The sequence below is a fragment of the Myxocyprinus asiaticus genome, chromosome 1 (assembly GCF_019703515.2).
Source record: "Myxocyprinus asiaticus isolate MX2 ecotype Aquarium Trade chromosome 1, UBuf_Myxa_2, whole genome shotgun sequence".
NCBI classification, from domain to species: domain Eukaryota; kingdom Metazoa; phylum Chordata; class Actinopteri; order Cypriniformes; family Catostomidae; genus Myxocyprinus; species Myxocyprinus asiaticus.
In genome coordinates this window covers 16,281,879-16,426,057 of record NC_059344.1, presented here as the reverse complement: position 1 = coordinate 16,426,057, position 144,179 = coordinate 16,281,879, and the positions used below count along the sequence as shown (strand labels likewise).

Here is a 144,179-nt window from a genome sequence, read left to right as displayed (position 1 = left end):
GCTTTGTTCTCCTTGATGGAAGTTGGGTGCGCCAGTGACCCGTGACCCTCAGACGGCCCACCCGGCTGTGAGAGTGCGCAGACACTCTCCCTCACACATTCACAAAGCTGCACTTGCTAAATCCTGCTCAAAGGAGGGGACAGGGGGCCCTGAGAGAATGACCAAAAATGCTTATACATAGACAATCTGGTTAAGACTGGAAGTAGAGGGCTTTCTTCAAAAAGACTGCACAGGTCTTGCAAATGTTTGCCGTCATTTTTGCTTTAACTTAAGTCAACTTTTTATCTCAGGATATCTAACACGACACCCTATATAAAAACCATTTAATTTGATTCAAGGGAAAGTATGAGCATAAGATTTGCCTGATTCCTCAGCGCTAACTTAAAGGAATAGTTCACTTAAAAATGAAAATTCTCTCATCATTTACTCACCCTCTTGCCTTCCCAGATGTGTATGACTTTCTCTCTTCTGCTGAACACAACCAGTGACTTTTAGAAGAATATCTCAGCATAGTGGGTCCTTACAATCAAAGTGAATGGTGGCCAGAAATCTGAAGGTCCAAATATCACATAAAGGAAACATAAAAGTAATCCATTCGACTCCAGTGGTTTAATCTTTGTCTTCTGAGGCGATCCAATCGGTTTTGGGGGATACCGAACCAAAATATAACTCCTTTTTCACTCTACATCTTGCCATTGCAGTCTCTAGGCACGATCATGATTTCAAGCTCGGTTACACTTCTTAATGCTTGAGATGTTTGAAAGAACAAATGGGTGAATTTGAAATGTTGTAAATCACCTCAGAGCTGGTTGATTTGGTTCATGGCCAAAACTCCAGAAAACTCCCTCTGTCTTCCAGTAGCTGTGCAAACAGAAAGTCCCACCCAAACTACCACCACTGGTCGACGCCAATGTTGTTGGACAGGCAACTCAAACAAACCAAATAATTTTTTAATAAGGCCACAGAGCTGCAATGTAACACCACTGGGTAAAATATACCTAAATGACTGACTTATAGTTAAATCTGCATATCAAGCTGGGATACATCACAGTTATCAAATTAAAAGGAAAACGTTTGTTCAGAATTCAATAACATCATGTGTACTGTGACAATGAATCTTATAATGCTCTCTGGAAACATTTAAGCTGAAAACTATACTACAAATGCTGCATATTGACACAATGTAAGAATATTAGAGCAGGAGTAGAATTACTTCATTGTACATTGATACATTTAATCGAATGCAGAGATTAGGTAATTGCTCATACCCAATATACAGCAAGTAGAAAAAATAAGGTTCCTTTTAGCTATTGAAAGGATCCAAAAAAGGAACAATCTCTTTGTCTTGGATCCCATCCAAAGCTTTTCTCAGCAAGCTGACAAACGGCATATCTCTAGCTTGCTCTCTCTTTTTATTCCCTACTGCACAGAACAACAGATTTGACAGGAAAAAGCTAAACACTGCCAGTTACTCTGTTGGGTGGGCTCGCTTCCTAATGAATTGAGGACATCTGTGCTTCAAGCCAGCGATGAATCAGATGAAAGTTGGTGAATTACCACCAAATGGAAGCAATCATTTCTCCAGGAATCTGCTGGAAGGTACAATAATGTAGATGTGATGGACTCTGTCTGTGGCTGGAGTCATATTTCCATAGCATGAAAGGCTGACGAGTGCAAAACTGACAGAGGATGTTTCAGTTAAGCCAGTTTGACACACACTATCAATCACTAAAAGCATGTCTGTGGTCAGTTCAGCCTTATCTTCACCCTGACTGTGCTGATAGATTTCATTACAAAGTCAAGCAGCAGCAGAGATTAAAGGAGAAATACGGTATGATTCAGTCATGTCAGAGGTTGCAAACTCTTGTTAGAGATCAAATCCACACTGCTAATAGGGTGGAATGATTTGCTTTAAATCAGTTTTTAGCTGTTCTGTCATGATCTCATTCCATGTCCCTTGTGAAACAATACTGAGGAAATCATTATATCCTGTGTACATGTAGCAATCATGTAATGTAATAGAAGATCCAGCAATATAAACAGAAGCAGATTCATAAAAAATGAAATATTAAATGAAATGTCCTAATTGTGTGTTTACTGTTACTACGATGGTTAGTTTTAACAATGTTGATATGGCACCCCCAAAATACTGCTAAAATTCAGTATTCATGTTAAAAATCATGTGGTTGCAATTATGGCTGAAATGCTCCTACAATCCTTATAAAAATCTACATGATCACATGGGAAATCGACATGTAGCTATCAGACATTTTTGCATCAATTCAACACTAAATAATGAATTATTAAAATAAGAAGCATTTCGGATGTATACATTTAAAGCAATAGCCCCATATAATTTAAATGAAGATCAGTTCTATCAATATTCCTCTAATCATAAAAACATTATAGCTAGATATTTATCCAAGTGGTCTGGCTCATTAAGTGTTTACAGGTACATACTTTTGGCTATGAACATGAATAAGAACATGAATTGTGAGGACTAATGTTGATTTATGATAGTGTACGGTCTCAATGATTAGATCATCGTCACTCTCTGTGACCATGTAAGATATGTAAGATTGAATGTAGTGATTTTTAATGGTTATACATTTGTATTTTTCTATGTTCATGTAAAATGAAGTTCCAAATGTAAGTTCGGGAGGAGCTTAGTTATCTGGGCCCGTCAGTCATATTCTAAGGATATATAAGAGTCTGCTCCTCCACCCTATCTCCACATTTATATTTCATAACACCTATACCAATTATTATTTCAAAATTGTCTTTCTATTTCTTACTTTATTTAGATAGTCCATGGGGGGATCTCCGAGCTCAAGCCCAGTCCTGTGCTCGAGCCCCTCCGTTATGGACAGCCCATCAAATATGTTTACCTAAATGCGCTCCAAGACAATATGAACAAGTGAATTTGTGAACTGTTTATATGATGTGACTTATCTTGTTACAATAATTAGCCCATCATTTATATTTTCGTCTTTAGCTTATTTTGGAAAATAATTATGAATACAAATTCTATGACTAATTATTAAGCCTATTATTTTGATACATAAATAGGCCTACCTACTCCATTGATAAAAGTGTCATTATTTTTTTATTAGTTAAGCATTAAAACAAAATGTTAAGAAAAAAAATGTTTATAGCGAAAAAGAAATTGAGGTCACACACGCAAACCCACCCAGTCCCACAGAGATCGTAGTCTCATTTTCTGAGAAATTCAGGAACTTTGTATTTCAGAACTTCAAATGTTACTGTACCCCTGGGATGAATTGCTTTTGTTGTAGTATTCCTTAAATTTTGGGGGGGGATTTGGATAAAAGCGCCATGTAAATAAATAAATGTAAATGTAAAATGTAAATTCTAAGGCAAACAACCCTATTACTATTGCTCATTCTGTACTTAGAGTCAGGTATTTGAGCAAAGCCACAACCATATTTCACTCATGACAACTCTCACATGTTAATGTGGGTATGACATATTGATAGGACATTGGTCTTGGAGGACTAGATCTGCTATGCTGCTGCTATAGAGCAAGTACGGAGATTTACAACTGCTAGAAAATACACAGACATACTGAGTTAAGCATACAGTATGGGCATGTTGCTGCTGCACAATGAGACAAAATGCAAGATATGCAGCATCAAGCATGTATGACATGCTACTGCACAAATAGACATTACAAACAATAGCAATGTTGCAGATCTAGACAGGTGAAGCCGGGGTGGAAGTGGGTTCCAGAGAAAAACTCTCACTGCGCGCTTCAGTGAAACTGGCTTATCTGCACAACTAATCCATTTAAATGTTAGACAAAGAAAGAGATGCAAGTTGATTGGCTACTGTGATAATATTGAGTTCATGGGCAGTGGAGGTGCCAGGAGACAATGAAACAGGTTCAAGGTCAGTCTTTATTATCAAATAAAACAAAAGTCTGCTTTTCAGCTTAAATCAAAAACACTCCTTCTCTGGTAACAGACACGTAGACTCTGGTCTGTCTCTCTCTTTCTCTCTCCTCTGCCACTCTGGCAAGCCTTATCAGGTCTCCCTCTGCCATCACTATAATGAGAGACAGGTGTTAGAGTAATTACAGCCCAGGTGACGAGCCTTACTGCTTTTCCTCTCCCGCAGACAGACACATGACCACGCCCCCCCCACCCCCCCACCCCATGCCACAGCTACCCAATCACATGCCAAAAGGACCAACCAGCTCACATCTTGCAAGCCAATTGCCTTAACATGTCACATGTTAGCGAGCCAATTGGCTAACAAATAACAAATTAAAAGAACCTATCAGCTTGCGCCACATAGAGTTGCATGGCTGTAACTCATAACTCATTATGCTACGGACATGAAATTATCCCTTAGATCATGTGGCTTGTTGAGAAAAGATTTACTATTACATTTCTAAGCAATCTGAAATGTACAAATCTAGTTATGTTTACTGTTAGTACTATAGTACTGCTAGAAGTCAATTTAAACAATTACAATGTTGATATGTCTCTCCCAAAATGCTACTTAACTTTCAATCGAATGCCTTTTGTCAGTTGGAATACTCCCACAAGTCCATTGAGAACATGGGCTCTGTGACTTGGCACACAATTATATTTGTCTTTTCTATATCAAAATCTTCAAACATGCTGTCAACCCTGCCAAGCCTTGAATAACCAATCACCTCCCTCCTGCTGTGCCTCTGAAAGGCCATGCTTTAATAAATAAATGTTGTTTGACAGATCCAGCTAATTACCCAAACACACCAGTCTTCATCTGTTTTGATAAGCACACCTTTGCTTGAGATTATAATTAAGAGCAAGGAAACTGTTACTGTAATGTGGTTGATTGAGAGTATCACATTATCACACATGGCTGGATACTGGGTCTTGATCTCGGGCTCCTCAGATCTGAAGCTCTGTGCTTCCCAGGCTAGAAAAGTGCTGAGTCATAATATCTTGTTACTAATAGCATAGAGTTACTGTTTATATATATATATATATATATATATATATATATATATATATATATATATATCATATATATATATATATATATATATATATATATATAGGCTACTGCATATGGTTTCTAATTGACTAATGTAAAAAGTCACTTTAGTGTTTTTTACATTAGTTAATTTGGCAGACGCTTGTACCTAAATTCATTTGCAGTGCATTTAAGGTGCATTTATTTATTTTCTGCATATTTATGTCTATTTATTTATTGGTATCTATTTTATCTCTTTGTTTCTATCTATTTATTTATTGTGTTTGTATGTATTTTCTCTGGGAATCAAACCCTTTACCTTGCCAATGCTAGTGCCATGCTCTATCAGTTGAGCTATGAGAACTTTTTTTTAACTATTTATTTGTTTGGATTGGTTGATTTCAGTTTAAAGCACAAGATGTGATAACCTGTCTCTAAATTGTAGTGGAGTAGGGTTCCTAGAAAATCAAACATCCACAGCCTCATATTTTGGGACTGAAACTAGAAGTACACTGATATATCAGTTTTACTGATTAATCAGTGCTATTAGGTGCTTTTTGGAACTATTGGTTATTGGCAAAAATCTATGCCAATTTTGTGAATAATAATAACAGAGTGTCTATTTGCACTCCGGTGTAAATAGCATCTGCCACACAGTGCAGCTATTTGCACCCCAATAGTCTGGTGGAATCACAGAAATATACAACAAACTAAACAATAGATGTCACTGCAGTGGTGTGGGGTGTAAAGACGGTGTGTGATTGTGTAGTGTTGTCCTAGCAACCACGGTTTGAATCTGTGTTTTGTCCCACTCTTTTTCCCATTGGATTTCCTGTTTCCACTCTGAATGTTTACTTTAATACTACTTAAAATAATAGATAAAAATGAGTATAAATGTTGATTTAATCACAGTGATTTGGTCACGATGAATGTCGAGGAGTGCAGAGAAGGGTTTGATCCGGAGGCGGGGTTTGTCGATCGCTCTCATTCCTTCGGCTTGGCGTCGCTTGTGTGTATATTGCATCACTGTGTTCCTAATATTCCAGTAACCATGTTTTTTTTTTGTTTTTTTTTTGTTTTTTTTTATGCAATTAACCATGGTGTTAGTACAGTAATATGGTGGTACTGTAATATAGTAACCATGGTTTATTTTGTGCTTACTGTAAATGTACAAAAAATACCATGGTGAAACTGAGGTAAAACCAAGGTTATTTTTTCTTAGGTAAGGTTAAGGTTAGGTTTAGGGGAATGTAGTGTGTCTGTGGGACTCTAAATAAACACAATAAACACACTGCAGTGATGCCCATACTGTATGTTAGTACTGAAATATGGGTGCAAATAGTATCTGACACTATTTGTACCAGGGTGCAATTAGTATCCATCTACCATTATTTGCACCTGGGTTGGGGTGCAAATAATATCTGCCACTATTTGCAATGGGGTGTAAATAGCATATACCATTATTTGCACCAGGGTGCAAATAGCATCTGCCTAATAATGAACCTTTTTTGCTCATTAAACCTCATCTGGTGAAATACACATACTGTATATACAAAACCCTTCATTTAGTGAATATAAGCTATAAAAACTTTATATGGTTAATAATTAAATATAGAGCATTGTAATGGAGCCAAGTCTCCATCATTTCAAAATAAGAGTTTTTTGATCAAGCTTGTTTATAGTAGAAAGTCCTTCATTATGCACCAAATCTTAATTTTTTTCTCGTTATTATTGGGATTTTTGTTGAACAGTGAACTACATCTGTGATTTAATTCATTTTGGAATCTTGTAGCCTCTATGTTTGTGCCCGTCATAGTAAGGAATGACTAATAATATTTGTAAACATTCTATAAATCGATTTATAGGACAAGGGAATCTATTTGAAAACTTTTTTTTTTTTTACAGTGATTTTGAATTTCTTGAATTTCGTATAATTAATCGGTTATCTGCCTTTCCCACCACCTTGTTGTCACAGTCCTGTCATTCTGGGTTTTTGTGTGACAGGACCATGACATCATCATCCGATGTCTGTCTTGTGTTTCATTTTCTGTCTCTGTGTGAGCGCACGGGTTCGGTTGTTATTTCCCTGCCGTGCGCTCCTCTGTTGGTCTCATGTTTCATGTTCGGAGCACGGTGTCTGGATCCTGACTTCCCTGTCTGGTTCGGTTTCGGCTGATGTCGGATCCGGACACTCATGCTCCTTGTTCTGTCTGTCATTGGCGTGAGTGTATTGCGTTTATGTAATCTTGTAGGTATGCACTCACGTCAGTCATTTCGGTCTGTCTTGTGTTTCATGTCCGGAGCATGGTGTCTGGATCCTGACTTCCCTGTCTGGTTCGGTTTTGGTCTGTGTCGGGATCCGGACACTCATGCTCCATGTTCTGTCTGTTGTTGACGTAGGTACTCACATCAAAAATGTATGTCTGTCTCTCGCGTACACGAGTGCGCCACTTGTTGTGCTGCGCGCCTGGGTCGCGAGCTGTCTTCATGTTGTGCTGAGGTTCGGTCACTTCGGTCTGAGGTGTCGGTTTTGTGTGTGGCCAAACTCTCGCACAGGTGTGCTGTCTCGTTTTGTTGCCTGTTGCGTGCATCGCGTGGTGTTTGCCTCATGGTGTACACTCAGGCTTTGTCTAGTGTGAGAATGCATGGCATTGCTTTGTTAGCGTTGCCGTGCATTCTCTCGTCTTATCTGTAGGTTGGCATGAGCGCATGTTGCCATATTGTCTTGGCGATATGCGCTCGTGCCATTCGGTTGTCTGTGACTTGTGAGAGCACGTGACTTTGTTTTATTTCTGTATTGCCGTGTGTCTCTCAGTCTTGTGTCATACCCTGCCTCCTTGTTTGTCTATTATTAGTTCATTTGCCTCACCTGTCCCCTTGTTAACCTGTTTGATTTCTCTCCCTATTTTAGTCTCCTCATGTTTGCTGTCCAGTGCCAGTTCGTCTTGTTCGTTGGTCCTGTTTTGTTTTCACCGCCCAGTTCCTGTTTTTTCCCCCTTTGAGGTAAAGGAAGATGGATGGCCACAAGCAATCAAACAAAGCCGAGCTGCTTGAATTTTTGCACCAGGAGTGTCATAAAATCACCCAACAGCAATGTGAAAGACTGGTAGAGAGCATGCAAAGACGCATGAAAGCTGTGATTGAAAATCAGGGTTATTCAACCAAATATTGATTTTTCTGTACTCTTCTCAAGTTAAAATATTAGTATTGTGTTGATTAAAAATTAATATGAACTTGTTTTCTTTGCAGTATTCGAGGACTGAAAACACTGCATCTTTTTTGTTATTTTGACCAGTTGTCATTTTCTGCAAATAAATGCTCTAAATGACAATATTTCTATTTGGAATTTGGGGAAAATGTTGTCAGTACGTTATAGAATAAAACAAAAATGTTAATTTAACTCAAACACATACATATAAATAGTAAATCCAGAGAAACTGATAATTTTACATTGGTCTCCACAGCAGTAAAGAAAAGTGTGTGTGTGTGTGTGTGTGTGTGTGTGTGTGTGTGTAGAATTGGGACATGAGACATTTTGCCAGAGACATTTAAGGGTCTCATCATTGAATGGTTATTGGGTAAATCCCAAGCCTTACAACAATTTTCCAATAATTTTTAATAGTCCTACAGGGGATGAGTGTGAGAGCTCGAGAGCTACTGGGGTTGTTGTATTTACCTTTTATTACTGGGGGAGATTTTTTATGAATCTCAGCACCTTAAGACTTGTTTAAAGTAAAGTGACTGATTGAATGTATGCAGCCCATTACTGCAAATAAAATCTTGCTCCAGCTTGCTAGCTTACACATTAAACTTCTCTCACAAATATTGTGACATGAATGACTTACATCATCTTAAAAGTGTTTTGTGCTTTCATTTCTATTTGCAGACATAATGTAAAGTAAACATTCAATTGTTTATCCTTTCCATGGATCACATGTGTGACAAGGGATTTGTGCAGGTTACTGCAAGCCCACAAATAAGATCAGTAAATACTTACGACCTTAAAAAAATAATCCCTTTCTAATGACAATCTCCCACAAAACAAATGTTCGGGACAAAGATAATGGCACAAGGAAAGTAAGCAGTCAAGTCAGGACCTGTAGCCACCATCCTCCACACCTGCACTACAGTTTCACTCAGTCTGAACCTGAGCCAATCTGTCCCTGTCACTCAGAAAAATAGTTATATTGTGCCCTAAGACCTTTAAACTTTCTTGACCTAAGTGAGTTCCATCAATTCTTATGGAAACTGCTGACTGTGAAAAATTCGTAGTAGTTCTTAGCACAAGGAGACTCATACTGGTACAGCCTATTCATTTGAGAAATCGTGCAAATAGTTCCAAAGCCACACCCCAAAATATCAGTACTTTTTCGAACCAAGAGCTTGCTTTTAGCTGATACAAAGTAGTGCCCGTAAAATGCTTTTCATCTAAAGAGACTTAAAGTGCACAAATGACAGGGTGGATTAGTGAGGTCATTTAATTGTGGTTTTGTATGGCATTCAGATGTTTCAGCAGTGTAATACTGATAAATATAATTACTGCATTAATGTTAAGATAATAAAAATTGAAAAACAGTCTATATATTTTTAGATTGGGCAAGTTTCTATGAAAAAAGTACTTAAATATTAATCTTTTTCGCACCAAAAGCAATTGTATCACTTTAGAAGACATTAATTTAACCTCTGGAGTTGTATAGATAACGTTAATGCTGACTGTCTGTGATTTTTGGAGCTTCAAAGGTCTAATCACCATTCACTTGCATTTTAAGCACCTACTGAGCTACGATAATTTTCTATTATTCTTCAAATGTGTTCAGCTGAAGAAAGAAAGTCATACATACCTGGGATATCATGAGGGTGAGTAAATGATGAGAGAATTTTCATTTTGGGGTGAACTATTCCTTTAATAACAGAAAACTAAGTAGACAGAGTTACATGGGATGGCCGGATTGATCCAATAGCATATACACTGGCAGCCAAAAGTCTGGAATAATGTACAGATTTTGCTCTTGCTTTTTGGAAAGAAATTGGTACTTTTATTCACCAAAGTGGCATTCAACTGATCACAATGTATAGTCAGGACATTAATAATGTGAAGAATTACTATTACAATTTGAAAAATATTTTTCAGAACTTCTTAAACTACTTCAAAGGGTTCTCATCAAAAAATCCTCCATGTGCAGCAATGACAGCTTTGCAGATCCTTGGCATTCTAGCTGTCAGTTTATCCAGATACTCAGGTGAAATTTCACCCCACGCTTCCTGTAGCACTTGCCAACAGGGGAGCTGGTTTGCATCACAAGACTAGAGGTTCACACAGTGTTAACAAAGTCACATATCCAGCACTGACACAGCGGGGTGAAGTATAACAAGGAAGTAACACTCAGGCAAGGAGTCATTCATAAATGTCAATATGTAGGAGTCACTCAGGCTTCATGTTAATCATTAATCTTGTGAGAACACTTATCTTGAGAATACTGAACAGAGTTGCAACATGCAGAGGTACAGCAAGTCACATTGTCAGAGTAGAGGGAGAGTCCATGGTGCCTACAACAAGGCTAGACGCTGACTGAGGGTGAGAGTGCGGTTTAAGTGTGTGTCCAAATGAGGTGAAGATGAGCTGCAGGTGTGAGTGATTAGAATGCAGGCGAGTGAGAGCGAGTGATTGACAGTGAGGGAGAGCCTGGTGCCATCGTGACAGTACCCCCTCCTCCACGGGCCGCTCCTGCGGACCGACGATCCTGACATTGGGGTCGACCTCTTCCCCAAGGCGCTGGGCGGTTAGGGTGTAAGGTGTGGAATCTGGTGAGTAGAGCGGGATCAAGGATATCTTCTCTAGCAACCCACAACCTTTCCTCAGGACCATAACCCTCCCAATTGAGCAGGTATTCGAGGCGCATATCACAACGTCGGGAGTCAAGGATGTCATTGACCAAATAGACCATTCCATCATCCAGGAGAAGTGGCAGTGGAGGACCATCAGCAGCACCGGTCTGTGTGGGGGAATCAGACAAAGAAAGTCGAGAGGTTTTAAAAGTGGAACATGGAAACTGGGGTGAATACGATAAGTGCTGGGGAGTTTAAGCAGGTAGGTGACAAGATTTATTTATTTTTTACTATAGGGAATGGGCCAATAAACCGGGGACTTAACTTCTTACAGGGTTGATGGAGCTGGATGTCCCTGGTTGAGAGCCAGACCTTCTGCCCAGGTTGGTGCTGTGGTGGTGTTGATCTCCTGACATCAGCCTGGCTCTTTTGGTGCCATACTGCCCTGCCAGGTGGACGTGGGCTGCATTCCATACCTTCTTGCTCTCCTTGAACCAGTGGTCCACAGCTGGAACCTCTGTTGGATCTCCTGCCCAGGGAAACAGGGGTGGCTGAAAGCCGAGCACGCACTGAAAGGGTGTAAGACCAGTAGCTGCCTGCCGAAAGGAGTTCTGTGCGTACTTGGCCCAGGGTAAAAACTGGCTCCAGCTGTGCTGTTTGGCGTGACAGTATGTCCCTCAGGAAGCGGCCAATTTCCTGGATCTTCCTCTCCGCCTGCCCGTTAGTCTGTGTATGGTAACCAGAAGACAGACTCACAGTCACACTTAGGAAAGTGAAGAAACTGCGCCATACCTGTGAGATGAATTGCGGACCCCTGTCCGATACTATATCCTCAGGTATTCCAAATTTTCTGAATACATGGTGGAATAGGAATTTAGCTGTTTCTATGGCAGTGGGTAGTTGCTTAAGGGGGATCAAACGGAAGGCCTTGGAGAATCTATCCACTTCAACTAAAACACAACTATTACTTTCGGACTCAGGTAGGTCGGTGATGAAGTCAACTCCCAAGTGTGACCATGGACGTTGTGGTACGGGAGCGGGAGGAGTTTGCCGGCTGGTAAGTGGCAAGGAGATTTGGCAATAGCACACTCAGGACATCCTTGGACAAACGGCATACATATTGAGACATGCGTGGCCACCAATATCTGGACCGGAGGAGCGAGAGTGTTTGTTGGATACCAGGGTGACCAGTGCCCAGGGAGGAGTGAACTGATTCAAGAAGGGTGGCTCGAAGTGTGGCAGGAATGTAGAGTTTACCCTCGGGGCACTCAGGCGGAGCAGGATCAGTGGTGGAGGCTTGGGTGATCCGGTCATCCAAAGCCCATTGTATGGGGCACATGAAAATTTCAGATGGCAGGATAGTTTCAGTTTCCAGGGGGTTGGTGTCGGGAGAATGTCTGCGAGACAATGCATCTGCCTTTGTTTTCTTGGATCCGGGGCAGTAGGAGATCATGAACTGGAAGCGGGTAAAGAGCAAGGCCCACCGAGCCTGATGTGGGTTCAGCCTGCGTGCCTTCTAGAGGTATTCCAGGTTCCTGTGATTGGTGATGACAAAGAAAGGATGACGGGAACCCTCGAGCCAATGGCGCCACTCATCCAAGGCCAGCTTTATGGCGAGTAGTTCTCTATTCCCAATATCGTAGTTCCGCTCTGCCTGAGATAACTTCCGGGAATAGAAAGCACATGGATGAAATTTAGCTGGGTTCCCTTGCCGCTGAGAAAGCACCGCACCCACTCCCGTGGAGGAAGCATCGACCTCAACCACAAAAGGGAGTTCAGGATCTGGGTGGACTAGTACAGGAGCAGTGGTGAAAGTTTCCTTCAATTTGAGGAAGGTGTGGGAGGCTTCTGGGGTCCAGGATAGGTTCTTGGGTCCCTTCTTGAGTAAGGAGGTCAGAGGAGCGGCAATGGAGCTGTAATCATGGATGAAATTTCGGTAAAAGTTTGCAAACCCCAGGAAGCGCTGAAGATCTTTGACAGTTTTTGGAACTGGCCACGATTTTACAGCCTCTACCTTTCCCTGCTCCATCTGGATTCCTTGCGGACTGATGTTGTAACCCAGGAACTGAACATGACTCAGATGGAATGAGCACTTTTCGGCCTTGAGGAACAACTGGAACTTGTGCAGACGCTCTAGCACCAGGGCCACGTGATGACAATGGTCGGTCAGGTTCCGGGAGTAAATCAAGATGTCATCTATATAGACAAGAACAAAACGGTGGAAGTACTCCTGGAACACCTCGTTCATAAAGACCTGAAATAAGGAGGGGGCATTGACCAGGCCGTATGGCATAACTTGGTAAACGTAGTGTCCCGTTGGTGTCACAAAGGCCGTCTTCAACTCATCCCCCTTCTTTATACAAATGAGGTTATAAGCACTGCGGAGGTCAAGCTTCGTGAACTCAGTTGCTCCTCTTAGCAGTTCCGGGGCAGCGGGGACGAGGAGAAGGGGATACCGGTACTTGACTGTAAAGTTGTTTAGACCCCGGTAGTCAATGCACGGTCTCAGACCTCCATCCTTCTTCTGAACAAAGAAGCTCAAGGCAGTAGGGGAAGTAGATGGACAGATATAACCTTGGGCTAAAGCTTCCTCGATGTAACCTTCCATTGCCTTCTGCTCTGAGAGTGATAAGGGGTATATCCTTCCTCTGGGCAGTGGTGCACCTGGTAGGAGCTCGATGGCACAGTCCCATGGTCGATGTGGGGGGAGCTGGGAAGATTTCTTGGGGCAGAACACGTCGAGATATTGCTGATAACACTCAGGAATATTCAGGGGACCGTTGCTGGCTGGGCTCTCGATAGTGGTAGAGAAGACATTCACATGCTTGACAATGGATGAGATCTCCTCCTTTCTTCTGTGAGGATGGAGTACTGGGCATATACAGGTCTTAAAACATTTCTCTCCCCATTGCAGGATTTCACCGGACTTCCAGGATAGGACGGGTGAAGGATCACACAACCAGGGGCGGCCCAGAATGATATCTGCGGTTGAGCCCTCCTGAACCATAAACTCAATGTCCTCCAGATGCATAAATCCCACCTGTAATGTTACCGAGGTGGTATGGTAATGGATGTACCCCTTGCCCAGCGGTTGACCAGTCAAGGAGTGTATGGGATGGTCGGTGTCAAAGGGGACCTTTGAGAGTCGGAGCTTGCAGCAGAGGTTATCTGTGATGAAGTTCCCCACGGCCCCGGAGTCAAGGAGCGCGGTGACTGTTAAAGACAGGTAAGCAGAGGACACATTTACTCTTGTGCCTAATGGAACATTTCTTGAATAAACAGCATTAATAGAACTCACCTCAGAGCATGAGGGTTTCACAGGACATGTGGCTATGAAGTGTCCCTGATTGCCACAGTATAAACACAATTTATTGTTGAACCTCCAGTTTCTCTCCGCTGGAGCGAGGCCAGAGTGGTCAAGTTGCATGGCTCAGGGTTGGGTTCTGGAGGATTACCAGACAGGTGGTGACTGGGGGATATTGTAGGGCGGAGCGTTCTGTTAAGTATGACTGCATGCGATGTGCCACTCGTATGGACAGCTGGATGAATCACAGTAAGTTGCAGTCCTAGTCGAGGATCCAATCCCTGGCGGTACGTGGTCATAAGGGCAGGTTCGTTCCAACCACTAGCCGCTGGCAATGTGCAAAATTGAACGCATAGTCGGTGATCGGTCGTTTACCCTGGCGAATACCATGAAGCTGCTCAGCCACTGAGGAATCACCTGAGGGGGGACAAAACACTTCCTTAAAGTGATTTATAAAATTGTCTAATGTATCTGTTACCAAGCCTTCTTGATCCCAGATGGTTTTTGCCCACAGGAGAGCTCTCCCGGTCAAGAGGGAAATCACATAGGTGATCCTCGAGCGCTCCGTGGGGAAACACTGAGACTGCATCTCCAGAACAAACTGGCATTGCAGGATAAAACCACTACAATCCCCCGTGGACCCGGAGTATGAGGCGGGGTTAACCATGGGACTGGCATGAGGTGAACGTGAAGCAGGCTTGTGTGCAGGTTCGGGAGTGTGGAGGAGGGCTGCTTTGAGCCGGCGTACCAGTTCTGTGAACAGATCATCTTCCACGCTGGCGGTAACTTCCGCTGGGTTCATATTCCTGTGGTCTTGCCTTTCTGTAACGACACCAATGCGGGAGCTGTGATGAACCCAGATGCGGAAGTTTATTTCAAGAGAACACCGGTGAAACAGGTAAGTAGTGTATTCAGAATATCACAGGATAGGTATAAAGTATAAGATAATAATTTTCAGTTAAACATAGGACAATGGCAGTAGGCACAGATCCATTATAGGTAACATTATACATGGTACTTAAGCTTCAAGCTGGCATAAAGGTGAGTTTCTTCTTTCAACAGGGGAGCTGGTTTGCATCACAAGGCTAGAGGTTCACACAGTGTTAACAAAGTCACATATCCAGCACTGACACAGCGGGGTGAAGTATAACAAGGAAGTAACACTCAGGCAAGGAGTCATTCATAAATGTATATATGTAGGAGTCACTCAGGCTTCACGTTAATCGTTAATCTTGTGAGAACAGAACAGTTCATCAAAACTCAAGTGGGGTAAATAGTAATAAGTCGGCATGCCATACCTCAGTATATTCAAAGTCACTTATCTTATACATACACACATACATACACACATACACCTATAATAAACATACAACTCTAAACTATACCTCTCTCTCCACAGACCCACTGTGAGAGCCCCCCAAAAACCTCAAATATCTACCCCATTTCCCAATAAAAGATTCCCATATCCCCAGCCTTCTACATGTTACCTCCTCAAAGGCTGCCACCCTTCCCATCTCCTCACACCACTCCCGAATTGAGGGTGCCCCCACCAACTTCCAACCCCTTAAAACAATCTGCCTGCCTATCATCGCACTGGTGAGGACCCAATTTTTATGTATTTATCACCTACGTCGATGACCGCCCCATCACCCAAAACACAGAGTCTGGGGCAAAACGAAATCCGAATGCCCAACACGTCACACAGAACACTCTGTACCTTCAACCAAAATTCCTGAATCTCAGTGCACCACCAAAAAACATGGGCCATGTCTCCTTCCTCTGATTGGCATCGGCAGCAGGTGGGTGTGTCTTTAAGACCAAGCCTATACAATTTAGAGGGGGTCCAATAGAACCGATGTAAAATCTTGAATTGTATAAGGCGCACCCTTGCAGCTCTCGATGCAGTTTTTATGTTTTTTAAAATCCTAGCCCATTCTCTCTCCTCCAATTCCAGGTTTAAATCTTTCTCCCATAATCTCTTGAGAGTGGTTGAGACTGCGTCCCCCAGACTCTGAATTAATAAGGAGTAATACACTGATGCCTCATGGCCCACTCCAAAAGCGGAAATCACCTCACCTAGAGTATCTGCTGCTTTAAGGGGGTGTATGCTACTCCCAAAAATAGTACAGAGCAAATGGCGTAACTGAAGATACCTAAAAAACTGAGATCTGGGGATCCCAAAATATTGAACCAGATTTTCAAAGGATCTCATCACAACGCTCTGGTAAAGATCACCAAGTGTATTAACCCCCCTCACAATCCACTCAGACCAACAAAATGGGAACTTATTAATGCATAGTTTGGGGTTTAGCCATAGGCTCGAGGCAACATATAGATAAATATCTGAATTAAACACTCTGGACACTTTTGTCCATACTGAGTGTAAATGTGAAATAATGGGGTGTGATTTAACTTCTCTATTCAGTTTGATGGAAAGGCTGTGCAATGGCAAAATAGGGGCAAGAAGTTCTTGTTCAATGCAGAACCGGGGAGGGGCTCTTTCAGGTGGAAGCAACCAATGAGCCAAATGTCTGAGACTGAATGCATAATAATAAAACAGAATCTTGGGTAGGCCTAGCCCACCTTTGTCAATCGGCCTATGTAATTTATTGAAATATAGTCTGGAGCGCTTATCACTCCAAATGAAAGACTTCACTATGCTATCAAATTGCTTGAAATAAGAGAGGGGGACATCTACCGGGAGAGACCGTAGCAAGTAGTTAAATTCTGGAATACAGTTCATTTTAATAACATTAACCTTCCCAATCATCGATAAATGTAATGAAGCCCACCTGACTACATCGCTCGAAAACCGTTTTATTAAAGGGTCAAAATTAACTCTGACTAAATCAGACAAATTTGTTGGGAATAAAATGCTCAAATACTTAATGCCCTGTTTGGGCCACTGGAAGGCGCCTGGCTGGAAGGCCGTTACTGGACAGTACGCTGTCAAAGCCAAAGCTTTGGATTTAGACCAGTTGACTTTGTATCCTGAGAACTTGGAAAAGGAATTAATAATTCTGTGGAGGCAAGGCATAGATCTAGTGGGGTCAGAAACGAATAATAAAATATCATCTGCATAAAGCAGAAGCTTATGCGCCACACCTCCCGCAATCACCCCTGGAAAATCATCATCTTTTCTTATCGCGGCTGATAATGGTTCCAGGGCAAGACAGAACAATAATGGGGAAAGAGGGCAACCCTGACGGGTGCCCCTATCCAGAGTAAAATAATCTGAAATTAATCCATTTGTTTGTACCGCTGCTACAGGGTGTCTATAAAGTAACTTGATCCAACCAATAAACATACTCCCAAACCCATAAATTTCCAAAATCTTAAAAAGATAATCCCATTCTACCATATCAAACGCCTTTTCGACGTCAAGTGAGATGGCAGTGACTGGAGACTGATCATTTGCTACTGACCACATGATATTGATGAAACGCCTTATGTTATCAGAAGAGCTGCGACCCCGAATAAACCCCACCTGATCTATATGTATAAGAGATGTCATAACCTTACTTAATCGGTTAGCCAACATTTTTGCCAGAATTTTAACATCTAGCTGGATCAGGGAAATTGGACGTTAACTTTTGCACTCTCTTGGATCTTTGTCCTTTTTAAGAATCAGACTGATCCGGGTTTGTGTCATGGTTGGCGGAAGCTTTCCATTCTTTAATGATTCAGTATAAACTTCTAACAAAAGTGGAGCCAGTTCTGTAGCATAAGATCTAAAACATTCAGCGGCAAAACCATCTGGCCCTGGAGCCTTGCCTGTAGGTAAGGCCTTAATTATCTCGTCAAGTTCCTCCAAGGTTATCTCAGAATCAAGAGTGTTTTTTTACTCATTCGTTAGTTTAGGGAGTTCTAATGGTTCCACAAAGTTTCTAATATCTTCATCAGTAGATGAAGATGTGGAACTATAAAGATCAAGATAGAATACTTTAAAAGCATTATTAATATCAATGGCTGAGGTAAATATTTCACCACCAGCAGATTTCACTGAGGGAAAGGTAGAAAAAGACTCTCTCTGCTTTATATATCTAGCCAAAAGCTTCCCTGCTTTGTCCCCTGACTCAAAGTATGACTGTCTTGCCCTGAACAACCAAAACTCCACTTTCTGCAACAAAATAGTATTATACCTGTATTTCAATTGGGTCAATTCTCTGAGACCATCAGATGACATATGGCGCTTCAGCTCTGCCTCAGCACTGCCTCAGCACTTTTAATATTTCCTTCCAACTCCAGAAGTTCTTGTGCTTTGGATTTTTTTTATAAATGAGGCATACTGTATGATCCAACCCCTAAGAACTGCCTTAAGTGCCTCCCAAGCCACGCCCACAGAGGATACTGAGGACCAGTTGGTCTCCATATAAACACTGATTTCAGCCTTTAACATTTGTTGGAAATCAGGATTTTGCAAAAGGGATACATTAAAGCGCCAACTATATGATTTCCTTTTCTCTGTATGTGGCAATATCTCTAAGTTCACCAGGGCATGATCTGAGACTAAGATGTTTCCAATTGAGCAATCAACAACAGATGAAATGAGGGACTTAAAAAAAATCTATTCTAGAGTAAATCTTATGAACTGATGAAAAAAATGTATAATCCCTACCAGATGGGTTCAAAAGTCGCCAGATATCTACAAGACCAAGATTTTTACAGATCTTGTGAAGTGTCAATGTTGCTCTAGGGGGTTTACACACTTTTGCTTCACCATGATCAAGGACTGAGTCCATCAAAAATTAAAGTCTCCTCCCAATATTATATCATGAGGGGTGCCAGCGGCTTGCAACATCCCTTCAAAATCTATCAAAAAGCCCTGATCATCAACGTTAGGTGCGTAAATATTAGCCAAATTCAACCTTTGCCCCTGAATTTCTCCTAAAACAACAATGACTCTTCCTAATTTATCTTTAATCTGTTTGAGACATTTGAATTGTAGATGTTTATTAATCAATATAATAACTCCCTTGCTCTTACTTGAGCCAGCACTAAAGAAAATATGTCCACCCCATATCTTCCCAAATTTTTCAGCTTCCTGCGGGGAAAGATGCGTTTCTTGAAGAAACACTATTTCATATTTCTTGCGTTTAAGAACAGAAATAACCTTCCTTCTTTTTATGGGGTGCCCCAACCCATTCACATTCCATGTGGAGAGAGATAGTACACTCATATTAACATTTGACATATTGATATAATAAAAAATACAAGATTACACAGACCATATTCCCCATTAGTGAAACAATCAAACCCCGAACTTCCCCCCGAACAAAACAAACAGAAAAAAGATAAACGTGCGCATTAAACCCACGCACGACAGCGCCAACTGGCGTCAATCCCTTAAAACTCAAAGAGTCCATGTACGCCTACGAAAGCCCCCGCGACAACTTTGCCATCAGATTATTCAAGTCTGGTGTTTCTGCTCAAATTTTGTGAGGCACAATTACATAACAGAAAATACTTTGTAAAACAGACCCCAGCCAACAGGCAGAATAACAGAAAAAACAATTCACAAAACTGTCTCGAAGGTGTGTTCCTCCACAAAATTTACTCCAGCTGATATAAAGCCGTTCAGTTTCCTCGGACAGACAAACAAATGATCAGTGAGCCGGCTGTTATGAGTGCTGCAGATGAGGTAATCATTCTACTAAGAGGCATAAGCACAAGAACAAACATATTTAACCACAACTGTCCCGAAGTAGTGTAATTCCACAAAACAAGCTCCAGCCGTTAGGCAGAGCCAGCGCGCAAAACAAAACCGGCATCCCGGTGCCTGGGATGATCAAGAGCCAAACTAACTCGGAGGGCGCGAAGAAAAAAAAAAAAAAAAGAATACACCATAACTTACTCAGCCCGTCAACTTTATAAAAGACATACTTTATGTGAGCATGTAGATATTTTGTGGTCATCCAAAGCATCCATTCTCGATCTGGCCGTGAAAAAAAAAAACTTCAGTTAGTGCAAAAGTTTCTTGGAGTCATGCCATAAAACAAACTCCAGCCGCTAGGTGGAGTCAACGCAAAAAGAAACAAAAATGGCACCCAGCTTCCTCAGATAATAGAGTACTTGAACTGCGAGTCAGTCAACTAATATAAGAAACATCAAATGGCTTACTCACTCTAATGTATTTATAAAAGAGAGTGCCTGTTTTGGACAAGTAAATACTTTGCGACCATTCTTTGTTTCTATTCTCAGTTTGGCCGGAAACATCAATGCAAAGGCGATCTTCTTTCCTTGAACCGATCATGTTTCTCTCTTGTGGAATTCGCAATCGCCGGGAACAAGAAAATATTATGGTTCTTCCAAGAAAGCTTCCCTTTACTCCTCACCTGGCGCAACACGAGATCTTTATCGGACGATTTCAGAAATCTGGCCAGAATCGATCGGGGCCTGTCTCTGTCAGCAGATCTGTGAGCTGGGACTCTGTGAGCTCGCTCGATTTCCAGCTTGTGGCCTGTTATGTCAAGCAGACTCGGGAAAAGCTCGTCCAGGAATTTCACCATATCTCTGCCCTCTTCATGCTCAGGAATTCCAACAATTCTTATGTTATTCCTTCGGCTCATATTTTCGAAATATTCCAGTTTTTCCGAAATTAATTCCAAATCTGTTTTGGACGCGGGCAGATTAGCAGATATTTCCCTTTCCGATGACTCAAGATAATCGATTCATTTTTCAACTTCTGTCACTGTTGTAAACAACTCAATTTTTAATTTTGTTTCCATTGCCGTAATCCATCGACGTATTACAGCGAGATCCTCCAAGTCAGCAAGAACCTTCGTCAACATCACTGACATGTTGGACAACTGACGCTGAATATCTTCTCCCGACGTGCCATCCAAATCGAGTCCCCGGTTCGCAGTCCCGTCAGAGGCCTCAGCTTGAACACGTAAGTGTCTTTTAATGTCTCCAGAGTCTGAGGATTTTGACTTCTTTGCCATATTTACCTCAAAGAGCAAGTATGTAACTGGGTGTATTGAATCTCACCGGATCACAACATGAAAATAATTAAAAAACTAGCAAAGTTCACAGAGCTCGTGTCTCACACGTCTGTCTCTCGCATGGCGTCACGTGAACCCAGTGGTGATTATTGATATTAAACGTAGCCCATACAGTACTGTAGTCTCCATATAGTAACCATGGTTTTACTATAGTAAGGTTGTAGTAAACATGGTTAATTTTGTGGTTACAATGGTTTTACTACAAAAAACATGATTAAACTATTGTAACTGTCACTGATCTATAGTATAGATAAAGTATAAAGATGAGTGGTTAATGTAAAACCATGCTTAATTTTCGTAAAGTTAAACAAAACAGAAGTCTAATAATTCCGTTTTCTGCCAACAAATGTAAAAACAAAAAAATGGACTTAAAAACAATATTTAAATCTGATACAATTTTATCCCAAGAATTTGCACACAATAATAATAATAATAATAATAATAATAATATTAATAATAATAATAATAATTTAATAGAGGTAAGATGACACCGCCTCCACCTTAACTTTTTCTCTTGACCATATGTAATGGTATCCAGCTGGTGCGTGATAGCTGTGCAGTGTGTAAACCTCACTCTCCTGGCCTTAAGAGATGCACTAGCGACCGAGGCTAGAGGCCATGTCTTTATAGCCTCCTTGCAAGTTCGTCTGCTTCCCATGGCACTAAATCTCATCTCAACACCTTTTTTGAATTGCTGTGCTCCTCTTAATCTTGATATTTTATCTGAATATCAACATTTGTGAGATTTATTCCATCCGAACAGTTTTGAAGTCAATTGATCTAATTTTTTGTCATTGGAAAATAGTGATCTGTGACATTCTGTTATGTTGTATATTCAAATGTTTTATGTCTATTTGTTAATGGGGATCTGTGCACAGTAAAATATTTAGATTTTTGGAGTAAAAAAGATTGTTTTTATTTTGAAGTGAAAAGCTAAATTTAGACCCTTGGGGTAAGATGCCCCCCTCAGAACTGGGGCAGAAGGTTGTTTCTGGTGTCATTATTATTTACTTTGATAATTAGTATAACTTATGGGGTTATTGTTAAATACTTCCATGCATTAGATATACATTTCAAACATTCTGTACATTGCATTCTGTACATGCATTAGATGTAAATTTCAAACTTCTCTATTCCTTATAACCTAATAGGCTAATTGAGTGGAATTCAATCTAAATTAATAGTATTGCTATTATGGCATGCCTTCAATTAAAAATATGAGTGTCTATATACAGGTATGCATATATTCATAGGCCTGTACAGAATATAATTCATAGTATAAATGTACCTTTCAGATGAATCTCTTATTTGTCATTATTCAGATGTCATTATTTATTAAATTCTTCCACTAAATTGTGAAAATAAACACTTACATAAAATATTTTATGTATATATATATATATATATATATATATATATATATATATATATATATATATATATATATATATATATATATATTAATATTCGACTGCCCTCTGGTGGTGAAAGGAGAATAATATTTGGTCCACTGATATCTAATATTGTGCCCTGTTAAAAAATTGTTCTCTGTAATCAAAACTAAAAGTCCACATAGAATTGCAACCATTAATGTATACATGTTTGATTTAGGCTAATTTTAAGAAAATGAAAGAGTATCAGCCCTAAGTTGCAGGAGAGAATGCAGCTGGGATAGCCAGTCATCCACATGCTGTTTGATCACAAATACATATATAAATGATTTTATCACACACACACGCACACACGCACACACGCACACTGTGTGAGTGTGTATGTGTGTGTGTGTGTGTGTGTGTGTGTGTGTGTGTGTGTGTGTGTGTGTGTGTGTGTGTGTGTGTGTGTGTCAAAATGTATCAAGAATGAAAAAATGTCTTTATTTTTTTTATTGATTATAGTTGGAGCAACATAATTTGTGTGAAAATAAATAACAACAGAAGGTTGTTTTGATTAAATAAAGGTGGTGAGGGGGCCTTTTACCCTCACTTGAGGTAAAAGGCCCCCAGGGGATTTATAGTGATATAATGTTGATACATTGTAAATTCTAATGAGTTAATCTTACTTAAAACAGCATGTAAACCGATTGCCTTAAAAAATCTAAGTAAATGTACTTATTTGGAACTAAATGTACTTATTTGTCTCAAGTAAAGTGAACTAGGAATAGTCCACTTTTCTTGAGCCAAATTAGTATACAGTATTTACTTGATTTTCTTAAGTAAAGTCAACTTATTAAATTTTACAGTGTATAGGGAAAGTAGTTATACAGAATAATTTGTCACTAATACAAATAATTTTGAGACAGCAAGATGCTTATTTGAGTAATAAATTAAGATAATGTTTATTCAAAATAAGCATAAATCCTGTTCATTTAAAACAAATTTTACATTTCATAACATCTCATGTATTCAATAAACAAATTAGGATTATGAAGAGCAGAACAATCAAATATATTTTATACATTCTTTAAAACATAATTCCTAAGCAAAACAGTGATCTGATGACAAAATAAGCTGAGTAATTGGCAAAATATTGTTCCGGTCTATGGATATTTTTTATTTTATTTGGTTTTGTATCGGCTAAAATGTATTTTTTATTTATTTTTTTACTTTTTTACATTTATGAACACTTTTTGTTTCTTTTTATGACATTTTCCACAGATGCCCTCACGGCCCCCTGGGGGTCCCCAGACCCCAGTTCGAAAAACCCTGCAAGACACCTGGTTTTTGCAATGAGTTTATATTGTTGATAGAGTTTGTCTGGCACTGTATAATAGATTACTGATTGCACTTTTCAAATCTATGTAAATTAACTTGTGCATGCCTTATGTACACATGCCAAATTACACTTTTCCATATAATGGAGCTGTAACTGCAATCAAATATATCATATTGTTTATTACTGGGCAAGAAGTTTCTGTCTTTTATCATTAATGCCTAGCATCCATATGAAGAAGGCAGTCTTCAACAAATCCCTGTCCCCTCTACACTTACACAGATACCATACTGTATGAGGCCCAAGTTAAGCAGTAGCACAATGTACAGCAAGACTGTAATGTTTTTCAGCCTTAATCATTTCACAGGCGGTATGTGAGCTATATGCATTAACCACAGTTGACCCTTAATACTGTAAATTTAGTTTAGGGACCTCCAGATATACAGTAGACAGCTGCCAAAAAGTTGTGAAATGTGACACTGAAAACAAGTCCAGTCCATCAACTTTACTATCACATCGCAGACACGTTCTGTGGCATTCGCTCAAAATGGCTACTCACAGAATAGAGTTTCTGTGCAAACAAAGTCTTGGCTGCAAGCCTGCCTTAATATAATTCTTCAGACAACCAGCGCATTCTGGCAGGGAGACTAATGTACTAAGAGTTGACTGGTTAAAATCATTGCTCACATGTGAAGGGGGCCACTGACAGGATATTAGGGTGGTCCAAATTTAAACTGAGTTGTTAAGGTGATTGCTGACCAGTCTCAGTAATTTGGTAGTGAACAACAAACCAGGATGACTACATTTCCTTTCCTTTCCCATGGGAAAATAAAGAAGCAGGGTCTGAAATCACCTTGAAATTGTTATTTTGCAATAATGACTGGCTGACTGTACATTATCCTACTACTAAACAGTTACGTACCAAATAAATAAACAAATAGGCATGAAATATGTATATGAAAATGCATTTTATTATTTGAGAAGAAATTAAATGAAAAAACTAAATCTAAAATTTGTGTTTAACGTGGTAACATATAAATAATTAGGTTTGTTTCAAGTCAAAAATATGACTTCAGCTGACCCGCAGACAGTTTTTTCCTTACCTTAGAAATTTATCAGACATTAATTGGCAGAACCAGCTGGAAAGTCCCTGTCATGGCTCTGACCAAGGCCACAGATATGTGATAAATGACTGCGTACAGATGGTAGAATACTTAGGATGGGTTTCAGGGTTATCAGTGAGATACTGCATCTAAGATCACAGCAAACGAACTCAATGTATAAGTGTTGCAGGTGCTGAACTCTACTGATAAACCCTTAACACAGCTGCTGTGATTTGAGTGAGTCTTACCATCATTAAGAGGTGACTGTTTTAAAAGGTGGTTTTATACTGTATGTTTAAAGAAGACTGGAAAGGCGAGTCCTAACAGACCATAAAGAAGCACTTTACCTCCAGTAGATTAAGTCACTGCAATCCAATCATGGGAATTAATGATTCACAGCTGTGTACACTGCTGAATACAATGATAAAAAATGAATCAAGCAAAATTGGCTGAGAATGTAAACTTTATTTGCATGTGTCTAACTAATCAAGAATAAACTGTGTGAACTGCCTGTTAGATGATTAATAGATGACATGATTTAACACCTGTTGGAATAATACGGCCACTGAATGTAATTATATCTGACCACGCTTGGGCAGACAGGAGCCGTTTAAATAGCACACTAAAATTACCCTGTTTGTGGCTGTCTAGTATACATATGTGCCTATGTGTGTATGTTTATCCACATGTGAGTATTTGAGGGAAAAATACTTGAAGCAAAAAAAAAGTATAGGCTTACAGTTGTGTTTTACAGGCTTTGCGTAGTGTTCAGTTTAATTCACAAGAGCTGAGCAGCAGGACTTTGATTTGGGACCAGCCTAATATTTTGTTTTTCAAGCACAGTTTATCATTTTCAATATAAGTGCAATAAAATAATTTCAAATATGCTATGTTCCATGCACATATGAGCAGTGTGATCTCATGAAAATTGTGTAACCCTGGCAATATTTTAACAAAACAAAATTACGTGCTTCATTACACATTTCGTTGCATTTTCCCAATTAAATGTACAGTGGGGGGGCGCCAAAAGCGAGTAAAATGGTGTCGTTATTAGATGAGGTTTTAAAGGTTTTAATGAGTAATATTTACCTCCCTTACCTAAAACTTTATTTTATATATATATATATATATATATATATATATATATATATATATATATATATATATATATATTATAATAATAATTATCTTGAAAAAAAGCAACAAAGCAAACAAATATTTGTAGCGTAACCTCTGTATGTGACCTGTAAAGCTGGCACTTAAAAAGTCAGAAAATACAATGCACATGAACACAGGTGATGGGAGAAACAAGCCCTGAGTCTCTATTTACACATTATCCATAATAAATATTATGCACAAAATGTCAGCCCAAGGAGAGTTTGTCATAAAAATGTGATCTTTAGGGAAGTAGGTAGGTGGGTACAGCAGGAGGACTGAAAAGTGTGAAATGTAGTATAAAAATGATTTTTTTTAAAGCATCTGATCTTTTTATTTTTATTTTATGGCTATTATTAACTGTATTTATGTTACTATTCATTAAATGTATTCAATAAATTTAATGTATTTAATTAAATACATTAAATGTATTTAATTAATACATTTATTAATTAATAAATGTTATTAGTGTACATTTTATTTATTAATATTATTGGTTTGATAGAAAAATTGCCTTATTAAGTAGCTTCAATGTAGCTAGCTACTTTTTTGATAGTAACTTGTAGTGTAGCTAACTACTTTTTCAAAAGAGCAGCTTGACTGTAGCTTAACTACTTTAAATTATGAGTAGCTTGTAGCTTGTCAAACTAAATTTTCAAAGTAGTTTCCCCAACACTGTGTGAACCTGAATAAAACGCACAGTTGTTGTAGCGCCTCTAGTGTTCATTTCACCAGGAAACCGCAGCGAAACGTTGATCGAGGCACGTAAAAGTCAGTTTGCAAAAATGTATTTATAGGAACGTTCATTCTTTGAGACTAGGTTGCAGCTGAGACATTTTCAGAGACATATCCAAAACACAAACACAGGCTGTGTCAGTGGCCATTTTCGCAATTTCAAGCCTCTCTATCTAACTTTTTTATTATTATTATCAAACAATGGATTAAAAAACACTTTTTGGTTTTCTCAAGTTTGTGTGAATGCATTTGAGGTTCAAAATATTGTTATTTTTTTCACATGAATTTTACACGTCTGGTACAACTATGTAGTGTTGATTTATGAATACAGTATATATTTTTTTTTTCGATTTCTTCTCGGAATTAAGAAAAAATAATATTACAACGTGGCCCAGGTGGGGCATGGAACGTGTGAGAGGCTTGTTGTAACATGACCATACAATATGGCACTTTTAAATTCCTCTCTAACAATTGTATATGATCTAATAAATAATAATAATAAAAAACAAGACAAACTAAAATATTATGTCAGTTTATTACAGAAATGTATACTATAGTGGGACAAGTCAAAATACATTTTCGTGGTAATCAACATTCCAACAATGAGCTTAACCTGTATTGAATCCGGAATATTCCTTTAATAAGTTTACTCGTTTGCCAACACTGTGCACGGAAGAAAATGCGACAAAATCGGCAAAAAGTTCATTTAACCATAGCGACAGTAAAATTCAACATATATATATATATATATATATATGGTTTACAGTGAGGCACTTACAATGGAAGTCAATGGGGGCCAAACCGTAAACGTTAAAATACTCACTGTTTCAAAAGTATAGCCACAAAACGTCAACAATATGCATGTAAACATGATTTCAATATGATAAAACTGCTAATCTTTTCTGTTTAAAGTTATAGACAATTTTACAACTACCTTGCCCCATTCATTGCCCCAAACATTGTCCCCATTTACTTCCATTGTAAGTGCCTCACTGTAACCTCAATTTTTGCTTTTTCTAAGAAAAGGAGGGTTGAGTCAAAACTATTTTTGTAGTAATCAACATTATGCCAGATCCAAACAAATAGCACGTACAGCGGCGCGTTGTTGATATGATATATTTGATATATCCTGCAGGCAAGCACCCTTATTAACTTGTATTCTAACTTTAGTGGTTATTAAAAGGGGGGTTAAAAGGGAGGGCAGACCTCCCCAAACCCCTAATTTTCACCCTGCTTCAGAGTCAAATGATGCAGTTTCTATTGCAAAGGAGCTGTCCACGTCTGTGGTGCTGATCTTGCTCCAGAAAAAGATGTTTTACGCATGAAAATGTTTTACATAGAACGAGGGGATTCAAACATAGGATGTTTTGTTAGAAGGCTATAAAAACAAAACAAAAGACAAGTTATACTGTAATTATAAGATACAAAATAATATCACTACACCGAGTCTTCCTCTATTTACGTTGGCTGAGCACCATATTCAACTGTATTCATCATTGCCACATGACTGTGCCTTCAAGGGACCTCTCGATAAAACTCTTATGCCGTTGACAGAACAGAATCCCTCCCATATATTTGGCATACTGTAACTTTCCAGTTAGAGTGTCAGCCTTTCCTTACTCCATCACATGATTGATTATATGGCTGTGACATGTCTCTTAGGTTAAGGCGGTGACGCGTCAAAGACTCACATTGTGGAGCGAGAAGCTTAAGGAGGATTCATTTTTAGCCCAAATTTTGTGCCGGGTAGCCTTGACTGCAGTAGATAACCAAATAGCCGTTTTCGCATGTCGTCAGCGCAACACAACAGGCTGTGTCATGGAACTTGGGATCGGTTTGTGTGCAGATAAACACCTAACATCGTATTTTTACAAGATTATTCGCGACATTGCCTGGGAGAATGTCAGCGTTGTTGTTTCGGACATTACTGATATTAAAGTGAGAGTAGTTTTTGCGCACCTTGCGCACAAGGAGGTTGCGGACATGTGCATTCTACGACTGTCTCCGCAGGCGCGCCTGTAAAATAACGGGCTCAAGTATGCCACAGTAACAACTGTGGGTGAGGAAGGCAGCGCAGAAACACAGCTCCACTAGGATTGGACAACAGGGAAAGCTGTAGGGATTCCTGGGGACTGGTGTTTCTCCTAAAACGCATGAGCTTGTAGAACTACAGCTTGATCACCAACAATGCCAATGGCAGCATCGGAGAAAACCGAGAAGACACGGATTCGTTCAAGAATTTGCTTTCCAACAGGGATTTCAACTTGATAGCTGCACAGGAAGAGACGAATTATGTGGATTTGAACGACTTACTGGAATTGAAATTAGACGATACAAAAACAGTAAAAGTGACATTGACTGGCGACGTAAGTCAACTGGTAATTATTAAAAGTATCAGTGGCATGAGAGATTCAAACGCGCAACTCCAAGACGAGGGTAACCGGGGGTCCTCCAGTCCGTCCACTCACCAAATTAAGCACACCAAACTAGAGGAGTTTGTAGAAAAGACCAGCTCCTTTGAAAGAGCATCTTCGGAAGCACCTCGGATCTATAAAAACGAAACGGACTGTACCGAATCCCCTGCTGAGGAGACTGAGCGAGACCCCCAATCGGAGAGCGCGCAAGAAAAGTTGGAGACACAAAGAGCAGGCGAAAACGCTGAGAAGTTTATCTAAGCAGCAAAAGTGAGTCGGATGATGAGGTTACTGTGGTGCTTTCCGATCATGGCACGCCACGAAGATGAGTCCCATTATATCACAACCCATGAAATCCATCTTTTGGAGATGGACCATGATGTGGATTACGACTTTGAGACGGGATCCAGCTGGGATATCGAAGACGATCACCAGGTCTACTCGTTTGTCGATTACGCGTTTTTGACAGTGATGAAACGATGTGCGCAAAAGACGCAGGTATGAAAAGCAATCAGGCGCAGTCGAACACGAGTCGAAAGCAAACTCTGTGACACAGACAAATGTGCCAGCTCAGATGAAAACCTGTCAAAAAATAAAATAAAAATAAAAATACAGCCGGGCAGATTCACTTGTCAGTCAAAGCCACTTCCCGTGCTAGAAATGAGCCATGCAACATCCAAGATCCTGGCAAACAAGTTTTGAAAGGGACAGATGCAAAAAGAGACACGGAGTGTGATAACGCCAAGTGTTTCATTGCTGCGCCCGGGCGCCTGCACTTTGGCAGAAAACTGAAAAGCAAAGACGTGAACGAGTATTCCAGCGGTGCTTCCAGCTCGGTGAGCGAGCTGGATGACGCCGATAAAGAAGTGCGTAACCTCACTGCCAGAGCTTTTAAAAGTTTGGCATACCCATATTTCGATGCCATCTATTTCAGTACCTCTAGTGAGTCCTCCGCATCAGAGCATGGACTGGGAATAAACAGAATGTCAACGTTTGTTGACCTCATGTATGACAATGTGAACATGTCCAAGGGGCGAGATCAAAACATACAAGCTCACAAAGGCACCACATCTAATGTCCATTTCGCCAAAAAGAGAGGCGGTAAGGGGATAACGGGGTTGACATTGACAAGTATGAGAGCGTCCCCAGTCGAGATATTTGCTTTGAACGGCAATTTAGTTGCCACAAAAACGCATCTCCAACGACAAAAAAGATCGAGCTCAAGGGGAAGTTTGGCGAGGGGCAAAGTGGGGTCATAAGACTGACCGAAACATTACATTCCAGTCTGGAAACGCAAGGCGCGCAAAATTTGCGCGTAATGCTGGAGGATCACGTTCCACAGATGAAGTTACAAACACCTTGCCAAGCGCTCAGGGGTGTGAGGCCAGCAAGCCACCCTGCAATGCAGGGGAAACCATGGAAGACGCGCACAAGAAAGCAATATTCGCATCGAGTCTCCTAAAAAATGTCATTTCCAAGAAAATGCAGTTTGAGCAGGAGCGCAAAATGGAGAGGGGCGAGATATGTGAGACCCATCACGCGCCCTCTCCTTGTTTTGCGACGCACGAACATGAAGCGCAGAAGGAGAAAGTGACAACGAAAAATTCCGAAGGGCTGCACAGGCAAAGACCGAAATTCTCCGAGGCCGACTCGGACCTCACTATCGTGTGCGTGGATGAACTTGGGCACAGAGTGCACAGCAATTCAAACGATGCCAAAGACGACAGTCGCAAGGAAGAGGCTTCGACTAGAGTATCAGAAACGAATTTAGAGACGGCGAACGAAGCAGGGTTCGATGCTAAAAAAGGAGCATTCGAAGCATCCAAAAGCACGCTGCTTCGAAGCCAAAATAGCGCGTTCAGATACTGGAGGGACGGCGAGCTAGGGTTTCAAAAGGAACATAAAAACGAGAAAACTCCTGAAGGGAAACTGCCACCGACTGACCGGTGTCTGAGGGAAACGAACGTATACATCGATCCGGCGACGAGCAAGCATACTAAAATGTCACATTTGTTTGTGCCAAGTATCCAACTTCCGTCCGGTGAGAGGGAACCGAGGAAACCGCCGCCGATTAGGAGTTATTCCATGCGCAACGAAGGAGGTATGAGAATGCGCTCAAACACCCTATATGTCACAGATACCACGCGCAACGCTGTCACATCCAAGTCACCAGAAATTAAAATAAGTTTGCGGAGCGTAAGGGATAACAAAAGTGACCCGTTCAATATCGCAAAGCTGCTGACTCCCAATATAGACTGTAATGCTGCGAGCCTGATAAAGACAGCTGATGACACCAGATGTCAAGCGCTCTCTGCAGCGTTTAAGGGCGAGTCGTCTGACAAAGTGCCTCACTTCATAGTCAGAGACGTTAGAGATAACAAGGGTAAGCTACAGACACCTATTCACCAGGTTAGAGACGTGCGTAAATTGGTGAAGAGTTCGTACCACTTTGTGGCTTTAGATAGTAACGAAAACAAGTGTAACCAGGGGACCCCAGACGGACAGCACAAGATATTAAAGCAGAGAACATATCTGAACTCGGCCTCTCTCTCGCCCATAGTGATTAAATGCCAGTCCGTGAATACAAATAGCAATGCAAAGCAAGCCGGAAATTTAATAGACCCTGCAAAGCGAAGATTTCCCGAGGATATATTTGAGTCTGACAGGTCAACTCCTCAGGTTTCTGTGGAGGGCCCCAAAAACGGGAGCACGCCAATCCAGAAACAGGTTAACAGCATTCCTTTAGGTAACTCAAAGCAAGAGGTGCCAACAGGATTAAAAATTGAGACAAGTGCCAATAGACAAGATAAAACGAGTGACACGAGCGAGAGAATAACCGAACCCAAGATGGCCAACCAGGCTGCTTTGGAGAAATTGCAAGCAGCTGTCAAAACAATGGAGCAGTTGTATGTTTTCGACAAGAATGAATGGAAGAGAAAAACAGACCCACGGCCAATAACAGATAGCCACGTGCTTTCGCTTATTGCCAGCGAAGAACATGGGGACGCTGTTGAGGAGCAGGAAAGTGCTAGTTCGGCTCCCACAACAAGCATGGAGAAGTTTGTGGGACGAGATTCAATCCCTGAAAAAATCTCTGCAGGGCCTCCATCAACCCATACTGAGATGCCAGCTAAAAAAGAGAAAAAGGACCCACCGAAGTCACCGACCGCCCCTATCACCCAGGATGAGAGAACTATCCTTAAAGCGCTCACGCAGCTAACAGGAACGCCCTGTGAGAACATATCTTTGAGTCACAGTCAGAAACCTTTAGCCACAAGTTCCACAAAGTCACCACAATCACATGTTTCATCGCCAGTATCGCTCAGTTCCAAGGGTATGACGCCAAAATCTTCAAAACTACCTGAGGTATCTCAGGCGAAACGAGTGATGGAGGAGAGGAAGAGGCTAAATGGCAGTGAGGCAGAGTTCGCCCCTGTACAGTTCACTGCTACTGCAGATGCAGAGAACTACCTTACCATACCCGTGAAGCCTCTCGCCACTTCCGCCTTCAAGCCAACCGCAGCTGCACTAGGGAATACGGCAGTTTATGCGATCCCAGCCACAGGAGGTAAAACCCAAACTGCCAGCCCAGCACCCAACCTCGCTCACAAAGACAGCCATCAGTCCTCCAAACAATCAACTATTGTTATGGAGACACGGCCCCCAGGTACCCCTACTGCCACTATTTACCACACACCCCTGCCTTTTGCAATGCAAGCTGCTCAGCCTCAAGTCATTTGCTTCTCCCCTACAGTTCATCCTTCCCCAGTCCCAACTGAGCACTTCCAGCGGACCCAAAGAAAGATGCTCTTGGACCCCACCACAGGTAACTACTACCTGGTGGACACTCCAGTCCAGCCGGCCACCAGACGTCTCTTTGACCCAGAGACTGGGCAGTATGTGGACGTCCCTATGCAGCAGCAGCCTCCCATGACCCCCGTCCATCTGCCAATATCCCCCCTCGCCCTTGGTCCAGGAGCTTATGGCCATACCTACATGTTTTACCCGGGATACATGCCAACTACAGTGATCCCCGCCCGCACCATTCAGTCCCAGCTCTCTATGCAGTCAGAAGCAGATGATGGGGATCGATCCCATTCACACATGGGACAGCAGGAGGATGGTGCTTACATGGAGAGTCCTTATTATATGCCATCTGGGAAGTCATTACAAACCACCACTATGGCTCAACACGTCACCACCAACAGGCTAGCCAACAGCAATCAACCTGTCATTAACATCACCTCCCAGCAAGGGCCAAGGATCATCGCACCCCCCTCATTTGATGGCACCACCATGAGCTTTGTGGTGGAGCATAGGTAAAGCCCCAATCACCTACAGCGTAAGTACGATTATTTTATTTTTATATTGATATTTGCATGCATAGAGAAAAATGCAAATCAAACTAATTAAAATTTTGAATGAGCTGGTTGTATAAGTTGTTAAAAGTGTTGTTTGTTAGGTTGATCATAATATGCTTAAATACACTCAAAAACAATCATTTGAAGATTCAATTTCATAATGAAATTTCTTCAAATTGAAGTAATGTTTTAAGTAATGAGTAATGTTTTATGTAAAAAAAAAAATATATATATTTAAGTTTGATTAATTTGTGTTAAACATTACACAATTCAATCAGATGGAATTTTGTTACGAAACTGAATGGCATACATCTTTAAAATAGGCTAATATATATGTATATACTAGGTATATATATATATATATATATATATATATATATATATATATGTATATATATATATAGATAGATAGATAGATAGATAGATAGATAGATAGATAGATAGATTTTTTAAGAATTGAAAATGGAAAATGTACAACCTTATAAGTAATGCCAGTTTCCTACTAAATAGCAATACAACATAGGGGTGTGTTCCCTTCCCAAGATCGCAAAGGCATTGTTTTAAATCCACATTTTCCAGAGAGGACACTTGAAAACACTGTTTTGGGGGAAATATTGCCTTATAAAATAAATGCAATAAAAAAAACTCACCCATTTAAATACAACTCTGTTGCAATGAAGCTCTCAAACTCTGTAAGGTACTGTAGTAAAATATGTTATATTTTAAGTGTAAAACAATAGGCTACATATTTCAATCAGGTTTACATTACGTACTATCTTCCATCAGACCTCAGAAATTATTTATCGGAAAAGTGGGTAAAATGGTGTCGTAATCAGACAAGGTTTTTAAGGTGAATAATAAATGGAGGTTTTAATCAGTAAAACTTACCTCCCTAACATAAAACTAACTTTAACGCTTTTATAATGGTCTCACGTGTCAGTTTGTGGGTTTGGTCCGAGTTCAAAGTATAACACTCTATGAGGTGAGCTACCGTGGAAGCTAATCACATTGGAATAAGTGTTTAAATCTAAGTGTCTGTAATATAAGCATTAAAATGTATAGTTTTCTAATGATGAGTTAGAGTAAGCGTGTTTCAGTATTATAACAAAGCAGTGTGTGAGTGATAATTTGAAAAATCCTTTTTTTTTTTTTAAGACATAATCAGTCGTTGTTGTCGTGATTTGTGTGAAAGTAAATAAAACGCAGTTGTTGTAGTGCCTCAAGTGTTTATTTCACAACGAAGCTGCGACAAAATATTAACAGGGTGCATAAAAATGCAAAAATGTAGTTACAATAACGTTCATTCTATGAGACTAGGTTGCATATTGATGAACTCAAATGACTTTTCTTCAGTGATCACCAGTGATTAGATGATTAATATGTAAGAATTCCCTCCCCTTGACCACTTGGAGAGGAATAGACTAAAGGTTGCAAAAGTGCCTTATTTATGGGCCTTTTAAAACATTTCAGCTGTAAACTAAAAGATGACCATTTACACAGGAGAAACAAAACCATTACAGCTCTTGTTGTACAGTTGTTTATGGGTTATTTATACTTTTTTTGAAGCTGCAAGCTAGTAGTCTCATGCTATTTTTGAGTGTTGGGTTTGGAGGGCATGTGTGGGCGGGGAAAAATATTAGAATCACAGTCTAGGGGGCCGAGTATTGACGCTGACTACCACCCCTGAAGTCGCGAGTTAAAATCCAGGGTGTGCTGAGTGACTCCAGCCAGGTCTCCTAAGCAACCAAATTGGCCTGGTTGCTAGGGAGGGTAGAGTCACATGGGGTAACCTCCTCGTGGTTGCGATTAGGGGTTCTCACTCTCAATGGGGCATGAAGTAAGTTGTGCGTGGATCACGGAGAATAGCATGAGCCTCCACATGCTGTGAGTCTCCGCGGTGTCATGCACAACGAGCCACGTTATAAGATGCGTGGACTGACGGTCTCAGAAGCGGATGCAACTGAGACTTGTCATCTGCCACTCGGATTGAGGTGAGTAACCACACCACCACGAGGACCTAGAAAGTTGTGGGAATTGGGCATGCCAATTGGAAATAAAAGGGGATAAAAAATAAAATAAAAAATCACAGTCTAACATTCATGATCCAATCAAATCCCGATGGATAAAGTTAAGTGCCACTTTGCATTATTTTCTGCTAAATTTTCTGTTTCAGCTGGAAATATGTGATATTACTGAAGTTAGATGCTTTGCGAATGTTATTTCAAGCTGTCTTTAAAGTTTTGTATTTGTGATACACCTCATCTCAGTTATATAATATATTTAAACCAAGGAGTCATTGCACGTTTTGCACTGAAACCAGTGTGACTGTTTGAAATGATTCATGAAACAAAATTAGAAAACCTAATGTAAAAATATCAAAACGTTGTTGTGGCCAATAAATGCCATAATTGATGTATACATTTATGAAATTTATAACACATGCAACACCAAACTGCCCTAATAAAAATGTGACAACGTGCCTTGACCTGACTTTCATGAAATTTACCTTTCTCCTAAAAACACATTTAAAGGGATAATTATCCCAAAATAAAAATTCTCTCATCATTTACTCACCCTCATGCCATCCCAGATGTGTACGGCTTACTTTCTTCTGCAGAACATAAGCAAAGATTTTTTTGAAGAATATCTCCACTCTGTAGGTCCATACAATGCAAGTGAATGGTGACCAGAACTTTTAAACTTCAAAAAACACATAAAGGCAGCATTAAAGCAATCCATAAGACTCCAGTGGTTAAATCCATGATGTGATAGTAGTGGGTGAGAAAGAGATCAATATTTAAGTAATGTTTTACTATAAATCTCCACTCTCACTTTCACTTCCACATTCTTTGATTGTATTCTTTTTTGCATATCGTCACCTACTGGTCGGGGCTGGTCAAGGAGGAGATTTATAGTACAAAATGACTTATACATTGATCTGTTTCTCGCCCACACCTATTATATTGCTTCAGAAGACATGGATTTCTCCACTGGAGTCTTATTTTATGCTGCCTTTTTGTGCTTTTTGGAGCTTCAAAGTTCTGGTCACCATTAACTTGCATTGTATGGGCCTACAAAGCTGAGATATTCTTCGAAAAATCTTCATTTGGATTTTGCAGAAGAAAGAAAGACACACTTCTGGGATGGCAAGAGGGTGATAAATTATGAGAGATTTTTCATTTTTAAGTGAACTATTCCTTTTGGTAAACATCTAATTTTAGAATATAGTTAACCCTAGCCAGAACTTATACCAGTGTGGTTTGATTGTGTTCACTTGTTTAACCAAGAGCTATAACAAAAATATGATGATAGTGAAATTTACCAAAAAATTCTAATTTAAGAAGGTTTTAAACTATAGGTGTTTGAAACCAACATATAAAATCTCTGCTAGAGAAAACACACATTTGCACAATTGGACTTTTGACTCTGAGATATAGCCCTTGTGATAACTTACCTGTGTGACAACTAGCCCCAATCTCCCTTATATACAGTACGTATGAAAAATGCTCCCATTCATAAAATAGAGTAATCCTCAAAAATACTTCACTACTGTGTTGTGTCCTTAAGCTACTGTATATCTGTGATATGATACATAATATGATATGATGATAAGATCCATGCAGAGCAGAGTGTGGCATAGCTTCTGCACACACTTCATGGCTAGAAGGGCAGAGGCGTGGCATTGTTGGCATAGACGTGGGAGGAGAGAAAGTTTAGCCAGTTTGTGGCATGTGTTTGTGCTGATACAGTGTTGGGACAGCTGCTGCTGGACATCAAGGATCGACCTAAGACTTTTGGGGCACAGAGGGGTCACCTTTTTATAGGACAACCTTATGTTAAAGGGAAAGACCCAGAGGCGGGCCAAACCTTGGCTGAGGGTTCTTATATAAACAAATCGGCGGACGTGCCCTCAGGCAGCACAGGGAGTAACGTTAGATGCCTGAACTGCAAACTTTTAGTGACCAATAATCCAGCTAAGAGCACACAACAGATGGTTCACGATCATGCTTGATTTTGGGTATGACCTGAACAACTAACCTGTTAACTGATGACTGACAGCTGAAAAATATGTATTTATGAAATGTACAAGCTCTCAGTTTCTAATATTTTTCTTGTTTTGTTTTACACAGGAGCCAAAAGCCATCACCGTCTCACTGATTTGGTGTCCGGTTTGTTCCATTTTTACTAAACTGTCTTTTGGAATCATGATTTCCTTCATCACAAACAGTCATCAGGATAATGAAATCGCCCACTCTTCTCCCAGTATTAATTGTGGCTCTTTGTTTTGCCCCATTGTTTAACCAACTTGTTTCATTTTGTGTTGTACAATGGATTGTCTGCCTTTAAATCATTATGAAAGTGGTTGGAAATTTTCAGAGGGTAGCTAAACCCATCTGCAAATAGATTATTGTAAAAAAAAAAAACTTTCAGCACCTTCAGAATATGTTAATAAACCGTAGGTTATGAGTCAGTCAAAAAAACTAAAAATAAATAAATTAAAAAAATATATATATATTTTTCTAATCGGATCTTATTCGCAGAACATGAGCATAACGAATTTCAGTATAAATAATATGTAAAACTATTCTTGCGTAAATTGTCACATTGAATTGAATGCGACAGTGTATGTACGACTGCATGCTTGTGTTTCATGAATAATGTCCATTAACTGCTAATTCGTTTTTAAGACTTTGGGTGTATTTCTTGGTTCATAATTTTATTGTGCATTGCCCCACTATAAAAAAAAAAAAAAGCACTCAAACTGTTAAATTTTCCCTTTGTGTTCCACAGTATAAAGAAAATTGTACTGTATGTGTTTGGAACCAAATTTTTGGGTGAATTATTCCATTTAAATTAAAGGGATAGTACACCCAAAAATGAAATTCTCTCATCATTTACTCACCCTCATGACATCCCAGATGTGTATGACTTTATTTCTTCTGCAGAACCCAACTAAAGATTTTTAGAAGAATATCTCAGCTCTTTAGGTCCATACAATGCAAGTGAATGGTGATCAGACCTTTGTAGCTCCAAAAATCACATAAAGAAAAGATAAAAGTAATCCATAAGACTCCAATGGTTTAATCCATACCTTCAGAAGTGATATAATAGGTGTAGGTGAGAAACAGATCAATATTTAAGTCCTTTTTCTCTCTAAATCTAACTCCACATTCACTTCAACTTTTACATCTGAAAGTCACATGTGGTGCCTGTTTAGTTTCATATTCACATCTGAAAGTAATAGTTAAAGTGGAGATTTAGAATTAAACAAGGATGTAAATATTATTTCTCTCTCACACACACACCTTTCATATCCATTCTAAACAAATGGATTTAACCACTGGAGTCTTATGGATTACTTCTGTTTCCTTTATGTGATTTTTGGAGTTAAAAAATTTCTGGTCACCATTCACTTGCATTATATGGACCTACAGAGCTGAAATATTCCTCTAAAAATCTTTTGTTGGGTTCTGCAGAAGAAAGAAAGTCATACACATCTGGGATGGCATGAGGGTGAGTAAATGATGAGAGAATTTGCATTTATGGTTGAACTATCCCTTTAAGTATTTTGGTCTGTTTCTGGCACAAAGTATCCTATGGCTTCGGATGACTTGAAACAGTGCACAGGTGATATGCACTTTATGGTGCTTTTATGTGATGTTGGAGCTTGACAGTAAGTGATAAATTCACAATCATCCCCCATCCTTGTGTTTCACAGATAAAAAACAAACATATGTTACTGGTTCGGAACAATTCAAGGGTACATTAATAATGAAAGAAATGCTATTTTGGGGGGAGCTATTCCTTTAACATTGCTCCTGCAAAGCAATATCACTCTTTTATTTATTCCATTTCTATATATTCTTTTTCTATCATCTTTATTCTCTTTATTCTTATGGATATTGTAAGAGGTATATAAAGTATTTGAAATGCTTTATTTTAGTTACAAAAAGTATACAGAAAATAACGTATCAATGTAGGCCTAGTGACAAAAAGTTCAGATTCAAAATGATTTTCTTTTTTGAAATGGGGGCATGGCTAAGAGAGAGAGAGAGAGAGAGAGAGAGAGAGAGAGAGAGAGAGAGAGAGAGAACCACTGGTGCACTTGAAACAATAAACTATGCAATTTGAAACTTTCTCACATTTTCCTCTAGATGGTATCATTCCCCATGTCATCATACGCCATTAACTGTGACCACCTACACAGACTTCATAAAAAAAAGTTAACTAGTTTTATTATTAAACCAAAAAAGTAAAGTATTTTAATTAAACAAGAACAGGAAATTGAAAGGCACGATACAGGTAACTCGATTAACACCCCTTACTATACTTAAATCAATTCATTTTTCTCTATATAGCTTTTTTCAAAGTATATCTTGATTCAAATAAGAATTCTGTATTCCAAAGGAGCTTTTTATTTGTCTATATCAATTTTTCAATGTTCAGTTTTCAAAATGCTTCACTGAAATGACTAGTTCACAGTATTGGCACAGCGCCAATACAAATATCAATAATAGTTTTAAGTGGTATTAAAGAAATTTAAAAAAGAAACCAATAGCAGGCAATATACACTGGCAGATATGCACATCACAGTGACCTTTCTTTATATTTATAATGAATATAATATAATTATAATTATATTTATAATGAATAACTGTCTTTTTCTGCACAAAAATGCTCTTCTGGAACACTTTTCCATTGAACACATTAAAGTCCCTGAGGCTTTAACTGTTTTCAGGAGGGAGAACAGGTTTAAAGTTTTGGTGCTCCCTCACCTTTAGGCAAAGAATGTAACCAGATGCATTGCAGTTCAGGTTAGATTAAAGATCAGTAACAATCATTTAGCCATTTCATACACATACTAATTCCAGAGATGTGACCACACTTGCATAATTAATCAGATATGCAATGAATATGATTCTAGGATTTTTAGAAACCTCCTAATGGATATTGTATAATCCTCTACTCACTTTAGAATAATGTCTAAAGGAAAACAGTTACATGAGATCCCAGAACATAAACTTCAGATCTTTTTATGTCCTACAGGGGCAGGTTAATAATAATTATAATTATAATTGGGAACTATTTGAAAGCTCTTGTTTGAATCTAAAAAAAATAAATAAAAATAAAAATCCATTAGGGTCCTCTGGGATTGGTTCCAGATTCTAACAAATATTGGAATCCTGTACAGATTTCTTATTGCATTCCTATATGATTATTTCCCCTTTTGATAAATGTATATAGCTATAGATAGAGCTGCTGTTTCTTGTCTTGTTAAAAGTTGAATTCAAACGGTCATTAAAGATGCATGAAAATCCCCAACGATTACGCAGTTGCGCAATATTAAATGAGTAGCTAGATTAAATCAGCAGATTGGGAAGAAACACGCGGATTAAAAACGGGAAAGTTGAGTTCAGCAGTGCGCGTAACAACATGTGCGCGACTGCGCAAAGGAGAGCTTTTCCCAACAGGTGTCTTCAAGAAATTCCCTCTCTCCGAGCAAATTCAAACAAACGTCGGATGGACAGTGCTAAAACTTTTTATTAGGGCTTGAATTAGACGAAAACACTTTTTACTGGACCAAAAAAGGTTTGCGCGCTCTTTTGAAGATTTACGCATGGAGAAAACACCTTCTGTTGGCTGATATCGTTTGCTATATATGGATACCAGATGAACGAATAGGTGTATTTGATATGTTGATTCGTAACGAAGTGAGCTTTGACGTTTTGTGATGCTTTGGATTTTATGACCCTCTTCATTTGGGAATTTCCTCTTCTCCAACATCTCCTGCGGGATTGACATCTATGACTGACTTCGTTGGGAATACAGCCAGTGCTTGACAGGGACACTGTTTTTGTGTTTTAATAATGATCATCATTTTGAAATCTCCAAATTGATAAATTGGGCTCAGGTGAAAAGTCGCACACTGAACTGGATGACGATGAAGACAGTTTCATTTATTATTGCTGTTTTGATCATTTGGAATTCAGGTGAGTTATTTTATAGGCCCAATACCATAAATATATTGTTCATGTATTTTTCTTAAAGTTGTTTTCCCCCGCAGCTTTTTCACATGTTGTGCACTTTGCTTGACTATTTGGGGTTAAACTTTTAGGTAGAGTACTTCACAACACTTTTACGGTTGTCTGATATTACTGGAAGAACTGGTTTTGATGACAGTCCTGTGAGTGTGTGTGTGATTCAGTGACGGACTGGCGTTGCCCTGCTCGCACATACACACTCACTCACTGTGCGGTTTGTGCGAAGTCTTAAGGAGTGTTTTTGGGCTAATTCAGTTGTGTGTCTTGTGGGAATAAGGGTGTGATGGAGATGAGGGTGTTGTCAACGTAACTTACATTTTTCAGTGTTTTGGCCTGAGCATGTGGCTTAGTGATTTATACAATTAAAGGAATAGTTCACCCAAAAATGAAAATTCTCACATCATTTACTCACGATCATGCAGTCCCAGATATGTATGAATTTATTCCCCTGAAAACAAACAAAGATTTTTAGAAGAATATCTCAGCTCTGTAAGTCGATACAATGTAAGTGAATAGTGGCCAGAACTTTGAAGCTCCAAAAAGCACACAAAGGCAGCATGAAAGCAATCAACACGACTCCAGTGGTTAAATCCATGTCTTCAGAAGAGATATGATAGGTGTGGGTGAGAAAAATTACAATATTTAAGTGTTTTTTATTTTATTTATTTTTTCACTATAAATTCTCCTGGTGATATGCATGAAGAATGTGAACTGCATAAAAAAAAAATATTTATTTAAAAATGTGAAAGTGAAGATTTATAGTAAAAAAAGACTTTTTTTACAAATATTGATCTGTTTCTCACCCACACTTATCATATGGCTTCTGAAGACATGGATTTAACCTGTGGAGTCGTATGCCTTTTTGCCGCTTCAAAGTTCTAGACACCATTCACTTTCATGAATGGACCTACAGAGCTGAAATATTCTGCTAAATATCTTCATTTGTATTCAGAAGAAGAAAGAAAGTCATACACATCTGAGATGGCATGAGGGTGAATAAATGATGAGAGAATTTTCATTTTTGGGTGAACTATAACGAAGTCATTTTCCTGCATGCATCAACATTCTTTAGGGCCTGGAACAACGTTTCATTCGTCCAATCATTAAGTCAGGTTAGACTTAGAGTAAGGGTGAGGAAGAGAGCCTGGAACATCATTCCATCCAGGCCACTGATTTTAGGGAAAGGTTTAGGCAACAGAGGACAGCAACTAGGAACCTTATTGGGTAAATCTGTGTTTTAATTGCATAGATCACACTGGCTACTTCTGAAAGCTTAAAAATGCTGCCTTTGGAGTCTGTACACACAGGTGGTAAGAAGGAATCAAGGCATTTCTGAATCCAATAATTGTGTCACTTCCTGTCTACTAAGATGCCTGCATTTTTGAAGGCAGCAAACAAAGCTTTCACTGCACATCATATCCCAAAATCCTGTGTCTGCGATTTGCTGGTTGGTTGAAAGATCATTAGACATTATGGTATGATAACTTAAAAAAAGACTGCCAAAGCCAGTCTCCTTGTCCATTGAGGTGCCTTCATGTGCTAATGACTGTGAAAGTGAAAGTGACTCAGAAACTGAAGAATTATAGGGATCACAGCCAGGGTCACCGACCTGGTCTATGATCATAGAGCACTTTAAGCAAAGTGCCCAGTCCCATTTAGTGTCCAGTTAATAGAGAAGAACATATTTCTTAAACCTGCATGGACACTGAGCTCTCATTATGGAAAAAAAAAAAAAAAAGGATGCATAAAAAGTATGGAAACCTTAATAGAGATCAGACTCAGAGAGAGCAGTCTATTAAATATCCAAAACAATATGGGCCTCATTCATGAAACATGCGTAGAACAAATGTCTTTGAAAACCATTCAGAAGCTTATTTGTATGTAAATTGTCCCATTGAATTGAGTGTGCCAATTTCTGTAAGAATATTTCTCATGGTTTACTTCCCAAAAATTGTTCTTCAGTTTCATGAGTAAAGCTCATTAACAATATACAGTACATTATGCACTGCTTCATTAATATATACAAACCCAAACAACATAATGACATCCTTGTCTTTGCTTGTTTTATGATCAAGGAATTTCAGCATTTACCCAATTCACAGTGTGTCCAACAGTCTGAGACCAGTGACAATGCATCTATTTTGCATTTTTTCTCATTTAAAGAAATAGTTCACCCAAAAAAGGAAAAATTCTCTCATCATTTAGTCACCCTCATGCCATCTCAGATGTGTATGACTTTCTTAATTCTGCAGAAAAAAAAAGAAGAATATCTCAGTTCTGTTGGTCCATCAATACAAGTCAATAGGGTCCAAAATGTGAAGGTCCAAAAAGCACATAAAGTGAGCATAAAAGTAATGCATACGACTCCAGTAGATAAATCCATGTCTTCAGAAGCGATATCATAGGTGTGGGTGAGAAACAGATCAGTATTTATGTCTCTTTTTACTATAAATTCTCACCAAAAACAAAAGAACACCTACACCTATTGTAGATTGTTCGCAAGACATGGATTTAACTACCAGAGTCACCTGGATTACTTTTATGCTGCCTTTATGCACTTTTTGGAGCTTCAAAGTTTTGGGCAATATTCACTTGCATTTTATGTACCTACAGAGCTTAAATATTCTTCTAAAAATATTTGTGTTCAGCAGACACATCAAGATAATGACAATCAGCCTGTCATTATCTTAAAATAAACCTCATTCAGCGTGATAATAAAAGACAGCTTTGCGTTGGGGCCCTGATCACTTTGTCATGGTTTATTTTAAGATAATGTGCATTTTCCCTTAATTTTTGATCATCATCAGCGAACTTGCTTCAGCTAAAAGAATAATGAATGTTGGCTATTTAGACATCACACTAATGGACAACTACCTGTACAATACGTGGACGCCTGTTAAAACTTTACATTGTCGAGTGGAAAGTAGTCTTCATCAATAATATACGTTAGTATATCAGTGAAGGAAAACGTATTGATAAGTGTGGGAGTTTTACAAAACTTTTTTTAATACTATTTAATTAATTATTAAAAAACTTACCCTCGGATTTTTAGATCCCTCCATCGCGATGACCGCTTTTACAAAAAAAATATTTTTCTTTCTTTTTTAATTGAAGAAAAAAAAAAGATTACAATGAAAAAGTTCAATAAAGGACTTGCAGACTTGCATATTTGTAGCAAAATAATTGACATTACTTATACACAAAAAGTAAAAAGAAAAAAAATTTAATTCACATCACTCATGAGGCAGGAAAGATCTCATCATAACAAGCAAGAAAAAATATATATTTTTTAATCGCTAATATATCTCTTAACATTTATTAAGCACTTGATTTCCGGCATGAATTCTGCAAATATAGGTCATTTTTAAGAAATTTCTGTTTGTGTATATACAATTTCAGAACCAGAATATTTAAAAAAAAAATTGACAGTGTTTTCCAGGGATCTGTTTTCAAAATAAAATATAATGTATTTCACCCAAAAATCATATTTTAACTTTAACTTGGAAAAACAATGGAGACATGCCAAAAAAGCAGATCAAGCAAGATCACAAAAGAAAAACTTTCACTATTGTTCCCACAAAAGGTACATGAGTTATTCACATCAGAATACTTAGATATATACATGTAGGTTACATGGGTAAGTTTTGTGCAAGATTTTAAAATGCACTTCTTTGATCTTATTAGTCATGCAATATTTATAAGGTAACAACCATGCTATCCTCCAATTTATGTTATTAATGACAGAGTTCCAGAAGAATTTTCCTCTTGGGGAAATAGAATTTCGTGAGTGTAGTAGTTGACGAAACTCCTTCACTTTGCCATTACAAATAGGCGCAGGCTGCAACTGTGGCGTGACGTCATCGCGTACAAAAACATCCCATTTCATTGGCTAGGCATCAACCAATAAAATGACTTCATTGCCCCCTCCCCCTCCAAACACTGGTCTTGCTCACTCGCATCAGGATTTTACAAGTGCACAAGTGAGTTTTGCTACAGGTTTTTCGCAGTTGCAAAAATCGAGGCGTGAAGATTTAAGAGGTTATAGGTGCCGATTTGTGGTTGTACTGCGAAAATGAATTAAAGTACAAAAGTTCATGTAATATAAGTTTGTGTCTGTAGTTGTATTTATGTGAATGTAATTTTACACATTTGTGACTACTTGTCTGCAATTCTGAATTCAGAGCACAAGTTTTGAATTATTGTCTGTGAGTGTAGATTGCAACATTCAACTAAAAAATTTTATTTACAAGTATTCACATCGGTGCTGTGTGTAAATTTCAACGTATTAGTACAAATATTTATTGTCCATGTTGTCAAATCCTAATATGCAAGCTCTCGAGTTTTGCTACTGATTTACCTTCATATCAATGTCAAAAATGTGCTTATTTGACAGTGACCAAGAAATAGAATCTCATAAATATCTTCTTAATTTTATATCATAACACTAATTGTTTAAAATCTGTCAAAATCCTTCAACTTTCTGTGTTGGTTTTAACAGGATTTTTGAGTAACTGGGTTGTCTCGGATTTTTGAGCCCCACTGTAATTGCATAATTTCAATTTAAATGTAAATAGTTCATCTGATATTCAGAACATTTATGAACTTTGTGTGTGCACACTGAATTTGAGCGTGTGTTTGCTTATGCTTTTCTGCCTCCCAAATGTAATTAGCCTTGAGACACATAATGACTTGAGCAGCATATCTGCCTCTCTCGTCCATTAACTGTTTTTCCAGACACCTGTTTGTCTCTCTCACCCCTTCCTTTTTCTTATTTTGTCCTCCATTTCTTTTCCCATGTCTGCTTCCCCCTCTGTTCTCTCTGCCTGTTCAATAGAGAGATGAAAAATGAAACGTTCAGGTTTCCATCATACTGAAGATAGCAGATGATCTCAGCCAATATGGCCTAATATTCCGTTCATGAAAATCCTGCTCTTTTTCTTATGCCAGTAAATTTCACTTAAAGATGTGGTCCTCAATTTATAAAACCACTGCTTGAACTCTGTTTTGGTATATGGTATTTCTATCAGGAAGACTCACAGACTTGAGTAAAGTTTTGGATTACATTTATTTGATGAATATAAAACAGGAATGTAATGTCTCTCTTTGGCGTAAGCCCTGTCTGGCAGTCCGAAAAAGCTGTACTCAGAACCATCAGATCCTGCTGGAGATAGGAGGCAGGGACGAGGAGCCTACCCCCGTGCAGGATGGGACTCAACTGGTGGCGGTGGGGTGGTGGAGGTTGCTGTGTTAGCTCACTGAAACAGCAACGTGATAGATTGTGAGCAGATTTATAAAGCAATGGCTTACATGTTATTGGCTATGAGTTACCAAAAAGTAGGTTTTGTTCTGATAAGGAATTTGTTGTGGTGTATTGTTTCCATTGATTGTGTCTCAAAAAAATTTACTTTCCCTATTGTCAGTTTTACTCAATCCTCCCATGGTCATATTACTCAAAAAATATATGTAACCAAGGAAGCTTAAATTAACTGAGCTGATTCAACTAAAAATGTGTCTTGTCAGCTTCACTTAATCCATGTTTGATTTACTGAAACTGGGCAGAGGATTTCTAGTTCCAAGCTTGTTTTGCATGGGACTCGACAAGGAGAGTAAATGTTATAATAAAGTGTTATTTTATGTGCCTTTGTGCAAAATGAATATAAAAGTATAAAGGTACTTATTAATGTTTAATGTTTATGTGGATATTTAGAAGAATTTAGGTTATGTTGTAGTTTTGGGGGTTACCATCGTGGTGAAGAGTGGATCTTGAGCACTGGTTGAGGACAAATACAATTAATTTTGAGTTTTCTACAAATTGCTTTTGCTGTGCTTACCATAGCATAGTGACTAAGTTGCATTCAGTAATAATTTTCAACAGCATGTTTAGCATGCTAACACTTGCTATCACTAGGTAGTATATCACTAAAAGAGTTTCATTAATTATTTTGACATCAAAGTGACCCAATTAAGACCATGCACCATATAAGTCCACATACTGTTCTATTTTGAAATACATAAAAGACAGAAAGCAAGAGAAAAAAATTGTTGTTGCAGAGGAAATGCATACAGTTGTTGGTATCATTTGAGTTTTTATTTAGAGCCAATCAAATGTTTCGTTCTTGAATTATTTGGGAACATGCGCTGCCACTGTTCAGCGGCCATTTTGGAAGTTGTTCCAAACCTTTTTATGACATCAATAAAGCAGTTTTTCTGGAGTCAGGTGAACAAACCAGGTGAGGAACGATAAAAATGTAAAATTAAGAGATAAATAAATCAAATGATACTTGATATTATTTATTGTCTTTGTATTTAACAGCAATACTTTGCATTTGAAAAGATGGCTATTATGAGTTTCTGGAGCTACGGCTGATAACCAAATTAAATTAAAAGATTCAGGAAGCTTCTTGAGCTCAAACAAGATTTAGTGCTCTGTCTGTAATTATAATCCAGAAATATAACTTTTTTTAGAAATATATATTTTCATGTGGGCTCATAAGGAACAGTGCCTTTGAAAAGCGTGTTTACTCAAAGATTAAAAGCAGGAGCCTGGGTAGCTCCGCGAGTATTGACGCTGACTATCACCTCTGGAGTTGCGAGTTCAAATCCAGGATGTGCTGTGTGACTCCAGCCAGGTCTCCTAAGCAACCAAATTGGCCCGGTTGCTAGGGAGGGTAGAGTCACATGGGGTAATCTCCTCGTGGTCACGATTAGGGGTTCTCGCTCTCAATGGGGCGCGTGGTAAGTTGCTCGTGGATCACAGAGAGTAGCATGAGTCTCCACATGCTGTGAGTCTCCGCGGTGTCATGCACAATGAGCCACGTGATAAGATGCGGTGGATTGACTGTCTCAGAAGCGGAGGCAACTGAGACTTGTCCTCCGGAACCCGGATTGAGGTGAGTAACCGCGCCACCACGAGGACCTAGTAAGTAGTGGGAATTGGGCATTCCAAATTGGGGAGAAAAGGGGATAAAAAAATAAATAAATGAAAACAAAAAGATTAAAAGCAGAATTATTATTTTATTGGTTTAAACAACAATAACAAACATGCTCTACATTTTAAAATATAGTGTTTTTTTTTATTCCTGAAAACATGTGTTTACCTTGAATCTACTTTAAATTATTTAGGTTTATTTTCCACTGACCCCTATTGTTCCTAATAAGCCCACTGAGCAAATAACCCATAAACCTCATATTAAACTGAACTCCCAGTCAATGCTACATACTGAATCTATTTTCATTGCAGGGAGAAAATGAATGGGTAGAGAAAAAATATTATAAGGACTGTCAGATTCTGAAATTAAATATTTCATTTACTGGTTATGATGTTTGAGGTCTAAATAATAAAAATAATAATAATAATAATAATACAAAATAAAATAAAACTTGAAGTGTTTATTTATAAGTGTTAAAAGCATAGTGGGCTTATTAAGAACACATGTGGGCTTAAATGGTACACATGTTCCTTATAAGCCCACTCTGAACTTTTCACATTTCCAGTTAAATAAAGTTACTTAATTTTGTCAGTTTATGACAAAACATAAGTGTTTAGATGAGAGATGAATCTTTGATTTAATGCTCACTTTATTGGAAAGCTGTTAACATTTATATAAGAAAACATGTCAAACTTAGATTTGGGTGGGCTTAATTGGGTTACTTCCCCTAAATTGTGTTGGGTTTACTTGATTCAGTTAGGTTCCCTCTATAAAGTATTTAAGTTGAAATTAACTGGTTATTTTAATTTCAGAAATATCATTTCAAACTTGTGGAACCACTGTCCATGATTGAATCTAGTTCAGCCAATGAGATTTTTTGTTTTTGCTTTTAATGTACACAGTAGCTAGGTGAACAAGTGTTACAGTATTGTGTATTTTAGCATGGCAGGAACACTGTATTGACCAATCAGCATCCAGGACTGAAACTATCCATTAGAATCCTTTTTGAAATGTACTCAATTGAAAACAGTACAAAGACAAGATAATTAGCCTAATGTTTTAAATTAAAAAAAAAAAGTTTCTTTTTTTTTTTAAACACTCATTCTACATTTGATGCCTGCAACATATTCCAAAAGTTGTAATGGGGAAAATGTAAAACTGGGAAGGCTGAGAAATTATATATATATATATATATAACCTGTTAGGAACATTCCACAAGTAAGCAGATTGATAGGTGAGCAAGGCTTGTGTTTCAATAATTTGTGGAAAACATAAAAAAAATTAAATAAATAAAAACAACATTTCTCAACAAATAATTGCAAGTAATTTAAGGATTTTACCAGCTACAGTCCATCATCTGATTAAAGGTTCAGAAACTTTGTGAGTAAAGGGCAAGGCTGAAAAAAAAATACTGAAAATCATTCAGAAGCAGTGCCGACTTCTCTGGGCTTGAGCACATCTCAGATGGACTGCTGGACATTGGAAATGTGTGCTGTGGTCTGACGAGTGCATCTTTCAAGTTTAAATAACGGACTTCATGTTCTCAGGGTCAAAGAGATTTGTTGCAGGCATCAAATTTATAATAAGTACATACATACAAAAAAATAAGTTGATTAGTTACATCATTAACAATCTTGTTGTTAGATACTCTTTTCAACTGAATCTACACTAAATGGCCAAAAGTTTGTGGACATCCCCTTGTCTAATCCTTTTATTCCAGTGAAGGCAAATCTTAATGCTACACCATACAGTGGCATTCTAAAGAATTGTGTGCTTCCGGGGCCTGGGTAGCTCAGCAAGTAAACTGCCACCCCTGGAGTCGCGAGTTCGAATCCAGGGTGTGCTGAGTGACTCCAGCCAGGTCTCCTAAGCAACCAATTGGCCCGGTTGCTAGGGAGGGTAGAGTCACATGGGGTAACCTCCACATGGTCACTATAATGTGGTTCTCTCTCTCGGTGGGGCACGTGGTGAGTTGTGCGTGGATGCCACGGAGAATAGCGTTCTGTTTCAGCATAAAAGTGCCCATATACACAAAGTGTTGTAACAATGCTGGAAACAGGCAGACGAAGAGACGATGGTGAAGCGATGAACCCAAAAGCAGTTTATTTCCAATCGTGAGATCCAAAAAAAAAAAAAAAAAAAAAAAAAAAAAAAAAAACCCCTAACTACTAACATGGACTGGACTTGACTTCCAGATACAAAGTTACATACACAATACCTGACACTAGACAATGGCAAACATGAGCGCTTAAATACAAGGACATGGGTAACAGGTAAACAGGACAACCAATCACAAGACTAAACTATAAACAAGATAACAAGACTAAATGAACTTAAACCAATGAAAAGACAAGACTAATAACAAAGTAATCAAACAATGAACCAATGAAAACAAGACACATGAACAGGGGAAACACATGACAAGATCACATGAGGGAACAGGAAATCACATGACATGACAGGAACAGGAACTAAACTTGAAAAAAAAAACATGACAAGTGTGTTACATTAAGAAATAATATACTGAGCCTGGTGCGGAAAAACACAAAGCCCAGACCTGAACCCCCTTGAACACTTTTGGGACGAAATGGACGCAGACTACGAGCCAGGTTGCATCGCCCAACATCAGTGCATGACCTCACTGAATCCCATGTCTTAATGGGAGCAAATCCATGCAGCTATATTTCAACATCAGGTGGAAAGCCTTTCCAGAAGAGTGCAAGACGTTACTGCAGCAAAGAGTGGGATTAATCCCTAAAAAGTTATTTTGAAATGAAGTGTTCAACAAGCACATACAGTATGAATGTTGTTGTTCAGGTGTCCACAAAGTTTCAGACAAGGTTTTGTCAAGCCAGCGTCAGAGTATATTTTGATGAAATTACCTTTCCTAGTTTACATTGTAGAAAAAACCATTAAGCTCCATGATAACAATCTGTGAACTTTTTAAAATGTGTTCATAAAATTTATGTCTAGGATGAATCAGTGAAGCAGTTCTCTCAATATACAGTAATTAGCAGGATAATAAACTTGTTTGATGATTCCCCAAATGGCTTATTGGTTTATTTGTTGAAGACTGTCATCTCTCTCACTCTCTCTTTCCCTCTTTTTTAGCAGCTTGTGTTAGTGGATACCAGTTTCTAGACCCCCCTCACACCCCCTGGCCTCTGTACTCCGTGGCAGAGGAGGGCACACGCTTACCCTGTCGATTCAATGTATCAGACAATGAGGTTCAGGTGGTGCAGGTGATGTGGATTCGAGAGAACTCGAATGGAGATGAAGAACAGATTATCACTGCTCATTTCAGTGATGGCCAGACAGGTAAAACACTTTTTAACAACAGTCTTTGTCTTTTACTTTACACAAATCCACACCTGAATTGTTAAACATTTGTGAACATACTGTACATTATGTTGTTTCCTATTACTAATATTGTCATTAACAAAGAAAATCATGCATTTCCAAAACACTGTATTATACATTACATGAATACATTATGTATTCTGCACTTTTCTCGGCTTGTTATGCCTTGATGCCACAAGGTGTTATTGCACTTGTTAATGAAGAAGTTAATGTATTGGTTTCAATATATGGAAAATCTTACTTTGAGAACATGAGTTCAAGTAACTCAGGATCCTCTCCATGCGCAAGGGATGCCAGAGTCATTTAAACTACTTATTCTGCAGTACTTCAGTTGTATTCGTTTTGGATTCTAATCAATGCTTTGTGGTTTAATGTTGTTTGCTCACTTAGCTGTCTTGTCAATACTCTGGGTTCTGTACAAGTTAGGCTCAGTCGACAGCATTTGTGGCATAATGTTGATTGCCACACAAAAAAATTGAGGTGACGAGGCACCATATGAAGTGAACGGGGCCAATCCGTATACATTAAAATGCTTACTGTTTCAAAAGAATAGCCACAGTACTTGAACAATATACGTGTTAATATGATGGTTTAGTTTGATCAAACTGCTTACTAACCTAAAAGTTATCCAATTAAATTTTACAACTTCCGTGCCATGACAACTTGCATAAAATGAACCTCATTATTAAAATAAAACAAAAATTCAGAAAAGTAATAATTTGAGGATAATAGATTTAGGCATGTTGATTGGCGGTAACATTGTGCGACAATAGAAATAAATTAATCAAAGACAAAGTTTTTTTTTTTACATATTAAAGGTGCACTCAGTAACTTTTTGTTTATGTCATCTTTCATTTACAGTTTCTCCTAGTGGTGTGGATGCAGCATCCTTCAAAATCAATAGTTTTCAGTTACAGATGCCATTGTAGAAATTCACTATTCACAATCAGCCATGATTAATTTAATCCAAGAGTGAAAGTGTCCAATAACAAGAAGGTTACTGAGTTTAAGCAAGTCGTATTCAGCTGGTCATGTGACTCTAAAATGGCAGCCCCCATGAGGGCGCCCCTGCCCAATGTAGAATAAAACAGCTTTTATAAGGTTACTGGTATAACTAGAGTCCTCATCTCATGTGAGCGGTCATGATTTTATACATATGTTTCAAAATTACAATTAATATCTTTAGAAGTAAAGCTTTAAATATTTGTTGTGAAAATGAGTTAATATCCATTTTGCAGCGTTCAGAATACGAATAAAAAGACAGTAAAGGACAATGCTCTCAAACAATGAATAAAAATAGCTTTTCTGAGGGCACTTCTCCAATGCAAAATGTGCAGGACATAGTGTGACCAAGAAAAAGCATATTTTTTTCATCCCTTTATTATTAATCATTTCATTGCATCTTCTGTGAAGAAAATGGGTTTGTTTCCCTAATGCAATAGAGGGTTGACACTTACGTTCTGTACTCATCTTGCATTTATTTACATATACATAATTTCAGTTAGCAGGCACTTTTATCCAAAGCGACCTACAAATGAGGGAAAACACACATGCAATTTAGGAGTTAAACATAGTAGCTGAAAAGAATAAACCAAGAGTACATAGTTAGAGTAGAAGTAGAACAGTAACTGCATAAAAGTTGATATAATAGAAAAAAGGAGAATATGTTTTTTGTGTCGCATTCTTAGCTGCATGATTACTGTTTTGTGTCACAGCTGTACTTTCCTGTAAGTATCTTGGGATTAAAAGAATCTGCAGATCATTTCTGAAGTGTTATTCAGATTTTGCAAGAGATTACATCATAAAACTATCTTAATGTCATTAAATCAATGTGACAAGCACACTTCCAGCTAAAATACTTTATTTAGTTACTCTGCAGCTTATCTAAATTTCTCAATCTCTCTCTCTCTCTCTCTCTCTCTCTCTCTCTCTCTCTCTCTTAGAGAACTCTGCATATGCAGGGCGTGTGCGGTTCGAGACCAGCGACCCAATAGCAGACTCTGCTCTGATAATTATGGGCACAAGTTCCTCAGATGAGGGCAAGTACATCTGCAAAGTCGCCACCTTCCCCACAGGAAACTTTGAGACTGAGGTTTCTCTCACAATTTGGAGTAAGTACATTCACCATTATGAAGTGCTACATGGGCAACAAACTTTTTATTTAATGTTTTTATTTAATGCATTGTACAGTACATTGGAAGATCACTGCAAAGCATGTTTTGGGGTGGAATCAAACATGGTTTCGGACCAAGCAATCAAACTAAGTTGAAGAAATCCGTGTAAAATGCGTGTTGACTTTACGGACTTCAGGATTTCCTTCCTTTGAAAAGTAACAGCACAGACACAACTCTGCAGATTAAGAATTAACTGTTGCGCTTAAGGAGTATTATGTTTACTTGCAACTAACTGCAAACTTTGGCAAATCTAGCAATAACTTCTCCCTTGGTAGTGCTTATTGTAGCAGCATGGTAACTTGTTACATAACTTTGTTTCCTGGCAGATTAATAAAAAAAAACATTGCATAGTGACCCCTGAAAGTTGCATAGCTGCCAGCCAATCAGATTGGAACAGTTTTTTGCCAACTCTTGCCATTTGTGTATACAATATGCATCAAACAGTAGACATATTCATAAGAGAGTCATTCATTTGATTCAAAAGAAGGCAACTGATACCATAACATACTCTTTAATCCATCCTTCAGATAGTATCACGATGCCACACCCAAATCTGTTCTAAAAGCACTTTTGTATGTATGATCCCCTATCTCTCTGTATGTGTTGTCTGGGAGCTAAACGTGCCTTCGTAGTTTAACCCAGTATTCTGAATATTCACTCTACACTTATGGTCTCTTAGACCTTACATCTCAGGCCTAACATTAAATATCTGTTATTATTGTCTATGCATTTATGGTGCGTTGTTTATATTCCATAACATCTAAGGCCATTCTTCAAACCAAATGAAGAAGTTCAAGAAGAGTATTTTTGTTCTTTACTAGCTATAGACATGAAATACTGCATAATGTACACATATATAGTATTTAGACGCAAATGCGTTGTTGCATTACAAACTGTCCAAACACGTTGCATTCTCTGCATTTCTGCGAGGCATTAACATGAACTCCTGACAAAATGAAACTATTTTTTTAAGCAACATGATCGCATGAGAAATCTGAGGTTACTTCCATTTCTTTTAGTTATTTATTTTTTTTTTGCACCCAAAATCCGGACCCGATGTGCCAAATTCTAGACAAGTGCCAGCATGCCTCGATTGTTCATGACACGGAAATTGCCAGTGCTGTGCTTTTGACGTCACATCCCTTTTGATCTCTGGCAAGCAAGAAACTACATTAGCACAGAAATAAGTAAAATAATGCTGCTTTGGTCTCTGTACTGTTAGACTTAGGGTTAGGTTTAGGGTTTAGGTTAGGGTTAGGAGTGTATTAAAGGAATAGTTTACCCGAAAATCTAAATTCTCTCATCATTTACTCACCCTTATACCATCCCAGATGTGTATGACTTTCATTCATCTGCTGAACTCAAATGAAGATTTTTAGAAGAATTTCTCAGCTCTTTTGGTCCGTACAATGGAAGTGAATGAGTGCCAAAATTTTGAAGCTCCAAAAATCACATAAGTCAGCATAAAAGTAATCCATGCGACTCCAGTGGTAATCCATGTCTTCACTGGAGTCGCATCACTTTCACATTCTTCTTCTTTTGTTTTTGGTGATTCACATTCTTCATGCATATCACCCCCTACTGGGCGGGGAGAATAATTTCAAGCAAAAAAGGACTTAAATATTGATCTGTTTCTCACCCACACCTGTCATATCACTTCTGAAGATGTGGATTAAAACACTGGAGTCTGAATTACTCTTATGCTGCCTTTATGTGCTTTTTGGAGTGTCAAAAGTTTGGCCATTCACTTGCATTGTATGGACCTACAGAGCTGAAATGTTCTTCTAAAAAATCATAATTTGTGTTCTGTAGAAGAAATAAAGTCATACACATCTAGGATGACATGGGGGTGAGTAAATGATGAGATAATTTAAATTTTTTGGTGAACTATTCCTTTAATGTAATTACTACTTGAATGTTTCAGAAAATCCCATCCGTTCATTGAGAAGTAATTTAAGGTGCTTTGTTTTCGTTAGTTAAACTGTCCACATGCTTATAGCAAACTATCTGAATAATGATACATCCAGTTTAATGTCAACATTTGAAAGTAACTCTTGGGTACCGAGGCTTGTTCCAACCATAGATCGCAAGAATGCATGTTAAGTATGCCAAGCACTGACAATTGTGTTTTCTTGCAATTAATTGCGTACATACTTGTGTTACATACTTTTTGACCTGACCCTCAGTAAACCCTCCCAAAATCCTCACACAGTTTTGTTGAGTTAGGAAATCCACATTTCTATATACAATATATAGTGAATAGAGTTGAGTCTATGTTTACAGCGATCCAGTAGCAGTTAGCAGTGATTTTGCCCATAGTTATAGGACAAGACAAGGATACAGTACTCCTTTTGTAACATTTCCTTTGCCATTTGATTAAAGGTTTCTTTCATATACTGTGACAACCCGTTAACCATAAGGCTAGCACTGCCCAGATGTATGCTGTTATTGGGAAGAATAACAAGCTAGCATTGTTTGCGTCAATGGAAGTGATGATAGAGGTATTAACATGTTCATTGTCTGCACGATTATGAGATCAAACAATAGCTGCAGCTTTCTTTTTCAGAAGTGCTATTTATGATTGTGTTCAACTTGACTGTTAGTAACTGGGCTTACAGGTTGGTAGCAACATGAGTAATAGATGCCATTACAAACAAGGATCATTGACATCTTTTGAAATGAAGGCACATGCAGTGTTTGATGAATTTGTTTCATATTCATTCAAAAGTGGTGATATTTAGCTGAGTATTATTATCATACAGTGATAAGTATTCTGTCCACACTGAAAGCAAAAATGCTGTGCAACGCAACAAAATCACAGGCAATCTGAAAAGTGTGTGGATGGTTTTCTTTGTTTGTATGCTCTCTCACACTCCCATAAGAGCACATACTTTGAATTTTCATGACTTCCGTGATGCTTCACCAGACTGCATCCTTTTTAAGGTTGTTACTTGTGGAACTTGTGTTATTTGTCATATATTTTTCAATGCATCTCGATTTCCACAATCAAACTCACTTGTCCATGTCTGATGTTTAATATACATGAAAAGTGTGATTTTGGTCCAATAAGTTTTCAGTGTGGGTTGGGCTACCTGACGATGCCACAAAAATATAAACAAGCAACTGACAAAATGTCGCTAGCCGCTTATAGCTGTCACGGCTGGTTAGGACAGAAAATTTGGATTAACATGGAAGAGAAAGCTTTTATTGCTTGTCACTTTGTAGCATCGCACATGGTTAGAACAAAGTGTCAGTCTTTAGCTTCTTTGTTTTTTAATATACCATTGATCATGTCATTTCACAGCTAAACCCATCACATCCCTGGAACCAGTCATCCTGGTTGAGGGCCAGTCATTCCGTGTGGCCGCTACATGCCGTTCGGTGGCTAAGCCAATGGCAGGCCTCTCCTGGGACACAGACCTGCCAGGTCAGAGCCAGAACAGAAGCTTTGATGGTGGGGTGGCCTCTATCCAGTTTTCCCTCCACCCTCTCCGTAGCATGAATGGTCAGAAGCTGGACTGCCTGGTCTGGCACCCGTCTCAAAATGGCCCCCGGAGGATCAGCAATAACCTTGTAGTACACTGTGAGTCTTAATCTGTTTGCTTTTTATTTGTGTGTACATTTTCACCTAAAAACTAGGATCTAACAAAGTCCCTTTAAGGCAAGCCAGGTCACTCGGCAGCCATGTTCGTAATGCTATTTTATATGGACACAAGCAGGATATAAGAATAGCTCAACTTACATGGGGAAAGACGGAAATCTCCAAAACGTCTGGTCAAGGTTTGGATCAAATAACATATTTCAAATCCACAGTAAAACTAAAAACAATGGTGCCATAAATTGTGCTTCTTTAGCTTAGATCACACACACAAAAAAAGCTATTTTTCAGGTTGGTCCATTTAATGTGCATGCTCATTCTTTATAAAAACTGACAGGTCTCTATAAAAAAGGTCATTGGTTGTTTTAACTGTAAGGCTGGACAGCTGCCATATTCAGCGTTATACTAGTGACCCTTCTCATTCTATACCGTCTGTAGTACTAAAATGGGTGATCCTCATGAAGAACAGGCTGGGTCATACTTTATCCAAAATCAAAAGAGAGAGAAAAAATATTTTAATTTTTCATAAAGAAACTGAAGGCTTTCTTTGACTATTAAGATTTTTTACCATTGTGACATTACTTTCATGAAAATTAAGCACATATTCTCTGAAAACAAAAATAAAATAAAAAATGTCATGGGGAAAATAAATATTATATTTACTACTGTGACAGAGTAATTTAATTTTAACATAAATTAACTTCAGTACAACAAATGCTACCATAATGTATACTTGTATACATATGTACACACAGTGACCACTTTATTAGGTACACCTACACCTACTTATGTGATTATCTAGTCAGACAATTGTGTGGCAGCAGTAAAATGCATAAAATCAAGCATATACGGGTCAGGAGCTTCAGTTAATGTACACATCAACCATCAGAATGGGAAAAAATGTGATTTCAGTGGTTTCGACCGTGGCATGATTTTTGGTGCCAGACGGTCTGGTTTGAGTATTTCTGTAACTGCTGAAAGAAGTGGGCATACCATCTGTGTACCTCAGCAGAAATCGAGATTCATCAGACCAGTATGTTTTTCCAGTCTTTAACTGTCCAGTTTTGGTGAGCCTGTGCCCACTGCAGCCTCAGCTTTCTGTTTTTGGCTGACAGAAGTGGGACCTGACATGGTCTTCTGCTGTTGTAGCCCATTCGCCTCAAGTTTTGACATTTTGTGCATTCTGAGATGCTATTCTGCTCACTACAATTGTACAGAGCGGTTATCTGAGTTACCGTAGCCTTTCTGTCAGCTCGAACAAATCTGGCCATTCTCTGTTGACCTCTGTAATCAACAAGGCGTTTCCATCCGCAGAACTGCCGCTCACCAGATGTTTTTTGTTGTTGTTGTTGTTGTTTTTGTTTGTTTGTGGCACCATTCTGAGTAAAACGTCCTGGTTACTTGCGTAACCTCCGTTCCCTGATGGAGGGAACGAAGGTTACTTGCGTAACCTCCGTTCCCTGTTGGAGGGAACGAGACGTTGTGTCGATGTAGTGACACTAGGGGTCACTCTTGGGAGCCCGAAACACCTCTGGTCTTTGATAAAAAGCCAATGAAAATTGGCGAGTGGTATTTGCATGCCACTCCCCTGGACATACGGGTATAAAAGGAGCTGGTATGCAACCACTCATTCAGGTTTATGCTGAGGAGCCGAGACAAGGTCCAGCCATTTCAGCGGGTAGTTCAGCGTTGTGGCAGGAGGGACACAATGTCTCGTTCCCTCCATCAGGGAACGGCGGTTACGCAAGTAACCAGGACGTTCCCTATCTATCACTCACTCAACGTTGTGTCTATGTAGTGACACTAGGGGTCCCTATACAAAACGCCGCAACTGGCTGAACTGTGTTACGTGAACTGGCGGTGTGTGATGGGCATACCACTTTGTGCCTCATAGCCAGTGCACCAGACCAACACATAACCTCCCCCAACATAGTTATGAGTGTCGAACGGCCCTTTGGGGACAAGTCAACTACTCAAAAGAGAGAGACAGGCTAACCCAGTCGTGGCCTCTTTTCCCCTTCTTTTTTTCCACTCCCTAAAAAACAAGGGGGAGTATCCGACTGGGCCGCCAGGTCTAGTCGGGGGGTGTCCATCCCAAGAGGAAGACACCACAGAGACCACACCTCGCCCAAAGAGAGGGGGGGATATTTAAGTGGAAAATACATCACATGGTTTTGCCGACCATGTGGAGAGTCTCATGGTAGATCCTACCCAACGGGGGAGGAGTTGCTACAAACCTGAAGACTGTGGCAGAAGGGGCTCTGCCTAAAGAAGACGCAGTTTGCCAACAGGGAAATGAATTAGCGGAAGATATACATCGTATGGGGTAACCTTACAGAGAACCGCCACATGTGGAGCACCTACCACAGAACAGGGCTCTTAGTTAGCACGTGTACTGGGCCGGCAGTGAGTCTCTTTGAAAACTCGACTGCCACAGGGCTCGGAGGAAGACAACCAAGGCAACATAGTTTGTGAACACTACTGGGAATTAATGGCGCACATCTTCAGCTCAGAGGAGGTGAAAGGCGCTATGTACAAGCGATACACCCGGCCGGCTATCCTGGGCTTATCCGTTTGTATTGCGTGCCACTACCTGGGATGAAACCGGTTCCACTCGGAGGTTTTAGAACCTTGCAAAGGTGTTGGGTGTTGCCCAGCCTGCTGCTCTGCAAATGTCTATTAGAGAGGCACCACTGGCCAGGGCCCAGGAGGCCGCTACACCCCTTGTAGAATGGGCTCGTTGCCCTTCCAGGGGCAGCACGTCCTGGGCATGATATGCCATAGCTATGGCGTCAATGAGCCAATGGGTGATCCTCTGCTCAGAGACAGCGCTTCCTTTCTGCTGTGCACCAAAGCAGACAAAGAGCTGCTCAGAGATCCTAAAGCTCTACGTGTGATCCAAATAGATGCGTAAAGCACGCACCAGACACAGCAACGACAGGGCTGGGTCTGCCTCCTCCTGGGGCAGTGCTCGCAGGTTCACCACCTGGTCCCTAAAAGGGGTCATGGGAACCTTGGGCACATAGCCCGGTCGGGGTCTCAAGATCACGTGAGAGTAGCCCGGACTGAACTCCAGGCATGTTTCGCTGACAGAGAACGCTTGCAGGTCTCCTACCCTCTTGATGGAAGTGAGCGCAGTCAGGAGGGCAGTCTTCAAGGAGAGTGCCTTAAGCTCAGCTGACTGCAAATGCTAAAAAGGGGCTCTCTGTAGACCCTGAAGAACTACAGAGAGGTCCCATGAGAGAACGAGGCGCGGTACTGATACACCTGACCCTCGAATGCAAACCGCAGGAAGGGTCTGTGTCGAGGTAGAATCGAGACGTGAAAGTACGTGTCCTTCAGGTCTACCGCCGTGAACCAATCTTGATGCCGGATGCTCACCAGAATGCATTTTGCGTCAGCATCTTGAACGGGAGTCTGCGTAAAGCCCGGTTCAGTACTCGCAGGTCCAAGATTGGCCGCAACCAATTTTCGGTACGATGAAGTAGGGGCTGTAAAACCCCTTCTTCATCTCGGCTGGAGGGACAGGTTCTATCACACCCTTCCGTAGGAGGGTAAAGATCTCCGCGCGCAAGGTAGCAGCATTTTCGTCCTTCACCAAGGTGAAGTGGATACCGCTGAACCTGGGCGGATGCCTGGTGAACTGAATCGCGTAGCCGAGTCGGACGGTCCGGACCAGCCATCAGGATGGATTGGAAAGCGCAAGCCATGCATCCAAGTTCCGTGCAAGGGGGAGCAAAGGGACAACGTCATCGGATGTACCGGCAGGTGGGGCCTCACAGCGGGGCGGATCTTGAGGCTCCTTGTGACCACCCCCGGAATGGGGGAGGAAGAGGCCTGTCCTCGCAACCCATGGAGACTGTCACATCGGGGGCGGACGTGTGCCACAGCTGGCCGTGCAGGGGCGGGGAGACAAATAAAAATCAAATAAAAAGGCAACAAAAGATTCTCCACCCGGCCCTCCACCGGGGGATGGAGTGGTCTTACTACCAGCTCCAATGCAGTGGGTTTCGTCGACCCTGGGTCGCCCGTCTCAGGGGTGCTTTGACGACCTTCGTGGGTTCTTGGCGGCCGGCCGTGAGACGGGTGGCATCTGCTTCCTGCGGTGGGCTCCACGCCGGGGCCGGGCCGAAGGGGCGGGCTTCAGCAGAGCTGGTGCAGTCATCGCAGGAGGACGCCCTTGGTGACGAGCAGACGGGGTGAGGGATCTTGAGCCGCGCCGGGGCAGGATATGCCGGATAGCCTCCGTCTGCTGCTTCACTGTCGAGAAATGCTAGGAAAAGTCCTCGACGGTGTCGCCAAATAGGCCAGCCTGGGAGATGGGGGCAGCAAGGAACCGTGTCTTGTTGGCCTCACCCATCTCGACCAGGTTGAGCCAAAGGTGGCGCTCCTGGACCACTAATGTGGACATCATCTGCCCGAGAGACCGTGCCGTGACCTTCGTCGCTCAGAGAGCGAGGTCGGTCACCGAGCGCAGTTCCTGCATCAGATCTGGGGTGGAACTACCCTCGTGCAGTTCTTTTAGCCCCTTGGCTTGGTGGACCTGCAGGAAAGCCATGGCGTGCAGGGCAGAGGCGGCTTGTCCAGCAGCGCTGTAGGCTTTGGCCGTCAGGGACAACATGAACCTACAGGGCTTGGACAGGAGCTATGGGCGTCCGCGCCAGGTGGCTTATCCACCGGGGGAATGGCCATATAGCCCCTGGCCGCTCTGCCATCGAGGGTAGTGAGGGCGGGGGAACTGAGAAATCGGGGCCGGGCAGTAAAAGGTGCCTCCCACGATTTTGTCAGCTCCTCGTGCACTTCCGGGAAGAAAGGCACTGGAGCGGGGCATGGCTGCTTTGAGCGGAGCCGCGAGCCCAGGAACCAATCATCGAGCCGCGAGGGTTCAGGTGAGAGTGGAGGGTTCCACTCTAGCCTGACGCTCGCGGCCGCCCGGGAAAGCATGTCCGTCCTCTTTGCATCAGCCAGCTGAGGCTTCTGCGTCCGACTGGATAAGCCCGCTCTCCGATGCTGTGCTCAAGAGCTCATCAGCTTCACGGGCTCCGAACAAGAGGTCGAACTCGCCGTGAGACGAGCTGGCGGACTCATCCGGAAGCTCGATCGGGGCAGACGAGCGTGCTGGGAAATGGGAGGTCCGTGGGGGGATACCTGGCGGAGGCGATCCCAATGGGGTCCCCAAATCGCCCCAGTGCTAGCCACACTGGCCTCAAACCCATAGGTAGAAGGACCGAGGCGGGGAGCCACTGGGGTGGCTTGCTTTCTTATGAAAGCAAGCCGCGACCGCAACGTTGCCAATGTCATGTTCTCGCAGTGAGAACATGAACCATCCACGAATGCTGCCTCTGTGTGGGTCGTGCCCAGACACGAAAGACAACGATCGTGAACATCTGAAGTTGAGAGGTAACGACCGCAACCAAGAATAACACACAATCGGAAAGGCATCTTTAAAAAGACGCATCTTTAGGAAGACGTTCCGTGTGTGCCGCTCTTTTAGAGAAATATACTCTTTCAGGAAAACATACTCTCTTTTTTTCTGCCGGAGCGCCCAGGGGCGTTCTCTGCAGTGCACCAGTGCAGAGGAGGGAGAGGCTGCTAAATGCGCGGTCAGATCCAGCAGAGGTTTCAGCTCAGTGAGCATGACCGTTCGGCTCCGAAGAGAAAATCTGAATGAGTGGTTGCATACCAACTCCTTTTATACCCGTATGTCCGGGGGAGTGGCATGCAAATACCACTCGCCAATTTTCATTGGCCTTTTATCAAAGACCAGAGGTGTTTCAGGCTCCCAAGAGTGACCCCTAGTGTCACTACATCAACACAACGTCGAGTGAGTGACAGATAGGGAACCTAGAGACATTTGTGTGTGAAATCCCAGGAGATCAGCAGTTACAGAAATACTCATACCAGCCCGTCTGGCACCAAAGTTATGCCACACTCGAAATCACTTATATGATTTTTTATTATATAATATATGATTTGATGAGAATGAGATTTTTCCACAGTACTGTAGTTTACTGTGAATTGGTTAGACAGGTTTAAATGTGCTTAATTGTCATGAATTGGTCCTTGTCTTAATGCAAAATATACTTTCTCAGTTCTTACTTTGATTTTGGGGTTAAATATAACCAGGACATTTCTTGGCAGTTTTCATGAGATTCACCCAACCAGTTTCTACATTAGGTTGAACTTTAATTTTACATAGTATATCTTATAATGGACTGCGTACATGGATACATTATTGCTGCTCTTTTTTCTCTGTATTTCCTTTGGGCATTCCTTACATGGTGCATCTCAGTCAGCTCCCTAGTTAGTAGACTGACCAGGGAGTCTGCCATTTCTAGAGCTGTCCCATTCGCAAAATTGTTTCAGTGCACTAAAACATTCGCTCCCTAAATATTCCCAGAATCCACCGTAAAAACCAGGGTGCATTGTTGCTCACTATGTTGCCTTCCTGGAAATATCATCATGTCTTCTGAAGTCTCAAGTCGTTAGAGGATAAGCGCAATTGTAAAAATTATGAAGTCAAAGCCTTATTTTCTCAGTAAAAGAGATTTTGTTTGTAATTATCTTTCATCCAAAATGTGAATGCTTTAGAAGAATATTAAATGTACTCCTTTGAATTTTTATGTCTTCATATAAATGACATTCATCATTTATAATAACACTGTACATTTAATATCTACAACGAAAATGCACAAAAGTGTCATTTATAGAGCAATTTTGTTGAGTAACAGGGTTGGGGAGTAACGGAATACATGTAACGGGATTACATATTTAAAATACAAAATATAAGTAACTGTATTCCACTACAGTTACAATTTAAATAATTGGTAATTAGAATACAGTTACATTCAAAAAGTATTTAGATTACTGAAGAGATTACTTTGCATTTTATTGTAATTTGTTTCATTTAATATTTAGTCCTTTCAGATGGAAAACATTTATACATATAAATGATGCAATCCAAAGTGCATTTGAACAGCGGTGAAACACTTTCTTATGATGTGTTACATTCATACGAGCAGACAGAGAAGTAAGTTTGAAGTAAGTTTGGAGCAGAAGAAATATAAATAAACCTTGTATAAATTGTCAGCTTTAAGCTAAGCTAAAATGCTATTTCTACCCATTTTACATGCACATGTTACCAGGCACGATTATATTTTTTTATCAAGAAAATTCATGTTGGATCATAATTTATTTTTCTAGTAAGACCTTTGATATTAGGGCAAAAATCGTATTCTTGATAATAATTTTTGTATTGTTTTTCTGTAAAAATATCTAAAAATCCTTAAAACAAGATCAATTAGATTTATCTTGTTTTCGAAACAACACTGCATAAGATATTTAGGTTTTTCAGAGAATGTATTTTTAACATGTGTATTTTGTCTCACTGTACTGACAGAGTTTTTATAGTCAAAACAAGTGAAAAAATCTACCAGTGCTGAAGAAGTAATCCAAAGTATTTAGAATACGTTACTGACCTTGAGTAATCTAACAGAATACGTTACAAATTATATTTTACAGCATGTATTCTGTAATCTGTAGTGGAATACATTTCAAAAGTAACCTTCCCAACCCTGTTGATTAATACCAGCTGTGTTTAAAAGCACGACCTCGACATCATGTCACAGCTAACTGAGTCATCTGTGTCCCAATGTTCTGTAGATGAACACCCTTGCTAGTGCCTGGATTTGTGTTCACGATATACTGATTCACAACTTAGAGAGCTAGGAAGCGAGATGAGATGCGCCCTTGATCTGCAGTTTTTACATGCAAGTGCAAACAATTAGATCACACAAAAACTGCCAAAGTACATTCTCGCCATAATAGACTTTAATGTTGTTTCCTTGCTGTCTGTTGCATCATGAGATATATTAGAACAATCTAGACATGTCAAACGTATACGCCAGTGTCTGTGAATGACTCATTGTGAATGTTACAGTGTAAGCATTACATTTCAACTCCTTTCCTGATTACTGAAATTGTGACATTTAAATATGATGAAACCTTCTTCCCAGCTCTTTTTCTACATATTTAACTTCCCTGAGATGTGTTTTGACCTGTGAGCTCAGCTTTTCAACATCTGTTCATGGACTATGACTACATTTTTTCTGTCTGATTCATCGCTACTTGAACTGTGCAAAAAGATCTGTGCTTTAGGTGAATGCAGGGAAACTGAAATGAGTGCATGAAATCCCAATAATTACATTAACATTTTTAATGCTATTAATAATAATGTTTTTATTGTGTCAACAACTGAAGGGATCAGCCGAACTTGTTGGTCAAAGAGGAAGTTCATCCCAAGTTCAAATAAAAGGCTTGAATGTGAATTAGACACACCTAATTATGAGATAATTTCTATAATTTGTGTGTGTGTGTGTGTCTCTGTGTGTGTGCATATGTATAGATCCTCCAAATGTATTGATCTCTGGCTATGATGACAACTGGCATGCTGAAATGCAAGACGCCACGCTACAATGTACTGGTCAAGGAAATCCAAAACCTCACCAATTCAACTGGACTAGGTAAAATATGAACAACTGTCTATCTAGGGTGAATACAGGTAAAGTGGGACACTTACAGGTACATTTTTGTATTTAATATTTCTTCCCTTGAAGATCTTTAACCATCTAAAATGGAACTGTGTCAGCAACATATTTAAACACAACACCAATGACAAATTATTACGGTTAAAGGTTGACCGATACGATAACTAAGGAAGTGTAAAAGGCCGATAACCGATTAATCGGTCGATAGTTTTTAAAATCGATTTATAGATTAATAGAATGTTAAAAAATGTGTCTTTCCTTTCAGAGAGGGGCACAGACAAAGATGCTGCAAGACTAAGACTAAAAAATAAATAAGATCCCAGATGCCGTTTATTGTTCTAATTTACCAAATTAAAGGGATAGTTCACCCAAAAATGAAAATTCGCTCATCATTTACTCAGCCTCATGCTATCCCAGATGTGTATGACTTTCTTTCATCTGCTGAACTTAAATGGAGATTTTTAGAAGAATTTACAGTGCAAGTGAATGGGTGCCAAAATTTTGAAGCTCAAAAAATCACATAAGTCAGCATAAAAGTAATCCATAAGACTCCAGTGGATAAATCCATGACTTAGAAGCGATATAATAGATGTGGGTGAGAAACAGATCACTTTCACAGTCTTCTACTTGTTTTAATGGTGATTCACATTCTTCATGCATATCACCCCCTACTGGGCAGGGAAGAGAATTTCTAGCAGAAAAGGACTTAAATATTGATCTGTTTCTCACCCACACCTATCATATCGCTTGTGAAGATGTGGAGTTTACTACTGGAGTCGAATGGATTACTTTTATGATGCCTTTATGTGCTTTTTGAGCTTAAAAATTTTGGCACCCGTTCACTTGCATTATATGGACCTACTGTACAGAGCTGAGATATTCTTCTAAAAATCATAATTTGTGTTCAGCAGAAGTAAGAAAGTCATACACATCTGGGATGGCAAGAGGGTGAGTACATGATGAGAGAATTTTCATTTTTGGGTGAACGATCCCTTTAAACTTTTTATAGCTTTATATTTAACAGGTAAAGGATTACGTATATAAATATATATTTCATAAGATGAGCTTTCATGAGGAATAAGGTTTATTATTATTCACAACGTATGTGCTGATGATGCATGTTTCTATATAGTTGCAATTTTCTTTTCATGCCCTTGCTTCAATAAAAATATTTAAATATTAATTGAAGTGAAGATCAAAAATGGATGAATGTTGTCAATGAGGACAGACTTGGATATAGCAAATCCCCACAAGACTGTTTTTATTTCACCTCTAGAGGCCACTGTTTTTCTGTAGAATCCTTCAGCACTGGTCACATTGTAACAAGGAGGAAGAAATTATTTTATTTTTTTAACTATCGGCACAGATTTTTGCCAAAAACCGATAGTTCCAAAAAGCAACTATCGGCACTGATTAATCTGTAAAACCGATATATCGGTCTACCTCTAATTACTGTTCCACATTACTTGTCTTCACCCTATTTGTCTCTCACTCAACCCTATAGTTGTGCCTGTTCATCTGTTTTGTTTGTTTGTTTTCCTGTCTGTCTTACAACCAGTTTTTCTTTCAATCTGCCTTGGTTGGCATCCTTATCTGCATGCCAGACTAATCTGTAGGTGTGGAAGTGAACAGAGGTTCAATGACAATCCAGTTGATCAGATATCCCAATTCTTTTGAAGTAATATTTTATCCACTGATACTGAGATGTAATTAATTACACTCCAGTTAATTTGTGTGTTTAGGAACTGACAAACAATTCAGAGATATTTAGTCACACTCACACACCTATTTTCTTGCATGTTTGGAAGGAGTGACTAAGGGGGTGTAGATGTGAACATTTCGTAGATCATGCACTTCTGAGCTCAGGCTCTGGACAAACATTCTCTCGTTTTATCCTCCTCTCTGCCTCGAGTGGGGAAACCTGTTCTCTGGCTGCTTGGCGTGAATGCAAAGTAAATGAAGTAACTGTGGCCTTGTGTCTTGTTGCAACTTGTGCAGCAAACAGACAGAGTGCACTTTCACACGGAGGGAGAGAGAGGGGGATGGATGAGAACAGGGTGATGAGTGGACCTACAGTATGACTACAGACGAGTTGAGGGTGTCAGGGGTATTTGCCTATGTGTTTATATGTGTTTCATGGGATATGTATTATCTCTGTCCTCATGCAAATTGTGCTGTGCCATATGAAAATCATGCAACATATCGTTCCTCATATAAGCTGTGGACACGCAGTTTCCATTGTCTTCAAGAACGTGGCATATTTGTGTCTACATTCCACAAATAAAACTAGTAAAAGAAAGTTTGTCAAGGCATACTTGACAAAATCTTGCCTGAAAGTTTAAAAACATTTACAAATCCTTGCAGTTTGAAGGCCTTATGTACTTTGAATACTTTAAGATCTACACAGTGTTAAGAGTTGGCAAGCCCACATAATATACAGGATTGTCCAGTATTAACTAGTCTTGTACTATATATTCTTTTAGAGTTAATTAACTAAAGCTGTCATGTTTGTCCTTGTGGGACAGACATCAATGTAACAGGTTCCTGCTTTTCACTTAAATGAGGAAGCGGCGACCCAGGTGAATTCTCTGTTTTCCGTATTTATTCAGTTTCTTTTCACACTTTTCAGTGCGGACAACAAAACTAGTCAAGTTTATTTTTATTTGTATAGCGCCTTTCACAGCACACATCATTTCAAAGCAGCTTTACAGAAAATCATGCATTAACAGAAAATGAAACTGTAATATCTATAAAGTCTTAGAGTCATCATTGAGTAGTTTGATTAAATACGATTATGAAGTGTGTATAAAAATAAGTAATTAAATAATAATTGTATTTAGAAACCCTGTGAGCAAGACAAAGGCGACTGTGGCAAGGAACACAAAACTCCATAAGATATTTGTTAATGGAGAAAAATAACCTTGGGAGAAACCAGGCTCACTGTGGGGGCCAGTTCCCCTCTGGATAAACAACATGAATATAATGCCAATATTATTTAATTATATATAGTGCAAGTCATGGTTTAAAATTATTAATCTAAGTAAGTGTTAAGGGCCAGTGTTTAAACAAAGATTTTGTATGTCTTTGAAGTTCATCCTGGATTACCTGCAGCATTGCCCTTTGTTAGTTGGCTGATGAAGGCTTTTGTTGGCAAATAATTGAAAGTCTATGTGTTCCGTTTTAAGAGTGTAGTCCATCATTAGACCAAGGTGATGCAGGCAGAGATCAGTGAGGTGCTTCGCAGTTCAACCGGCTGGTAATTTCGGTGAGGTCTATCCTAAGTCCAAGGTTCAGGCAGTGGCATATGAAGTATCCAATGTCTTATGGTTGGAGTTGGCATCAGTTCATCCTCTGAGGTCCATCGTAATAGACTGAAGTGATGTCTGGCTGGCACCGGCTGCATTTTGTCATCATCACTCAGAGACACGTAGCAGTGGAGTCCGATAACAAGCAGGAATGGAGCTGGATCTGGCCAGTTCTGGTGACCACGGGATAGATGTCCCGAGGTTGAGACATGGAAACAGATAGACACACACACACACAGAACAGCACTCCTCTCCTCCTCTGTGGCTCTCAGCTCCCTTTTATCTCTCTGTTGCCTCTCACTGCAACACAGAACAGCTGTTATTAAAACTGCCCACAGGTGTAACTCCTGAGTCCTTACCACTCTCATCTCCTGGTCTCACTCTCCATTCACAAATCAGTGCTCGACCACGCCCCCACCTCCACAATAATGTATTTCAGAGCACAGCAAGAAGCATGGAGCTGTAACCAGAGGTTGCGCTAGAAAGAAAATCTTTATCTGTCACTCTGTCGGACTAAGTTCTAAAATTTCCATCATGGTCTATTTTTATCCGTCAAACTTGTTTTCATTTCATAAATACAGAGGCTACATTCAGGGGCGTAGCATCCATTATGTAAGGAATAATTGACGACAGACCATTGAATTATCAAAAAATAATGCACATCCTAGGTGGTAATGCGGCCACGACGCACAGCAGAGTTTTATTTTTTGATAATTCAATGGGCCAGAGTAAATTATTCCGCTTATACCAAGGTTACCCCACCTTAAGACATTGTTCAGGGTTTAATCTTTTCGTCCCTAAAACACTTGTGATTGGAACTACTTTCTTCTGCCACGGATTCAGAATTTTGCTTTGATACAGTTGAAGCCTTAGTTGCTAGTTCGCAAAAGTCATTTTAGTACTAGCAACGGAGGATTGTGATGATTGCACTGCTTTACTGGAGCGCTTACTGGAGTAATAAAGTAGTGCGTTTGTGTGTGTGTGTGCGTGTGTGTATGCGTGTGTGTGTGTGTGTGTGTGTGAGATTGTTTTTGAGTGATCGAAAGAGAGAAACTCAGAAACTGAGAGAGATCGCTTCTGGGATTGCCTTTTTTGTTGCAGATTTCATCAGAGGTAACATTGCTTAAAAATCGCCAAGATGTAAGTTTAAGCACTTCTCAGTAGCAGCGAGTGTCACCATATTCCCGTTGTAAACTGTTTTCAACCCCACTGAGATGCAGGTGTGCACTGACATGTCGGCTCTGTTTTTCGCTCACGAGTAAGTGTGTGCGTAATGTGTACGAATATGTGTGTCCATGTGTGTGAGAGCTTAAGAGAGGGGTAGCGCGAAGGTGTTTCCCACAGATATTTCAGATAATATAGAAACTTTTGTATTGATCAAGTGTATCTAGCTTTGATAAAGCTCAAGCCTTCGTTGCTAGTTCGAAAACGTCACTTTAGAACTAGCAATAGAGGATGCTCTGCTTTTCGGCACAAGAGTAACAAGGTTGTTTGTGTGTGTGTGTGTGTGTGTGTGTGTGTGTGTGTGTGTGTGTGTGTGTGTGTGTGTGTGCATGCGTGCGTGTGTGAGACGAGAGCGAAATAGAGAGAGAGAGAAAGAGTGAGAGAGAGAGAAAGAGAGGGAGCCCAAGGATGCTTTTCAATTGAAATTGAAATAAATTTAGGATATTATAGACAATGTTTGTCATTCTTATCCGATGTACTTAACCACTGTATTTGTTTTAATTGGCTATTTTGTTGTGGTAGCCTGTAATACCAAAACAATTTGTTTGAAATAACTGAAATAATTTGATTTCAGTGATATGGAACCGTTATGCGGTCAAGACATGGAACTACTTCATAGCTGGGTGTTTACTTGAAAAATAATTGGTCACCTTAGAATGTCTGTCAACCAAACAGAATCAAGCATTCAACAGACCCGTGGTAAAAAATGGCATAAAGGCCTACAATACATGACAGTATATATAATATACTTTTGACACAAGCATGAGTCTGGTGAAACCAGAGGTGTTCTAGTTCTACCTGTCAATCAACCGCTGAGCTAAAGTAAGCTTTTTAAACTTTATCGGTTATTTGCAGCTTTAAAAGGTAGTAACTGTCTGGTCAAAAAATGTGAAAAAGCACATACCTTCATGCGCAAGACTTCACAGAACTTCATTTTGCCTGATATCAACTTAAAGTGGCACAGATGAGAAGCAAGCACATCTGAAGCTCAGTTAAAACAGTTACTTCACTAAAATAACAGAGGATTTTGCTCAAAATGTCATGTTTGTGCTAAGATTAAATGCAATGAGCTGATTTTTTTCATGCTTTCTTTTTGTTCTTATACTTTTTTTGCACTTTATTATCATGCAGTGACATGTTGACGTGATGTAATTAATGAATGACGTATGCAGTCATGAAATCAGAGCCAAAAGAGACGCATATTGCGATCAGATGTAAATGGTGGTGTCTGTAAATGGCAATGCCGCCTGTCCACTTGTGATGGGATCGCCCTAAACACATGTTAATGCCAGGCAATAAACAGGGGCAGGGCACACACACACACACCATGCGAGTGAGAGAGAGCGAGAAAGTGAAATCAAAACAGATGCACTAGGTTTTAATGGTTTGCTTCTGTCTTTTTTTAATCTGTCAAAATGATGGAAAGCATTTGGAATAATCCATCAGTGTTTCAAAAAAATCAGTAAATTATGGAGAATTTTCGGTTAACGCAACCCCTGGCTGTAACACTGCATACAGAATGAAATTAGTTCTTAAGTGCAACCAGCCTGCTTATTGAATCAATCAATATGAGCAAAAATGGCTGATGAACTTAGTTAAGTTAACGTGGTATCATTTTTTTTGCAAATGCATTAAATTTTTTTGTAGGATGATTTTGATTTTAGGTGTTAACCTTATTTCCTTGTTTATACAGGAAAGGTGAAGGTCTACCAGAAGGTGTGACTGTGGATGGTGGCATTCTTCGTTTTAGTAGGCCACTCCTTTTGACAGATCAAGGAGATTATATCTGCATTACCACCAATCAGGTGGGATCTGGGAAAGTGGAGATTGCAATCAATATATCAGGTGTGTGTCCCTCTATAACCCTATATGCTCTTTGGTTTAACATTGAAATGTAATGCATAGTGCTGCCATCTAGTGAAAATTATTAGGCAATGGCTTACACCCATAAAATTAAAATGTTCTGGGAGTGCATGTGTTCTGCATTCAGAAGTAGTTATGCTCAATTAAAAGCATCTGTGGCATGCTGTAATTAACCACAGTCAATAATGTTTATTTCAGACTCAGTTTGTTAAAACAAACATAAATCATCTTTACAGTAATGCACTTCCAATGGAAGTATATGGGGCAAGGCATTGCCCGGGGATAAATGTTAAAATACATATTATTATTATGTTTTTTTTTTTCATTATAACATTATGTTTAACCTTATGTTTTCATATGTGACTACTGTGATAAAAGTGCTTACTAACATTGACCATATAAAGCAAATAAACCATCCATTATTTTTTATTATATGTGCAAGTATCGCAAAAGGTGACTGTTTATATAGAGAAAAATCCACCCACAGAAATTCATTTTCAGTCACCATTCATTTTAAATGTATGGAGGAATGATGCAATGAGAATGAATGTTGACTGAGGGTAGCATTCTGCCTAACATCTCCTTTTGAGTTCCATGGAAGAAAGAAAGTCAAATGGGTTTGGACCAACATGATGACTGAGTTCAGATCTCTTTAATATATCACTGTAACAAAAATAGATGCTGCACATTTCTAAATTTAATGCCTTGTGAATGCCTTGCACCATTAATCAAGGGATATGTTGAAATTATCGTCTGTCATAGTTAACAGCATGCCACAGGCGATGTCCCTATAGCTTAACCTGTTTTGAACCTAGAACATTCATTAAAAGGTGAGCATACATAATCTAAGTTGTGCATGCATGTGTGTTTGTTACAGAGTCATCCAAGCAGCAGACATCAGTTAACCACATGCTGATGATTATTATTGGTGGAGTGGCGTCAGTGGTTGTTCTCACTCTTGTCATAGTGATCATTTCCGTAAATCGACACTATAAACGCAAAAACCAACAACTGGCCATAGAGCTGGATGCAAAAAAGTAAGCAGTATTTTTTTTTCTATGTCTATATTTTAAAAACAAAATAATTGAAAAGACTGATATAAGAATATGATAATTCTGCACACTTGTCACATGTCAGTCTTTCTGTTTTACTCTTATTCTAAGGGAAGAAATCAGCACTCTATCAAGACAAGCCTCGATTAGGAGAGTAAACACAGGCAGCGCAGACAACAGATACTCGGTACAAATCCACACACAAACAACTCTACACTCTGTGTATCTTGTTCTTTACCTGCCTATTATAGCTATATAACTTAATATTTCTTTATTTGTGGACATGGAATGCTTCATTGTACAGTATGGGTGTATATCACGGAAACATGTCCAGGTCACATTCCACCATCTAAAGAAAGACCCCCCCCACCATACTGTATATGTATACGTATATATATATATACAGTATATACTATATTGTCTCCCTATATACAGTATAGTCCTTATACAGGCTCCATTATTTTTAAGCACAATATTATTTGTTCTTTCTTGTGATTTTGGAGTGAAATATGATGCAGAAATGTTGTTGGCTGTCTTCGTGAGATTTATGCATTTATATTAGGTGTTTTTAACTACTATGTACTAACATTAAAATACACACAATACAATGTATTTACAAGTACAATGCAACAACACCTATGTACATAATAAGTTCATTGCATCAAATTCTTAAGCACATGTTAGATAAGGACGCCTAATATAAAGTGGGTCCAATTTAGATATATGAAATTGACAGGTTTTGCATATACAGTATGTACACAAGTTATGTTGAATGTCAGTTTTATTATCTCCCTCCATCTCAATCCACTGTATTTGTCTTCTTTCAAAAGGACGATCATCCCTTAAGAGTTGAGGGGACGTTGCGCACTAGTCTCTCCTCCCTGGTTCGTTTTTTCTTATCTTCATTTCTTTCGGAAACTCATGTTATGTTTTTGTCTCTGGCACTCACACAAACGCTCAAAACCTTCTCATTCCCAGGATCGTCCTCACTCCAGGGATAGTCGTTCCTCTCTGGGAGGGGTGGACTCCCTCGGCCGTCCTGCACTTCATAACTCTTCCAGAAGAGGTAGAGACAAAGTTATGGAGAGAGACAGAGATGACAGAGAAGCCACTCGATTGATGGAGTCTTTTGAATGGGGCAGTAATATGTCACAGGTATGAAATTAGTTTTGTGAGACTCTTTTGTGAGCCGCTTTTCCACCATCGGGCTGAACGATTCTTGTTGCGGAACTGTGCCGTTCTGTACAAATCCAGGTTTGCTGGCTCTGTTACGTTGTCTTTTTCCACTGTCATGCTGTAAATCAGGATTACAATGGACTGACTGCACTTTCTAGCATTTTACCCTAATACTGTATATGATGCAACTACTCCAAAAAAACACCATTTTGTATATTAGCTAGTATGATGAATAACACATCTAGCATTTAAAGGGATAGTTCACCCAGAAATTAAAATTCTCCCATCATTTACTCACCCCCATACCATCCCAGGTGAATATGACTTTCTTTCTTCAACAAAACAAAAAAATATCAGCTCAGTAGGTCCTTAAAATGCAAGTGGATGGTGATCAGACATTTGACACTCCAAAAATCACAGACAGTCAGCATAAACGTCATCCATATGACTCCAGCTGTTAAATTAATGTCTTCTAAAGCAATACGATCACTTTTGGTGTGAAAAAGGTCAATATTTAAGTACTTTTTAACTATAAACCACTGCTTCCGGTCAGCAGCAGTATGCGTGTGTGATGTAATCACAAGGCCGTTGCCAGGAAATTACTTTTGGGTAGGCCTCAATAAAAATGGATGGGCCAAGCTTTCACCTAAATATTTTTTACCAAATTTTCCTTAACAACAGAGAAGCGGTGCAATCAAACAGTTGTTTCACACTTGCAGAAATCATTATTTTTGCATTTTTTTAACTTTTTTATAAATATATATTTGAAGTCAAAGATAATCTCTAATATTCTGGGTGGGCCTGGGTCTAATTTGGGTGGGCTTTTGAGGGGCCCTACGCCACAGCGGTTAAATTAATGTCTTCTAAAGCGATACGATAGCTTTTGGTGCAAAAAAGATAAATATATAAGTACTTTTTAACTATAACCATCGCTTGCATCAGCAGCAGTGTACACTTTCACGAGAGCACTGAGTTCACCTGGTCACTCGTGTGATGTATGTTACGGACGTAATCTCACGTTTTTCTCTCTGTTGAGACATCCAGGATACGCACACAAAGCACCATTGTGAGTAAAGAAACAGATACAAATACAGATCTAACCAAAACCAGCAAAGCTTCTGTACAGCGTTCGTCTTACTCGCTTGTAAACAGTGCTGCTCTTCCGGCTGTGTCGCACGTGCATCAGTTCTCGCGTGAACATGTCAACGCAATTATGTCACACATGCATACTGCTGCTGAATGTAAGCGATGATTTATAATTAAAAAGTACTTCAATATTGATCTTTTTCACACCAAAAGCGATCGTATTGCTTTAGAAGACATTAATATAACAGCTGGAGTCATATGGATGACGTTTATGCTGACTGTCTGTGATTTTTGGAGCCTCAAAGATCTGATCACCATCCACTTGCATTTTGAGGACCTACTGAGCTGAGATATTTTTTCTATTTTTGTTCAAATGTGTTCTGCTGAAGAAAGAAAGTCATAAACACCTGAGATGAGGGTGAGTAAATGATGAGAGAATTTTCATTTTTGGGTATACTTCAGTAATGCAGAAGCATGACACACTTATTAAAGTATATGTTTTATCAAATCATTGCACATTTACAACGACACATGGAGTTAAAGCACATATACAAAAATAACTAAAGATAACAACATAATTGGGATGTAATAAATGTCATTTTCCTATCCAGGAAACACAACTCCACCCTCCTCTCCACCCCTATCCCTATACAATGGAACCAACTGCTGAAATTGTCCGATCTCGGAATGGCTGTGCCATTTTCCTTGCAGATGGGAGACCGCAATCAGGAGGCAGTAGCAGAGGAGGCAGTCGAGGTCATCATTCACCTTTAGTGTCCACATACCCGACTCTTACTGATGAAGAGGAGGAAGATTCTGCTAGCCCTACAGATGAAGATTTAGCCATTCACAGAGGCATAATGGATCCTGACGGTTTTGAAAATGGCGGCAGCGAGACGGCGAGTTCTCAGATATCGGAGGTGCTATCCAGTCATTTTGAGCAAAGCAATGGCATGCTATGGCCCAAGTCAAAACCCAATAACATCCTGCTCCCCGCCAACAGCACTACCTTGCTCCTCCCTCCCTATAGCCCAACTATCCACAAAGCTCAGATCGTTTAGACTCTAAACTGCATCGATTTGTATTTTTGGGCTCAGTGTTTGGAAATGTCTTTCATTAAAAGAATCTTGAATTTATTACAAACACAGTGGATATGAAACAGAAGGATTTGGTCTTCTGTAACTTCACTTTCCAACAGGGGCGTGTCTAGACCCTAGATAAAGACTTTCATACACATTTTTCCAGAACGCTAACCCAAAAGTGGATGTATAAATCATATTTTTGCATAGAGAACATAACAAAGTGTTATTTAAAAAAAGTTACTTTTCATTTAGATGGTGCTTTTTATTCAAATTTATAATATAAACAGTCATAGCTATCAACTTTTTGAACTTTTATGCAAATACATTGTATTGGTGGCAAAAATGTGGACCAAATGACTGTGAGGCCATCATCTAACTCATGGTTTCTCAAACCTTTCTGAACTAAGGAGCCCTTTCATGACCCTAAAGTGTTTGGGGACCCTGGTTAAATACACAGTCTTCAAACTTTTTTTGCTTTGAATCTACATTGTGATTCTGAGAGCTGGCTGGTTTGGTTCCAGGATTATAACTCTTCATTGAAGAATATTTTGAAATGCCTATGGAGAAAATGAACTTTTGTACACAAGGAATTTTCTGGTTATTTGCAATGGACCCCAAGGGTTTAAGAAGCGTTGATCTAACTGAACTCGGACCGAAAGAACAGTATCAGCATTACTTGCATTGTACCTCAGTTGCATAATCCGCAATGTATTCTGGAACTGGGCCTCTTGATTATTAAGGGGCACACCATGTGTTTCAGGTACAGATTAACTGGAGACCACCCGATCTGAGCTCTCTCATATGAACAGGGATAGGGAATTAAGATTTGATTCGTATACTGTATGCAAACGGCTTTGGGAGAAAAACACTACATGACCTGTTTTCTACAGAGTCTGGGCAGTTAATCCTTCACTGTGACTTTTGGATCTTGATGTTTGTAATCCAGAGATGTACAATTGGTATTTTGGAATATTTTTGCATATGTACATGTTTTGCCACTGAAAGCTACCCATTAATGATTTACAATTTGCAATCCCACTGCATGAATAGTATTATGAAGTATTACAGATTGCCTGCAGTACAACTTTTGTGACTGGCTATTGTCTGTTCACAGAATTTCAGTGACATTGTCATTGTTCACAACATGTATACTTCATTATGTAATAGTGCTTTAAACATATTTAGTTTGACAACACTTTTGGTGTTACCACAAGTTAGGCTACCACAGGTTCAAACACTGCTGTGACCTCTTTTTATCTAACAAAATATAATGCCTTGGTCCTGATGGTAATTTTGCTGTATTCATTTTATTTGAGTATATCATTTGTTACAACAGTGTGTGGATGTGGCTTTAACAGCCAGTTATTAAATCTACTCTAAATCTACTGTATGTAACTATGTTAGACTAATTTCTGTAAACACTGGATATAAAACTGCATGGTTTGGCATTGTTTTGCAGTTGAACAGAGGTATCTGGGGTGTGGTGACTCCCTTCCAAATATTTACAACCTAATTCACGCTAGCGCCATCTTTTGATTTTTAATGGGAATGACAACGAGGCTGTGAGGGATAGATTTACAGTCTCTTCAATGGCACGAACGGTACAGTGGTCGATTTGTAAAACAGTTTCAAAACTTTTCGCTAAGGCTTATGGGTCATTGACAAATAAGTTTGTCTGAAAAGTTAAAAATAAGAAATCTTTATAAAAAATATTAAACACTTGTGTTAAGTTCTTAGAAATGTAATTTTTTGTGTTCAATCTGGTCTCATACATGTTTGAAAAAACCTTTACAGCATGTTCTACAAAAACATTTAACTTTTTTAAAATGTCATGTGGTCTAACCATAGAGTAAAAGGTAATGTAATCCTTCCTTTGCACCTTGAATACATGAGAGGAAAAACAACTTAATCTTTAATTTATTTTTTTACACAGTTTTCTAGGTAATATATATATATATATATATATATATATATATATATATATATATATATATATATATATATATATATATATATATATTAATGATGAATTTTTTTAGTCAAAAATATCACTACATTTTCTCAGGGTTACACCAAATGACCAGAACAAAATGTGCCTTTTCATAAAAAATAAAATAAATATGTTTTTAAAAACACGCTGTCTTGAGGGTCTCAAGGTGTCCACTCTGTTTTACGGTTTTATGGTCAACATAAACAACAAATACATGTTGGTTACACCACATGACTTTGATTTTGTGGACAAAAGCGTTTTTAGAAAATGAATCTTTTTTTAAACAATTGTTTCACTTCTTATTTTTTTTTAAAGAAATAACAATAAAAGATTATTCTGCAGTAGTCATGCTAATATTTATTATTTCAAGAATTTCAGTTTTAATGAGTATTTTTTCTGTTTCTGGACACCACATGTCATATTTTACTTTAAGCCCCAGAAAAAAATATTAATATGACTTCGAATTCAAAAATGTAAAATATGCTCAAGAGGTGTATTCAAGTAAATGTTTAGTGTGAATTGCATTTTTATGTATTTTTAGTTTAATAGATCTGGAGAAAAAAATGAGCGTCACATCACTGACCCATAAACATGGCCATAATATATACCTGTTACCCTCTGTTATTGTATTTTATAATTAAGTTTGTGAATAAAATCCATGTTATGATCATGAAAGAAACAGACATCCCCTCGCATCCCCCCTCAACTCCAGCACTGGGTATAAAGCTCATAGATCACATCTGATTTTCCACAATCATATTGTCTGGGGTTCTTTGTATACTAAATGTTATTGGACAGATATTGTATCAATGTTTTGTCCGCGGAACGATCCAAAAACACTTTAAACTGCAGGACAGACCATTGAAGAGACTACAGCCTCGATGTCATTCCCAAAGATGGCGCTAGAGTGAATAAGGTCTTTTCCATCACAGTTATTGATAGGCTACTACATTAAAACTGTGGTTGTAACTGTGGTAAACAAGTACAACATGCCATATTAAATTATTATGGTTTTGCAGTATTAAAAATAATTGTATTAACTATGTTTTTGTTTTGTTTTTTGGTGAAAACTATGATTGTTTTTTTTAAGGGCTTTGATATACTGTATAAAAGTTTGCCATTAATTCATTGTCCCCCTCATGCCTACACAAATTTGGGTCATTCCAAATTTAATTTGGTGCCATTTCAGTCCTCAGGACAAGTGGTATTTATAATTTTTTAATTTAGCATTGCTGTCTCTCACTAACATGTATTCATTTGTGGTAAATTTGCCATATTAACACAGATAGCGGAGGGTTTGTGTGTGTGTGTGTGTGTGTGTGTTTATTTGTGTTTGGAGTTTGTTTATTTTTGTTTCTTTGAGCATAATAAGAAAACGGCGATCACAACTGATTAGTTTCCGTCATAGTAAGTTTATCATTTTGCAAATAACAAAAACGTTGTAGGCCTAGATATTAATTTTATTTAACCCTATTCTACCGAATAGTTAATTAAATTATTAATTATACATTTTAAAATGATCGCAAAGAGCACAGGAATGAACTTTTATTACGCCAGAACAGTGTATCACCGTCCATTTTGTTTACTCCTTACCATGGCGAGCTTCACACATCGCTGGTTTTAATTGTAGGCACATTCGTTTAGATATTTGAACACCCATCATCTTTCCTCCTTCACCAGTGTCGACGCCTTTCTCGGTTTATTTAAGTACCATCCAGCGTTTACTGTACATTTTTGTACAATAGTCATTTGCATCTTTAAAAAAAATACAATAGTGTCATAATTTTGCGTGATGATGTGGATTAGTTTCTCCGTCAGTGCTAAAATTGACTGGATATAATTGTTCCACCAGACCATGCAGAATATTCTGGCGAAAACAACACACTGCAAGGATTAGTTTTATTTATAAAGCTCATTTGTATTTTTTTCTTTTATTCTTTTTTTTTTTTTTTTTTTTTTTTTTTTTTATGCCGAATTGCTTGATTTATTTTAGTAGTTCTGAGAAAGAACAAGGGAAGAAAAGAAATAAGGAAGAAGGAAAACCACAAACAGGTAAATTAATGAATGCAATCTGCCCTCTTGTCATGATGTCAACAATAGTGCATTTTTGCGGTCACATTCTAGAACGCGTTTCGTCATACGCCTTTATGCGTTTATGGCACCTCGATACAGCGTAACAGCTTTTTATTCATGTATGCTTATAAATATCACACAGCTATTTTTCCGCAGTGGTCGCAGACACTGTTGTGTTTTACCAACATAAACATACATGTATTTGCATATTTCGTATTTTAATGTGTATATTGCATATTTTAAGCATAATTAATATTGATAAGTTGTGATATTACATTTATTTTAAATTATTTTCCAAAAATTCTAGTAGGAGATGTATTGGAATGTTTCGTTCAGAGGACTCTTCTTAAGTAATATTTAAGCAAAGCAAGCTCTCTTTAGACCAAAGCTCACACTATGTCACAGGTTTAGGATTAACAAAATTGTAAGCTATTAATAGTCACATGTTTACAGTGTTTGCTGTTTGGAACTCAATTTATTTAAGTTTTGTTACTTTAGATTAAAAGCTCTTATATTTTTGGGGAGTGTTGAGTTTGTCCAAATCCATGTATTTCTATTTCCCAGTCAAAATGGTCTCATTAGAATATGAATGTGTAATGGAAGGTAACCGGACATTGGACTTTAAATGTTGATGGGTTGTGGTTTCTGACTTGAGCCGTGTAACGTTCATCCCTGCATAGTAACAGACAGACGTGTGAGAGTTGCACAAGAACAAGAGGGGCTCTCACTTTTACCTCTTGGTCAGTAGAACAGAAAATGTACAATATCCCATTTTAAAGGTGCACTTTCACACTTTTTTTCCTCATTTAAATATTACCACTAAAGAAATTAATAATACTTTTGAAAAATATGTTTCAAATTGTACACTCACATGAGAAAAAATGCTGTGGTGGGCCAGGCTGGTTCAGCCCTGCAAACCATGGTGGTGTTGTTAAAGGAAAAGGACTAAAGCGGCACAGACCTCGAGTCCTACAAAGAGTTGAGTCGTGCCACGGACTTGGCGCTCCAGGTCTCTGTTGAGCGTCACCTCTGGCTGCATATGTCAGAGATATGAGACAAAGACAAGGCCTTTTTCCTCAATGGCATGGTGTCGCAGCAGGGAGTCTTTGATGACGCCACGAGTGCAGTCACAGAGAAGTACCAGTCGTCCAGGAAGCAGTTGGTTGCCTACAAGTACATCCTGTCGAGGCGAAGTGGTGTTGTGGTGCAGTTGGTTTGCTCACAGTACTCTTCTGGGCAGCGTCCCATGAACCCGAGTGCTCCTGAGGTTTTAGTTCTCCTCCAGAAGGCAGAAACTGAGCCGGCCATGGCCAAAACACAAAATTGTGCTTTCTGGCTCTCGTCCCAGCAGAAAACCTCTTTCTGGGCAAGGCAAGATTTCCTGATGGTCTGAGGACCTTGAAAAGGGGACTAAAGCCTATGGAACAGTCTCTTCCAGCTCCAGTGAAGGCCCAGAACACTTTTCTGTGTCACCAAAAAATTTTCTCGCTCTCCCTGTTTCATGGCAGAATCATAAACATGGTTCTAGTCTTGTGACTGTTTGTGTTGCCGTTAGCGGTGTGCCAGAAGTTTGCCACGTCCCAATACAGTTGACAAACCTCACTGCAGTTGCACAAGGCCCACCAGCTCTAACCAACTCAGTCACGCTGGGTGACCGCCCCCAAAGATGGACAGTGTTCTGTTGCCGACAGTCAATGAAGAGCCCCTGTGTCCTTCAGCCCTTCTTCTAAGGGTCTCCAGCTGGGAACTGAACACAACCAAGCACTCGGTTGAACAGTGTTCTGTCCTCCACCGTCACGGTGTGGGATGCGCCGATTTTAAGTTCAGAGGTAAAATCTCTCCTTGGCTAAGATGCGATAGAGAGCGTACCAGTGTGCAATTCAGAGAAAGACTTTTACAGCCATTATTTCTAGCGGTCGACCGATATATCACAGAGGCCGATAAATCGGCTGATATTTGTACTTTTTTAATTATCGGCATCGGCCGATAAAGTTTCCGGTTTGGCCAATTTTTTTCTTGAGGGCGCCGAAAATAATTTGCTTGCATGTGCTGAGACTTGTAAACGACCAGTCACGGTTCCTTTTGTTGTTACATTCCATCGTGTTACTACAATAATAGACCGGTGTGCAACACAGTGTCATTTAAACGGTCCGCAAATCGGAGCCATGGCAGACACATTTGAGCTCATAATGTTAAAGTGCTCGCCTGTTTTATTCTCCCTCTCTCTCTTCAACAGAGTAGAGACAACTTTTAACAGTATTGTCTAATGATAAAAAGGCAAATATCAATAAAACGAATGTCATATACCATCTGCAAATATGCGCATATCTCGTTTAAACAGATGTAATAAACCAACCACACAGATACAGCATCCTGTGGAGCGCTCATTTATTTACCTCTAAAGCACATATTCTAACAGTCTCTCCTCAAATGTAACTTTTCTAATGATAAAAGGCAAATATCAATAAAACTTGTATTATATACCGTTTGCAAATATGCAGATATGTTGTTTAAACAGATGTCATTCATGAACTTCATGAAAATCCAGTCGAGTGCTCATCTAATATCTTCCTCTGAAGCGCGTATTTTATCTTCCGGAATCAAAAACTTCAGGATCAGGATCAAAAGTTCCTCTCATTCACAAATCATGATGGTCACACTGTAACAATCCAAGTAGGCGATCAACGCTGTTTAAACTGTCAGGAGATTGAGGCTCACGCTGGATCCGCACAAGTGTGTGAGTGCAACTTGAAGGCTGCATCCGAAACCAGGAAAATGTTGCCTCCGGAGGCTGTATACGGAGGTACGATGAAAATAAGGTGCTTTTCAAACTGTTCGGAGACCAGTTTCCTTAAGAGTTCCATTCATTCAAAACAGCTGTCAGTTAAGCCATTAACTGATTAGGCAGCAAGGTAGCAAGTCAGCTGCATATGTTTTCGGATGCAGCCCAAGGTAAAAGCGCTTCACGTGTGCTATAAGTAAATGTCTTATTCACTGTGCACTGTATGTACAATTGGTTTGATTCTGTATGTTTTTGAAAAAATGTGACTGATAACGTGGACATGTCATCCATGGTTGCTGGACTACTGTGTGTACTGTTATTTCCTTCTTCCTAATATATTAACAATTTCTTCATGTGCAAAAAAATTAAAAAAATTAGATGACTAAAAAGAAATCTGAAGAAACTGCTATCTACCATTTAAAATACAATATTATTTTTTAGTTTTATGTGAAATTGAGTAAATATAGTGCTAAATAAGAGTTTATTTTTATTTTTTTTAGCAACTTTATGTTTGTTATTTACTATATTAAATTGTGTGATATATCGGCATTGTATCGGCCTATCGGCCACCCTGCTCTCTGGATATCGGCATCGGCCATTAAAAACCCCACATCGGTCGACCACTAGTTATTTCTGGTCACCAAGAAGGATGGAGGGCTGCGGCCTATACTGGTCTTTAAAGGGATAGTTCACCCAAAAATGAAAATTCTCTTATCATTTATTTAACCTCATGCCATCCTAGATGTGAATGACTTTCTTTCCTCTGTAGAACACAAATTAAGATTTTTAGAAGAATATTTCAGCTCATTATATTTCAAGCCATTTCAAAGTGAATGGTGGCCAGACCTTTGAAGCTCCAAAAAGCAGATAAAGGGATTATTAAAGTAATCCATTCGACTGCAGTAGATTAATCAATGTCTTCTGAAATGATCCAGTTGGTTTTGGTTGAGGACAGACCAAAATATATTAAAAAAAATCACTGTACATCTTGCCATTGCAGTCTCTTGGCACGATCATGAATTCAAGCTCGATTACACTTCCTAGTGGGAAGTGTAATCTACAGAGCTGAGATATTCTTCAAAAAATCTTCATTTGTGTTTTGCAGAAGAGATAATGTCATACACATCTTAGATTGCATAAGGGTGAATAAATCATTAGAGAATATTCATTTTTGTTTTGTCATTTTTAATTGCTGCTCTAAGCGCAGTCAGTTGGGCAAATATCGTGTTGGTGCCCAGTCAGCAGGTTTTATTCTTAGGTAATGAAAATGGACTCGTTGAGCATGTCGGCACATTTGACAGATGCTCGCATTAAGTCTATTCTCTAAGAAGTGTTTCACTTGGCCTAGTTGTCAGATGCAAAGTTGTTGTGAAGGACGCGTACAATTTGTGCTGGGATGCCCTGTGCAATGGTCGTATGGCTTCCCCATCTAGACAGGTCTGCAAATTATGTGGCACGTAAATCATCTAGAGCTCCTTGCACTTCTCTTGGCTCTGAGAGCTTTTCAGGCAGACATGCAAGGCTTTTACGTTCTGGTCTGTGTGGACAGCAGTTGTAGGGTACATAAATCACCAAACAGATATGCATTCACACCAAATGATGGTTCTGGTGCATCAAATTTTCTCCCCTCAATACGTGCTATGCACGTCCCTGGTCACCTGAACTGTAGGGCAGACTTGCTCTAGCATCAGGTAGACCAGGAGAATACAGACTATATCCTCTGACAGTTCAGAGGATTTGGGAGTCTCACACTCAGGGGTTGTCGCAGTCAGTGTTCAACACCAAAGTACAGGCTAGAGCCCCCCCCACAAGGCCACTCTACGCCTAGAAATGTCGCCTTTTTGTTAAGCTTACGCATACTTTCTTTAAAGACTGTGCTGCTACTCACTTTGGCTATAGTCAAACAGGTCGCCAACCTCATCACTTGTTTGTCAAAGACTCATGCTTAGTTCGTACTAGGCTTGTCGAAGGCAGTCCTCAAGTCCAGGGAGGGTTATGTGCCCAAAGTGTTGGCCACTCCCTTCAAGGCTTAGGTTGTCATCTTACAGGCATTCTTCCCTCTTATGTTTGAGTCGGACAAGGCTGAGTAGCTGCACATGCTTTGTCCTGTGAGGGCACTGCGCATGTATATTGAACGAAAGAGTCAGTTAAGGCTGTCAGATCTGATCATTGTTTGCTTTGGAGGCTGTGCAAAAGGTTTGGCTGTCTCCAAGCAAAGACTTTCTCACAGAGTTCTTAATGCCATTGCACTCGCTTATACAATTCTCAAGGCATAAGGTGCCTCGTGGTGTTAAGGCCCAATCCACCAGGAGCATCGAGTCCTTCTGGGCTTGGGCAGAGGAAATGTCTCTAGAATATATCTGTCTGGAAGCAGGCTGGGCTTCCCCTAACACCATTGCCAGGTTTTAAATCTTGGATGTTTTATAAATCTCTTCCCAGATTTTGACTGCGAAAGAGGGATGATTTGTTAATGTTTCACTAGCCTGTTCACTAAAGTCATTGTTGAAATATGTGCAGGTCTTTGACCTGGGTGTTTTCTCTGTCTTCTCATTTTGACTGCGAAGGGTAGCTTCTTTATAATGTTTTTCATTACCCTGACTGACTAGTGGCATTGTTGTAATGTTTTTACCACAAAACCATTTTAATGTTCTTTCTCTTCCTGTCTATTTGTCAATACAAAGTTGAGGTTATTTCAGTGCTTTTTGAACTGTTGGCTAGTGGACGTTTTTCTAGTGCGTGTGAATCAGTAGCATTGTGTTATGGTATACAATTCAGCTACTGATGCAGCATCAAAGTGACTGACTTGAAAGGGAATGTCTCAGTTACGACTGTAACCTTGGTTCTCCAAAAGGGGGGAACGAGATGCTGCATAGCCAGCAGCACTACTGAATTCTCGCTGTAAAGGGATTGAGAGATGGCTCTTCCCTTCAGTCGAAAAATTCTGGAATGTGCTCCGGTTCATATGCTCATGATGACGCGCGCATAAGGGGCGGAGAGTCAAGTGCCATCTGCCAGTGAGATTGGCGTGATTCTGTATGTGCTTCAGAGATCATCACTCCTGGGTGTAGTTCCCATAGCGTCAGCTACTGACGCAGGAACACTTTCCCTCCTTTTAGGGAACCAGGTAATAGTTGTAACCAAGATGTTTTGATTGCATTTCAGCAATTTTGTGAACATCTCCTTTTTATTTACTGTCTAAATAAAAGTTCCTGGTCTCATTGTAATTGTGTTTCATCAGCACATGTTATTCCAAAGCAAAAGTGTTTGTCCCTTCTGAAACGACTTTCCTTATCTGTTGAAATCACCTATCCCTTTATTTCTAGTTGTTTCCATTGGAAATACATCAGATTATGGACAGAAAATGGGCTGTTTTATGTTGACCTTTAGATATGATGTTCTAACTTTTACAGGTTATATTTAACTTGGGCGCATTGTACTTGTTTCTGTGGTATTGCTGAATGTCCACTGATTTCTATTGCTATTATTAATACTATTACAAAACTTTTGACCATTATTACTTAGTCATTTGGGTTCCCTTATTCTTTGCTGAGAGAATGAATGGATTGATTGATTGATTGATTGGTTGATTGATTGACACACCTCTTAACTGCACATATTTAAACTTCTCCCACTATAGCCATGTCCTTCAGGAGGGGTGTTGTCAGACAGAGTAAGTTCAGGCATGTATTTGCCCAGGCATGGAAGGCTGAGCATTGCCTTGATGATGTGAGAGTATCACGCGTGACATGGGATGGTCCACTGTGTGCTGCCAATCCGAAGTTTATCGCTGTCATCATTGAGGCTGGAGGGGGCGGATCCTTTCTTGTGTTACCGCTCACCAAGGTTGGCTTACCTGCAATATCTGTAATGTTTGTAATTAACAACAATTTCTTTTTTGTGTCGTAACTCTGTTAATTTGGATGTTCATTTTTTGTTGTTATTGTTTGTTTTTTTAGATATTTACAGTAGTTCCTTGCATGTTCTTTTATATATTTGATACAGCTAATTCAACATTTTACCTTGTTTAAATCCCTTCCATTTAGATTTCTGTAGATCTAAACCCCCCAAAAGTAGCACAAAAATGTCAAAAGAATTCTGCATATTCTGTCTGGGCCTTCCAGTAAGCAAGTATTGAAATGGGCAGGTTTTACTGTTTTAGATGAAAAGATGTCCTTACTGTCTATTCTCGTAAAAATCAGCATGAGTGAGGTGTCTAGCTTTATCCTTTTATAAAATTAACCAGTTGAACTCACAATGTTTTTATGACTAGAGCGGTAGAGTGGACCAAAACACCCCGACTGTGTGCGGTCACGCCGCTCCAGTGCTGGATGTGCAGTGGAGCCCACATGATGACAATGTTATTGCCAGTGCCTCAGAAGACTGCACTGTGAAGGTTTGTATCATTCACTTCAACAAAACACTTATTTACTGTAATATAAACATTCTCATTTTCGCTGCTCTCTGGAATCTCAATTCTGATTGGTCAATCACTGCATTATTTTGGGGGGGGAAAATTCACCTTTCCTTGTGGCGCTACTGATAGCATGTTGTGTAAGCATAAACAATGGTTTGCACAATTTAGCATCAATTAAAACATGTTTAACTTTCCCTGTGGTGCTACTCATAGCACGTCTCATAAACAATCTCTGAGATACGGCTTCAGGTTCTGCAGAAAGTAGTCGCATTCACATAAACAATGGTGAGCGTGATTCAGAGCTTGTATTTTAGCTCTAAAATACTCCACTGTCAGTTAGGTTTAGGGTTGGGGGTTGGGCTAGGGAGTATGATTAATAAAATATCCATTCCTGTGGACTGTATTACATTATTTACAATTAAACGTTCAACTCGTTTTTGGCGCCAACCAGTGTACATTTCACCTCTCAACACTTCTAGCTTTGTCCACTGCTGCAGTGCACTACTGCTTTGAATTTTGGTAATTATAGACCGATTCCAGCAGAAGAACTTTCGACCTCCTGTTGCTGAATTCACAGTGTGATCAGTCTAATATGTGAGTGCACTTGCACGGACCACAAAGCCACTGCTCCTTTTTGCAGAAAAATATTATATTTTTGTAAAATGACTGCTAAAGTCCATAACTGACCATTGTCCCAGGCAGCCAATTTTATACCGTACTAGTTTTATATCTCTTGTATAACTCCAGGGTCTATATCTTCTCACATATTGAAATAATTTCAATTCGAATCAACATTTAATGTCCATTTATTTATTTATTTATTTATTTATTTGGTAAGTAGCCGTGTCATAAGCGGGATTATGTACCGTTCGCTGGTTATTACAATAAATAAACCCTCTCTGGGTGATGCAGGATCACACTGATCACCCTGTTGGGCTTTATTTTGCTGTAATAACTGGGTGAGGTGACTTGATGGATGGATGAATGGATGGATAGATGGAGTACATTGCATCTCTGGGGCTTAACATTTTGCCTTTTGTTAGTGTTGCTGAATTGAATTTGCTTAAGGTGTATTGTAACTTTTTCAAGCAGTCAATTTAGGTGAGAGCAGTCGTTATGTTCAGAATTAGGCCTTTTGCTGTCTTTTTCTCAGAAGTTTTTGGGTTAGAAATCATTAACTTCTATATTTTGAAAAAGATTTGTATTTCTGCATCAATAGATTTGGCATATTCCTGATGGTGGTCTTACAACACCCATGTCTGAAGCTGTTGTGACTCTGGAGGGCCACAGTAAGCGAGTGGGCATCCTAGCCTGGCATCCTTCTGCTCTCAACATCCTGTTGACTGCAGGTAAGCTCTTCCTTTGTGTATACTTTGCCTGCATGCCGTGCTGAAGTTGGATTAAGTCTTTTCTGGCACACTCTGTTTTGGGATTGTGCTCTAATTCTGGTGTCCTGAATCTGCTTTATATCTTTATCAAGCACTAATTTTGGATGTTGAAGTTGTTTGATGAATTTGTGCACCTTTATGATGTGTGTTAAAGCTGAAAGGAAAGGTGTTTAAATGTAAATAAACATTATTTGACTCCTGCTACTGAAATATATATATATATATATATATATATATATATATACTGGCGGCCAAACATTTTGGAATAATGTATAGATTTTGCTCTTATGGAAAGAAATTGATACTTTTATTCACCAAATTGTCATTCAGCTGATCACAATGTATAGTTAGGACATTAATAACGTGAAAAATTACTATTACAATTTGAAAAAAATGTTCACTACTTCAACTACTTCAAAGAGTTCTCATCAAAAAATCCTCCATGTGCAGTAATGACAGCTTTACAGATCCTTGGCATTCTAGCTGTCAGTTTGTCCAGATACTCAGGTGACATTTCACCCCATGCTTCCTGTAGCACTTGCCATAGATGTGTCGGCACTTCTCACGCACCTTACAGTCTAGCTGATCCCACAAAAGCTCAATGGGGTTAAGATCCATAACACTCTTTTCCAATTATCTGTTGTCCAATGTCTGTGTTTCTTTGCCCACTCAAACCTTTTCTTTTTGTTTTTCTGTTTTAAAAGTGGCTTTTTCTTTGCAATTCTTCCCATAAGGCCTGCACCCCTGAGTCTTCTCTTTACTGTTGTACATGAAACTGGTGTTGAGCGGGTAGAATTCAATGAAGCTGTCAGCAATTTCAAGCATTGTATAGCCTTCATTCCTCAAAACAATGATTGACTGATGAGATTCTAGAGAAAGCTGTTTCTTTTTTGCCATTTTTGACCTAATATTGACCTTAAGACATGCCAGTCTATTGCATACTGTGGCAACTCAAAAACAAACACAAAGTCAATGTTATGCTTCATTTAATGAACCAAATAGCTTTCAACTGTGTTTCATATAATGTCGTGATTTTCTAGTACCAAATTAGCAATTTAGCATGATTACTCAAGGATAAGGTGTTGGAGTGATGGCTGCTGGAAATGGGGCCTGTCTAGATTTGATCAGAAATGACTTTTTTCAAATAGTGATGGTGCTGTTTTTTACATCAGTAACGTCCTGACTATACTTTGTGATCAGTTGAATGTCACTTTGGTGAATTAAAGTACCATTTTCCTTCCAAAACAGCAAAATCTGTACATGAATCCAAATTTTTGGCCACCAGTGTAAGTATGTGTGTATGTATGTATATATATTAAAACAATATGCATATATCAATTGCCTATGAACACATCTATACCTGTAAAGAGCAACATGCAAACAAGTAACATACTGTAAATAAATCTCTTGTCTAAACTGAACTTTCCATATGAACAGATCTGTAATATATCAGTAACACTTTCCAATAAGGTTGTATTTGTTAACCTTTGAAAATTTGTTAGGTATCATGAATTTGACAAGTGACAATTGTTCGTTGTCAGTTCATGATTGTTCATCATAACAAATTAAAGTTAACAAATGCAACTTTTAATTAAAAAAAATGAATTAGTATATGTTTAACTAACCAAGATGTATAAGTGCAGAAAGAGTATTGTTCATTGTCAGTTCATGTTAACTAATGTCATTACTGAATGTTAACAAATATAACCTTATTGTAGCATGTTACCAATATATCTTTAGGTTGAGCATATCCAGACAAAGGCAGGCATCTTTGGATTTGTTTGTATGTAAATATCTGAGATGCAAATCCTAGCTCTTAAACTGGCCTGATGTTGTTTTGCTCACTTGTGGCTTGAGTTTGTTTTTTGATCTCATTTGCATCTGTGCTAGGGTGTGATAATGTCCTATGTGTGTGGGATGTGGGCACCGGGGAGCTGGTGTACCAGCTGAGTGATGCCCATCCAGACCTGATATACAGCGTTAGCTGGAATCGTGAGGGAAGTGTGCTGTGCACCACCTGTAAAGACAAAGCCTTGCGTGTCATTGACCCCCGGCGTGGAACTGTCCTAAAGGTTAGCCTGTTCCTTGCTGTTTCCTCAATCTTTTGTTCCATTTATATCTTACTTCAGTTCAAATTCAGATATGACAGATTTGTGTGAATAGAGAAATAATGAATACTTGACTGAGTGTTCAAAAATGTATGACTTTCATTGCATTAGATAACAAAATATTAAAGCAAGTGGCATCTGCAAACAAATGATGTCTAGCTTTTCAGCTAGACCCATGACAAGTTTTATTGGATGTAAGAAATCAGTTCCCCTCAAGTTCTCACGGGTGTCAGAGTATCCTCAAGTGTTGTTCATCACATTTACTAAGCACATGTTCCACTAAGTTAAGTGCCACAGTAAGACAATGCTTTTGTCTTCATATACATTATTTTATAATTCAACCTTGCAAACGTATTTTTGTGAAAGGTTTTGCTTGAAAAGTGTGCTTGTGCCATCTTTTAATTTTTTATTAAATAAATGCCACTTGGTTTGATATTGTGTTATCTAATGCAATGAAATGCTTGCATTTTTAAATGGGCTAAAGTGTTCAAATACTTTTTGTCGTCATTTGATGATGTTACACTTAGGTGCGTGAAAAGGTCCATGAGGGCACCAGGCCAATGAGGGCCGTCTTTCTGGCTGATGGAAAAATCCTTACAACCGGATTCAGTCGCATGAGTGAGAGACAGCTCGCCCTTTGGGATACGGTGAGAGCATTTTTCAGAGGAAAATCTTATGGTCCACTTTGTTGAATTGGTTTATCCTTTAGAGCTTGAGATGTTATAATCTGGAAATAAAAATCGGATTGACTTTTCAGGGACCTCTTTGTAGCATTTGGTCTGCAGCTGTCATTGTGTTGTACTTGTCTAAGTCTCTTAAGACCACATTATTTTATTTGAGTCATCAGTGAACTACTTTATTTTTCTTTTAACTGTAGAATACATATGCAACCTTACCCCCCTTAAATGCATATGTGGGTTGAAAAAAGACCCAGGTGATATTTAGATGCTTTTCTTTATAAAACTACTTGGTTATTATTCAGATTTACTATTTTTATAAAAAGGCTGTGTGACAAAAATATTAGCAATTTCCATGTTTGGTGGTAAAATATTAAATGTCTCAATATATAGGACCCACAAATGCATTCTAGGTGTACTGATGCAAATTCTCTTAAAATTAAAAAAATATTCATCTAAATGTAAAAAAATAAAATCTAAGACATATTAATTGAGAAATACTTGGAGATCAAAAGTGAGAAAGTAGACAGCTGTGCAATTTTTGACTCACATATGCATTCTAGGCTTAAACCTTTTTTAATGTCATCTGTACTCCTAAAACTGGAGGTACCAGTCTGTAAGTGTTACACTTAACTCGTCTCATCTCAGACATCCCTTTTGTGTACAGCAGGTGCAGGTTAAGCATGCAAATGAAAGTAGTATAAATGCTTTTACTGTGTGTTTCTGGATGTCTTCAAGGATTTCAAAATAGTGTGTGTTTTTTTCTTTTTTTAACCCAACTTTGAAACATTTAGTTAAAGAAATAGTTCACCTAAAATTTAAATTCTACCATAATTTCCTCACCTTCATGTTGTTCCCATGTAACTTATATAACCTTCTGTCTTCTGTGGAACACAAAAGTAGATGTTGGCCAGAACGTTAGCCACAGTCACCATTCACTTTCATTGCATCTTTTTTCCATGCATTTAAAGTGAATGGTAACATTCTGCCTAAAATCTCCTTTTGTGTTACATGGAAGGAAAAAAGGTATACAGGTTTGCAACAAATAAATGATGACAGAATTCTCATTTTTGGGTGAGCTATCCCTTTAAAACATCATTTTTTGTTGTTGTTGTCTTTGATTGGAAACAACCCATGTTTGGGGATAGACTTATTTTTGCTTTTGTTTTATGAAAATACTCCCTCAAATTGGAAGCTTCAGTACTCCTACATCAGTTATCAGATATTCACCAATAATCCTAGCTGACATAAAACCATCCATATGGACTATTATTATCCAGCTGGAAGCTGTCGCTAAAAGATCAGCTACATATGATTACATAAAATACATTATCATCCACTGATATTAATAGATCATTTATACTGGGTTTTCAAACAGTTACCATGTACTATCTATTTATACATAACATAATTTCATCCATGGCAGTGTGTTTTTAAGTAATTTTTAAAGCCAGTGTGGTGTTCTCCCAACAACAACAACAAAAAATTAAGGTTTTTACAACTGCGATACACCAAATAAACTTTCATCAAATGCAGGCTTGTTTGTTTAGGCTACAGTAGGTTACAGTTGCTCATGTACATTCATGTGGTATATGACATGATACTTTGTGATCAGTTGAATGCCACTTTGGTGAATTAAAGTACCATTTTCCTTCCGAAACAGCAAAATCTGTACATTATTCCAAACTTTTGGCCACCAGTGTGAGTGAGTGTGTGTGTGTGTGTGTGTGTGTGTGTGTATATATATATATATATATGCATATATCAATTGCCTATGAACACATCTATACCTGTAAAAATATATATATATCAGCTCTGTTGCTCCATACAATGCAAGTGAATGGTGGCCAGAACTTTGAAGTTCGAAAAAGCACGTAAAGTCAGCACAAAAATAATCCATATGTCTCCAGTGGTTAAATCCATGTCTTTTGAAGTGATATAATTGTTGTGGGTGAGAAACAAATCAATATTTAAGTCCTTTTTTACAGTAAATCTCCACTTTCACTTCCACATTCTTTTTCTTTTGTTTTTGCCTACTGGGCAGGGAGGAAAACTTCTAAAGACTTTCTCTTTGCCAGTAGTGCATTGACGGAATTAACAGTTGGATGTGCCAAAACTTCCTTCAGTTAAACAAAGACAAGACAGAGGTCATTGTATTTGGCAACAAAGATGAAATACCAAAAGTCAACACATACTGTTCCTTGACTCCAGAGGTCTTAAGACAAAAAATCAAGTCAGGAATCTTGGTGTCATTTTGGAGTCAGACCAAAAGACTACCATTTGTGGTAGTCACATCAAAGCAATAACCAAATCAGCATACTATCATATAAAAATATAGTGAGGATAAGATGTTTTGTATCCAGTCAAGACTATATAGTATAATTGTACTTTATGGACGATATATGCGTATTGTAAATACCTATTATGTAGATTCTGAAGGGCAGTACTAAATAAAATAAAATATATATTTTATCTCTTATATTTGTATAAATTCTGAAAGGGGTGTGAAAACTTATGAGACAAAAGGGGAATGCAAATGTGTTCACTCAACTATACAGTATATATATTAAACACCTGATTAATGAGCTATCAGCTATCTTTTCTTTGGCTTTCTATCTTGTTTTTGAACAACAATCTAAATCAAGCAGTTCTGTGATGTGGCAACTAAAACAGCCGTTTGGCTCATAAATGTTTCAGTTTAAGAGCCAATGGCTCCTTAGTTATTTTTTTTAGTCTGGAGTCTGGAGATTTTTTTAATCCTTTTTATGTAAAGCACTTTGAATTACCATTTTGTATTAAATGTGCTATATAAATAAACTTGCCTTGCCTAGTAAAAAAGGACTTAAATATTTGTTTCTCACTCACACCTATCATATCGCTTCTGGATACATGGATTTAATCACTTGATTCTTATGGATTACTTTTATGCTGTCTTTATGTGCTTTTTGGAGCTTCAAAGTTCTGACCACCATTCACTTGCATTGTGAGATGAGCTGAGATATTCTTCTAAAAATCTTCATTTGTGTTCTACTGAAGAAAAAAGTCATGCACATCTGGGATGGCATGAGGTTGAGTAAATGATGAGAGAATGTTTATTTTTGGGTGAACTATCCCTTCATTCAGAACCTTTCTGATATTTCTACCTTATATGAATAAAATTATTTAGATGTTTCTTGTCTGTTGCAAATATTGACTGAGTATTTGTAGGTTAGTAAGTCTATACTGTCTCTTTCTGTGTATTTTAGAGAGATCTCTCAGAGCCAATGGTGACTCAGGAAATGGATACCAGTAACGGAGTTCTGCTTCCATTCTATGACCCAGACACCAACATGGTTTACTTGTGTGGGAAGGTAAGATTACCCAGCTTTACACTATCACCTTTAACTACTGGACAAAAAGTTTCTCCCACAACCCTAACAGAGATATACACTTACACAGGAACATGTGCTGTTTACAGAAAACACGTCCAGCACAATCAGTACCTGGGGTAGTTTTCCCTACATGCATGAACACATAAGTAATGTATGCAAGGTCAACTGGTCAGAATTGCATTTATTTTGTGAGCAGCTGACTGTACATTATTTGTTTATTACACAGCTACTTACCAAATGGATAAATGTACATGAAATATTGATTTGAGTGTAAATTATTGTATTACGTGAGAAGAAAGAGCCTGCAGAGGAATGCGAGAAACATTGTTATCCCCATGCCTGGGATAATGATCAGTATCAACTGCATTGACAGTATTCCAGAATGTTTGGTTATTATGTATTAAATCAATAACACTCAAAATGTTGAATGTTATGGCACATGACCTTCACTAAAAAGTACTGTAGAAGTAACATGGTACAGTGATGGCATCAAAGGGTAATACTATGCTAATGAATGATTACCCTATTTTTTTCCCATATTTTGTACATGGTATACCAGTGCATTAGTTTAGGTGGATTTTATAAAGCTCTATTAATGTTCACAGCATAGTTTCATACCATACATATTGTATTGTACATAATTGATATCCAGGTAGATAGATAAGAATTGAACAGGCAGATGTCCTCAGTGCTTTTCATTCATCTGTCACAATCGGTCTCACAGGGTGATTGTACCATTCGTTACTTTGAGGTGACAGATGAGTCACCGTATGTTCACTTCCTGAGTCTGTACAGCAGTAAGGAGCCACAGAGAGGTGCAGGTTTCCAAAGCAAACGAGGAGTGGATGTCAACAAATGTGAAATAGCAAGGTGTGGAATTGAACTATTGTATTGTATGAGTGAAATCATTGTTATTGTTAGATAATTCTGATTCTTTCAACTCCAGGACTATATAAAGTGCCAAAGTTGTTTGCTCTACCTAACAGGATTTCTGGTTAATGTATTTGACAAAGAAATATAAAAATGGATAAATTGTCATATAGAATGCGTGAGGTTCCTCTCCAAATCATGTAATTCTGTGAAATCAAATAAAGGAAGTGGCTTTTTTTTTTTTTCTTTAATTGAGATGGCTTGGTAGCCTCAAAGAGAAAGTAAGCTTGTGTTAAATTCTGTGCAAGACCATTTCTGTTTCAGTTCAAACTTTTGAACTAAAATTAAAACACAACTCCTGCACTGTAATATATTTAATCTAGAAATTAAAGATCTGGCTGCCTGAATTAAAGGAATGTTGTGGGTTCAAAACAAGTTAAGCTGCATTGACAGATTACCACAGCATCCATTTTGTTCCTCAGTTGTAAAAGGCACGTTTACTGTAATGCACTTAAAATGTCTGTAGTGCGCAACAGTGCCTGTGCACTTTTTCAGCCGCCTTGGTTCCGGAAGTATTTTTCCCTCTCACTTTTTCCAAAGGGATTTTAAGTATTCATAAATGAGTTCAAAGCCATGAACCAAAACAATCAGCTAAGAGTTGAATTAGAACATTACAAACTTTGATTTGAAGCAAAAAAGTATTTGAAAAATGAACAAAAAGACAAAGGTACAAGACTATGTACTTACCGTCTTTCATGAGGGAATGGACTACAATCCCATGAAGCACTGCAAATGTTGTCAATAAATAAAACAATAAAAACGATAGAATCAACACCTTTAAACAATAGTTTCATACTTTTCTAAGTATATAAACAACATATTTGAAGTTTCTTGCAAAATATTCAGATATTTACAATTAAATAAGAAGTTTGAGAGTGTTGGGAGAGAACGACTTGATTACGTCATTTGCAGTGTGTCAAGGGAGTGGGCGGTCACTACAGAGCTCTTTTGGCGCACTTTGTTTGTCGCGATTCTCTGATTGGTGGATCGTTTCCCTTTAGAATCATGGGTTGTGTAGTTCTTCAACAGAAATTGCACTATTAAACACTATTTAAAAAAAAAAAAAAAAAAAAAAAAAAAAAAAATAAAGTTTAAATTATGCAGGCTGATGGCTTCAAGAGAAGTATATACCATCGATGAACAACCTCGAAGTTCACTGTAGGTCTGTCTTCAAATGTTTATAACTTATTGTTAAAAAATCAAGTCGTCTATGGAGAAAATGAATGGAATTTTCACTTCTGGAACCAGACTGTTGTGCTCTACTAGGCAAGGCATGAGACCAGTGTAATAAAATTGCTTACTAACCTTGTCTGAGAACAGTTATATTAAAAGTTATTAAAAAAAATATGAGCTGCACATTTCTGCTTTTAAACCCTTCAGAATATGTTGCCCCATAGACCTCCATTGTGAGTTACTGTAAACACATTCTTGCTAGTTTTTAGAAACTGAGGGATGAGTCCAAATAATTGTCAGTGGTAATCGACAGCATACCACAGATTCTTGTTTTGAACCCAGAACATTCTTTTAAATATCATTCCATCAACCTGTTTTAATTCAAGAAGCCCTGTTTGCTGATTCTATGTTTAAAATAATTCATCTTATTTCAACAGGTTCTATAAGCTGCATGAGAGGAAGGTTGAGCCCATTTCTATGACTGTGCCTCGTAAGGTATGTTCAGTCAACAGATCAATGCAACAGTTTGTTCACGGGCTTGTGTCTGTGAGTACAGTGAGTCAGAAAGGAAAGTTATTGGGGAACTTATACTTTGGTCTTGATTTTTTAAATCAAAGCACACACAAAAATCATGCTACTTTGAATTGTTTAGCAATCCTATGTTGTCATCTACATGAACTTTGGTTTAAACGAGGTTCTGAGATTCTTTGGAAATATTTGAAACCAACATTAGATTGAGACTAAATAGCACAGAGTCTATATCCCAAAATTATAAGAATGTATTACAATGAACTTAATCAGCGCTGATTGCGTCTGCTTAAACTAGATTGCCGGTGGTTAGTGAGAAAGACACAGATTTTTGTGCTGAAATAGCATGCGCTAATGTTTTGCCCTTAGAGCTGAATAATTGCTTGATAGTGAGACCTCAAGTCAACCCAAAATAAAACCGGAACCATAAGCAAATTTGATATAATTAGCAATTTTCTGGTCTTTTAAGCAATTCTTGGTAATTCTCCCACTGCTCTATTTTCGGAAGCTTTGTGTCATCTAGGAAAGTGGAAGTAAGAAAACCATTTAAACTGTCTCTTGACAAATCAGCCCACATAGTTCAATAGCAAAAAATCTAATGAAGCTCTCCACATAAATTCCATCAAATACACTTTATCTTCATCCTTCTTTCCCTCCAAAATCAGTCTGACCTGTTTCAAGGGGATCTGTACCCGGATACAGCGGGATTAGAGCCTGCTCTGCTGGCAGAAGATTGGATAGCAGGTCAGGATGCTCCTCCGACCCTCGTTTCCCTTAGCGGAGGCTACACAGCCCCTCCGTCCAAATGTGGCACGCTCAGGGGTCTACCCAAACTGCTTTCTCAGACCAACACTAGTCCCAGCAGCACGACTGCACCAGCAAACCCTGTGGCAGTTGAGATGGAGAGTGAGGGGGTGGGCCATGGACGAGGAGGGAGGGAAATGGATGGAGGGATCGAGAGAGTGAAGAAAGAGGTGAGCGAGAATTTGTTGTTAACTGTTGGTGAAATGTTTTTCCTTTACTTGATATTGCTGGATGAACTTCATACATTTGTTGTAAAAAAAGAAAATGTGCAAAGAGGCCTCAAATTTCAGCTTCTATTGTACCAGTACCATTACTATAAATTATATTTATTAGTGGTGCTTGATAAAGCAATTGCTCTAATTAATGCATAAATTATGACCAACTGGATCAGGATTTTTTTTATTATCTAAGCCAACATACTGTTAATCTACAGACAGGGTTTAAAGTTTTTTCAAAGTCCCTAAACCAAATTTTCTGAGCTTTCAAGCTACATCCACCAAACTTGGCTCAGACCTTCAGGCTATTCTGCCTCAGGCTGTTATGACTTTTCTAACTGATAAGAATATATATATATATATATATATATATATATATATATATATATATATATATATATATATATATATATATTTTTTTTATTATTATTTATTTATTTTATTTTTTTTTGTGGATTTTCTCCGCTTTTCTCCCCAATATGGTCTGCCCAATTCCCAATGCGCTCTAAGTCCTCGTGATGGTGTAGTGACTCGCCTCAATCTGGGTGGCGGAGGACGAATCTCAGTTGCCTCTGCATCTGAGACCGTCAATCCGTGCATCTTATCACGTGGCTTGTTGAGCGTGTTACCGTGGAGACCTAGCGGTGTGGAGGGTTCATGCTGTTCTCCGCGGCATCCACGCACAATTCACTACGCGCCCCACCGAGAGCGAGAACCACATTATAGCGTCCACGAGGAGGTTAACCCAACGTGACTCTACCCACCCTAGCAACCGGGCCAACTGGTTGCTAAGGAGACCTGGCTGGAGTCACTCAGCACGCCCTGGATTCGAACTTGCGACTCCAGGTGTGGTAGTCACCGTCTTTACTTGCTGAGCTACCCAGGCCCCCTAACTGATAAAAATGGTAAAATATCCCCAGAACCCATAGACTTACATTGATGGAATGTTCAAAGTGGCCAAGACTATTCAAACTCCAACTGTTAACAAATTTTAAAATTTTAAAAAACCTCCAAAACCCACAGACCTACATTAACAGAATGTTTAAACAGACCAAGACTATTCGAACTCCAACTGTCCAAAAATGTAAAAATAAAAAAAGAAATCCCCAAAACCCATAGACTTACATTGACGGAATGTTTAAACGGGCCAAGACTTTTCAAATTCCAACTGTCCAAAAATTCTAAAATTCAAATGTAAACGAGCCCTTTAATCTGCTCTCTAATAGCTCTCTTTCTTGCCATCCGTCTGTCTATCTGTTACCTTCAAACTTCTTTTTCTTTTTTTAATTACTGTTAAACGTTCAGACAAGGATTTGTCAGGCCAACATCAAAGTTTACCCATCTAGTGTAGTTGTTTCTTCTTCAGGGACAGAAAAAATCCACTAAAAACTTTAATTTGTTTAACATTGATTTTTCAAAAAGATATTAATGTGTCCACTTAAAGTGACAGCATGCATTTAAGTGACAAATATTACGAGTAATGAACAGAACAGTTCTTTATGGAAAAATTATGAATTCAGCATTCAGTTGTAATGTTGTGCAACAAATATTTTAAAACAATTTCACCTCTAAGGTATTCTGGGCTATGAGAATATACGGTACTATACAGTATACTACATACAGTACAATACTAAATGGGTACTATAGACTACATCTATATTTTGTGCTATGGATGTAACAACATTAACTATAGTATTTGAAGTTTTAGATTTGATCTTTGAGCTGATATAAAGTGACTTATAAAAAGTTGCTAACAAAATAGACCTAAAACAATAGACCTTTTTTTGGCCAAAATAATATTTCTGATGCATAATGTCCAATTTAGTGGACGCATGGTAAATTATAATTTGCTGCTTACATAAAATCCATATTTATACTGTTATACTATTTGTACAGTTAAACTGTTCCTTGAATCTTATTTTTACCTGGTGGTGTTTTGTTTTATAGAAGGATTGAATAGATATTCAACAAGTACTTGGCATGTCATTGTCATATTGGTTTTCAGTGGTTTTAGTTGCTCTTTAAGCTACTTGGTTCCTGCATACGATGTTATGAAGTAGTGTCAACTTAAGAGGATTTTATGCAGCTATGTCAGCTTGACCACTATGCATGACTTCGGCATACAACTACAATACATTCTGCATGTAATTTCAGGTATGAAATTTAAAATGAATGATACCTCAAATCTTGCAGCTCATTGCATATAGGTGTGCAATAACTTTTCTATGATTTTTGCCTGGAAGACCAATTCCATCCATTTACATTTAAAAAGGATAAAAATATCAATCTATAGACCAGAAAATCATAAACACTTGAGGATGGGTTCTTTTGACCTGGGCCAGCAACCAGCCAGAATAACCCAACAACGGATAGCATTGTGCTAAACAACTAGTCAAAACACCCCAGCAACCACATAAGCAAAAGGCCAGAGCACCCTAGCAGCATGCAGATGAGTTTTGCAAGAGTTGTTTATATTAACTTTATATATTTGCTTTTCTTTCCTGGACAGGACGACCAACTTTCTGATATTTTAACGGAGGTGCGAGCTCTGCGTGCCCTGGTTCTGGCTCAAGGTCACAGGATTGATGTACTGGAAAGACAATTCACCCGCATTGAGGACGGAGAAGTGTGAAGAAAACTACAAACATATGAGAACACATAGCTTTACTCTGATTCAGAAAGCTTCACTGAGGGATTATGGGAAATGTAGTTACATTACTGTGGCAAAGCGATACAAAGAAGCAATTTAGCTTTGAGCGTTATTGGAACAGTCTGTTTTTTAAATGCACTGACATTTGATTTCATAAATGCTGCTCATTTTTGTGCTTTTAAGAGGGCTGTCAGGTACTGACTACTTCTAACTATACTTGTCTATATTTGGTTGGGTCAGCATTTGCATAAACATGCAAACTAATGAGAAACAGACTTAATGCTCTCTTGTAGCATGTATTAAGACAGCATTTATGTATGCATCTACTTAATGAAAATAGTTAGACTCCTTCAGGAAATGTAATAATCCAACATGCTGAATTGATACATTTTTCACTAAAGCTTGATGGTGCATATTAACATATATTGACCAGCACTGTTCTTGAGTTTAGCTGCCCTAAATAGTTCCTCTCTTCCATTTCATGACTTAAAAAATGTAGCGTTCATTTTGGATGTTCTTAGAGTTTCATGAGTAGATATGTGTGTATGTGTTAGAAACTACTTTTTGTTGAAGGATTTGTGAGCTATCAATATAGAAAAAGAAACATTTGCTCATAGAGTAATAGAGTTGACTGTCATTAACTAAAATACTTCCTCAGATGCAGATTTTGTAAGGTGAATCTTATGAAAGCAAGTTCAGGTCACATTTCACCCCAAAAGAAATTAAAAATTCTATTTTGCATAAGGACCATTGCCATTTTTAGCATTGTGATTTTATTTTTGTGATGATTGAGCACAATTTCCCCAGCAATTGCTCACTACTGTAATGCATCCGGTAACTTTACTAAGTGATTCTCATTAGATTCCTATAAATGTAATGAGAATACACTTTTGCATTACAGTAATGAGAGTTGGGTGCTTAATTGTCATGAAAAAAACATCACAATGCAAAAAAATAAATAAAAAAAACAAGCATTATTTAGACTAAATCAATTTATTTAATTATTTTGGGGGGGGATAAATATGACCTGATATGTTGTTAAACGTTTTTGTGAGACGTGTTGATCTCATTTCTTCCATTGATGAATAATTGTGCTTCATTCCTGTTTGATTGAATATGAAAAATCTAGAAGATTGATGTGATGTGGATAGGTCTAGATGGCGGTGTTTTTGTATTATTAATTTTTTTCGTAGCCTCTCTCTTTAAGTCTTTAATCATGAGCACTACAATCAGGGATGACAGTTCAGGTATGACTCATCCTTCTCTGTGAATGATTTTTTTTATGTTAAGCTTTACTTGCTGTATATGTTGTAAATGATCTAATTACCCATTTACTTTAAACTTAAGTGCAAACTTAATCTGTTCTTTATAATAAACAACATTCACTCATATGTAGTTCTACTAGTTGTTTTTATTTCTTGGAGTCTTGTTACAATCAGTCACAGATTTTACAGCACAGCAGAGATAAAAAAAAATAAAATGCGTTTTTAAGGCTAATTTTTGATATGAAAACCCATTGGTTTAGCAGTGTCGGACAGCGATTTCTACTGTAGCGAAGTGTGTACATTTCTTGGCTATTTGTCAAAGGTAAGTGAAACAGCATTGAGTTACCACAATTGTTTTTTTGTTTTTGTTTTTTTTTTCCTGAAATGTATGAACATTTTAAATCAAGGTTAATCTAAATCTCCAAACTAAAGTAGCACACGTGCAATTAATTTCTGAGATTTTAATTTAGGACCAGCTGCATGACTAGATGAGGCAGAAAAAAAATTGGCAGCCTTTTACCTAGTGCTATGTACAGGGTTGGGAGGGTTACTTTTGAAATGTATTCCACTACAGATTACAGAATACATGCTGTAAAATGTAATTTGTAACACATTCAGTTAGATTACTCAAGGTCAGTAACGTATTCTAAATACTTTGGATTACTTCTTCAGCACTGGTAGATTTTTTCACTTGTTTTGACTATAAAAACTCTGTCAGTACAGTAAGACAAAATACACATGTTAAAAATACATTCTCTGAAAAACCTAAATATCTTATGCAGTGTTGTTTCTAAAACAAGATATATCAAATTGATCTTGTATTAAGGATTTTTAGATATTTTTACAGGAAAACAATACAAAAATTATTAAGAATACGATTTGTGACCTAATATCAAAGGTCTTACTAGAAAAAAAAATTATGATCCAACGTGAATTTTCTTGATAAAAAAAATATGATTGTGTCTGGTAACGTGCATGTAAAATGGCTAGAAATAGCATTTTAGCTTAGCTTAAAGCTGACAATTTATACAAGGTTTATTTCTATTTCTTCTGCTCCAAACTTACTTCAAACTTACTTCTCTGTCTGCTCGTATGAATGTAACACATCATGAGAAAGTGTTTCACCGCTGTTCAAATGCACTTTGATCGCATCATTTATATGTATAAATGTTTTCCATCTGAAAGGACTAAATATTAAATGAAACAAATGACAATGAAATGCAAAGTAATCTCTTCAGTAATCAAAATACTTTTGAATGTAACTGTATTCTAATTACCAATGATTTAAATTGTAACTGTAGTGGAATACAGTTACTTATATTTTGTATTTTAAATACGTAATCCCGTTACATGTATTTTGTTACTCCCCAACCCTGGCTATGTATGAGTTTCAAATGTTTGAACCAATGCATAGCAACTTCTCACAATAATTGCCACTTATGTTACAATGTTATTGTTATTTTTGTGTAACAAAATGTGTTTACTATTGACATCATCTGTATCAAAGTTTGTTAAAGCTTTTTTGCACTGTGCATGGGAGCAAAGCATTCTTGTTTTCATGGTTCATCGCATCTTTAAACTCGACATTTACAACAGGATGTGGTCTAAAAGACACTTGTGCTTTAGCTCTCAATCTCCAGCTAAAGGAAACCATGTGCCATTGTACTCTTCCTGTGCAGAATCAAAGTCTGTATGTACATCACATGTACATAAGTATTCACAGCCTTTGCTCAATACTTTGTTGAAGCACCTTTGGCACCAATTACAGCCTCAAGTCTTTTTGAGTATGATGCTACAAGCTTGGCACACCTATTTTTGGGCAGTTTCTCCCATTCTTCTTTGCAGGACCTCTCAAGCTCCATCAGGTTGGATGGGGAGCATTGGTGCACAGCCATTTTCAGATCTCTCCAGAGCTGTTCAATCGGGTTCAAGTCTGGGCTCTGGCTTGGCCACTCAAGGACATTCACAGAGTTGTCCCGGAGCCACTCCTTTGTTATCTTGGCTGTGTGCTTAGGGTCGTTGTCCTGTTGGAAGATAAACCTTTGCCCCAGTCTGAGGTCCAGAGCGCTCTGGAGCAGATTTTCATCAAGGATGTCTCTGTACATTGCTGCATTCATCTTTCCCTCAATCCTGACTAGTCTCCCAGCTCCTGCCGCTGAAAAACATCCCCACAGCATGATGCTGCCACCACCATGCTTCACTGTAGGGATGGTATTGGCCAGGTGATGAGCGGTGCCTGGTTTCCTGCAGACATAACGCTTGCCATTCAGGCCAAAGAGTTCAATCTTTGTTTCTCATGGTCTGAGAGTCCTTCAGGTGCCTTCTGGCAAACTCCAGGCGGGCTGTCATGTGCCTTTTTCTGAGGAGTGTCTTCCGTCTGGCCACTCTACCATACAGGCCTGATTGGTGGAGTGCTGCAGAGATGGTTGTTCTTCTGGAAGGTTCTCCTCTCTCCACAGAGAAATGCTGGAGCTCTGTCAGAATGACCATCGGGTTCTTGGTCACCTCCCTGACTAAGGCCCTTCTCCCCCAATCGCTCAGTTTGGCCGGGCGGCCAGCTCTAGGTAGAGTTCTGGTGGTTCCAAACTTCTTCCATTTACAGATGATAGAGGCCACTGTGCTCATTGGGACCTTCAATGCTGCAGAAAGTTTTCTGTACCCTTCCCCAGATCTGTGCCTTGATACAATCCTGTCTCGGAGGTCTACAGACAATTTCTTGGACTTCATGGCTTGGTTTGCACTGTTAACAGTGGCACCTTATATAGACAGGTGTGTGCCTTTCCAAATCATGTCCAATCAACTGAATTTACCACAGGTGGACTCCAATCAAGTTGTAGAAACATCTCAAGGTTGATCAGTGGAAACATGATGCACCTGAGCTCAATTTTGAGTGTCATGGCAAAGGCTTTGAATACTTATGTATATGTGATTTTTTTCGTTTTTTATTTTTAATAAATTTGCAAAGATTTCAAACAAACTTCTTTCACGTTGTCATTATGGGGTGTTGTTTGTAGAATTTTGAGGAAAATAATGAATTTAATCCATTTTGGAATAAGGCTGTAACATAACAAAATGTGGAAAAAGTGAAGCGCTGTGAATACTTTCCGAATGCACTGTATATATATAAATATATACATACATACGTACTGTATCCTGTATGTATGTATACTGTATGTTAACTTACTTTAATGTTGCCCACTGCCAGTGTTGGGTGTAATCCATTACTAGACCAATAATTTGGCAAAGTCACCACCTATGTTACACACGGAAGTGGTGGCAAAGTCAAAAAGACCGGCGCGAACAGAAGTTCCCTATCGATTCAGTTCACTTCCACATTGTGACTCGCTAGGGGATTTCTTCCCCGATGAAACCCTTGTACAATAAAGCCAATCCTGTGATTGGCAATGTTATTTAAGCTCCACCCTTTAGGCGTGCAGTTGGCCTATGTAAGCGGGTTCACAAACACCATTTCTTCAGAATTTTCTTCCTTCAAGACTGAGGACATCTTCTGTTAGATCCTGCTGGTCCACACAGGGAGGCACGGTGGGGCCGTGAGGTAGAGATGGACGCTTTCGAGGAGGACTTTGTGGTGATGCAAACCCCATGAGCCCCCGGAGCATCCGATACAACGTCCTCACCTGTGCAATATGCATGTGATGAGCTCCGGCCCTCTATTGGAGTGCATGGTCATTATGTTTGGTGGCTCTGACGATGGGGATGAGGCTTTATCCCTCGCATCATCAGGTGAGTGGTCCACAGATGATGTCGCCACCCCTTCCCCTAGTGAGGGCGAGGAGGGTACACACGCCACTCACAAGGAGATTCTTCATGTCCTTTAGGTTGAGGAGCTCGGTCCTGAGTGATCCCCTCCAGAAGAACTGCAAAAATCTCGACTGGATAAGTGGTTCCTGCAAACTGGCAGTCGCCAACAGACACAAATTTTGATACAAAATTTCCCCACGGCAATTTGTTGGGAATGGGATATATGTCAGAATGTTGTTTTTATGTGTCACACTTCAATAAAGAATGTGTTGCCAAAAAAAAAAAGAAAAGCCTATTGTAAAAACATGGGTCGTGCTTACATTCTCAATAAAAGTGGTATATCCTCTTCGCGTCTCACATACCCCTCACATTGTGGCCAACCGCTTCCCATTTAGCAAGCAAAGCACCCATTGAAAATGATCAGTCAGAAGCAGATCTTATTGTACATCCGTCCACAGGACTGGTTTGCTTCAGTAGATCTGAAGGATGCTTACTTTCATATACAAATTGCGCCGCACCACAGGCGGTTCTTGAGATTTACGTACAAGGTGACTGCGTATCAATTCAAAGGCGTTCCTTTCGGTCTGTCTCTGGCTTCTCGCATGTTCACGAAATGTATCGATGCGGCACTTTCCTCTCTAAAAATTAATGCATTTTGAATGACCTCAAGAGTTGGCTATTACTGCCCCAATCAGATGCTCTACTGAGCAAACACAGGGACCTGCTGCTTTGCCATCTGAAAAACCTAGGTCTAAATATCAACTGGGTGAAAAGCACACTTTCCCCCAGTCAACAAATCTCCTTTTTGGGAGTCAGGCTCGATTCCATGAGCATGCGAGCGTACCTCATGAACCAGCACGTTCAGACCATTCTCCATTGTCTGTCTCAGTTCAAACTGGGGAAAACAATTCCTCTGAAGTCATTTCAAAGAATACTGGGGTTTATGGCAGCAGCATCCACCATCATACCATTAGGTCTGTTACACATGAGACCTCTTCAGTACTCAGTCAACATGTACTGTAACAAGCCTGGCACCACAGGCGCATGCACATAACTCACAGCTGTCTAGCTGCTCTAGCACCATGGACAGCTCCAGCCTTTTACCAACAGGGTGTTATGATGGGTCAGATTTTCAGGCGAAAAGTAGTGACCACAGATGCGTCCAACACTGGTTGGGGTGCGGTGTGTGATGGTCACCCAGCTTTCGGCTCCTGGACAGGTGCGAAGCTGGCGTAGCACATCAACCGCCAAGAACTGCTGGCTGTATTTCTAGCCTTGAGGGCTTTTCATTCCGACGTAATGAATCACCATGTGCTGATTAGTTTGGACAACATGACAGTAGTGGATATAAATTGCCAGGGCAGAACTCGATCACTGAGAATGATGAGCCTGACGCAGTGCCTCCTACAATGGAGTGGGTGCCATCTCCTTTCCCTACGTGCAACGTATGTCCCAGGTCACCTGAATTGCGGAGCAGATCTGCTGTCGTGCCAGGGTGTGTTACCAGGTGAGTGGAGACTTCATCCTCAGACAGTTATGAGGATTTGATAAAAAATATTCAGCAAAGCGGAAGTCGAATCTGTTTGCCTCCACTGAGGATGCCCACTGTCCCCTTTTGTACTCCATGTCCCAAGCCCCACAGGGGGTGGAAGCTCTAGCCCATAAATGGCATACGAAACGCAAATACACATTTCCCCACATTTACGAATCACAGAGTGTGAATTACCCTATTGTCGTAAAAGCACATTCAACTAGAGGCATGGCCTCTTCATGGGCATGGACAAATGGTGTGTCCTTACAAGACATATGTCTGGTAGCAGGCTGGTCTTCGCAAAACATGTTCATGAGGTTTTACAACATAGACGTGGCATCTATCCATTCACAAGTCCTTTCAATATAGAGCGCTCATTCACCTACCTTCAAAAGTGAGCCCAAACCTTTCTTGGGAAGGTTACCTGATAAATATTCATATGGTCACCGGTATGTAGACTGTGATTAAATTACCCCAATTCTTGACATTTAATCGTAGAAAACATTCCCTGTCTTAGGTCAGATAGGATCACTACTTTATTTTAAGAATGTGAAATGTCAGAATAATAGTAGAGAGAATTCTTTATTTCAGCTTTTATTTCTTTCATCACATTCCCAGTGGGTCAGAAGTTTACATACACTTTGTTAGTATTTGGTAGCATTGCCTTTAAATTGTTTAACTTGCTTCTCACTATAAGTTGCTGGAATTTTGGCCCCTTCCTCCAGACAGAACTAATGTATCTGAGTCAGGTTTGTAGACCTCCTTGCTCACACATGCTTTTTCAGTTCTGCCCACAAATTTTCTATTGGACTGAGGTCAAGGCTTTGTGATGACCACTCCAATACCTTGACTTTGTTGTCCTTAAGCCATTTTGCCACAACTTTGTAGGTATGCTTGGGGTCATTGTCCATTTGGAGGACCCATTTGTGACTGAGCTTTAACTTCCTGGCTGATGTCTTGAGATGTTGCTTCAATATATACACATAATTTTCCTTGCACATGATGCCATCTATTTTGTGAAGTGTACCAGTCACTCCTGCAGCAAAACACCCCCACAACATGATGCTGCCACCCCCATACTTCACGACTGAGATGGTGGTCTTTGGCTTGCAAGCCTCACCCTTTTTCCTCCAAACATAACAATAGTCATTATGGCCAAATAGTTAAATTTTTGTTTCATCAGACCAGAGAACATTTCTCCAAAATGTAAGATCTTTGTCCCCATGTGCACTTGCAAACTGTAGTCTGGATTTGGAGCAGTGGCTTCTTCCTTGCTGAGCAGCCTATCAGGTTATGTCAATATAGGTCTCGTTTTACTGTGGATATAGATACTTGTCTACCTATTTCCTCCAGCATCATCACAAGGTCCTTTGCTGTTATTCTGAGATTGATTTGCACTTTTTGCACCAAACTACATTGATCTCTAGGAGACAGAATGCGTCTCCTTCCTGAGCAGTATGATGGCTGCGTGGTCCCATGGAGTTTATACTTGCGTACTATTGTTTGTACAGATGAACGTGGTACATTCAGGTGTTTGGAAATTGCTCCCAAAGATGAACCATACTTGTGGAGGTCCACAATTTTTTTTTCCTGAGGTCTTGGCTGATTTCTTTTGATTTTCCCATGATGTCAAGCAATGAGGCACCGAGTTTGAATGTAGGCCCTAAAATACATCCACAGGTACACCTCCAATTGACTCCAATTAGCCTATCAGAAGCTAATTGCCTAAAGGCTTGACATAATTTTCTGGAATTTTCCAAGCTGCTTAAAGGCACAGTTAACTTAGTGTATGTAAACTTCTGACCCACTGAAATTGTGATATAGCCAATTAAAAGTGAAACAATCTGTCTGTTAACAATTGTTGGAAAAATGACTTGTGTCATGCACAAAGTAGATGTCCTAAATGACTTGCCAAAACTATAGTTTGCTAATATGAAATCTGTGGAGTGGTTAAAGAAATTAGTTTTAATGACTTCAGCCTAAGTGTATGCAAACTTCTGACTTCAATTGACTGTATTTACTTAAAATAAAACAAAAGTTCAAGTATTTGAGTCAGATTACAGAAAGTCAGATTAAAGTTGCACATTTCTAAAATAATATTATGTATGTAGAATACATTTAAAGCATGAATTATATTAAATGTATGTCTGTTAGCTTTTCTGTGACAGCTGATGAGTCTCTATTTGTAGTCATTTGTAGACCAATAATTTCTGAGTAACTTCCCAACACCTCCCACTGCTTTAAATTTGTGTATGGCACAAACATCTCCAGAATTTAGAATTTATATTTCACATCAAAATCAACATTTTCTTTTCCGTTTTTTGGTTTGTTGGTTGTGAAGGTCTTATAAACACACCTCCCACACCCACTTAATTACATGTAGCCTCCCTCCCTCCCTCTCTCTGTCTCTCTCTCTCTCTCTCTCTTGCTTGCTCACTCCCTGCCCCTCTTTCCTGCTTATATGATTGTGACATATTTGAATTTTCTATTTTATGCTCTCATGGGCTATGGATGTAAGAACAGTTGAATAGAGGTAAGTTATTATTGCTTAACTGATATTCAATGTATTCTGTATTATTATTATTAGGGGTATACCTCATATGATTTTTATTTGTTGTTTTTCTTCCCCCCCACCCCCCCATATTTTTTTGTTTTTCATTTCACCCACAAATATATTTATTTTTGCCTTATATACATGCCTGCTACTCATACAACCTCTGACAGTCTCTTGTTCTTCTGTCTATAAATGTTATTTGTATATTTCTATGTACTGTATGTAAATTTAGTGGCATATTATGCATGGGCTTTAGGTAACTTTAGGTGATTTCTGTCTTCAAACAATTTATTAGGCTAATTTTATTTAGGCAATTATTGGTCTCATATGGTTTACTTGTCATACTACTTTGGACAATCATACACAATGAAAACATTTGTTAGTGCAAGAAAATTGCTGTCATCCTACTGGGGCAACATTTATAGCATTCACAGCTGCATCAGCAAAACTTGTGAATTGTAGTAAGTGCTGTTAAGTGCTTTGAAACTTTTATTTATTTAAAAATGTCAGTTAATAGGCTGTGTTAGTGTAGAAGGGTATCACAGGGGGGTGCATTCAAATTTTCTTATGCACTGTAATGATGATGTTGAAAAATAAAGTGATTATTTGTCAGTTTTTTCAAAAACCAATGCAAGCATGGATATTTCCTGTGTGCTAGTGCACTGCAGTGGGTTTACTGTCAAACACTGAATGGCGGAAACACAATGTTCACATGGGCAAATAAGTCAGTTTATCGCAGATTCTATAGAACATGACTATTAGTGAATACCCACTTAAAGCTCAGGAATACAATGTGGATTGCTTCAAAATATTCATGCGTATCTAGCATTAAGTCCAGAATTCCTGATTTTTTTTAAAATTTTTTTATTTTGCATTGTATTCAGATATGTTAAAGGAATAGCAAGTCACTCCAAACCAAATAAGACTTTCTTTCTCAAATGGAGCACAAAAGGAAAAACAAAAATATAATATACTGGTGTGTCTATTCAATACAATGGCAGCTGATAGTGACACTTCAAAGCTCAAAAAGAAACCCAAAAGCATCATATAAGTAGTACTTGCCACTTATGCATCATATTTCAAGTCTTCTTAAGGCAAACAGTTGGTTTGGTGAGAAATAACCGAAATGTAAATCATTTTTCAGTGTGAAATCTTGACGTCTATGCAAAGTTTTAACTTACATTGACTTACATTTTATGAATGTGTAATCTGCTGACATTATTCATTATTTCAACCCATGTGCTTCTCTTTCTTTCACGCTACAGCCATGATGTCTGACACTGTTGATAGTAACAGCACCCCAACTGTCATTGCCCTCCTCTTCATATGGGTCATACTTGTTCTGGCTTTGGTGTACTTATATAAGAGACTAAATGCTGACACAAACGGACAGTACACTGTCCAACGCGTAGTATTCGCCGAAGGTGGATTGCGTGACCGATTGAGACAAGGAGTTGGGTCTGTGGAAAATAGATTTGGTCTTCACATTTGGCCTCAACCCCATGATGAAGAGCAGAAGGTCATTAGAGGTGACGACGGAAGGGATGAGGAGGAGGATGATAATGACAAGCAGAATGAAAGTCATGCCAATGAGGATGAAGAACAGGAAGATGATGATGTCAAAGATGATTCTTTGGATGACTATTCAAGCGTTGACCTGAGGGAGAAAGCGAACCTGAGAAAAGAGGACAAGAAAAGTGATGCAGAGGAAGTGGAGGAGAAGGAGAAACAAAATGAGGCAGCAGCAGGAGAAGAGGATAAACAGGGTGAAGAGGAGAAGAACGAGGAGAAAGTGGGGTTGCTTGTAGACCTCAAGCCATTTTCAGGTAGTGCTATTTGGTCTGAAGAGAACAAAGATGGGGGAAATGACTTGACTGCCTTATGAAAAGCACAGAGATGGGCAGAGACATGAGCTTAGAAATGAATAGGCCAAAAAACATTTGTCTTTGCCCAGTGAGTTCAAGTGTTACAAAACATTTTTGTACGTGAGTGCACAATTCCACACCATTTTTTTTTTTTTTTTTTTTTTTTGTAAGCTGTCAGGCTTTTTTATTTTCCTTTCCTTTTTCTGCAGATGTAAATATATTACAATAAAAATACTTTTCACGTAAATAAAGTGATTGTGAAAATGTCTAATGTTTTCTCTGGTTAACTAACATGTCCTCAAGACTGTTGATATACTGTAACATTAAAGGGATAGTTCACCCAAAAATGAAAATTCTCTTATCATTTACTCATCGTGTATGACTTTCTTTTTTCAGCAGAACAAAAACAGAGATTGTAGAAAAATATCTCAGCTCCATAAAATGCTAGTGAATGGTGACCAGACCTTTGTAGCTCCAAAAATCACATAAAGGAAACGTGAAAGTGATCCATACGACTCCAGTTTTTAAATCCTTATCATCAGAAGCAACATAATAGGTGTGGGTGAGAAACAGAACAATATTTAAGTCCTTTTTTACTCTAAATCTCCACTTTAACTTTCACTTTCAGATGTGAAAGTGAAACAAAACAGGCACCACATGTGACTGTCAGATGTAAAAGTGAAAGTGGAGATTTAGAGTAAAAGAGTCATTTGGATTACTCCTATGTTTTTTTTTTTTTTTTTTTTGGAGCTACAAAGATCACCATTAATTTGCATTGTATGGACCTAAAGAGTTGAGATATTTTTCTAAACATCTTTGTTTGTGTTCTGCAGAAGAAAGTCATACACATCTGGAATGGCATGAGGGTGAGTAAATGGTGAGAGAATTTTATATTTTGGGTGAACTATTCCTTTAAGGCACTGAACCTCCAACCATTTTGGGGCTGCAACCATGAAACCACACCAGAACATTTCGAGTAAGTTTAAATGTTCATGCGTTAGGTCTAGATGATTTCTTACGCATTCTGAGAAATGCTGTTTCAGCTCTGTTCTACCGTTTAGATGGGCTTGAGAAATAATAGAAATATGAATTCTAAACTGGATAGGTAAAGTTTGTCAAGACAAACTTTGAGGTTGGCTTGACAAAGCCTTTGTCTGAAAGTTTAAAACCGATAGACAGTCAAGTAAACCTTCAGATAAAACCTTCAGAAAGATAGATGGATATATTTTGTATTGTACATAAAGTATTAGAATGGTTGTTTAATTTTTTCAATTAAAGACAGTTTCAATTAACGAGCGTTTGTATGTAAATCAGTGGGATTTTATTTTTCATGGTCCGCCGTGCACAAACGGTTGTTCAGAACAGTCTGAAGGTCTGTGCCGAGTTTGGTGGATGTCGCTTGAAAGCTCTAGGAAGAGTAACAATCGATCTTTTTTTTTTTTTTTTTTTAAGATGGCTTAGCTGCTAAACTACAGATTTCTGGGAATATGGTTTTATGAAATCATATTATATAAACCTACAGAGATGCTCAATCTATCTTCCTTTAAAGTCGAAGTTTTTCCAAGTATTTTACAGAGGGGGATGTAGCTCAGTGGTAGAGCGCATGCTTCGCATGTATGAGGTCCCGGGTTCAATCCCCGGCATCTCCACTCATCTTTTCTCTCACGAAGACAAGAGCTGACAACAATGCGCAACAAAATTGTGAAATTAATTTAAATCCCGGTATATTCTCGTTATGCTATAGCAAAGGCTGAATATGCAGAGCTTTGTGTAGTAAGTACATAAAAACATCGAATGCACGTACGGTTGTATAAATGTGGGGAGGAGGCATTTATTATTCGGAAGTTGCACTTTTGCGTAGATCATTGGTCAGTTAAGCTTCAGTGGGCGTAGAACTCGACACTCCATTGGTCAGTTTAGCATCGGTGGGCGTGACCGTTGGCAGACGCACACAAACGATCGAAGAATCTTGCTAAAATGTCACATTCATTACTAGAATAAGAATAACGTTTAAATGTCTTCACATAGCAATAGGCAAAATGAGTCCCGTCATTTAAGCGGTCTTTAACAGGGCCCTGCGTCGACTGAGGATTTCAAGGCAAAATAATGCAATAATTAAATTAGCATTTTCCTCTGAGAGAGAAAAAAAATCTGGGACTATTGTTAAATTGCACGGATGCTTTTGCTGAAGTTAAGATGGATTCACCCTCGGAATTGTTTTGAATGCAACCGAGCAAACACGAACGATCTCTTACTGGTGAGTGCTTGCATGTCTTTTTTCATCGCGTTTTGGTGAAAATGGGCCTTTTGCTTTGCATTGTTGTTGCATCTCACACTTTCAACGTCAGTCCGAAAATATGGGGTTGTTATAACATGTTATAACTCACACATAACACGAGCAACACAACCACCATCACAAACTGAACCGCTACCATTTTATATATGAAGAGGGGGACTATTCGATCCGATCCAGGCTATGTGATGTGACGATCAGATTTAAAGATCCGCCTTGCAGATTTCTTTAAGGTGCTTTTTAAGGATGCAATAGCTGAAATGCATTACTAAAACGTCTCGCATACAACTTAACATTGTCCATAACATATTCTCTTTGTAGTCATATGAATCATGTGCTTATAAATGTGCACCTGCGCACGAGCGGGAATTAGTCGCTGCACAATAATGAACTGAGACGAGACACTATCATACGACATTATTTTGTGGACGTGATTTTTTTTTTCTCTGCACAGGTATGAGATGTTGCTAGCCTCGGCCGTGGTCGTCTGGGAATGGCTGAACGAGCACGGGCGCTGGCGACCCTACAGTCCGGCGGTGTCCCATCACATCGAAGCGGTGATCCGCAGCGACCCTCGCGGCGCCGGGAGCGTGGTGCTGGGCCAGGTCGACTCGCGTCTATCTCCGTACATCATTGACCTGCAGTCTATGCACCAGTTTCGGCAAGATACCGGTAAGACGATTTTTGAGCCGACATCATACCCTCATGTTCAATGACTGTGACATGGATTTTTCTTATCCCTTTTCTTATGCATGTTATTAATATGTTGTTATTGGTTGCTTTGAGATAATTTAAATGCACGTATAATCTCAGTGCTGGATTGTAAAGATAGACCGATAAATATCGACCAGGCCGATAATTGGCCTTTTTGAAGGCAGATAATAATTTTGAGATTTTGAAAAAAGGCCAGTAACTGTGCCTGCTTGGCAGATTAACCCTGAGCCGTGTGCACACTGTACGATTTTTACGATCCTTCACAATTGTTGCATGTCAGACTGTATGATATGATGAGATCTTGGGTTAAGGCCAATTACTCAGTGACATTATGTCAGACTATTCATTACACATTGTAGTAAAGACTTCGGTCTCAATCGCTCCGATTGACCATTGGCTGGGTGTTTTTTGATATCTGGTCATCTTAGGAGCAAACTTCACGACGGCAACGCAGAATTTCTGACACTGCCAGAACTTTATCGGATGCTAAGATTCATTGCAAAGGCAATTTATCGGCCATTGGTGAACATGTCACAATAAGCGATAAAAGACTAGAGATTTTGCCCAGGACAAGAGAAATGTTTACGATCCTCAAAATTAGTCTATAGGTGTGGTCACACATACCTTCTCATGGCGAAATTCCGAAAAATTGTTAGTTCCTCCTTGTGTCATTTCCAAAATATACGACAGCCTTGTTGATGGATAGTGCACATACACTCACCGAGCACTTTATTAGGAACACTATGGTCCTAATAAAGTACCCGACGTGGTCTTCTGCTGTTGTAGCCCATCCGCTTCAAGGTTCGACATGGTGTGAATTCTGAGATGCTAGGGCTGGGTGATACAGCTAAAAAATCTATCACGGTATAATGTTTCATATCATTCGGTATCGATAATTATCGATACATTTTATTAACCTTTTTTAAACAAAGACCAGTAGAAAAAAGATTTGAATTTAACCACTGTATTTTTAATTTACCCACTCTATTAAGGCAAACAAAAAAATAATTTTAGTTTTAACAGTCAAAAACAAAATAAAATTTAAACAAATATCTTCTTCCTTATATCTTATATGAAGATTAAATAAATAAGTGTTATATCATTGTATCGTTTGGAGGATTTCTCATTAGGCATTGTTGCCGAGTACCTCGCCATCATGGACTGCTTGTGGGTTGTTTGTTGAGGTGAGGTAGATGTAGGTCGTGGCGGACGACATGCTGCATATTCCAAAGGGTGGAAGCGGTTAAAGTGATGAAATAAGTTGCTTGTGTTTCCGTACTTGGCCGGGACGTTTTTTTTTTTTTCAAAGCTTACACACAGTGGTGTTCTGATGTTGGTCAGATGTAAAGAAACCAAAAAACTGCCACACTGGCAAGCTGACATGTCCTTTTTTATTCACAATCTCCTCATCGCCGGCAGGCACAGCACTCATTTTCACATGTGTTAGTGTGTTCTGATGTCATATGGCGATGGCGCAACCGAACCCCACAGCAACGCAACTTGTTATTGGCTGTTTGCTTGTAACTCGTAGCACGCTCCTTTATCAAGCCATATGATAGGCTGTTTATGATCCAGGGACGGTGCACGCTTGAGCGTTGTTGATGCAACCAAACTTCATGTCTGTTTACATTTGAATGCATTTAAGTGAAACTATCATGTGTTATATCGAAAAAAAAAATGTATATCATTATCGATAAAGGTGTACTGTCGATAAATACCGATACGTTTTATTGCCAGGCCCTATGAGATGCTATTCGGCTCCCTACAATTGTGTAGGGGGGTTATCTGAGTTATTGTAGCCTTTCTGTCAGCTCGAACCAGTCTGGCCAGTGTTCTCCATTGACCTCTCTCATCAACAAGGCCTTTCTGTCTGCAGAACTGCCGCCCACAAGATGTTTTTGGTTTTTGGCACCATTCTGAGTAAATTCAAGTGACTGTTGCATGTGAAAATCCCAGGAGATCAGCAGTTACAGAAATACTCAAACCAGCCCGTCTGGCACCAACAATCATGCTACAGTCGAAATCACTGACATCACATATTTCCCCATTCTGATGGTTGATGTGAACTTTAACTGAAGCTCCTGACCTGTATCTGCATTCTTTTATGCATTGCACTGCTGCCACACGATTGGCTGATTAGATAATCACATGAATATGTAAGTGTACAGGAGTTCCAAATAAAGTGCATGGTGAGTGTATTTTTGAGTGAATATTGTGTAAAATAAAGGTTCAACAATTTTGTGGATGTCTCATGTGCATTAAATGTAACAACATTATATCGGCCTTCTGCCACACTAATTTCTAGATATCAGCAGTATTCATTGAAAACCCCTTTTGGTTGATGACTGCTCTATTGTGATGGTTTAAGCATGACCATTTGCAGATGCTTTGAAAGCTCACTGTGATGGAATAGTTGGGACTTAAAACCAAATTTCAAATGGCTTGCCTGTATTTATTTCAACACAAGCCAACTCACTTACATCAGTTTTAAGCTTCATGTTTGTAGTGTACTATCATGTAATGTAGACTTTGGATTTCAAGTGGGCCTGCCATTAACCCTTAATGATTGAGAAATGGTCTTATCAACACACATGAGGGCTTTGCTGGTGAGAAGAAAGGAATAAATTGAACCCATAAAAAGGGGTGACGTGAAGCCAAAACAAAGGGTTGGATTGTTGGCTGTCAGAAATTTGGGAGACTCCATCACCCACGCTGACAAAAGCCATTGTGCAAAGCTGACTACACTTCATGGGAAGATGGAGGAACGGAAAGAATAGGGTCGGTGAAGGGTAGCGACCCATCGCTCCCAAAACACAAGGGAGGACGTGGAAATGGAGAAATGAATGGTAGCAGAGTGAGGTCATGAAGGGGGGTGAATGTATAACCCTTGTGTTGCAGTTTGTGGACTGTCAAATTCATGAGACTAATAATACATTAGTACTCATGAACTATTGCCTAGGTCTCTTGGTTTGTGGAATCTGGTACATGCGTAACAAGCCACTAATTGTTTTTATTATGTCTCAAATGAATTGTTGCGGTTTGTAATGGTAAAACATAACAAATCTCATTGGTGGAACATAGTTGTGGCCCAGTTATTATAATTTTTGGCATTTTAAGCATTTATCTTTGCCTTTTGCACTGTTAACAAGTTTTGTGACTTAGGGTCTGTTAGCTTTTGAAGCCATTAGGGATGCACCGATATGGTATGATATATGGGCTGATATGATAACTCACAGCTCATTGTGGCCGATACCGAAAAAAAAAAAGGTTTTAATTTTTCATTCTTCAACCTGGAACTGCTTGCAAATTAATTTTAAGTTTCTCATTTTAAAATAGGTGTAATTTAAAAGCTAGGAATTTGGACTGCTATTTAAGGTTTGACAGATATAACATGAACCATAAATGTGCCTATATTACAGATGTATGGTGATTTAAATGAGAAATAAATGATAATGCCCTTGCCCATTTATATAGGTGTTTACGGTAATCCTGGTGACTTGCTCAAAGTGAGAGAATAATTAACTTCTAACAGCTGTAATAATGCATTAAACCAAAATGAGGTGATAAACTGCATGTAACGAATATTAAACAACAAAACACACAAAACAAACCCTAATCTCTGTATACATGGTGTATTATTAGTGCCGGCAGCCAGACTGCGAGTGCAGCGTGGTTTGTGTGTGTTACGTGCGTGCTTGTGCTTATCCACGTCTCATTCACAGACAGTTCCACTGCATAACTTATTAAATAACCCGTTTTAGGTTGTGCTTGGACTTGTTTTAATCACAATGCTGTAATGTAAGTAACGATGTGCTATTTCCCACATTCTGTTTATGTTTCATAAAGTAATAAACGAAAACGATAGCCCCCATGTAACATACATATTTTTTGCCGCGTTTCGTTTATTGCCTAATGAAACAAACAGAATATGGGAAATGCCATCGTTACTAACAGCTGATGACTAAAACAATGTAACATGGTGCTGAGATGTTGAAATAATCCTCACAGAGCAACATAAGCTTGCTGTGTGTGCGTACGCACACTGTGGCTTGAGACTTCCCGAGTTCCTGCCTGAAGGAAAGACGCCGCAGGCAGTCAGAGAATTTCAGCCACAAGTAAATAAACCATAACAAATTATTGGCAGCAATTCCATTATCAGCGCGATAATAATATTTTGATTTTCATGGTTATCGGCCAATAATATATCGGCCGCAGATATATCGCGCATCCCTAGAAGCCATTTACTGTATATGTTAGTGTACGCTTAAAACTTAGCAAAATAATATTTTAGCTATTCTCCCACAAAACCTGACCAAAATATTGATGAGTCATCTTGTATGAACTGACAGACACTTTATCCAATGAAATGCTCTCTAGCTTGAGATTTAAAAATACTACCTGCTTCGAAAAGCAAGAAGCAAATCATGGAAAGCGGTTTAACACACCTAAGTTTCTGCCGGAGAACACTGCTAATGTGGCCATGTAAACACAAGCAACGTTCTTATAGGTTTTTGAAGATAAACCAGGAAGAATCCTGGAGTATGACATAAGAGGGAAACCCCACTTTTACAGCGCAATGCCGCGGCAGGGTGCGATGGAAAGCTACAGAATAAACACATCAGCAACTGTGCGATATCTGGAAATATAGCAACAGAGGGAAAAAAAGAGAAGTTGTCCTCAGACGCCTGGTTCGGCATTTACACCAATGTCGTGGGGGAAATGACATTGCTGTGGCAAAAGCTGCTTACTGACCGAGCCTCATGTATATGGGGGTAAAGACTACGCCACATACACAGTGCATGTAAACGCGAATGGCGCTTTCGTGTCTTAAGCAGCTTTCTAACAACAAATGGCTCACTCATGTCCATGTAAACAAGCTCAGTGTTCAGTTCAGTTGCACTGACACACATAATATATTTCCTTTCTGAACATCAGGTGTTGATTGTGCAAATGATCTGACTTTGTTTGTTGTTTTGTTTGGTTTGTGACAAAATCGAAGTGCTTTTTGATATTTAAAAACTTCAAACTGTACAATGTCTGTCTATTTTGCTAGGCTAATGTGTCTCTACTCTTCTATGCAGGTACACTTAGGCCCGTGCGGCGAAGTTTTTATGATCCACGGTCTGCACCGGGGCAAGGTTGGGTGTGGGAATGGGAGAATGACTCGGGCTCATGGACTCCATATGACACAGAGGTTAGCATCGCCATTCAGGCAGCTCGCGACCGGCAGCAGCCCTGGCTGGACTTAACACCATTGGGCTTCTGCTACCTCATAGACCTGCAAAGTATGACACAGATCAATGGACAGACTCAGCGGCGCAGACGAATCCAGAGGCGCTCGGACCTGGCCTACCCGCTTGTCTCTGGCCCTCTGCCTAAGCCCCATGCGTGGTCTTCAGCTGGAAGTGGTGGACTCCTGGGGGTGGGAGTATCTGGGGTGATTGGAGGGAATGGCAGTGCCTATCCTAGTGGAGCTCTCCCGGCTTCTGCTATTACGTCATTGGGTCAACCGTGTTCCTGCCAACAGTGTATGCTAGTCTTGGGTGTCAAGACCCCTAGTATGGCACAAACTCTTGGGCGGAAGCCACCGCCAGCACCCAAACCACCGAGCCCCAAAGCAGCATCAAGGGGACACTCGTATTCTCTTACCCTCCCTCATCCTCCTTCCCTTTCCCGAGTACTTTCCCCACACAGGAACTCTACCTCGGGTGCCAGTGGAGGCTTCGGACAATCCCTGTCTCTCCTGGGCTCAGCCACTGCTGCCCTGTCAATATCCTCGAACCGTCCTCCTCCACCTGCTGTACCGCCACCCCCACCTCCTTCTACCACACCCCACACTACTATTTCCCCACCCAACCCTAATGCGCCAACACCCTCCAACGCCCTTATATCTACAGCGACCACCTGCGCTCCCACACCCTCTGCTCGTGTTCTGGGTCCCGTCTCAACAGCATCAGCAGCATGTGCCGCCCCAGTGCCACCTCGCAGCAGTCTGGCTGGCCTAAGCCGCCCCGCCCTGCAGAGAATCGCCATGGCACAGTCTCGGGCACTTATTGCATCAGGGTAAGTTGCCACAACAGCATCCATCTGTGGTTATAAAGGATAAGTATAAAAGATACTTCTGTAATTCTTGGTTGTGTCTAGATGGTAACCGTTGTGGTGCAGAAAGTCTTGTAAGATTCAAATGGGACCTTCATGCATTGTGTTTATTTGGAGTAACCCTAACATTTATAGCAGTCAAATGTCACGAGTTTAGCAGAATGACGTTTACCATCCATATATCACTATTTGTCACTAACATGATCTTGATTTTCTTGATGGATGAGAACCAAGTTTCAACAAGCTTCAACTTTATTGATGTTAAAATGGTGAATGGTTGCTTAGACCAAATGTTGTGAGCCCCTTGCAACTCTCTTTATAGTTGAATATTTTTGGCTTGTGTTTAACCGCTTCTCTGTCAAATGTAAACCCTTTACTATTTACAACAAGTCTCACTCTGGGTTGTGTACACAAAGAAAGTTAGCTCAGATTTATTGCTCTTTTAGAATGGATTCTACCATAAGGAATAGAGTAAAAGTGAAGTTACATCAACATGACAATTGAGAACTGGAATCTTATGCCCCATGTGGTATCTTTTTTTGTGGTTTAAAAGGGTTAGGTTATTAGTTTATCTCTTCGAAACTACTCTGCACTGTGATAGGAAACGGTATGGGTTTCACATCTGTAATACAGGTTATTTAAAAAAAAGGCAAGTATCAAGTATACTTGAAATATTAACATATTTTAAAGACTCCATTCCCACCAAAAACTAGGAATGGAAATAGTAAGGAATTTAATGATTCTAGTTCAGATTCCAGTTCCACAATGATTCTGGTTCCTGAACGACTCCATTAACAATCCTTTTAGTACTTTTGAGGAAACACTCAATTCCCAATAATACCAAAAATGGTCATGATTTGAACTTTAATTGGATATAGTGTTGTCGGTTCAGTAGTCGGTACCGATACCAGTGAAATTTCACAGTTCTCGATACCAATTTCGATACCACAGCAAAAATATGCTTATATGATAATGTGCTATTGAACACACCAGTTTAGTTATTTTTAATTATTTAATAATTATTTTAATAATTATAGTTTAATAATTATTATTATTTTCCAGAACTTTCCAGAACATTTTTTAAAGTTTAATTTAATTTCATCATCAAAATGGTGTCTAATCAATAAATTCTTAAAACTTTTAACAAGTGAAAATAGAAAAAGATTTAACATGTTCTTTTTTTGCCAAACTTTTATTCAACAGATGTCTTGCTCGTGACACTTTGATTAATTATTATTATTATTATTACAGAGAATATAAAATTTTACTATAAAGTTGCAATATATTTTTATTACATTTCTTAAATTTCAGGCATCTAGCTTTTATTATGAATCGTGCTTTTATTATGACGTGTTTTTTGCCGTATGCCTCACTTTTCCGGATAAACAGTTCGCGACAAGGTGCAGTGTGATCACTGAAGACTTTTAAGTCACGTCTGAAATCTCATCTGCTTACACTGGCCTTTGAGTCTAACAAATGAAATGTAAGACACAGTTTTGGAGTGTTTGAATTTTAGATGGCTGGTGTTTGTGTATGTGGTCATTTTGAAATGTTGTAATGTTTTACATTTTATTACTGTGAAGCACTTTGGTTAACTCTGTTGTTTTAAATGCGATATAAATAAAGCTGAGCTGAGATTAAAGCGCAGATGCTGTGATTTTAATTATATAAATATATATTTTACATGATTCACAATGGATAAGTGCTCTGCTCTGTCATCTCATACAACGTGAATGATTCTCAATGTTTGTGGAGTTTCTTGTGAATGAGCGGTCGGATTTATTTAAAGTACGCATTTCTTCCACAGTAAGATTGCAGCCTTTAGCGGTTTAATAGATCACACTAGGGCATGTCACGATTTTAATTTGATTAATTATCCATTTCAGTATACAAGGAGTAACAGAGCACAAATTTAAAATCAGCCTTTTAAAGCAGTCGTGTGTCAGTCATACTGCGCGCTGGTACCGGATTGAGTCGGTGCTCGGTACTACCGGTACTGCAGAAACACTTGTATCATTACATCTTTCTTATTTTAGTATCGACTTGGTACCGAAGTACCGGTACTTTTGACAACACTAATTGGATCCATGGAAACTTGATTTACTTCAAAATGTGGATAGCAGACATGAAATTCTTTTGGAAAGTTGACATGTCCTACAAATGCTATATTTTTGCAAATTATTTTATAATGATTATGCATTCAGCTTTAATCTCATTGGGACCATTTAAAATGCAAAAGGGTGATTAAATGTTGAAAATGGGGAAAAAAGAAATGGGGACCAGTCACATCGCCTAATATAGCCTACACTTTCCACTACATATTCATTCTAATTCTGCCCTAAGATCCTGATGATTAAAAAAAGTTCATAGACATGTTATGAGTAAAGTACCCATGTACTAGCAATAGCATTTTTTATTTATTTAATAAAATTTTTTTTTTTTTTTTTTGCAAAACACAAACAGTTGTCTTGTCAATACCAAACCCATCACTTTTAAAAAAGTGTGTCTGCCTGTGGGTTCATTGTGAGAAGGCGAGAGTATAGTTATGAAGCAAAGGAAAGGAAGCATTCTAGACTCTAGATGGGAGTCCACCATCAGTGTCAACAGGTCAGTCTTGTTCATTAAAGCCCCCGCCTTCTTTCGGTCTTGTTCTGCCTGTTCTCCTTTCCCATGCTCCGTTCATTCCTGGGGGCCCCTTTAGCCCCATTGTGTGAGTGTTTTTGAGAGCGTGTGTGTGTGTATGTGTGTGCTTAGAGCGTATCCAAGGCAACCTTTGTTGGCAGTCGGCAGCTTGGGTTTTGTATTTGCAACACAATGCAGTTAAATGGGGGATGTCAGTAGAAAGTGGGAGGAGGCTGATAAGACTTGGTAGTCTGTGTGAAGGAGGTTTGGGAATAGTTGCTTGATTGAGCAAGTGTTTGTTTTGAGACAGTGTGTTTGCGTGTGAGAATTCCGATGCTGTCCCTTAGACACAAACGTCTGTCTCAGACACTGTGGAGTAGCACAGCTTTAAGTTTAGGTGAAGTGGCAAACAAAAGGGATAGAGCCATGAAAACTGAAATGAGCCAGCAGATATATTCAGACGTGCTCTTGCATACTTATAAATCACAATAAGTTTGAGGTTTAGGAGGGTTCTCACATGTCCACTGATTTTTTTGTATTTTTTTATTTTTTTTAACAAATTCACACCCATTGGTAGCATGTTGATTCGGCCTTCACACCTCGGGATGTGAATTAATTTTTAATAATTCAACAATTGGAATCCGCTTGTACCGTGGTTACCACATGTAGTATGTGGAAAACATGGATGGAATCGTGGAATCTAGTCATAAAAATGACATTAGCTATAAAATGCAGAATGTCATGGAATATGACATATTTGGACGAATATGAATGTTTAGATGCAAAATCAAATTAAAATTGTGATATGTTAATACGCTCAAACACTGAAAATGCCTCATCATGATCATCACATGCGCTCTTGTGTGTGTGTGTGTGTGTGTGTGTGAGAGAGAGATGAGCAGAGCACTCTGAAGTGTGCAGCACATACAGACCAGTGGCGTAGCCAGAAACAAGGCTTTGGGTGTGCCAAGGGAAAACTTGGTGTGCAAGAGATGAAGCATTAATTTCTTTTTAGCCCTGTGTTACATTATAATGACTTAACTAAACATATGAATGGCAATTTATGTAAATGGAGTAGGTAAGCCTGTTAATGTATCTAAATATTAGGCTTTATATTTAGTCATAAAATTCGATATGTTTTTTTGGAACGGCTCAGAACTATTTTCCTAAATAATTTTAGGGAGTGCAGGGAGGTTTGGTACATGTGTGACTGGAAATATAAATAACCAAATAATAATGCTAATGTTGCATTAATTATTCAGCTAATATGAAAAGGATATTCATGAAAAGGACGATAACATCATGTCTGACTTGATGCAAACTAAGAAACAGACGGTAGACTGTTGAATATGCTCAATATATTTTAATATAATCTGTATTTAATCAATAATTGTAATATAAAGAAAAATAATTTTTACATCAAGCAGGGTCACAGAATTAACAACTGAATGGCGTAAGCCTATAACACGTGTTATGAACAAACATCACGAGTAAAGGTGCGTTATTATACCATTTCATGTGTATTCTCCAAATAGTACATAAAATACATAATATATCATAATTGGGGAAGCAAAGAACAGTTAGCTTACAATGTTTTGCTCAAATGGGGGCATGCAATTATGAATAATGACTCAGAAATTTGAACTCCGTAGCATAAACTTTCTTAATTTAAAATGCATGCTTTTTTTCCTCAGTCATAGGCTCTCGCAACAGACGCAGAGCGTGTGACTGAGGAAAAAAAGCATGCATTTTAAATTAAGAAAGTTTATGCTACGGAGTTCAAATTTCAAGGCGTTCTCTTACTGAGAAGGCCTCTGTTACACATTGTTTTGTTTTATTATTATTATATTCCAGGGCTCAACGTTAAGCATTGTCATGTGCTTGTCCTTCTGACAATAAAATAAAAGTGAATTGAGACTGAAACTAACATTCTGCCTAACATCTCCTTTTGAGTTCCATGGAAGATAGAAAGACAGACGGGTTTGGAACAACATGAAGGCGAGTAATGATGACACATTTTTTTGGTAACACTTTACAATAGGTTCCATTCATTAACATTAGATAATGCATTAGCTATCATGAACTAACACTGAACAATATTTTACAGCATTTATCAATCTTAGTGGTGTTAATTGTTAGTTCTTGTTAACTGATGTAGTTAACTAACGTTAACAAATGGAACCTTTTTGTAAAGTGTTACCACATTTTCATTTCTGGGTAAATCGTCTCTTTGAGAGTACAAGTCAGTTCTCACCAGTTGCATTAAAAACGGCTGTTTAATATTGATAGAATGCATTGCAAATGCTAACAGATAAACTCCTGTGAGAACCTTGCTGCTAAATCAGTTAGGTTGTATATTCAAAACAGATATGCATATTAAAGATAGATAATAGGTTTTCATTGTGTGTAATATATTAATGTTATAGTGTTAATATTATTATAATTGATATTGTTATATGCTTATTAAAATTGACTAATTCACATGGCAGAGAAAATACCTCAGATGCATACATTAGATGGAGCTCTAGAAAGATGAGAGATGTAACGGGTGCATAAGTCTGTTTTAAGCGTTTCTCTTCACTCTACAGATGGTATTATTACACAAAGCGTTTTTGCGTCTTGCTATATTATGAGGGAGCTCCACGATGTGACGATACTAAATTAGATCTCTCCAAATTTGTGCGCTTGTGATGAAGACAGCTTTGTTGATTATAAACAGGAGCAATAGTTTTATCGCATCGCTCGCTTATAGAGACGTGGTACAACACCATTCGCTTGTCCAATTAACAGGTTTATACCCGTTTATATTTGTAAAATCTAAAGTTCAGTAAATATGTGATTCCCCACTGCTCGCACTCACAAGCTGCTGAACGCTGCACCATGAGTGAAAGCGAGAGAGAGAGAGGGCGACGCAATAGAGGGAATTCCCTGCATTTTGAAAGTGAAGCATGCGGGAATGATTAAAATTGTGCTCAATCCCGTGCTATTGAGCTAACATTTGTTATTGATATTTTATTCAGGCTACTAGTCCAGTCGGGCAAGTAAAATTCTCTTTAACTTACCCGTTCAAAATTCCACTTGGACAAGTGTTAATGTCGAGCCCTGTATTCCGTAATTGATGCATTGAAGATTCAGCATTATATCAATGGATTTTTACACCACAATTTACTATTATTAATCGTCATAAAGGTATTTCATTTGGGTGTGCAAGCTGACGTTTTGGGTGGCATACGCACACCCGTGGTTACGCCACTGATGCAGAATATTTATTTATTTAATTAAATCACAGCTTTACGGGAATTGATATTCACACTGGCCCATGTTGTGAACTGCTTGGAGGTGAGAAACTACTGTCAAAAACACAAAGAAACGCCAAAATAAAAGCTCGATTTAAATGGATGCATGTTTTTATTTAAATATTACACTTGTTGTTTACAATAAAAATTGTGCCTTGAAGAGAGTGGGAACCCTGTTAAGCTTTTTGCAAATGCACATACCCAAAGCAATATCTAGAACATTCTGAATCCTCAGCATTGGCTAACAGTTCTGTAGTTGTGAACTGAGTTAAAGTAGATAAAAAAATTTTTTTTAAAAAAACTAGAATTCACTTTCTAAAGAAAATGTAAATAAATGCTTATCTGTGGTATTATTTTGGAGTACCATGGTACATTAATATCGTAAGATTCAATTATACTACAAAGGCATTTATTAAAGTACCATGTAAAAGTGCCAACAGATACCATCACTGTACCTTGTTGGTACCGTCGTTGTTATTTTTGTGAGGCTTGTGGAGCTCTTGTCGATAATCTTGTTAATAATTAAGTCACTGTCTGACTATAACAGAAACAAAAGGGTTGGCAAACTAGATTCAATCCACTGGCGATTCAATCCTTCAAACGAGCGGTGCTTGCCTGTGCAAAAGTCACCACCACAATTCTAGGGAATTTGTTATGGGGTTGCTAACGTGCTCTAAGTGATTTTTAGCATGTTGCTGTGCGGTTGGATGTTGCTAGGTTGTTTCTAGGGTGTTTTCAGTGTCCAGAGTCCAAAGAGCCCATCCCCAGTCTCTAGATATGGCTCAAGTCCCTCTGTTTTGCTTGTTGTATTGTTAAGGAGTTGAAAAGCGTTGAGTTACTTAGGTAAGTAATAGGCTAGCTCTTCCCCTTCTCATTAAACCACATGTATTAAGACTTTATTCATGCCCGTAGCACCAACAGTGTTGGATGAGTAATGCACCAAAGTTTCATTCTTAGGTTAAGTGTTTTGTTCAAATCGCTAACTCTAAGTGTGAGCGATAGTAGCCTTAGCATGCACCACTAATTAAATATCATCACATACCGTATTGTAGTATGTACCATTATATCTGTAGTTTTTATGTGTTTATAGACCAGCAGGGCTATATTTAGGCTACTTTTTCCTTGTGTTGATGTTCCAACGGGCCACAAGCGTTGATCTTTTTTAAACCAATAGAGGGTGTTAGAAAACTCTTTTCATCAAAGTCTTGGAAATGCCTGGAAATATGTTGTCGCATTTCTAGATCTAAAAATTCTGAAAACTAAGCAGACAAGTTAAATTACATTAAATTAATTTATATTATTTTCTCTAAATCTACATTATATTAAGTGTAACATTTCTATATTTTATTTTAATCTTTGCTTATCTGGACTTCAATCCTCAACTGTCAGTATAAAATTAAATTGCTATTCATTCAAAAATAAATGATTTAATATTATTTAAAAGATTCATTGCAAAACATTTTTTGTTGTTCAGCTTGTTCTGTCACCCATGGATTGGTCTTGTACAGCATTCACAAACTCTGGCCTCAATCAGTAATTTGTCTGACTGTTGTTCCAGTGTTTCGCTGAGGTGGAAAATGATTAGTTGTTGCTGGTGATTGCAGGTTTGTTTGTTCTAATTTTAATTCCATTTCAGTTTCATTTCTACCACCAGTGGAATATTTAAAGCCCCTCAGCAGTTCTTCACTTCCTCTTTCAGTCATGTTGTTTGGATCCCAGGTGGCTTCTCTGACTGGACAGTAATTAAGTCTGGCATCACAGATTAGAAATCTCTCTCTCTCTCTCTCTCTCTCTCTCTCTCTATCTCATGGTGTACAGTAGGGTTGCACTATATGAAGACGGCTGATATATTATTCTACTTGGTCTGAAAGTGGAATTACCACCAATATTTTGTTACGGTTTATTTGCTTGCAGCTGAGAATCTCTGACTGCTTGCGGTCTCTCTCTTTCGGGGAGGGACTCGGGCAGTTACCAGTTAGTGAGTGAAACTAATGTGCTTGTATTTTACAAGTTGGGACTTTTCTAACTAATCATGTCATAACTATTCGATCTATATGATGTTTTTACCTATTCCCATTATGATTGTGATCACATTTCATAAGTCATACATTGGAACTGTCATAGATGAGCACTGTGATAAGCATCTGTGAATGTCTGCAATGCACACACATACTGTACACAACATACACAAACCACCACTGCACGCTGTCTGGCTGCTGGCATATAAGTTATATTGAGTTTATTGTGTTTTGTTGTTTAATGTTCGTTACATGCTTTTAATGTATGGCCTCATTTTGGTTTAATGGATTAATCTGTTAGAAGTTCATTATTCTTTCTCTGTGAGCAATTCTTCAGGATTACCGTAAATACTTATATAAATGGCACCTAACAATTTATGCAAGTGTATTGTTATTTAATTCTCTTTACAATCAGCATACATCTGTAATATAGGTACATTTCTGGCTCACATTAGGCTACATCTGGCAAACCTTAAATATCAGCAGTTAAGTGTTTCCAAACTTTTAAATGACACCTATTTTTCAAATGAGTAGCTTTTAATTATTAGATAGCAGTTACAGGTTACACGATAAAAAATGTAAATGTAATTGAAAAAGAAAAAAAAAGATTATCAGTATCGGTATCAGCCACAAAGAGCTGTGAATTATAGGTCATTGGTATTGGCCCTGACACTCCATATCGGTGCATCTCAAGAATATAAAAAATACAGCATTTTCCATCATACTTATAGCCTTTTGGTCGATACCGATTCACTGTTACGCCAGTATTATGGATTGAAATCGGGCAATAATAGGATTTGCACTAAATATATAGAGGCTTTCTTAAAGGTGCACTCAGTAATCGTTCCCTCATTAAAAAGTTTTAAACACAAAGAAATGAACTGTGCTTCTGAAAAATATATTTAAAATCATATGCAATTGAAATCTAATGCTTTTGCATGATGCTACACTGCTTGGTGTCTGATTAACATAAAAACAAAAAAGTTATAAAAAACTAAAATTACTGAGTACACCTTTAATTTGTTTCAACTCAATTGGATTGTATCATTACTAACAACAAAAACAATACTCCATTTATTTTGGATATGGTATAATGATAATACCATGTGTTTTTAAGACATGGTTCCATAGTAATATAAAACATGGGAATACCACAGTATTCTTTTGAAGCACATTCTTATGGAATACCTTGTAAATACCTTCGGACATGAATATGGTAAGATAGATTTCAATAAACCATTCAAAATAATACTATAGTACATATCAAAGATCCATGTAACCATTAGTATTACCATCTGATACCATTACTCAACCATGGTACCACCACGTTTATTTTTTGTGAGGAATGTATAGCTCTTGTCTTGTTAACAATAACATAACTAAGTCACAATTGGACTATAACAATAACAAAATGGCTGGCAAGTAAGATTCACTGGCAGTGCCTTCTTCAAATGAGCCAAAAAATAAAAAGGATTGTGATGGGATCAAGGTTGAGGGTCTCGTAAGTGAATTTGACATCATTGTCATCAAGCGAGCGAACTCTTGACGTTAGGGTTTCCCTGCCTCCAGCTTTCTCCACCTGTTCCGCATTTCCATTCCTTTGTTTCTTGCCTTCATTGTGCTCTTCATGTTCGTCAATAAGTGTCTACATCTGGCTATGGTTTGATTAGGTGAGTTGTGCTTACGACTGCAACCGTATGGGTTTTGTGCTAATACCGCTAGATTAGCCAGCAGCAAACGTGACTGAAGATTTGCAGATAGGCTCTTTCACCCCCACACAACACATGCACGCCAACATCCTGCACTTCCTCCTCCACTAATTGTTCACCTTGATGGCACCACATATCATCACACTTCACTATGAATGCATTATCCAGTGTTGGCACACTGATCTGTGTTTTTGAGGTTTCACTAAATTGGATGACACTCATATGTGAACAGCTTGTATAATCCTAAACATATTCCCACTGATTTGTAAAAGTGTGAATGTGTGGCAATACATGTCTGTACTTGGTCTGCGGCAGTGACTGTTCATCGAAACATAAACGGACAAGCTCACAAGACACTGAATAAGTTGCCAGAATGCTGGTAAATGTGGTTACTGGGAAAATGAGTAAAAATCTACGTGTTCTGATTGGTTTTCTTTATTAAAGTTTTTTTTTAATTAAAATTGTATCCATTAAAAGAACACAGTTTACCACGTACACACCGTCAGTTTGCTTTGTGTAAATGGCTTAAGATCATCTGTGTTAACACACTCAATGACAATTATGACATTATAAATAGGGATGAACCAATACAGACATTTTGCCAAATACTGATGGGCAAAGCCAACATGCTGTTATTGTACAGACTTGGTTTAGGGCTTTTCTAGAATCCCTAAACCAGGACTAAAATGATCAATTCTAACTCCTAGAGCTTTCAAGCTACACACACCAAATTCGGCACAGACCTTCAGACTGTTCTGACTTAACTGTTTCCGTGAAGCAGACAGTCAAACCTCGGAAATTTCCCATAGACTTTGCAGCTAGGTGTCAGTATAAAGCCACGGTTTTACTAGTCTTTGAGCATACAAAATTATTTCGGACACTGCAATGGACAGGATATGATGTCACACTCGAGGACTTCTAGTTTTATTAAATAAACCACAAATAGCAAATACAGTTATTTTCATAATGTTAAAATATACATCTACTCATTTTCCTGCAACAATAAAAAAAAAAATGCAGCTTTGAAATATGTATTCTTTATATTGAGCCAGAGGTCAATGTGGGATGTTGTGATATTCTGCGTGTCTTCTACTCATGCGACTTCGCAGGTCAGAGTTTGCCAAACGTGAACTTTTTTACACAGAGGAATGCAAAATTTCTTCACTTGAGCTTGCGTTTTCTGTCTACCATTTTTAGATGCGTATGAATGGCTGTGACAATTATGACATCATAATTAAGGATGCATCAACATAGAAATTTTTGCAGATACCAGTAATAATGTTGACTTGACAGTTTACACACTGTAAGAACTGTAAAACCTTTTAAACTTCCAGACAATGCTGACATCTAAAACTCTATAATGTGTGGTAGAAAAGATGCACTGTTTAATTTTTTTATAGTTTTGGAATTGGAAAAAAAAATAAGCCCATATATTATCTGCTTCCAATATCAGCCTAACTAAACTGATACCGATATCAACCAAAAAATGTCTAATATTGGCAAAAATCAACATGGTCACCACTGATATATCATGCATCTTAATCATAAAGTGTTTAATGATCACTATGTAGAATTCAATAAAAGATTCATCACTGATCACTTCTTTCTTTCAAACAAATAAGTTTGGTGATACACCAGTGGTCAGGTGTTTATATATTATGTTTATGTGTCATTATAGTCAATGGTTTTGCATGTCCATATATGATCAAAACGTTTCAACTCGTGCAGGACACACACATGGTATAGCTATGTGTGTGTGTAAGAGCATTCTTGCCCTAGGCCTATGTGCCGGTGTGATGGAATCTTATGGCGGTGTGTCAGAGTGTGACGTTGAGAGGTAATCCCGATTGCTGTGACGTGGATCACCTCTTTTCCTAGCTGCTTTTCAACAGATGGAAACTGGAGGATTAGCACTATAAGAAAGACGACTGACAGAGAGAGGCAAGACGACCGTATCCAACAAGAGAACAACACAGAGACCGGAAATATATGCAAGACAAAATTACATTGGGTCCCGTCTTTCTTAAGGGGGAAAACAAATCATTTTGGGATAACCAAAGGACTGAACTGTTGTTTTTTCTTTGAAGCTTGTCGGAATATTTGAAACATGACAGTTATCAAGGTCAAACAGTGAGTTTCTTTGAACATGTTTTTCTACTTGTCTTATTTTTCACAAATTCGTAAGAAATTCATAAAAGTATTGTTTTCAAACTGTTTTTAACAGACGTCCCTGAAGTATACGGTGTAGAATTGTTTTTGTTTGTTTGTTTTTTACCAAAAACATATGCTTTTTTTTTTATATATGTAAAACCTTTGAGCCTATTGTGAAATTTACTAGAAAAGACAAACTGAAGTTTCAAACGTAAGTTCATCTAGGCCTGCCAGTCAGATCCCAAGGATACATAAGCGACTGCTTCCCTCGCACCGTCGACAATTCTTCCGGCATGCCTCCATCCCTATCTCCACATTTATATTTAATAATGCCTACACCAATTATTTCAAAATTGTCTTTCTGTTTCTTGCTTTAGTCAGATAGTCCGGGGGGAATCTCGGAGCTCATGACCAGTCCTGTGCTCAGGCCCCTCCGTAATGGACAGCACTGTAAATATGTTTACCTTTAATGCGGTTCAGGACTTAATGAACCAGCAAACTCATGAAATCGAATGTAGTGTTTAAGCATTTGTCTAAGATTAGTTTAACAATTGAAAAAAAACGTAGGCCTACATTAGTTGCCTGTTGAACACTTATTCAACAGTAGATTTTGGATGTTCTAAATATCACTATTGGTTAAATGTTAGTAGTTATACTGACTATATGTTCACTCGTGCTGAGATAGGGATGCCCTGGAATTGTCTGAACAAGTACAGACAGCGGCGAGCTAAATATCCAACAAATGAGCAACAGGTTGTCTGGCCATGTGAGGTTTTATATGTGGTACACGCTGCTGTTGTCTGCTGACTCAGTGCCAGTTGGAGGTTTTGTTAGTGGCAGCAGCGGGTTTGACAGAAGGTGTGACCTGGTTTACATACTACAACGTGACTCCACATGTCATCGGGTCAGGATGGGGGGAGTGATACGCAAGCAGGTGTAGCCATGACAACAACATGGTTATTTTAGTTTGGATCCAGATTATGATTATAGATAAGACAATTAAGTTGCGTGTGTGTTTCGTTGCTATGATCTTGTGAATGGTTGCTTCTGTCTTGGAAGCATGTGTTTTATTTGATGTCTTATGGGGTGTTTTTTATGTTTTAGAGTCCCAACTGTCCCAGTCAAGAACTTAAATGGATCCAGTCCTGTCCACCCAGCTTTGGCAGGTGAGAAACAACTTGCAAACAAGTTATAAATAGCAACTTTGATCATTAAATGTAGGAGTGTATTCAGAATAAAAACCCATCAACATTTAACTTAAAAATAGATGGAACAAAAACCTGCCCATTGCTTTTATTACATTTAAATTTAAACATTTAAAGGTTTAAATATCTCTTCTCATTGGTCAGGTATCACTGGTATTCTGATGAGCGCCGCTGGACTCCCAGTCTGCTTGACCCGCCCACCCAAATTGGTGCTCCACCCCCCACCTGTCAGCAAGAGTGACATCAAACCCGTGCCCGGCCTCGGCCACTGCTGCCGCAAGACCACAAAGAAGCAGGCCCGCAAAGGTCAGCAGCACACACGCTTGTACTGATTTTATACTGAAAAATGTACTGTACATATATATACATATATATAGGGCTGTCAATAGATTAACATTTTAATCGCGATTAATCTAATAATTTTTCATAGTTAATCGCGATTAATCTCAGATTTTAAAAGTAGTATAATTTGACTCTACATATACTTATTTCTTGTCATAATGTATTTATTTGTTCTTTGGAAAGAACAACACAATAGAACAAAACAATACAGTATGTAACAAAATGCTTTATTAACATTTTCAAAACTCCACAGTGTACATTCACTAAAATACCTCCAATTCAAGCAACATTAAACATTTCCCAAAGTCTAAATTGGATGTTGACTGTTTGAAAGAACTAGTATTCATGGCAATGCACATTAAACCCTCATATAATATTAATCAGTCAGCAGGCTGTCTTTTCACTTTAGATTTGAAATGCATATGATTCATGTCAGGGCATCAAGCGCTGGATTGAACTCCATATGAAAAGCACGTCTTGTTCTGCTTTTAGCGCTGGCACTTCCAATATAAAGATAAATCATCCGAACTGTCGGTCATTAGCTGACACTTCAAAGTTCGGCGGTTACATTTGAGAAGCCCGTCAACAGGAAGAATTGACATGCTAATGTGGTAAAATGCTGACTTACAAAAAGCGTGTGAAGGACTTAATGAAGTACCACAAAGTCCCTTCAGCATTAGTTTTATAAAAGGTTCTTTCTCCAGCACTTGATCATTGGCACAGATTCGCTGTTGTGTGTTTGTTGTTAATGTGTATATGAGTGTAATGTGCTCACTAAACACATCGCAAAGGCCCGCCCTCTAACAGTGTTCAGAACTCACACGGAGCTGAATAAAATGTCAGAATCTAATGTCGAATTGGTACATACTTTAATCGCGCTTAAGAAAAATTAACACGTTAAACATTTTAAATTAATTGCATGCTTTAACGCATTAATGCTGACAGCACTAATATATATTTACTGTGTGTGTGTGTGTGTGTGTGTGTGTATATACATATATATATATATATATATATATATATATATATATATACTGTATCTCACAACATTGTGATGAATGCCTTATTTTTCCAAATCGACCTTCCATTTAATTCATTTTGTCTTTCATTTGAGCAGGTAGAACTTCAGAGGAAGTGGTTAGAAGATATCTCCAGAAGGTCCGCAACCCACCTGAGGAGGTATATATATACATGTTTTTTTATATATATATATATATATTGAAATGAATGGAATTGTATTTATTTGACAAAATAGTTTTTTCAGAAATGTAATGATCACCACGTTTTTGAAACGCTGTGTAAAGTTAAAAGTAATTGAACTTTTAAAATATATTTAAAGCCACCTTTATTCTGTTCCATTAACACAAGAACACGTTCGATCTGAAAGGCCTTTAAAGGAATAGTTCACCCAAAAATGAAAATTCTCCCATCATTTACTCACCCTTATGCCATACCAGATGTGTATGACTTTCTTTAATCTGCTGAACTAAAATGAAGATTTTTAGAGGAATATCTCATCTCTGTAGGTCCATACAATGCAAGTGAATGGGTGCCAAAATTTTGAAGCTCCAAAGATTACACAAATCAGCATTGAAGTAATCCACAGACTCCAGTGGTTAAATCAATGTCTTCAGAAGCGATATGATAGGTTTGATTGAGAAACAGACCAATATTTAAGTCCTTTTTTACTATAAATTCTCCTCCCTGCTCAGTCAATCTCCACTTTAACTTCCACTTTCTTCTTGTGTTTTTGGTGATTCACATTCTTCATCCATATCGCCCCCTACTGGGAGGAAGAAGAATTTCTAGCCAAAAAGGACTTGAATATTGATGTTTCTCACTCACACCTATAATATCACTTATGAACATATGGATTAAAACACTGGAGTTGTATGGAATACTTTTATGCTGCCTTAATGTACTTTTTGGAGTGTAAAAATCCTGCCACCCTTTCACTTGCATTGTATGGACCAACAGAGCTAAAATGTTCTTCAACAAATCTTCATTTGTGTTCAGCAGAAGAAAGAAAGTCATACACATCTGGCATGAGGGAGAGTAAGTGATGAGAATTTTAATTTTCAGACCGCTGTTGTCAAAGATGGTGCTACTGTGAATAAGGTCTATTATACAAAAAAATCTGACCACACAATGCCTTGAATGACCAATCAGAATCAATTACAATAATACTTTATTTTTCATTCCTTTTTTCCCAAGAGTCAAAAGAGCTCACCATATATAATTTCTTTCCTCTCCTTTTGCAGGATTGTACTATCTGTATGGAGTCTCTCTGTGGCCCCTCTGGCTATAAAGGCCCGGGTGTCGGTGGCATTTCTCGGGCAGAGTCGGTAGGTCGTCTGTCTCAGTGTGGACACCAGTACCACCTGCAGTGCCTGGTGGCCATGTACAACAACGGCAACAAAGATGGCAGCCTCCAGTGCCCCACCTGCAAGACCATCTATGGTGTTAAAACAGGAAACCAGCCACCTGGCAAGATGGAGTACCACGTCATTCCTCACTCGCTTCCTGGACACCCTGACTGCAAAACCATCCGGATTATCTACAACATCCCCCCTGGCATTCAGGTAAGACTTAACTTACTATAGACACATATAAGAACAGTGTTTAAAAACACTGCATTGCTCTCATACAATTCATGCCACCTACATCATATATGACATTGCTGCAGTGTTATATAACTGCATGCACACATTTATATAACTGCATTGTTGGTCTAAACTGCTCTCTCTGTATTTGTTTTAGGGTCCTGAACATCCTAACCCCGGGAAGCCCTTTACAGCCCGCGGTTTCCCGAGACACTGCTACCTCCCTGACAGTGAGAAAGGCCGCCTAGTGAGTATTCCTACTTTCACTAACACAATCATTATTTCATCATCTTCCTTTAAAACGTTAACTTCTTTCTTAATGGTGCACGCAGTAAAAAAAATAAATTTTTTGTGTGCTGGCCGATGTTGCAGTAGTCTTGGACTTATACTGACACCTAGCTATGTGGATGCAGGATCACACAAGAAGCAAATATTTGCAAATAATGCCATTGTAAAAATACTGGTGCTGTCCAAAACTAGTAATCGCATGATTTTTCATAGTTAACCGCGATTAATCGCAAATTTTAAAAGTGATGAAATTTAAACTCCGTATATACTTCTTTTCCTGTGGGGCAGCATGGTGGCTCAGTGGTTTGCACTGTCACCTCACAGCAAGAAGTTCAAGTCCTGGCATTTCTGTGTGGAGTTTGCATGGTCTCCCTGTGTTCATGTGGGTTTCCTCTGGGTGCTCCAGTTTCCCCCACAAGTCCAAAAACATGCAAGTTAGAGTCCCCATCATCAGACAGGGCATCCGGTGTAAAACCTGTGCCAAGTCAAATATGCAGATCACAGATGGTCTGCTGCAGCAACCCCTAATGGGAGCAACCAAAAGAAGATCTACTTTTTTCCTGTCAAAATGCATTTAGTTTCTTCTTGGAAAAGAAAATCAACTATATGTAGCAATGTTTTATTAAAGTAATAGTTCACTCAAAAATAATAATTCTCTCATGATTTACTCACCCTCATGCCATCCCAGATGTGTATGACTTTCTTTCTTTTGCAGAACAATTATGATTTTTAGAAGAATATTTCTGCTCTGTAGGTCCATACAATGCAAGTGAATGGGTGCCAAAATGTTGACGCTCCAAAAAGCACATAAAGGCAGCATAAAAGTAATCCAAACGACTCCAGTGTTTTAATCCATATCTTCAGAAGTGATATGATTGGTGTGGGTGAGAAACAGATCAATATTTAAGTAATTTTTGCAAGAAATTCTTCTCTCTGCCCAGCAGTGGGCAATATGCATCAAGACTGTGAATCGCCAAAAACACAAGAAGAAGGATTTAACCACTGGAGTTTTATGGATTACTTTTATGCTGACTGATGTGATTTTTGGAGCTTCAAAATTTTGGCACCCATTCAGTTAAGCAGATGAAAGAAAGTCATATACATCTGGGATGGCATAAGCATGAGTAAATGATGAGAGAATTTTCATTTTTGGGTGAACTATCTCTTTATCGTTTTCCAAACAAAGCATTCCATGGTATAAAACCAGAAGTGCAGTAAAATTGCACTACTTCAAGTAGCATTTCATGTTCACCAAAGTGTAAGTGGGAGGTTGACTAATTGAAAGAACTAGTCCCCATAGTTTACGTATTCATTGCAATGAGCATTTAGTCTCTTAAACCCTAATCCTCCACATTATTAATCGTGGCTATCCACTTTGCTACAGCAATCCTGACACCACATTTACATAATTTGCACTGTTTTGAACTCCACGTAAAAAGTGCTTGCAGAGAACGTCTTGTTTTTCTTTTAGCGTTGGCACGGCCCATGAATTGATACTTCATGCAAATTGTCTGGTAGACGGAAGCACAACACTGCTTCTCTCCAGTGAGTTATGTGAATGAGACTTATCACAAGTTCATTCTGGGTTTGTACAAAAAAATTAAGGTTAAGAGGTCCTTTTCCCAGCACTTGATCATTGACACAGAATCGCTGCTGTATGTGTGTTTGTGGTGTGTGCATCAGTGTAATGATATGACTTAAGACTTTATCTCATGTGAGTGAACATGATTTAAATTATATTTTTACAAATTACCAGTCATTTCTTTGTGTAAAACTTAAAAAATAAAAACATTACTAAGTGCATCTGTAAGCTTTATTAATTGACATTTGAACAATATACCAAAATTCTACTTTCAACAACAGAAACCTAACTCTACTAGGCTTTTCAGCTATTATTCTAAACAATTCTGTCCTGATTCTGCTCTAATAGGTGTTGAAGCTGTTGCTGGTTGCATGGGACCGCCGGCTGATCTTCTCAGTGGGCACGTCCAGCACTACAGGTGAGACGGATACAGTCATTTGGAACGAGGTGCATCACAAGACCGAATTCGGCTCCAACCTGACCGGCCACGGTTACCCCGACTCTGGTCACCTCGACAACGTCTTGGAGGAGTTGAGGGCGCAAGGCATTACTGAGGAAGAGTGTCTGAGGGACTGAGGGAGGGGTCCATCCACAAAGACTGAATGTTTCGTGTTAGTGTTGCCAAATCTGAATCCAATTCCCAGCTATCGTTTCTCCGAATCCTGAGTCACTTGCGAAATTAAACACTATGAAGTTTAAGGACTTCGAAAGGATTTCTTTTTCAATGATATCAGCCCTCCTGCTGTTAAAGACATCTGTCAGAATTAGGAGGGCAAGATGCAAGTGCTGTAATAATACAAAAGTCTTGCAATGTGGGGAGGTTAGCACCCTTCCCACAAAAACTAGATTTGGTGCAATTTTGTGAACGGCTCGGCATCTGTTCAGCCATTTAATGTATTGTAGTTCTGTGAAGGATACGCAAAACAAAGGTACTTCTGTGCATGTAGTTGTATCATTTTGGCGCAGAGAGTTTTATGTCCTTGGTATAACCAAGGCCGCCACTTGTCGCTAACATGGAAGCTCCAGTTGCAGTTTTAGACGACGGAACGTGAATGTTTACTGCCCCATAGTGGCACTGGTTAACATATACATTCCAGTAATTACCATGGTATTTATTTGACGACATAGTTTTCTAAATGTCTGCAGTATTTACATTAACCACTTATATTTGTACTAATTTTATCGTATCTTACGTTATTTTATATTTTTGAAACGAGAATCCTGTGTTGTTATTGATTTTGGGATAGAAACAAATCTTTGTCTCTGTCCAGGACTGATGATAATCTAGTTAAGAGACATTCGACTCCAACTGCTTAGTTCATTAATCAGTATTAAAGAAATGTTGAGCCAAGGTGAGACTGTCGGCCAGCGGACGAACAATGCACAAATTATTCTTTACCATTTCTAGCCTCTCATTGACTTGTGTTCTCAAAAAGCAAACATATTAACACATTTTCTATGTGATTAGATGTGCTGCCAGAGACAGAACCATTACAGAATTGTGACATTACAGTTTAGAACTACAGGAGACAATATGGTTTAGAATCTCCAAAGCTGAAGGTGTTGGCCTTTTAAATGGTTACTAAGAGCAACTAACTTGCCCTATTAGGTTTGAAATTTATCTGTTAGAGTGGATAAACTATCTCCGGTTGCCTTTCTGGTCAGTCCTTGGTAGGTCTATAATGGACCTGTTTACAAAGCTGTTGACGAGACTGCTGCATGTGTGTACATGCAAATGTGTAAGCTTACATTTATAGTTGATGTGCTGTATGTATGTTTTATGTACACAATTCTGTTTGTTTTTCCTGCATCCAAAAGCATGTTGTGGAAGTAAATGAGACATTTTTATAATATACTTTTAATTGATTTAACTTTTTTTTCTTTATAAGCTATTAGGGTTTTTTTTCCACTGTGAAGTTTTACTCATTTATTGCACTTGTCCAGCCAAGTTCCTCATGTTAGTTGCTATGGAGACAACAGTGAAAATGGCATTTCTGCCAGGAAGAAAACTGTGAAGACAGACTGGGGATGGAGCTAGGAGAACTAATGTTGCTGTATAATATAAAATGTACAAAACAACTCTTGCATATTAAATAGCTGCTGGAATACTGAATAAATATTAAAGGTACTCAGAAAAAGAATCATTGGTTTGATTTATTGTTGCAGATCTTTCTCACATCTAAACACCCACATTCAAAATATGGGCCCTTTTGTGCATATAGTTTATATACATCAGTAGGCCATTAAGTATTTTACACAGTAGGGGGCGATCTTCAGCTGATATTAGGCCCTCATGAAAGAGGATCTTAAAGGAATCGAGCTTACCGTAACTTGTATTTAACCTGGTCTATGCAACAGTTGCTGTCAGTTACAACTGAAAATTATTTAGACTCATACTGTACATTGTAAAAAAAAAAAGCAAAATAATGCATAGAAAATTGTGCTTACAATAGAAGTCTATGGGGTAAGCATGCAGTGGATATTTCTTGTAACACAGCAAATTAAAAGAATGTACATTAACCATATTTAGTGTGTTATAATTACACTATGCATTATTCCTGAATGTATCTAAAGTAAAAACAGATCGAAGCCATCAAGGTGGCAATAAAAGATGCTGTCTTTCTCTATGATTAAATTCAAATGTTCACTCTTATCTTAACACACAATTAACTGCCCATCTGGCTTCCTCCTTAGACTAGAACATTCCCTCTACAGGCCAGCCTGCTAATTAATACTCTATTACATAACACACTGGATCTGAAGCAGGAGCAAATTCAAAGAGCAAAGGGTTGATTGTCATTTCCAGCCTTTTTTTTTTTGTGAATAAATGAAGCAGTATATTCTTCCTAAATGTCATTCATCAATCAATACTGATTTATATAACATTCCTTGGATATATTAATATGCTCTGAATTAGAGGTTTGAATTAGATGATTATGAAGCCAAGCTGGCCTGGTCAGTAATCTCCATGGGTCATTGACAAATAAGATCAATGACTAAAATTAGGATGATTAAAAGTAGACATCTTTTTAAAAATCCAGTTTCAAAAGTCTTTTGTATCCATGTCGGTTTCATAAATTTGGAAGAATATATACATATAAACAGTATACACACTGATCAGCCACAACATTAAAACCACCTGCCTAATATTGTGTAGCTCCCCCTCGTGCAGCCAAAACAGCGGCAACCATCAACAAGGCGTTTCCATCCACAGAACTGCCACTCACTGGATGTTTTTGGCACCATTCTGAGTAAATTCTAGAGTCTGTTGTGCGTGAAAATCCCAGGAGATCAGCAGTTACAGAAATACTCAAATCAGCCCGTCTGGCACCAACAATCATCCATGCGATTATCTAATCAGCCAATCATGTGGCAGCAGTGTATTGCATAAACTCATGCATATACGGGTCAGGAGCTTCAGTTAATGTTCACATTAACCATCAGAATGGGGGAAAAAATTGTATCTCTGTGATTTGGAGCATGGCATGTTTGTTGGTGCCAGACGGTCTGGTTTGAGTATTTCTGTAACTGCTGATCTCCTGGGATTTTCACACACAACAGACTCTAGAATTTACTCAGAATGGTGCCAAAATCAAAAAACTATCCAGTGAGCAGCAATTCTGCAGATGGAAATGCCTTGTTGATGAGAGAGGTCAACAGAGAATGGCCAGACTGGTTCAAACTGATGAAGTCTACGGTAACTCAGATAACCGCTCAGTACAATTGTGGTGAGAAGAATATCATCTCAGAATGCTATTCTGAGATAAGGGTTGGCGCTGTTTTGGCGGCACGAGGAGGACCTACACAATATTAGGCAGGTGGTTTTAATGTTGTGGCTGATAGGTATATATATATATATATATATATATATATATATATATATATATATGGTTACACAACTTAGACATCTTTAAGCCACAGAAGAAGAAAAAAATATCTAAATTAATTTGGACTCCTGTGCTAACTAGCTGGCACCCATCTTCTCACTGATCTTCAATAGATCACTGGAGCAGTGTGAAGTCCCATGCTGCTTCAAACACACAATCATCATTCCTGTCCCAAAGAAACCCAAAATCACAGGACTTAATGACTACAGACCTGTCACTCTGACGTCTGTGGTCAAGAAATCATTTGAGAGACTGG

At 38.7% G+C, this 144,179-nt stretch overlaps 4 protein-coding genes, 1 non-coding gene and 1 pseudogene across 8 annotated transcripts; all 6 read left to right on the top strand.

The window, feature by feature from the left end:
* The first annotated feature begins 29,224 nt into the window (after positions 1-29,224).
* Positions 29,225-38,499, top strand: LOC127415783 (uncharacterized protein C4orf54 homolog; annotated as a pseudogene).
* Positions 38,500-41,039: 2,540 nt separating this feature from the next.
* On the top strand, positions 41,040-78,992 carry LOC127451292 (nectin-4-like). Of its 2 annotated transcripts, none has more exons than XM_051715985.1 (11): positions 41,040-41,588; positions 51,683-51,886; positions 53,872-54,039; positions 57,407-57,685; positions 66,105-66,222; positions 72,469-72,620; positions 73,516-73,675; positions 73,802-73,877; positions 74,521-74,574; positions 74,669-74,845; positions 76,564-78,992. In XM_051715985.1, exons 1-11 carry the CDS (start codon positions 41,534-41,536, stop codon positions 77,011-77,013), a joined length of 1,893 nt encoding a protein of 630 aa, XP_051571945.1. In that variant the 5' UTR covers positions 41,040-41,533; the 3' UTR covers positions 77,014-78,992. The 2 variants fall into 2 exon arrangements, with proteins under 2 accessions (XP_051571945.1, XP_051571857.1); XM_051715897.1 differs by having other exon boundaries at positions 51,680-51,886.
* Positions 78,993-80,661: 1,669 nt separating this feature from the next.
* Positions 80,662-103,521, top strand: LOC127451851 (coronin-1B-like). The gene is made up of 11 exons (XM_051716879.1): positions 80,662-81,076; positions 87,517-87,722; positions 88,150-88,272; positions 89,513-89,642; positions 91,572-91,753; positions 92,317-92,436; positions 95,712-95,816; positions 96,562-96,707; positions 98,378-98,435; positions 99,134-99,442; positions 101,997-103,521. The coding sequence occupies exons 1-11, from the start codon at positions 80,992-80,994 to the stop codon at positions 102,117-102,119; spliced, it is 1,587 nt and encodes a 528-aa protein (XP_051572839.1). The 5' UTR covers positions 80,662-80,991; the 3' UTR covers positions 102,120-103,521.
* A 7,579-nt stretch (positions 103,522-111,100) lies between these two features.
* Positions 111,101-113,380, top strand: LOC127453928 (nucleolar transcription factor 1-B-like). The gene is made up of 2 exons (XM_051720776.1): positions 111,101-111,228; positions 112,515-113,380. Exon 2 carries the CDS (start codon positions 112,517-112,519, stop codon positions 113,132-113,134), a length of 618 nt encoding a protein of 205 aa, XP_051576736.1. The 5' UTR covers positions 111,101-111,228; positions 112,515-112,516; the 3' UTR covers positions 113,135-113,380.
* A 690-nt stretch (positions 113,381-114,070) lies between these two features.
* On the top strand, positions 114,071-142,169 carry LOC127450913 (E3 ubiquitin-protein ligase DTX4-like). Of its 3 annotated transcripts, none has more exons than XM_051715474.1 (9): positions 114,071-114,090; positions 115,862-116,079; positions 121,203-122,184; positions 135,121-135,182; positions 135,366-135,527; positions 136,681-136,742; positions 137,825-138,145; positions 138,324-138,413; positions 140,385-142,169. In XM_051715474.1, the coding sequence occupies exons 2-9, from the start codon at positions 115,869-115,871 to the stop codon at positions 140,610-140,612; spliced, it is 2,118 nt and encodes a 705-aa protein (XP_051571434.1). In that variant the 5' UTR covers positions 114,071-114,090; positions 115,862-115,868; the 3' UTR covers positions 140,613-142,169. The 3 variants fall into 3 exon arrangements, with proteins under 3 accessions (XP_051571434.1, XP_051571391.1, XP_051571483.1); XM_051715431.1 differs by lacking the exon at positions 114,071-114,090 and adding an exon at positions 114,831-115,371; XM_051715523.1 differs by lacking the exon at positions 114,071-114,090 and adding an exon at positions 115,556-115,640.
* trnaa-cgc (transfer RNA alanine (anticodon CGC)) lies at positions 114,692-114,763 on the top strand. Its single transcript has one exon. It is a non-coding gene; the product is annotated as a tRNA-Ala (tRNA).
* Positions 142,170-144,179: the final 2,010 nt, after the last annotated feature.

Excerpts from the sequence above, each read along its gene's own strand:
- LOC127450913 (XM_051715474.1), top strand. The coding sequence starts at position 115,869 with ATGTTGCTAGCCTCGGCCGTGGTCGTCTGGGAATGGCTGAACGAGCAC. Across the intron at positions 116,080-121,202 it reads CCAGTTTCGGCAAGATACCG|GTACACTTAGGCCCGTGCGG; the intron begins GTAAGACGATTT and ends TCTTCTATGCAG. Across the intron at positions 138,146-138,323 it reads ACATCCCCCCTGGCATTCAG|GGTCCTGAACATCCTAACCC; the intron begins GTAAGACTTAAC and ends TATTTGTTTTAG.
- LOC127451292 (XM_051715897.1), top strand. The coding sequence starts at position 41,534 with ATGACGATGAAGACAGTTTCATTTATTATTGCTGTTTTGATCATTTGG. Across the intron at positions 54,040-57,406 it reads GGTTTCTCTCACAATTTGGA|CTAAACCCATCACATCCCTG; the intron begins GTAAGTACATTC and ends GTCATTTCACAG. Across the intron at positions 73,676-73,801 it reads ATAGAGCTGGATGCAAAAAA|GGAAGAAATCAGCACTCTAT; the intron begins GTAAGCAGTATT and ends TCTTATTCTAAG.
- LOC127453928 (XM_051720776.1), top strand. The coding sequence starts at position 112,517 with ATGATGTCTGACACTGTTGATAGTAACAGCACCCCAACTGTCATTGCC.
- LOC127451851 (XM_051716879.1), top strand. The coding sequence starts at position 80,992 with ATGCCGAATTGCTTGATTTATTTTAGTAGTTCTGAGAAAGAACAAGGG. Across the intron at positions 87,723-88,149 it reads TTGTGTTACCGCTCACCAAG|AGCGGTAGAGTGGACCAAAA; the intron begins GTTGGCTTACCT and ends TTTTATGACTAG. Across the intron at positions 99,443-101,996 it reads TCGAGAGAGTGAAGAAAGAG|GACGACCAACTTTCTGATAT; the intron begins GTGAGCGAGAAT and ends TTTCCTGGACAG.